The sequence below is a fragment of the Rutilus rutilus genome (assembly GCF_951802725.1).
Source record: "Rutilus rutilus genome assembly, chromosome: 10".
NCBI lineage: Eukaryota > Metazoa > Chordata > Actinopteri > Cypriniformes > Leuciscidae > Rutilus > Rutilus rutilus.
The window spans coordinates 15298302-15411314 of record NC_140215.1 but is presented as its reverse complement, the minus strand read 5'-3'; the positions used below and the strand labels follow the sequence as shown (position 1 = coordinate 15411314).

Genomic DNA, 113013 nt, shown 5'->3' with positions numbered 1-113013 from the left:
CATACATACTTAATAAAAAACTAAATTCTGCTGTGAGGGCATGTGAAATGTTGCACCAAACTGGACTTTGATTTTCAAGATTTAGCCTACACATGACGCAAATAGCCTGTTAATATAGTTCTAGTTCTATAAATGAACGGTCATAGCAGGCTAACAACATTAATAAGGGTTAAAATATCCCTTTTTGAGCAAGTAACATAGGATAGGCCTACTATGTCCCTTGATAACAAAATCTAATCTTTAGAATTGTTTTCTGATTAGTAACATGTTGATGCCAAAAGTTGAATGCTTAAGTTATGAATAGGCCTATTAATGTTTGAAGTCATTATCATGCCACATAAGCAAAAATGAATGAAACCAACAGGAAGGAAAAATAACAAATAACATGTGAGATTCTATCTCAGTTGTGTCTTTCAGATGGCAATTGAGATAGAGAGAAATAAACTTTTGCTTTAATCTACTGCTTGTTACAGTTTTCTCCTAAAGAAGAGTCTTCTGTTGAGTATTAGAAGAGTTCTTAACAATGTCTCAAACTGCCAAGATTTTGCCATAACTGATGTGCAGTCTCAACATCATCAGAAGATTTTGGTATAAACATTTATCCATTTATCCAAATGAATATCTGAGAGAAAGCTGATCCTAATGGAACATACAGTGATTGAGAACTCAATTAATGTCTCCTGAGCTAAGAAAGACCTTATAATGATTTGCTCTGAAAACAAAAACAAAAAAAAACCTTCATAAACTGATTGGTCTGCAGGTTGATTTATTCGTCAAACTATTGAAACGTTACATTTCATTAATACTTTATAAGTTGACAAGATGTATTATTTGTGTCCTTAAAATGGGTTTTGGGGGCATGTTTCTGCTTTCCACTTTATTGACTTGTGTAAAATGCCCTGAAACGGTCCCTTCTGGCCTGTAAAATTAATCTGAATGCCCAGAAGGGATTTGGTTTGTTGTCCAATTCAACAAATTAACACAAGAGGATTACTCAGGTGTAAATGAAACCATTAGAATGCTAATCTACTATTTATGTTATAGTTAAAAAGGTTTCTCTTTTCACACATATATCTGTAAGAAATCACAAGGTCTTATTTTGATATTTGGCTTTCTTAGAATATAGCTATCATATACTGTATTTACGATATCCCATACATCCAAAAACTAAAACACACACTCGGGCCTAATAAGGTCGCCACAAAAGGGTCAAACCAGATATGATAAGAGATAAGATCACATCAAGGTTTCAGTTAAAATAATTGTTGTGCATACCAAGTCATAGAAAGGGAAGCTGAGAAACCTTTGCAATGACTAGAATGTCTCGGATGATTTAGAAACCTGTTCTTCTGCTCTGCCTCTCACCTCCACCCTTGTTCTAGGTCCATCTATGCCTCACCCCAACAATCAGAGAATTGTACCATTGTAAATGTATGATTTGCAAAAGTGTACCATAACATTGTTTTTTTTTTTTCAAGCAATGTGTCTTCACTTAACTTCATTGTTGTTAGTTTCAGTCTAAACCTCCCCTATACATCTTTTGACTATTTTGGGCATGAATAAATAAAAATGTATTTGAAATTAAAAATACTAAATACCTCAGTTGAAATGTATCAAAATAAAATACTACGTGGAAAAAAGAATGTAAATACAATACAATATTTTGTACAATATATGTGAAATTGGCATTCAGTGAATTATCACTATTAACTCATGCCTACTAAAAACTGCACGTACTGGTATTAGTATACCGCAATATATAAACAATATAGAACAAGTTAAATTGATTCACTCTATATATTACCAACATGATACAGTATATATCATCATATCATCATATGAACTAGTTGATAGTTGATTTTGTATTTCAAATATGTATTTTTAATACATGTATCTGAAATACTGCCCATCCCTGTGCATATCAGTCTGATCTCAGTCTTATCTGAAACTGCAGGGCAGCTGCCAGTGAAAAGTCATACAGAAACTAAAAAAACTACAACAACCAAACCATGCACACCATTCCACATTCATGCTAAAACACACACATTTCTTTTTATGATAAGATCAGGCGTAACATGAAAATACCACAGTGGTTTTAAATGAATGCCCACACTCTGAATCATGTCACACTGCTGGACTCATTGTAGTGTACTTGTATTTCTGTCCTGTGCAGAGTTAGACATACAAGGGATGACCTGAGAGAGTCTATCTGTTATGTAAAATGTTTCTAAGCAATTTAAGGTGACATGAATGCTGCATCACATAATTACATATAAACCCCAAGAGATACAATAACGGCCATTATACAAAGAGAAAATGAATAGCATTATTTATTTATTTCGCTTAGTGCACTTTGCAACCCATTTCTGTTGTAAAAAAAATTGCAGTGTCCATCTGACCCCTTGTAATTTAAAGAAATCAGAACATATCAAATGTTTTATAATACATACCATTTCACACAATGTCACAGTACCCTCTATAGGTCATAAAGGTATTTGCACAACTGAAATACTTGAATAATTTGTTGTGAAAAGTTTTTTTTTATACAATTAATTGATCAATTCATTAATTATTTCTCTATTAAACCCCCCATTTTCAAAGATTTTTGAGACACATTATTGATACAAAAGCAGAAGATGACAGTATTCTGCTGGTTTAGTTTTTTTGTTATGTTTTTCTAATTAAAATTTGAGTTTGGGAATTTGCGGCCTATAGTCCGTCAGGATGCACACCATCAAACCCTGAAGAAAACACATAGAAACATTATTTAACAAACATAAATGCATTATTAATGCTCACATCTTTACATATAGGTACACTTTACCATAATGGTCCACTTGCGGTTCTCAGCTTCAGTAAACACGAGGGAACGGGGTGAGTAGAAAACTTCATCGTCTACTTCCTCTGCTTTACGTGGGAGACAGTGTAGAAACGTCCAGTCTGGTGCAGCCACACTTCCTGCCTGTCAACAGTTCAACAGAAACATAAAAATACAACAACTGCATAACACTATTCAGAAGCAAGTTTTTCATTTCCACAACAAGGCTGCATATAAATGCATTATAATTCAGAGTAAATCATACTAACATAATGGAATGAAAAGTCTACATCAAACTAGACAAAGTTGATGGATGTTTGTCAACCTGCATTGTGATCTGGTAACCATGGAAATCTTTCAGTCTCTTCTTCTTCTCCTCCTCTTGGCCCATGCTCACCCAAGTGTCAGTAACCAGCACATTACTGCCCCGTGCTGCCTCCACTGGATCCGTCAGGAATTGCAACTTGGTACCAAACTATTGCATGGATATCATGATTAGCTAAACATTGCATTTACTATATAATACATACATACTATACATAAGCTAGTGAACAAAAATAAATATATAAACAATTTTGCACAGATTTATTTTGTTGTTCAAGGCAATTTTTAAAGAATCATTTCACATACATAGACAAACACAAATGCCTATAATGCAAATGCATGGTATAAAGCATTCCTTATAAAGATAAAGCAGACAATTTAAAGAGACAATTGTATTGTAGGGTAGTCTATACCTGCTTAGATAAACGCTGAGCCTCTTGAGTGACGTTAGCATCTGGCTCATAACCCTAAAAATAAGGAAAAATCATTTCAGAGTGGTGCGAATTAAAATAAATAAATACAATACACACACACACACATATATATATATATATATATATATATATATATATATATATATATACACAACCGTTCAAAAGTAGGTAAGATTTTTTATATTTTTGAAAGAAGTCTCTTATGCTCACCAAGGCTGCATTTATTTGATGAACAATACAGTAAAAACAATTATATTTTGAAATAATAGTACAATTTAGATAAACACTTTTCTATTGAAGGGGGTGGATTGGAATCCACTGCTGCTTCAATGTATATGTAATGAGTGATTATAATCAAGGTATTAATCAATATTTTTTCCTTCTAAATATCAAATGAGTTGAATGACTTCTCTGGAGATTTTACTTTGTTATAGAAGTTACCAGTGTGATTACTGAAATGTTCTTTCCATGTATTCTTTAATGTCTGTATTTGATATCCGAATGCAGTAACAGTGCTTGCTTATTTAGCCCGGCTTCCAGAAATGACACATCGGTGTGTGTGTTAGTCTTTTTGGTTACAGGTTAAGGAACCACTGGCATTATTGGAGATTTAATGAGTTGTTGTTCTGGACATGCTGGTGCCCAGCAACCAAAATCTGCGACCAGGAAGATCACAACGTGCCTAACTTCAGGGTCCGAGTTTTAGCTGCATAATCGATGGAGATATGCTTCAGTCGAGGTATATGTGTGGAAAATTACTATGTTTATATTTTTCTTAGCCAATGAGAATCATTGAACCTGAAGCAGGGACGTAGCTTAGACCTTGGTGAACGGTATAACTGCTGTGATCTTTGTAACTGTAAGTGGGGCGGCCTACGAACTCCTGTGTGAGTCTTGAAGCTGACTTCTGCTGATGAAACTATCTTCAGTAAAACTTTTCTTCAATTTATTATAATTCTGAACACAAGACAGTAATAGCGACAGTATGCATGTATATGACACAGTTCTGAAAGTGGCGCAAACCTTGGGTGTGGCCACTTTTAGATTGACACCTAGTTTAGCCAATGACATCATGAAGGAGTGAAGAACGTTGTTTCCATCACCTATCCAAGCCAGAGTGAGGCCTTTTAATGAGCCGTAGTGCTCCTGTAAGAGAGAAAAAAAACACATGAGTGAATGTACTTCAGTTTTTGTATGTGTAAGTGTTTTGTACCTGCAGTGTCAGTAGGTCAGCCAGAATCTGTACAGGGTGGTAGAGGTCAGACAGGCCATTGATGATTGGTATAGAAGCGTCTTTATCCAGGAGCTCCAGAGATGAGTGACTATACACCCGAGCTAACACGATATCAGCCAAACCAGAAAGCACCCTGCCATACATACCCACATTTAAGACCATGTCAAGGCCTCACAGTATTGAGTCTAAGTAATGTTTACAATGTGTTTAAATTCAGACCTGGCCGTGTCTGTGGTGCTTTCATTGATGCCTAGATGAATATCTTGGGGTGTGAGAAAACATGGATGGCCACCCAACAGAGAGAAGCCTAGTGAAAAAGAGAGAGAGAGAAACTGTCTATGTGTCAAATCCTTTGTTCTGTATCATTCTATTCATTCATTTTGTTCAGAGACCGCACTGATAAATAGCCCTTTCACAAGCTTGAATACTGAATGGCACCTGTTTCAGTGGACATGCGGGTCCTAGTGCTCCTCTTTTCAAATATCATGGCAATAGATTTGCCTTGAAGTAATGGGACATACTGTACATAAAAAGAGGAATAAATTAACATTGTTTATAAGTCCTGAAATGGTGAGATTTCCAATCAGTAAGTTCAGTAGTTGCGGTAGCCTATATTTTGCAGTACCTCGCCCCTGTGCTTTATTCGATGCTTTAGGTCAGCAGAAACCCACAGGATATGTTTAATTTCCTCTGCATTAAAGTCCTTTAGTGTTAGAAAGCTGCTGCCCTTCAAGTTAACGCTCTTCAACGTTGCGATTCCCACTCTGTGGACATGAAATACGCATGATACAGACGGAAAACTGCTTGAATATTAGAAAAAAAGAAGAGAAAAGAAAACTCAAACACACTTTATGAAAATAGTTAATGTAAAACAACATTTTAAATAACATTTTCAAATTATTATTTAGATTTCATGACGTCATAAATTGAAAGAATAAATTGTATAGGTTATTTCTCTATATAAATATATATAAATATATATATAAATGGTTAAAAACAAAAGTATCAGAATCTAAAGAATACATGCTCCTTTATGAAAATATATAAATTCAGGAAAAATGTTAAATGTTAATGTTTTGTTAAAATATCAGTGTTATTGGCCAATTACTCATTAATTTAATTTATTAATTAAAATGTAGGTACTTTTTTTTGTTGCTTAACAGATAAGTGTGTTACTATACATTAAAACAAGAACATTATTCAAACTTTCATGACACTCATGATGACTTCTTAAAATTTAAATTAATTGTCTGTTAAGCATTATGAAATGTAATAATATTTGTTAATATTAATGATAAATAAAATCATTAATTAATTTGTTAAACAGCAGCAAACCATTTTTCTTGTTTATGGCAAACTTTGCGACTCACCTTAAATTCCGGCTCTGGCAACATCTTGCAAATTTCAGACTACAATATATTCTGTTTTTGAGAGCAAACATTTTACTAACATATAAAGCTCAAAGCTGGCACAACCAAATTAATGCATTTCCACGTGCTCCCTGCCATACAGCATTGTGGGCGTGGCTAATGGGATGTAACTGGGCGTGGTGAGTGACAGTTCTTGTGCATGTTCTCATTTATCCCTGACATCGGATGCTAAATTCTCTCTCTCTCTCTCTCTCTCTCTCTCTCAGTTAAAATACTCAATAAATATAATTTTTCTTTTCTTAATTAAATAATTATATAATTGAATAAATAAAAACTGTACAGTTACAACAAAGTGCGAACACTTTATTCGGTTTTTTTTTTTTGCATCGATTGTCAAGGTAACGTATACTTCCGGTTCGACTTTATCTCTTCAGCAGGGAACAGCTGAAAGTTCAGGAATGTCATCTGAAGAACTGAGGTGTAGAAGGTAATGACAGGAGAAACAGACACAGAAATACCAGGTAAGATGTGTATTTTTATAGTGACACATCTATCTATCTATCTATCTATCTATCTATCTATCTATCTATCTATCTATCTATCTATCTATCTATCTATCTATCTATCTATCTATCTGTCTGTCTGTCTTTTTATCTATATATTTGTCTATCTGTGTATGTGTATGTGTATTTTAGCATGTGCTTGTAAGACTCTCTTTGTGTGACACCATAATCATGCCTTTGATCTCCTAGACTCTAGAGCATTATACCCACACAGGCTATTCTGGGAAGCTGGAAGCTTTCTAAGGATTTAAATGGGCCGTCTTGCTGAGCATGGGGAGGTTTGCTCTTTGCTCCGGATGTGAACAATTGCGAGATGTTGTACTGAACATATGTTTCCTTATTGCAGATACAGGTGCTGTATTTACCTTTGGAAATAGTAAAATAGCAAACAATGTGCCCAGCAGGTTATGGTTAAAGAATGATATACCTGTGCACATCTCATGCGGACAATCACACTCAGCCTTTGTAACAGGTTGTAACCTCTCTATATTCTCCTTGTAATTTTGTAACTATAGCTATATGTTGTAATACATACTATATTTTTGTCTCTTTACTGATCTCTTTTCAGAGCAGGGCCGTTTGTTTGTGTTTGGAAGTAATAACAGCGGTCAGCTTGGTCTACAAGCCAAAGGTCCAGTTAAAAAACCAGTCTGTGTTAAAGGTTAGACATAAAGGTGCATACAGTATACATTTATGCATATGTTTTATAATAATTTAGCTCTGTGTTGTCTTATTTATCTTCTTATTCGTCCACACAGGTCTTAAAGGGGAGAGAGTTCAGCTGGTTGCCTGTGGGATTGATCACACACTCGTAAGCACCTGTAAGCAAAGCCTTTTACTGTAGTTTCATATTACGGTATACACTATTGTTAAAAAGATTGGCATCAGTAAGATGCTTTAAATGGAAGATGTTTTTGGAAGAAGTGTAATATTATTTCAATTTATACTAGTAATATTATGAAATATAATAAAAATAAGTAAAATTGCTGTTTTCTATTTTAATATGTTTTAATTTATTTCGGTGATGGCAAAGCTGAATTTTCATCATCATTACTCCAGTCTTCAGTGTCACATGATCCTTCACTCTATGCTTAATATGCTTAATATTTTTTGTGAAAACCATGATTCATGATTCTTTGATGTTCAAAAGAACAGCATTTATTTGAAATACAAAAATCTCTTGTAAAAATGAATGGTCTTTACTGTCACTTTTGATCAATTTAATGTGTCCTTACTGAATAAAAGTATTCGTTTTTCTTTTCTTTTTTTTATGTTACTGACCGTAAACTTTTAAACAGTAGTTTATATTTTAAAAAGAGAATTGTAAGTGAAAGTGTCTGTGGGTTTTTCCAGCACAAGGGGAGATTTTTGCGGCTGGAGGAAACAGTGATGGCCAGTTGGGACTGGGCCACTGTAATGCCAGTGACTCTTTCCAGCGCCTCCGCCCCTTTTGTGACTATTCTCCAATCAAATTGCTCTCTGCAGGTGGCCACACCTCTGCTGCACTTACAGGTAACATTGAAATGCAACTGAAATTCTCCTTCATAGTAGATATAAACCTACTATTATAAATGCAAATGCATTTATATATTTAAATAATAAATCTGCATATTTCAGAGGATGGCAGGCTGTTTCTGTGGGGTGATAACTCTGTTGGTCAGCTTGGTTTGGGGAATGACAGTCATGCCTTGTTGCCTAAAGAGCTGAAATTGGGACAACCCATTCAGTCGGTCTCATGTGGATACAGACACTCAGCTCTGGTCACAGGTGAGCGCCTGTCAATCAACACTATTCATAAGCATGAACAATGCTGTTATTTATTTTTTGAGGGTGCACTGAATAAATTGTTGGGGATTTGGTATGTTTCAGATAATGGGGATGTTTTCACTTTTGGGGAAAGTGCAGATGGACGACTGGGTCTTTCTGCTCATCAGCTGGCCAATCACAGTTGTCCCCAGCGAGTAGAATCTCTGCACAGGGTTCTGCAGGTGGCATGCGGAGGCAAGCACACACTTGCCTTCACAGGTGATGGAGATGTACACATACAGTGCCTTAAAAACATTTGAATGAATGTATATTACATATATTTTATTATCCATTAGATTTAGGTTTAAAATTGAAATGCCACTTGGTTTGATATGTTGTTATCTAATGCAGTGACATTAATACATTTTTTAAGTGTGGCTTAATGTTACGTGACAGCAGGGATGAGGAGAGGCAAGAATCCAAGCGTTTATTCAAAATAACACAAACACAGGTAATCCAGACAGGTTAAAGAACATAATCCAAACAGGGAAACCAGAATGCAACAGCTTACACGGGATGTTAAACCCATGTTAAGGGACCACAGGTGAGAACTAATCAGGGTGGACAAACAAGGGACACACTATAGAAAGTAACAAGGGACATAGCAACATAGGAAAAGAACACAGAAACAATGGAAACAGGAAAAAAAATCAACTTAAAAGTCCTAAACAAAACCGGGGAAACAAGACAGGAATCATGTTCAAATACTTCTTGAGACTTCTTGATACTTCCCTGAACGCACACCATATGACAGGGTTCACACGGGTCCTTGAAATCCTTGAAAGTTTGTGAAACTGAAAAAAGGCCCTGGAAGGTATTTGAAAATAAACATACATAGATACAGGTCCTTGAAAGTTCCTTGAATTTATTTTGTGCAGGAAGTTTTCTGGAATAAATTCCATATAATTCCCTCCGGTCCGCTAATATGTTATTTCACCAACACTTCGTGGCCTATGCATACTAGCTTGCTTCACTGTAAATTTTTACTAAATTATACTGTAAAAATTACTAAATTAGTTGGACTTACTTAAAAAAAGCATGCAAACCGATTGCCTTAAAAAAAACAAGTAAAGTGAAATAGAAATAGTATGTGGTACTGACAAATGTTTAGTTAGTATACTTCACTTACACAAGAGTTCTAGTAACTAAAAAAGAACTGTAGAGAGTACTTGATAATTTACTTTAAATAAAATATAATTGTTACCATTGTTGTGTTTTGCAGGCTGAATGTTGAAGTCTGTGACTCAAGTATGATCAATTGCAAGATTGTCACAAATATAGAGGGATTATATAAACCCAATTAAAAGTTTCACAAAGTGTTTAGGACATAAGTGTTAGCAACAAAATTATAAAAGATCATTAATTGACATGAAATATAGTAATGTTATACATCATTCATACATACATACAAACATAGCCTATATATATATATATATATATATATATATATATATATATATATATATATATATATATATATATATATATATATTACTTCTCTTCCTTTGAAACCGAATAACTGATTTCTTGTTGCAATCGCTGCATCAATGGGAAGAGAATTACAGTAGTATAAATGAAGTTTCAAGTGCCCAACCAAAGGGATCACTAATCATCATAATGGTGACTAAAAACATTTTAGGAAAATTAACATCAGTTTATGAAGTCAGCTTATGTGATGTTCTCTCAAATTTTTCACTTGTATTAAAATTTCAACATTCAAGATGACTTTGGGAAATGAGTGAATGCAAACAGAGAAAAATAACTGCAGAAGTGGAGGAAATGAGTGAAAAGTCCATTAAGATTTTCCCCGCCTCAAAAACCACACTCAAACCAATCAATTAATCTTAACTTGGGTTTTCTTAGTAAACAAAGCATAGTATGTGAATAGTACAGATTACTAGATTTTTACAATTAAGTTAAGACATTAAGTAAAATTAACTAAAAAGTGTAAGTTAGAATCACTGTTGGATTTTACAGTGTTGATTTACGTTTACGCGTTACATTTAAAGCTACACTATGTAGGATTTTCTCCCATCTAGCGGTGAAATTGTTTATGACTACCAACTGAATATTACTTTCTGAGTGTAAAACCGCGAAAGGCGAAGCTTGAATTTCCAGGTATGTCCCTCTTTGGCTAATGTATTTTTAAGATGGAGGCGCAATATGGCTGCCGCCATTCGAGCGACTCACTCGTATGTATTCTAAATGGCAGATTCTACACTTACGAGAATACTTGATTAGTTGATAGAAGTAATTACACATTGAATTACACATATCATTTTGAAAGAACAAAGTGTTTTTTGCTAAGAATCAACTTAAAAAATGACACAGTGTAGCTTTAAGTGTTTCCCACGTGAGGTACTTTGTGTGGTACGTTGCCATGACATTCACGTGCGCACGAAACTACTATGATGATACCTCAACGTTTCATGCATAAGTTAATATCAGATCATTTTACAAATATTCTTCAGTTTTATGCAAAACAGAAATGTGACAAATAGAATATCAGATCTCTGTCATATGGCCAAAAAAAAAAGCAAAAAAAAAAAATGACACATGAAACCGGTAACACGATGTAACCTTGATCTCACTTGAAATGTGTCCCCACATTAAGTCCTTGAATTTGAGGGTATTGGACCTGGAAAGTCCCTGAAAGGTCTTTGAATTTGAAGTTAACCAAGGTGTGGGAACTCTGATATGAAATTATACACATACAATTATTCCTCTCTTTCCCCTTTTCTCTCATTTTTTGTCTTAAACATTGAATGTTCATGATGTTTTTAAATGAATTGTATGTCCCTTTTCTGTAGAGGATGAGTTATATTCTTTTGGCCGTGGGGAGTTTGGGCAGTTGGGGTTGGGGACGATGATGTTTGTGGCAGACGCACCTGTTGCTGTCGGCCACTTCAGGAAAGGCAGGGTCACTCATGTCACATGTGGCGAAAACCACACTGCGCTTATAACAGGTAAGATATACAGACTGTTAACTAAAAGCTGTCAGAGGATTCAAATAAATGATTAAATAAATGATTAAAATAAATTATTCCTTTGTCATTTACTAACAAATTTATTGAACAACATGGGTAACATTACATTTACACATTTGGCAGACATTTTTTTTCGAAAGCGACTGGGAGTCGAACCCATAATCTTAGTGTTGCTAGTTCAATACTTTACCAGACGAGCTCTTATTCTGATCAGTCTTTAACAGAATCAAACAGTTGTGTCGTGTAAATGTGTTGACTGCAATAATTACATATACATTCAACATTTGACTTCACATTTACCAGTTCCAAAAAACATGTATTTGTGGTTTATATAGTTAGTTACACATCTTATTTAAATGCACTCATTTCTCAGATAGTGGTCTTCTGTACACATTTGGAGATGGCCGTCATGGGAAGTTAGGCCTTGGAGATGAGAACTTCACCAATCAGTTCAGTCCAACTGTGTGCCAGAGGTTCTTTGATTACTCTGTCATGACTGTACGTTTTTTTGATTGTTTCTTATCATGTTTCTTGTTTTCTTATGTATGTATAACTAAGGAAATATCACATGTGTTCATTGTATATGTGCTGTAGGTGGCATGTGGTTCCAGTCACATGCTGGTGTTCGCACGGCCACGGCAACAGGAAAGTGAAGAAGTTTGTTTAGAGGATGAAGATGTTACCTACTCTTACCTGGACAGGTGTTATACCTCAATGTTACAGGGGCAACCATTAGAGCATATTCCAGACCCAGCACCTGCTCTCGTCTCACAACTGACCTTTCTCCCCTCATCTCTTCCAACCTCTCACCGCTGGAGCCTATCAACACGGGCCAGACGGAGACAGAGGGTATGAAACTGATCTCTTGGGTTACACCAATTAGGTGTTAGACTCCTTGTGGTCTTTGAAGGTTCTATGGCTGATCTTTACACTGCAAAAAGGAGATTTTTCAGCTAAGCACTTTATGAACCAGGGGTTGATTTTTATTTGAGTTAAAGTTAACTCTTTTTTTATAATATGAAGGTCACATTAAAACGTGTAAACTGGTTTCTGTGCCTTTAATGATTTTTTTTTTTTTACCCTTGTCCCTGACCTATTAAAATACTCAAACTTAAAATAAGACAGTCGATAATAAAATATATTAATTATGTTTACAACTATGAGCATCCAAACAAATATATATATAATTATAGCTGTCCCATATTTTGACCACACCACACAATATTGTGAAAGTTTTTTCAAAAGGTTAGTGTACTTGCTTACCAAGGAGCATGACTGAAATTAAATATGAGACATGTAAAAAATCAAGGTAAATATAATTTAAAAAAAAGTGTGAAAATATTATTTAATTGTGTGTGACATTCTTAATGGAAAAATAAAGTATGGAGAGTGTGAAAATATTTGTGTACGTGTGCTTGTTTATATGATTTATGAGGACTCAAATTTGTATAATGACATGGGTATTACACTGGTATTACAACATAAACGTGGTTTTTATTAATATAAAAAATCTAAATGTAAATATTAATTAATATAAAAAAACATACTAAACAATGTTTTATTAAACATGCAGAAGGTTTTCTGTGATGGGTAGGTTTAGGGTTAGGGGATGTAATATACAGTTTGTACAGTATAAAAACCCTTACACCTATGGAATGTCTTCATAATGATAGGTGCACCAACATGGTTGTGTGTATGTGTGTTTCAGAAGAGCTCATCTGCACAGTTTGGTCCAGAATTTTGCAATCTTCCTCCCATTACAACTGGCTTTACTGCACTAGCCCTGACAGGCAACATCCTACAACCCAGATCTCCAACAGACACTCCTAAACGCTTCAGAACTGATGCCCCTGTGGATTCTTCTTCTACCTCAATCACACTGCCTGTCAGCACTCTTCCACGTAAATATTTTAAAATGTTTCTATGTTCTCCCAAGACCTCTCTTTCTAGCCATCCATCTACCATCTATCCAACTGTGATGCTAATATCTCTTACCACAATTATATAATCACTAAATATAGTCATTCTAAATTAATCAAAAAACACTAGCAAGATCCAAACACTTGATTATCAGTATTGACCAGCTTTCTTGCGAATACAGTCACACCCATCACTAAGAGCACAGAGGACTGCCATAGTGTTGGAACATCTGAAAACAGCTTATCAGACAAGGTGAGCAAAAGCTGTGTCACTGTGCTCAAGGTGACGAAATTATTTATTAGAAAACTGTTCATTTAATTGAAGAATGTAATGTTTGATTTGACAGACACGAGAACAGCATAAGCACAAGATGGCAAGAGCCTCTTCTATTGGGAAAGAAGAGAATGTTCCTCAGCAGGCTCTGCCCACTGAAGTACAGGCTGGTTCTGTTTCTCATCCATCAATGACAGAATCTCCACCACCAAGCAATCTTAAACACAAGAAGCCCTGGTCTGGAGATCCAAAGAACGCTGCTATGCAGGAGGAACGTTTTTATGCTACAGAATCACAAAGCAAAATGCAATCTAAAACATACAAAAAATCTATCCAGAGTACAAATAATAAATCTAAAGGCCAAGCAGTAGAGGTCAGATCATCTCCAGAGAGAATGCCAGCTACAGAAATGGAAGGATGCAGTGAAACATGCAGTATTAGTATTGATTCAAGGCACAAAGTTTCAAAAGCAGATCCCAGAGGTCAAGAGGTCACTACTCTTGCTGAGATGGAGCACGAGACCAAGTCGAGTTCACTTAAAATTCAAAATACAAGTTCTCCAGTTCAGGAAGTCAAGGAAGTTAGAACAATGCCTACAAAAGTTTTAGAGGTCAAATCACATAAAATTAAAGAGGAGGGTATTCCAGTAAGAGCTACAAAAAGGGTCAAGTCTCCAGTCAAGGATCAAGACATGCCCTCTGGCAGGATGGAAGTTAGTGGTGTCGAATCAAAACTTCAGGCAGGTCCTGCTCATAAAGACATCAAGCCATCCCTTGAAAAGGCTCAAAAGGTCATATCAACAGTGATCGACACACAAGAACAGGGAAATCCATCAGTCAAAATTCCAGCCAAACTGCAAAACACCCCCAAAAAAGGAAATCATGTTGACACAGAAGAAAACCCTGGTGAACTTACACCAAAGAAAGCTAAGAAGAAGAGATCAGATGTGGAAAGAGCCCCAATGAAAGAAACAGCACCCAAAACACCCAGCCCTCTATCAGTTTCCAAACCCACACGAATGTCTAAAGCAAAAAAGGGGAAACCTGTGGAGGCTGAAAACTCAAACGTCCAGCTTAGAACTGAGATGCAAGCACAAGTCAAAAGGGAAACTGATAGTAAAACGCCTCAGAACTCCAATATATATTTTCCCCCTGTAGAGAACAGAAAATCAGGAGGAGCTGCTGAAATAAGCCAATCCACTTCCAACCTGCAGTCTGAGCATAAAAATAGCCAGTCACCCACTGATAAACTGCTTACTGAACAGAAATATGAATTTCCATCAATTAAAAGCTTAACTCCAGAAAGAGGCCACTCATTTTCCAGTTTATGGTCCAATAACGAATCAGCAACCAGTAAATCTTCCACCATAAAAGAAACTGAATCATCATCTGGTAATTTGTTAAGTCTATCACCACAATACAGGCAGTCACCACTAAATGAAATGAAATTAGATGGCAAATCAGTTGAACCTGAAGAGCCAGACAGGAAGTCACAGGCTGAGCGGAGCATTATGGGTAGTGTAGTTTCACCACTAGCAGCCATGGCTATAGTTAGTGCTGCACCACTACTAATAAAAGCTGCTGAAGTTCTTTCTGAAACTTCACCAGAACAAAGTAATATGATGTCCTTGTGTGCATCAATGTCCCAAGAAGTAGCAGGAAACAATTTCTTGCCAGAACACGAAGTGGACCTGGACAGCACAGTTCAGGATGCATCAGCAATTGAGGAAATAGATGACAGCAGCTCCAAAAAGCAGAGTACACAAGATGTACAAAACAAGCTTGTTTTAGATGAAAACAGAAAAATGGAGAAAGAAATAGATGTGAAGGATAGCGAAACAGAGAGAGTGGAAGAGAGAGGTGAAGAAGAGACTCTCGCTGTGGATGAAGAGGAAAGTGAGGGGGTTGGGCACAAAGAAGCGAACAGTGTTGTTGGAGATGAAGAAGAAAGAGAAAGCGATAATGATAAAGACAGTGACAGTGCTCAAAAAGGAGAGGAGGACAGTGGGGAAGAGGAGGGAGAGGAAGGTGAAAGTGAGGGTGTTGGGCAGAAAGAAGAGAACAGTGTTGTTGAAGATGAAGAAGAAATAGAAAGCGATAATGATGAAGACAGTGACACTGCTCAAAAATGTGAGGAGGATGGTGAGGAAGAGGAGGGAGAAGAAGATGAAAGTGAGGGGGTTGGGCAGAAAGAAGAGAACAGTGTTGTTGAAGATGAAGAAGAGAGAGAAAGCGATAATGATGAAGACAGTGACACTGCTCAAAAATGTGAGGAGGATGGTGAGGAAGAGGAGGGAGAAGAAGATGAAAGTGAGGGGGTTGGGCAGAAAGAAGAGAACAGTGTTGTTGAAGATGAAGAAAGAGAAAGTGATAATGATAAAGACAGTGACACTGCTCAAAAATGTGAGGAGGATGGTGAGGAAGAGGAGGGAGAAGAAGATGAAAGTGAGGGGGTTGGGCAGAAAGAAGAGAACAGTGTTGTTGAAGATGAAGAAGAAAGAGAAAGCGATAATGATGAAGACAGTGACAGTGCTCAAAAAGGAGAGGAGGACAGTGAGGAAGAGGAGGGAGAGGAAGATGAAAGTGAGGGGGTTGGGCAGAAAGAAGAGAACAGTGTTGTTGAAGATGAAGAAGAGAGAGAGAGCGATAATGATGAAGACAGTGAAAATGCTCAAAAGGGAGAGGAGGACGGTGAGGAAGAGGAGGGAGATGAAGATGAAAGTGAGGGGGTTGGGCAGAAAGAAGAGAACAGTGTTGTTGAAGATGAAGAAGAAAGAGAGAGTGATGATGAAGTCAGTGAAAGTGCTCAAAAGGGAGTGGAGGACTGTGAGGAAGAGGAGGGAGAAGAAGAGGAAAGTGAGGCAGCAGGTGAGGAAGAGGATGACAGCAATAGTGGACAGAGCAGTAAAAGTGAGGGAGAGAAGAGTGAAGAAGGAGGAAGTGAAGATGTGACTGAAAGAGAAGAAGAGGAGAATGAGGGTGAAGATGGAGAAATGGAAGAAGAAGAGAATAAAGATGAAGAGAGTGGTGGTGAAGATGAGGAAGAAGAGAGGGAGAGCTGGGATGGAGGGAGTGAGGGAGAGGTGAAAACCGATCCAGAGGAGGAGCAGGAAGGAGAGAACAGTAATGAGGAGAAAACGGAAGTAGGTGAACAATCTGACAGTGAGGATGAAAATAAAAATGTGAGATCAGATGAAGAGGAAGGAGAGAGCGAAGAAAATGATGGGAGTGAAGAGGAAGAGAATGAAACAGAGGAAGGAGAGGGAGAACAGGAAGAAAAGGGAGACGAAAAGAGTGAGGAAGAAGAGGTAGGAAATGAAGATGAGGAGGAAAATCAAGAAGAAGAGACTGATCATGAAGAGGAGGAGGGAAACGGAGACCAGGCAAAAGAGGAGGAAGAAGAAGAGAATGGCGAAGAAGAAGAGGGTGAAGAAGATGAGGAAGAGGAGGAAATGGAAAATAATGAAGAACTGAAAGACAAAAAAGATGGAGTAACAAACAATGAAGAAGAGGAGGGAGATGAGAGTGCGAGAGAGAGAGAAGAACAACAGGATGAGCTGGAAGCAAAAGACGAAGAAAAGGTTTCCGAGAAAGATGGAGATGAAGAAAGACAGGAAGGGAGTGACCAGCTTGAGGAAGATGATGGAGAAAAAGAAGAGGAAATGGATACAAGTGAAGTGAAATTTAGAGGAGAAGAGAATCTGGATCTCTCAGAGACACAGGAAGTGGACAGAGAAGATGAAGATGATGAGGTAGACAAGCTGAATGAAATGATGGAAGAAAAGAATGAGGAAGAGAAAGGAAGTGAGGAAGAAACAGAAGAGGAGGAGAAAGAAACAGACAAGAAGGAAGAGAATAAAAAAACAGACAGAAGTGGGAGGAAACAGACAGAAAATAATGAGGAAGAAACAGATCAGAAAGAAAATATAAAATCAGAGATAAACAGGCGGAAACAGAAAGAATCTACTGAAGAGGAAGAAGAAAATGAAGAAGAGAGTGAGGAAGAGGAGGAGGAAGAAGCAGAGCAGAAAGAAATGAAAATAAAAACTGAAAAAAACAGGAGGAAACAGATAGAAACTAGTGAAGAAGAAGAACAGGAAGAGAGTGAGGAGGACGAGGAAGAAGAAACAGAGAGGGAAAAAATGAATATAAAAACTGAGAGAAACAGGATGAAACAGAGAGAAACTAGCGAAGAAGAAGAAGAACAGGAAGAAGAGAGTGAGGAAGAGGAGGAGGAGGAGGAAGAAGAAGCAGAACGGAAAGAAATGAATATAAAAACTGAGAAAAACAGGAGGAAACAGAGAGAAACTAGTGAAGAGGAAGAATGGGAAGAAGGTGATGAAGAGGAGGAGGAAGAAACAGAGAAGAAAGATGAAAATATTAAAAAAGATAAACATGAGAACAAGCAAAGAGGAAATACTGATGAGGAAGAAGAACAGGCGGAAGAGGGCGAGGAAGAGGATGAAAAGGAGGAGGAAGAAACAAAGCAGAAAGAAAAGGATATAAAAACTGAGAAAAACAGGAGGAAACAGAGAGAAACCAGTGAAGAGGAAGAAGAACACGAAGGAGAGAGTGAGGAAGAGGAAGAGGAAATAGCAGAGCAGAAAAAAACTGAGAAAATTGGGAGGATACTGACAGAAACTACTAAAGAAGAAGAAGAAGAAGAAGAGGAAGAAGAAGAAGAAGGTGAAGAGGAAGAAGGTGAGGAAGAGGAGGAAGAAGAAGAGGAGGAAGAAGAAGAAGAAAAGACCAAAAAAGTACCAAAACAGAGAGACAAACCAAATGTGTTACCTGCACGCAGACAGGCTAGTGCACAGAGAGACAGACAGAAGACTAGACAAAGAGATCAACAGAATGTTAAAGGGAAGAAGCAAACAGATGGTGCTCAGGACCCTCAGTTCTGGAACAGTGTCCTACCACAGTATCTGAACCTTAAATGACCCCAAAGTCTGCACACTACAAGCACAGACTCCCTGAACATCTGCAATTACAGTTCACAGGACATTTCAAAAGTGCTGTGAATCACAGTTCTTTAAACGGTGAAACTTAAAAGTGTTGGCGATGGAGCTAAACATGATACATAAACATAAAATATGGTTTGTGTTATGGTTTGTATTCTGCTTTAGTATGACGTATGGCTCTAAAAGGGCTGGTTGTTTCTCACTTCTATATGAGGATTCTTGATTATCAAGTGCCTTGACTAAATGATTCCATATATATTCTGTTACAGTATATATTGTCATAGTGTTTATTAATGTTATTTTTGAAGCACAGATGTGTGAAGTATTTGTTTCTGTGTACACAAAGAAAAATAAACCAGACAGTGAATATTTTCATGTTCTGTTCTATTGACATTCCTTTTTCAAGACCTGGTCTGTTATTAGCAGCATACCAGACTACTGTAAATAATAACTGCAATTTAAAAGTGCAAGAGAACAAACAGTCACGCACCTACATACTATGATTTGACTGTAAAGTTGATACGATTTTGCTGTGAGTACGTGTGAAATTAGTTTTTATGAAATACAATGTTATATCGCTCTAAATTTTGAGATGTTTATCTGTTCACTGTAAAATAAATATGATCAATAAGTTATGACAACATATGTTTTACATTGCTTTAACTCATCAAAATAAGTTAAGCAATTTTCAACTTTGTTTTACAAGTTATACAAGATTTCACTAATTTTTAAGTCAGTTTAATGTAATTTAAGTTGAAATGACTTAAACAACCAAGGTGATTGTACTTGAAAATATAATATAAATGGGTGAAATGTCTTTGCAGACCAAAAAGAATTTGAACTAAATCTTATCAACTTCTTTAACTGTTCAGTGCATAATTTCCCCCTTAAATATACAAGAAGTAAATTATTCTAAAAATAAATAATAAATGATACAAATAATAATAATTTAACTGTTACTTAAGTGTCCCAATAGCCTACTTTTTAGGGTCACTGTAAGCAGCACTAATAACAGTACATATTTTATCATTTTGTATACCAAAAGTCCCCGCGCCGCTCTGTGCGCGCGCTCGCGCTGGATGAAGAGCTCTCGTATTTCTATTGAGGAGGCGGGCTCGGACTTGTGCTCTGGTTCTATCGTAGGAATGTACCCGAGGTCTCCCAGCAGCTCCTGGACTTCCTAAAGATGGACACCTGGATGTGTGTGTATATGATAGTGGGACTGCAGCTGTCCGGAAGCTTTGCCTATGACGGTAAGAGAGCCATCCAAACGGATCCCGTTGAGTCTCGCGCTCTGACCTTTAATCAATCAAAATGTGTTGAGCAATACTTATCAAACTAATGCAAAGTTGTGCAAAAAAATCTGAGGAAATAGAGTATTTGTGCATTTGAGAGTTTCCCCGTGCTGTTTCTGCTTGATTTTCTGTATTAGGCACAGTATTTCAACAGAGCTCAGAGTGTTTACGTGGACGCTTTTGGGGCTGTTTGGGGGGAAAGAAGGGGGTAAGTTTCTTAAATCCAGGAAAAAGACACTGACCTCTTTCATATGAAAATGCACTGATGACTTGTCACCAGTAGGACACTGCGCGCCCGGTCGAAGTGCTCAATACTGATGGGACATATCTTTTAAATGCTTCGTCTTTAAAATATATGTGATTAGTGACACACAGTAATAGTGTAATAATGTCTTCTGGACAGTAGGTCAACAGTGTGCCCGAAGAGTCAGCAAAGGTTTAATGGGAACATTTACAAAATGTCCAAGCATATAGAGCAGACATGTTCAACAGTCTTTTGTCTCAATATCTCAAAATCTTCTAGCAGGACAATTCATATTAATACCATGCACTTTTAATATTAAGTTTGTTCATTATCCATCATTATCTATTTACTGCTATTTTTAGGCAAATTTTCAAGTGCCTACTCAATAGGGTCTTGCAGATCTAAAGATTGTGTTATTCATCATGAGTCATTTCCTTGGTTAAGTCTCAAGTCAATTGAATCAAATAGTAATCATATGATACAATGACATTGAATTTACAAGAAGTTATACATGCAAAATATGAAACAAGCAATAAAGCATCACTGGAGGTGTGTATTAATATGCTGGTGGTGTTGTGCTTCTCACTGTGTCCCTCAGGCTATGCTAAGGGGGCTACGGAGTCTGGGACTGCTATTTGGAAATGTGTCTGATGTTTTGATAAGTTATCTTAGTTTTAACGAAAAAATCTAGGATTTTTGTCTATCCAGAGCTAGAGACTGTCCACTTTTCCATAACTAGATTATGGTTGCTAATCCTGTACCAGATGTCACTAATATATTCAACCTTTGTATGTGATAATTTTAGGAATCTGTATAACATTTTAATCTACTTTGTGCTTTGGTTTATGTTTGATTCATCAGTATTGTTGTTTGTATCAGACTGGTTGACTAAGGAGGGTCTTTTGAAGTATTGCTGTATATTAGTGAGAGCAAAAATGCATTTTACTTCCAGAAAACATTGTGATGAAGTATTGTGTTTATATCCCAGCAGAAGCAGTTCACACTTGCTTACATTCACCGTGTGCACCTTGGTCCCTTCCAACCTTCATGGTTTCTCACTCCAAGATTTGATTTGTTTAGAGAATTAATGAAAAAGGAGTCTTGCTTGGACTTGCAGACATGCACATTTCCTGTGCTGCTGGAAACACACAATTGAAAATCTGAAGAGATGCATGTGTTGTGGTGGTAGAACTAATTGCTCTAAATTACAAATCTCCATTTCGAGCACTGTTAGAGTGAGACCACGGGTGGGAATGTAATTCAATGCGTAATGACTGTGTGAGGTTGTTGTCCTGTCTTTGGGTTTTAGGATGTGGTTGTGGTCCAGGCTACAGTTTGTAAATGCATGAGAGGTCCAATTTACAAAATACAACAGACCACCAGACTCACATATTGGCTTTATTTGCATGTGTAAAGTAAACGCCAGTAAAATAAATTATGCGTTTTGGGAAATTATCTCAAATGATTTACATTGTTTATTCACAAAGACTGGGTGGCTATTTGTGTTTGTGTATTTTATGGCCTTGTGAACACAAACACAGACTCGTGCTGGCTAAAACTTGAAGACATGTTACAAGATTAAGATTGAACAGACACAGACTGTCCACATAACACGGTCCCGACTCGAACTAGTATGAGTGAATGCATGTAGTTGTAAAACAGCCACATGCCCAAACTCGAATGAATTTAACATTCTGAGCTATTATTTGTCTAATGTTAATCAGTAGCTTTCAGAAATTAACTCTTTTGGATGAGCAAAGCTTGTTGCATATATGAGAGAGAGAAAACACATTGATGTGGGGGGACAATAGTTTCAAACTAAAATGTAACAAAAGAAATGAAGACTTTAAAATTTTTAAAAAGTCTAAAGGCTGTTTAGAGAATGTAGTTTGAATATGTGGGCAGGTTTTGAAATATATGTAAGTATAAGCCTTATGTAGTTTGAATATGTGGGCAGGTTTTGAAATATATGTAAGTATAAGCCGTATGTAGTTTGAATATATTGACATTTGTAGAGAGATTTGAAGGTTAAAGTGTGTTGAGTGGTTGTTAGCCAGTTGTTAAGGTGCTCTGTGTGGCTGCTAAGGTGTTGCTAAGGTTTTTTTGTGTGGTTACAAGCATTTTTTCAGTGGTTGTTAAGGTGTTTTGGATGGTGGCTAGGTCAATGTGTGGTGGCTGATGGATTGATATAAACATAATTAGTCTGTAATTCCCCGTCAGTCTGTAGAATAAGGTTAACTAAACTCCACACACATAAGAGCTGTGAATCCGTGAGGCTGGAACTGTTGCAGACACTGAACATGGGGAGCCTGAGGGATCTTGCTTTCTTATGAATAATGTCTGCAAAACGTTCATCCAAATCCAGTTCTAAGCTAAACATTGTAGAAGTTGTGAAATCTTTTCAACAGAAGCTATATGTTTTAGTTGATAAAGTTTTCTGTAAGTGGAAACTCCCTCTGTTTGAAGTATATTTAAGTGTGTGTGTGTGTGTGTGAGAGAGAGAGAGAGAGAGAGAGAGAGAGAGAGAGTCAGTGAGTATTCTGGGTTACACAACGTTCTGCTGAGCTAAACAGAATGGAACAGGAAAACTCATCTGCCAAATGGAGCACACACACACCTACACACATGATCCCTGTGGAGTGTTTTCCATGATAGAAGTTGGAAAACTGTGGTTCTGTCATGATTCACCTCTAGCTCTGCATTAACATTGTGTGTGTATGTATAGTGTTTGCTGCTCTGTCTCTCTCAAGTTCTTGTTACTCCATCAGAGGGAGCTTTGATCTAACTTGCTGTGTGATCAGCCATCCACTCACTCACTCACACACACACACACACACACACACACACACACACACACACACACACACACACACACACACACACACACACACACACACACACACATGAGCCAAGAGAACAGAACTAGAGGGAATAAAAAAGCGAATCAGCGTGAATGCAGCCTCTAGTTTTTTGGTGTTTGATCCCAATCTAAGAGGGCAAAATGTGGGCAATGGAGTTTTCCATGATTTATTGAAGCAGGTCTTGTTTTTAAGTTTCATTGGAGTATGGATCACTTACTTTCATAATACAGTAAGTACAAGTCACCGAATTAGATGGAATAGAACACTGAAACCTGTTTCTGTTGGAGAACATTACTGTTTTTCCTGCAGCGTGGTGGAGGATGAAATTACACGTTGACTGTTGTGAAGGAGCTTCTGTTATGACACTGAATGTAAATAAGCAAGAAAAATTGGTAGCTACTAGTCTGACCTCTGAATAAAGCCATGCCAACATCTATTCCATCTAGTCATGTTCCCTGTAGAGCATGTTATCCTAATATAGTGTCGTATGTTATTTTATGTGGCTGCCATTTTCACTGCATCGCAACATGACACACTGTAATTCACTTCATTACCAGCAGGGGTCATTGTTGCATTTCATGCCATGTCAATAAATACAACAAACCCATTTCAGTGATAGCCTAGCTATGAAAGCCTGTTTAAAAATCTAAATGTAAGAATAAAAAAAAGTCAGATTGTGAATAAATGCAGTACCATTCAAACGTTTGGGGCCAAGATAGATAGGTAAGATTTTTTTGTGTGTTTTTGTCTTTTACACACTGTTTTTGTCTCAAATGCTTACCAAAGCTGCAATTATTCGATACAGTAAAAAAAAACAAAAAAAACAGTAATATTGTGAAATGTTATTACAATTTAAAATAACTTCTATTTTAAAATGTAATGTATTTCTGTGATGGCAAAGCTGATCATTACTCCAGTCTTCAGTGTCACGTGGTCTTTCAGAAATCATTCTAATATGCTATCAATGTTGAAAACAGTTGTGCTGCTTAATAATTTTCTGGAAACTTTTTAAGGATTTTTTGACGAATAGAAAGTTCATAAAGACAGCACTTTTTTTCATTGTAAATGTTGTTACTGTCAATTTTTAGCAATTTAATGAGTCCGTGCTGAATAAAAATATTAATCCCTTAAAAAAATCTTACTGACCCCAGATTTTTGAACGATAGTATACACAATTACCTTTTTTATCCTGAGGCTTCCATAGTTAGCAGACTGAACATACAACTATTACAAGATATTACAACAAAAACCAAACTGTGGTTTGTTTTGTTCTAATATAGTCACACAGAATACAAATTATTCTAGTTGAACTGAATCTGAAATTCTGCGGTCATGCCAACTCTTCTTGCTTGTGCTGTCCTAAACTGTTTTGCAGGCTCTGGATACTGGCCATACAGTGATGATGAAGATGTGCGACACACAGGTGAAAACACGCAAGGACATACTACATTAAATGCACATGTTGATCCCAAAAACCCATTACACAGAACTTAAACCCATCTTCTCTCAGTGAAACACTCTTACCACATCTTAACACACGAGCGCTGCTGTCAGAACACATACACTCACAACACAGAAGACACTACATCTCTGACTGCCCGCTTAGGCTTCAGGCTTCTGATTGCTTCCTCTTCTTCTGTGGCTGTGCTACTTTATCTTTGTTCACGTTTTCTCCATTCATGTCTGGATTATGCCAGTTGTTAAGGTAAGCTTTGAAGGCCGTGTTTTGTTATGACTCAGTGTCTTTGTGTACGTGTGATAACGTATGTCTCTTTCTAGGTGTGCCGTGGTGCGCCCCAGTGAAAGTCAAACATGGTCACGTCAGCTGCCAGACACCACGCGGAGAGCGTTATAAGAACGTCCTGGGAACTCGGTGCAAGATCCGCTGTAAGACGGGCTACGAGATGCACGGCAGCAGCGAGATTCTCTGTATGACCAGCAAACAGTGGTCAGGAAACTACGCATGCAGAGGTCAACATTTACTGAGCTCAATTATAAGATCATATTGCCTATAAATGCTGACGTGTTAACTCACTTGAATGATTAAGGAAAGGATTAAGGCATAATCAGTTTACAATCATTTTAATGCATTCATCAATCAATTCATAATTTTTTTTTTTCAATTCAATTTTTTTTGGTTTATATACACTACCGTTCAAAAGTTTGGAGTCAGTAAGATTAGGAAGTCTCCTCTCCAAGGCTGCATTTATATGATCAAAAGTACCGTAAAAAACAGTAAAACGGTAAAGCAATATTGTGAAATATTATTACAATTTAAAATAACTTTTTTCTATTTGAATATATTTTAAAATGCAATTTATTCCAGTGATGGAATCACATGATCCAGTCACATGATCCTTCAGAAATCATTCTAATATGCTGATTTGCTGCTCAATAAACATTTCTCATTGTTATCAATGTTGAAAACGGTTGTGCTGATTAATTTATTTATTTTTGGGATTTTTTTGATGAATAGAAATTGCACAAGAACAGCATTTATTTAAAAAATAGAAATATTTTGTTTTTATTTTCACCGTTGATCAATTTAATGCATCCTTGCTGAATAAAAGTATTAATTTCTTTAAAAAAATCGTACTGACCCCAAACTTTACTTTGAATGGTAGTGTCTTTTTTATGTTTTTATTAATTGATTATTTTTGATGACCAAACTTTAAATTCATTAATCTTTTTTTGCCACATGCTGAAATTAATTAATTTATTGATTTCCCAGTTGTTGCTTTTTATAATTCAATTGATCAGTTTCTCAAATGACTGATTCCTGAAGAAATCTCGAGACACAGCTTAGTACTAGCCACAACCAGCCACATGTCAGTCAGCAGCTGAATGACACATGGATTTATTTGGATTGACAGCAGTGATTGTCCATTGAAAATCCATTTTCACCAGGGTATGAATTATGTTTACAGAAGTCCGCTGTCCTAAACTGACCATGCCATCTAACGGAGGTTTTAAGTGTTCAGACGGGTCTTACTTCAACTCCCGCTGCCAGTTTTTCTGCTCACCAGGATACACACTCCGTGGAGTCCACAGCGCCACCTGCCAAAGCAGCAGAACGTGGAGCGGGGGCAACAGTGTGTGCCTGGGTGAGTGAAACAGTCATTGAGCACTCACTAATATTCATTTACAGATTTGGGTTGATGACATAGGCCTAGAATTTAGGTGGTGAGGCATGTAAAGGTGCTTTCTGTCTCAGATGTGGATCCCCCAGTTATTAAGTGTCCTAATATAAAGGAGAAGACAGCTGAACCAGGGAAACTCACTGCCAAAGTGACGTGGGACACGCCAGAGGGCAAAGACACAGCGGACGGCATCCTAACAGAGTCAGTGAATCATTTTTATGCTCACTCAGTTCAGTGGTCTTTATTCAAAAATATTTTACCCCTCAATGCCAAGACTGACCAAAGAGAATCACTGAATTCACAATAATTCACATCTAATCACTGTCTAGATTGTTGTTGTGAGAAACCATTGTTGTTGTTGTAGTGTTATACTGAAAGGAAAGCCACCAGGCTCGCACTTCCCAGAAGGGAATCATAAATTATCATACACTGTGTTTGACCGTGCTGAGAACAAGGCGACCTGCAGGTTCAATGTTCGAGTGAGAGGTAAGTTCTTTAGTGAAATATTTAATGTTGGAAATGTTTAATCATTTACTCATGATTTAAGTCAAGTTATTCTTTGAAATTGCTTAGCTAAACAAAGAGCAACAAAAAATGTTAGCTACAAAATATACAGGGTGGGCCATTTATATGGATACACCGTAATAACATGGGAATGGTTGGTGATATTAAAGTCCTGTTTGTGGCACATTAGTATATGTGAGGGGGCAAACTCCTCAAGATGGGTGGTGACCATCACATATACTAATGTGCCACAAACAGGACTTTAATATCACCAACCATTCCCATGTTATTACGGTGTATCCATATAAATGGCCCACCCTGTACATTTAAGCTCTTTAAGAAGGTAACATATATTTAAATATGTACAGCTGTGGTCAGAATTATTGGCACCCCTGGTGAATATGATCAAAAATGGCTGTAAAAATAAATCTGCATTGTTTATCCTTTTGATCTTTCATTAAAAAAATTTGCAAAACTCCAACCTTTTATTGAAGTAAATGAATTGAAAGTGGGGGGGGGATCACATTATGAAATAAATGTTTTTCTCCAAAACACGTTGGCCATAATTATTGGCACACTTTTATTAATTACTGTCTTTTTGCAACCTCCTTTTGCCAAGATAACAGCTCTGAGTTTTCTCCTATGCCTGAAGAGTTTGGAGAACACTTGACTAGAGATCAGAGACCATTCCTCCATACAGAATCTCTCCAGATCCATGTTGGCGCTTCTTCTCTTCAGTTCACCCCATCTTCATCTTCTATAGGGTTCAGGTCAGGGACTGGGATGGTCGTGGCTGAAGCTTCCTTTTGTGCTCAGTGACACATTTTTGTGTTGATTTTGATGTTTGTTTTTGGATCACTGTCCTGATGGAAGATCCAGCCACGGCCCATTATCAGATTTCTAGCAGAGGCCATCAGGTTTTGATTTTTTATCTGTTGGTATTTGCTAGAATCCATGATACCATGTATCTGAACAAGATGTCCAGGACCTCCAGCAAAAAAAATAGGCCCACAACATTAAAGATCCAGCAGTATATTTAACTTTTTATCCCTGTGTGAACCAAACCCATCTGGTGGGTTTGCTGCCAAAAATCCCATTTGAAGTTCCAGTTATGTCTGACAACTGAATATGCTGGAGTTTGTTTTTGGATGAGCGAGGAGGATTTTTCTTGAAACCCTCCCAAACAACATGTGGTGATGTAGGGGTTGTTTGATTTATTTGAAGGCTTTTTGACCCCTATGCTCAACTAATCTCTGCAATTCTCCATTTGTGATCCTTGGAGAGTCTTTGGCCACTCAAACTCTCCTCCTCACCGTGCATTAAGACAATATAGACACACGTCCTCTTCCAGGCAGATTCATAACATCTTAGGTTAAATGGAACTTCTTCATTTTTGCCCTAATGGTGGAAATGGGGATTTTCAATTCTTTAGCTATTTTCTTATAGCCACTTTCTATTTTGTGAAGCTCAACAATCTTTTGCTGCACATCAGACTTATATTCTTTGGTTTTACTCATTGTGATGGATGATAAAGGGAATTTGGCCTTTGTGTTTCCTCGTATTTATATTCCTGTGAAACGAACAAGTCATAAACAAACACAAGTTTCATGTTTAGTCACCCTAGTGTTATAAAAAAATGTAAATAGTCATGAAAATATACTTCAGGGATATTTTACTCATAAAAAATACTTTATATTGTGGCCAATGTGTTTTGGAGAAAACCATTTGTTTCATAATGTGATTTTCCCCCCACTTTCAATTATTTTACTTCAATGAAAGGTTAGAGTTTTGTGAATTTTTTGAATGAAAGATCAAAAGGATAAACAATGCAAATTTATTTTGATCATATTTACCAGGGGTGCCAATAATTCTGACCACAGCTGTACATTACTGTTCAAATGTTTGTTTGTGTAAAATGTATGTTCTGTGTTCGCCCCTTCATTATGTTTCATTTTGGTTTAGTCCTGTGACCTAGTTTTCCCCAGTCTGTTTGATTACTCATTTCATTCACCTGTTCCTTGTCATTCACTCATCAGCTCCCTTTGTTTGCCCATGCATTTATACCCTGTGTTCTCCCTCAGTCTTCGTCCGTTCACGTTAATGTTATGTTGTGTTCAAGTGAGTGTCTCCTGAGGGTTTATATTAAATACTGTTATTCCTCTTCTCTGTGCTTTTCACTACACTACGTACTGTAACAGTTTGGGGTTGGAAAGATTTTTTTTATGTTTTTCAAAGAAGTCTCATGCTCAACAAGGCTGCATAAATTTGATCAAAAACACAATAATAAAGCATTGTGAAATACTACTGTTAAATGTTTTCTATTAATATATTTAAAAATGTAATTATTCTTATAGCATAATTACTCTGCTCTTAAGTGTCACATGATCCTTCAGAAATCATTTGAATATGCTGTTTTGGTGCTCAAGAAACATTTCTTATTTTTAACATTGTGGAAAATAGTTGTACTGATTAAATTTTTTCTAGAAACCTTGATAATTTTTTCCCCCAGAATTCTTTAGAGAGATCAAATTAACAGCACTTATATTAAATATAAACCTTTTGTAAAATTGTATTGATTAGTTTAGTGCATCCTTGCTGAATAAAAGTATGAATTCCTTAAAAAACAAAAACAAAAGTATTAATTCCTTAAAACAAAAACTGACCGCAAACTTTTGAACGGCAGTGTGTGTTACTGAAAAAGCTAAACTGTAGTTGGTGGCATCCTTGCTTTTGTTTAGTTGCAGAGCATTGCAAAATGTGTTGGCATTGTGATATATGAATGTGTGTAAGGTAATAAGTGTGTGTTATGTACACGTTGTAGTGCGTCGCTGTACTCCTCTCTCTGTCCCTGACAACGGCTGGATGAAATGTGACAGTGCGGGTGATAATTACGGGGCCACGTGTGAATTCCGCTGTCTGGGTGGCTACGACCTAAAGGGCAGCGCTGCCAGAGTCTGCCAGTTTAACATGGAATGGTCTGGCCTGGAGACTTCCTGTGCCCGTACGTAACACACATTAACATCTCACAAACAGCTTAGCCAGAGATATTCCTTGCATTAAACATTATACGCTCTTAAATGCAAGATTGCATAGCATTCCTAAATAAGAATGATGCTGCTTATTCTGGCAGAATATTTATATTAAATATTGAGTACACAATGACAATTTTCATGACAGAATTATTCACAATCTTCTTATGCGATTAAACCTCACAGTTCATGTAAAATTCATGATCTTACTCTTACTTTCCTGCCCTCCGGTGAATAACATCCTAACGATTTGTTTTATTAAAAGCCATGAATATTAATGTCGGTGTGCGGTCTGCTGCTGCACTGTTGGACCAGTTCTATGAGAAACGGCGCATTTTGATCATCTCAGCCCCCTCGGCTGCCAATCACTACTACAGATTCCAGATGACTAATTTACAGGTACAAGATTAATATCTGCCTCTTTATTCTATTTATTCTACAAAATAAAGCATATAAGGCTTAGTTGGAATGGTTTAAGGAGTTTGAAATAGTTTTAAATTTGGAGAAGTTTTAAGTTTAAAGCAGAGGTGTAAAGTCCAGGTTCAGAAAGTAAAAGTCCTCCTCAGTATTTTGTTCCAATCACCTGGATTTGCTAATTAGCACAGTTTTTCAGCCAGGAGATAGAACTAATTAGTGAAATCAGCTGGCTGAGTTCATGGGTGGAATAAACATATGGCAGGACTTTTACTTTCTGACCCCTGGACTTTACACCTCTGGTTTGAAGTAGTTCAAAAATAGTTACCTCAAAGTGTGTGTGTGTTTGCACAACTTTCTTTGTGATGACCAGTTTGAGTGTGTGTGTGTGTGTGTGTGTGTGTGTGTGTGTGTGTGTGTGTGTGTGTGTGTGTGTGTGTGTGTGTTTTTTTGTTTATATTACATTGTGGGAACCAAATGTCCCCACAAGGATAGTAAAACATGAGATCACCTCCATTGTGGGGACCAGCCAGCGGTCCCCATGAGGGGAATGGGTTAATAAATATACTAAATTATATTTTTTTGAAAATGTAAAAATGCAGAAAGTTTTCTGTGATGGGTAGGTTTAGGGGTAGGGTTAGTGTAAGGGGACAGAATATACAGTTTGTACAGTATAAAAACCATTACGTCTATGGAGAGTCCCCAGAAAGATGTGTGCGCCTGTTTGTGTGTGTGTGTGTGTGTGTGTGTTTGCACAACTATCTTTGTTATGACCAGTTTGAGTGTGTGTGTGTGTGTGTGTGTGTTTGCACAACTATCTTTGTTATGACCAGTTTGAGTGTGTGTGTTTGCACAACTATCTTTGTTATGACCAGATTGAGTTTTAAGGCTAGGTCACACCAAGCCGACGGTCGGCCGTCAGGCAATGTTGGGCCGTTTTTGAGTGTCGGTCGGGATAGTTTTATATTTAGAGTTTTTTGGGCTGATTCAGCATGTGAAATTGACGTTGGGCTGCCGGTGAGAGAGAGAACTCTGATTGGCTGTTCAGCTTAGTGAACAGAATAAAAGCGAAAGCGACCAAAAAAGTCAAGACAGTAGCCTACAGACAGAAGGCTGTTATAATTTGACGTCATCTTACTCGAGCATTCGAATGAACTAATATTTTCATAGTAACATGAGGCTACTGGAATGAAAAACTGATTAGCTTGATTGATATTCAAAATAGTAAGCAAGCGCTGCTTTATTTACGGTTTGTATATCTGCAGTCCTAATTTCGGTTTTCCTTTTTGAATGATGAGAATATACCATTGATGCCTGCTGATATAGACAGTTCTTTACTTATACGCAGGCACAGAACACACGTGCTAGTTGACAGTCGCCTTTAAGTCCCTTTGGTGTGTTCAAGCGCAGCTTTTTGGCCGAGACGCGGCCGACGAGAGGCGGCAACACAGTCAGCTGTCGTCGCCACTAGTTCTTTGACTTCGGCTTGGTGTGTCCCGGGCTTTAGACCGTCGGAGTGAGGACAAAGAGATTAAAGTGAGGACATTTTGACTGGTCCTCACTTTCTGAGACCCATTTAAAGGCCTGTTTGGGGGTCAAGACTTGGTTTTACAGTAAGGGTTCGGGTTAGGCACTTATGTCTTACTTAGGGTAAGGAGCTAGAGATTGCATTGTGTCAATGAATGTCCTCACAAAGATAGATAAACAACATGTAAATGTTAAAAATGATGGTATAATAAATACATACACACATATTGCAAGTAAACTGGATGATCTGTATTGTGCAGCATGCTCAGTGTGGTCTGGACTTAAGGCACGTGACAGTGATTGAGCTGGTGGGGGTGTATCCAGCTCAGATTGGCCGCATCAGACACAGACTCATCCCTCCAGGGCTGGCTCTACAACTCAGGTACTTGATTACAGTGCTTGAAAGAAAGCTCTAAATTAATATTCTTTAAACGATGTTTTGTAGATAAGAACTTGTGAATTGCTCCCACTAAAGCACCTCCTGATACGCATCATTCTACTGAATGTCCAGTAAATGTGTGTGTTTTGTTTGTGTGGGGCAGGTTGCTGCTGCAGCTGTCTCAGAATTCCTTTAGCATGGTGCTGCTGGACAAACAGGGTGTGGATAAGCAACGCTACACTTTCCCCATCACATCAGCAGAGATCTTTACCACCATTGACACGTTTCCCCTCCGCACTGAGGAGGCCATACTACAGAAAGAGGCTGGACAGAGCTGCTAGATGTATACAGTGCACACATTTACACATCATTTTCTACTGGGTATAAAGCAAACCACACTACGAGAGAGTCTGGATAGAGCTGCTACATCTTATCCTGTATTGTAAACATACACACATGCACACACATCTCTCAATATGAATGCATGAGTGAGTCTTTGTTGTTTGTCTTTTTATGATGTTCTGCTCTATTTGATTTGTCTGTTGTCTCTATTTATGTCAGAGTGGACGGTCTACTTTTCTTAAGAAATACTACCAAAGCAATGTAATAAAAGCCTGTTTGATGATTGAAATTTGAGAGCATGAAACTCTGCTTTTAAAAAAGGCTGTTATGGTTTATCTGGGTTCTTTGGTTTGGCAAATAAATATGGAATAAATATATTTTGGCATGTTATATTATGATTTCTTACAAGTAGTGAATCAGCTTTGCTTTAAAATATATATAAAGTATATTTGTAATGTTTGAAAGGCTATTGTGAAAGGCAGTGGAAGCCATTTTTGTTGCCATGTAAAAAAAAAAGTATCACAAAGAAATTATTATAAAGACTCGTGACAAGTCAAGAGAGCAATAATGTGATATTTTTAACAAGCTTGTTTAGCCACTTTATCACAAAATAATATTTATTAAAAATTATTTAAAAAAAATATAAACAAAAACACCAAATGTGATAGTAAAGAGAAAGACATTGTTACAAAAGATTTCTATTTAAAATAAATGCTGTTCTTTTGAACTTTATATTCATCAGAGAATCCTGAACAAATTTTCCGCAAATATTTAAGTAGCACAACTGTTTTAAACATTGATAACAAGAAGAAATATTTGGCACCAAATCAGAATATTACAATGATTTCTGAAGGATCATGTGACACTGAAGACTGGAGTAATGGCAGCTTTGCCATCACAGGAATAAATTACATTTTAAAATATATTATATTGCAATAACTCACAATGTTACTGTTTTTACTGAATGTTTGATCAAATAAATACAGCCTTGGTGAGCAGAAAACTTCTTTCAGATAATATATCAATACAGCTATGTATGTATTTAGAGAGAGAGAGAGAGAATGGTTGAGAATAATAATTAAGATGTGGAAAAAGGAGAAATGAAGCAGCAAGAGTGGTTAAATAATAGTTTATTCTCTTTCTGAAGATGATAAAGTACAGTTCAGAACAGTCCTAAACACTGTCTACCTGATGAGAGAGTGGAAACAGCACACATACACTGAACATGCTGTGAATCAAACAGCTTTAGACAATATCAGACATGGGAACACTTGGATGTCAAACATCGACACTGATAAAGCCTTACACATGCCACAAAATCCCTCAATTTATTATACGGTGTGATATAAGGTCTATTTCACTTGACTGATTCTAACAAGAGTATTAGGTGTAAAAGGGGGTGCACACATTATTCATGGAGACCTCACAGTGACATGACGGCTCAAATGAATCAACTGGGGAATTAACGATTACACTAACCTCAAAACTCAATATAGGGGCTGTACGCATTGTGCTTATACAATATAATATGTGTGCATATGTATGTGGGTTTTTTTTTGTGTGTGTGACAATTTCAATCCCTCTTTTTTCTTTTTATATCCAAATAGAACCTTAAACCACTTACATTTTTATAGATAATTTTATTCTTAGGTTTTATTTGTATTTTCAGTTCTGGTAAACATCATGCATTTGTGCAGTGTGTGCTTTCTTCAACGCTAAACTACTTTCTCCTTTGAGGTGAGGCTTTCTGTGTGATAGAACAGTGGTAGTGGTGGGGGGGGGTCTACCTGACAACAATCATGTCATTGTAATATTTGCATGCTGAATTGTGACTAGTCTTTAGAAAACAGGCTTAAAGATGTTTTAATAGAAATGCAATATACTTGATCTACTTTACATTTGGGGTTACAACTATCATTTTACCAAAAACACTGGATTTTCTTCGAGGAACTGTAAATTAATCTAGTTAAAGGTAATGAACCACATTGTTGCCAGATAATCTTTTTTATGCCACGCACCTATTTTCACATTCTAACTGTGGAAAAACTAGCTATGAAACTACAGTACATTGTTCTCAGTTAGTCTGCCATTTGTACAAGTGTTATGGGCAGGTGGTATTTGTGCAAATTGGATTAAAAAAAAAAAGATCTTTGTTTGTGTGTGTGTGTGTGTGTGTGTGTGTGGAGGAAGTGCTTTGTGCTTTGTTCTTTCTGGACAACTGTGACCTTTGATTGTTGATAATGCTCACTATGCTCTTTTTAAATAGTACTCATGTGCTATTCAGTTATGACCAATGTGTGTGATTGTAATGAGGACACCTTAAAATAAAGTGTAACCTTATATATTAAAACAATTTAAATATACATTTAAGTACCACGTAATATTCTTTCTTCAGTAAGCCTGATATCAACAAAATTTGAAGCACACTATTCCGAGGATTGCTTAATACAGGTACTCAACTAATGTGAATGCGTAAATAAAAAAATAAAAAAGCTTATATTAAATATTTACATTTATTTGGGAGAGACTGTGTACCATTTTTTTGCTCTTCCCGTGTGCTTTATCAACATCAAGTACCGCACTGATATAAGTGATATATGATATATCTATATCTATATATGATATATAGATGATATATGATAATGATTGAAATCCAATTCCATGTGGTCATAACTGAGACATGTTAATACCAGGTGTAAATGGGACCTTAAAGGCCCATATGTGTATGCCACAGATGTGTTTTGAGAATTTAGGGAGCATATGCACGTGAGAATGAGAATCTGGGTAGTGTGAGTACTGCCAAAGAACATAAAGAGCACTTTAAAGTGTCTAGAGGTGATCAGATTTGATGCGTATTGCCAGGGAAACGGTCCCTCCTCTTCTCTCTATGTCTTCCTCTTGGCCATGCTGGATCGCAGCATCAGTGTGCACTCTTGTGGGACTTCAGGGTTGTCAATCATGCGTTGCCATAGCCGCTGCTCCTCGCCGCAGGAATCGTTCCAATCTACTTCTTTCCCATAACTCAGACCTGCAGGACACAAGCAGGTCATTTGATTGCTCTGTATGTAAGATCTAAACACAGAGATCTTAGCTGTACTGCTCAACTCTCAGACACCCACAGTGGAATCATTTCAAAGGTTGTTTAAAGAAATAAAATATACTTATGCAAAATATACTTTTTTTTGGCTGTTAGGGTTCAACCATTTTGTAAGCAATTCACACCAAAAAGCCCATTTAGTATATCACAGTGAAATTAAAATTGCAACAATGGTTTGTCATTAGGCTATTTTGAAACATTTTATAAAACAAAATATCTCGTCAAAATCAAAATGAATGAATTTACACTAGATGATATGTTTTTTTTGTGTGTTTGAAAATGAGTCTCGTATGCTCACCAAAGCCTGCATTTATTTCACCAAAAATACAGTAGAAAAAAGTAATTTATTGTGAAATATTTTGTATATTGCAATATATTTAAAAAATAAATGTATTTCTGTGAAGCTAAAGCTGAATTTTCAGCATCATTACTCCAGTCTTCAGTGTCAGGAACATGTCATGGTTATGTTTGAACTATCAGCACATAAATCTCTCACTGTCCACATTTACTTTGTCAGCAATTTAATAGGGGTGTGATAGTCCTTTCATTTTACATGTGAAGAGGTTAGCCAATCCTAATAGGGGTCCTTTATTTATAAGAGTCTTAAAGGTATAGTAGAAAAAATATCAAAAGGGCTAGAGAGGGTGGAAATTAGTCATGTAAACTGATTTTAGTGCAAGAAACTTTGAGTAATATTTGTAATTATAAACACTGTAAAAGGACCCTTTAACACAATCATCAAAGAATGAGTGAAGATATTAATAAAACATATTTGTAACAGCAAATTAGTTTAGCATGAATACAAAATGTGTTGCAGAAACTAATGCTTCATGCATCATTGATGATGGATTTAAGAGACGATTAGAAAGAACATTACAGTGGAAATTATATTCAAGAACATGTGGGACTGAATGATTATCTTAATTTGAGTTGGAGAACATTGCACAGTAACGCACAATATCAAATCTGAACAAATCTGTCCTACTAATATGTGGGAAATTCTGTGTGGGACTTCCATTAGTGAACGAAAAACTATTTTTCAGGTTGTGCTTTGAAAAGTTTGGCTCTTATTCCTGACAGAACTTGACTATTTTGTGATTGACTTTCAAGTGTTGTTATTGTTCAAAATTACGAATTCAAAATATTATAATATACCCATTGTTTGCGTAAAACGCTGAATTTAGCATGTATGCAGATCTTGTGGATTTTTGATCCAAAAATAGAGATTGAACTGAAAAAGGCTAAGCTAAAGAAAGACTGACCTGTCCCTCCCCCGAGCCGCACACCACCCAGGAAGACGTTGCTGGCAAGCGGTTCCCTGTCCCACACTGTCAGCTCCAGACACACGCTGTCCAGATCACTGTGCTTCAGGCCGCAGTATGTGAAGGTGTGATTCCAGCGTGGGTTTACAGTACGCTTCACCACCTCGGTCTTGTGCTTTGTGCTTTTCTTGTCATCAGGCAGTAGGTATCTGATACACAAGCAGAAAACCAGGAGTGTGAGTTTGCGAGATATACATGAATGAAATCAGAGGAATTCAGCTCACCCTTTGACGAATGGGTCAGAGGACCCTCCTTTAACAGCCGTTAGGTTTTTTGCCTCTTTAACCAGCAGCTCCACCATTCCTCCTTTAGGAAGTGTGATGGTCTTCTTCTTTCCCTTCAGAAATCCTCTTTTCACTGACAAACAGAAGAGAGCTTGATTACACACTCCAGTATTATACACAAGGAGCTTCTAGGAGCTCAAATACAAGCTTTGTTGATGGCACATTAAATAGTGTCCCGTAACAATGTTTAAATCATTAGACCAGTAGTTCCTAAACTGGGGCGACACATCTATACGAACAAAATGCTGAGTTTTTGCTGTTTAATTTAATTCTACCCCACCTTAAAACTTACATTAAAACCGAGCATGTATTTCTAACAGGCAAAATGCCGTAAAAGGTCATATACATGACATCCAATCAAATTACCTGACTGCATCCCACACAAGCACTGTGCATGAGAGGGTTGTGTGCTGCTGAGTCTGCTGCCTTAGCAAATCGAGCTACATTACTGTCATTCTCGGCATTGTACCTTTGTAAATGTAGGAATTTAGCACTTACTAGCATGAAGAACAAATATAGACAGAGAGTGCATAGAGATCCTTTTAAGACACAAACTCTCTTCAAAACAAAACCATACCCTGTGTGAGGTCTTGCTTTTAATGTTGAATATTATCATTATAAATATTATATGAGCAAGAATGCAACTTTTCCAAGTTCAAAACAAAATGGTAATATTAAGTGATGTTCATTTTAAACACATTATTGATTGCTCTTTTTTGCAACGAAATAATAGTTCCAACGAAAGCCACAGCAGAACTGCAACTGTTTCGTGAATGAATCTGAGGCTTTAAACGAATCCTGAAAGTCAATGTTTCATTCATAGATACAGTCACTTGCTTTGTAACTGAATGAATGAATGACCCGATGGCTCAAGCATTAAGACAGTGACTTACAGATACCTACTGGTGGTTTTAGTTTAATATTTAAAGGAAAATTCTTTATTTATTCACCCTCAAGTTGCTCCAAACCTGTATCAGGTGATGGATCTCATTGACTTTCATATTATGGCAAAAATACTATATACTAAAAACTATGGAAATCAATAGGGTCCCATCCACTGTTTGATTACCGACATTCTTCAAAATATTCCATATAAAATTCATACAGGTTTGGATCAACTTGAGGATGAGCAAATGACAGAATTTTTATTTTTTGGGTATACCATCCAAAGTATCACTTTGTATTAACCACCATTGCATATTCCTCTATTGAACATTTCTTATTTAAAACATCTGCAATAGAGTTTTTTATTTTTTTTGCTGTGTAAACTATTAGATATGTTAGATTAATGTACCTATCACAAAATTTACCTAGCATGAAAAGTACCTAGTTTTTAAAACACAAAATGTTTGTAAATTTACATTATGCATAAATGTAACTTTAAACAAATATGTCCTTTTATCATTTTATTATATGATATGATATCATTATCATTTACTTTTTATAGTATTTAAAATATGACACAGTGTTTTACAGGCATCAAAGCGATATGATATATAATATTAGATATTAAAAATAATTAAATATAATACTACTAATAATCACAATAAATAATTCTTCCACTTAGTAATATACTTAATTGTAACCTAACTGTAGGCTGTTTATGGCTTCGAGGCAACATCATAATTCAAGATCAATCCATAAAAAAATTATTGCCACATTAATATTAAATTCATAAGTGATGTTCAGCCAAGGAAACTTGACATCATCCCCTTTTATTCAAATACTATTAAAATTTTGTTAAAGATTTTGTGCTCGTAGTTGTGCTTGGAGTCATTTGCTTTATTTGTGAAAACGCAATGAAACATGGCAAATTTTGCGGACATAATTTTTGGCCAGGCTGTCATACAAAGAAATTATGAACACATGCAAAAACCAGAGAAGGCCAACAAACTTTATTTTGCACAGTAAAATAAAACCTCTAGCTGTAGTTTTTTTTAGCCAAATAATTTTTGTCAGAAAAATACCTTAACCAAGTTTAGTGTTTTGTTCCTCCCTCATATTTAAAATATAATTTAATATTTTTTTATGGTTTAATCGAACTTTAGGTTAATTAAAAAAAATATCCCCACTTTTTGCCACAACTGTAGGTCATAGATTTTATCAACAATGAAAAGGTGAAAGAAATTAAATAGAAATTATTTCTAAGTCATACCTTGCACTTGATCCAGAGGCAGGGAGACATTTCTCTCTGCAGGAATGTACTTCAAAACCACTGTAAGTTCCCCTTTATAGTGCATCACTGAGTCCACATAAGACTCATTCTGACACAGACACACACACACACACACACACACACACACACACACACACACACACATTTCAGTATCACACTAATCCATGTCAACAAATTTCTTTTTATCTCTCGCTGTTTCTGTTTGTGTGTGTGTGTGTGTGTGTTCAGCTCACCCTAGGCTGTAGAGAGAACCATTCCTCTATCTGCGTGTCAAACTCCCAGGAGTCAAAGGTCAGCTCCGTCTCCCCCAGGAAGTTGTTGTGTCCAAAACGATCATGATGCCACACAGAAACCTGCAGTGTGCGCGTCTCCAGCTGAGAGTGACTGACTACATACTACTCAAAGGGACAGACAGATAAGAGCCTTTAAATCAATACCTCATTTACGATATCTCATCAATCTCAATAGAAAACCCTGTAAGGCAGGATTGAACCCTCTCTTACTCTCAGGTTTTCGTTGAAGACTGGGTTAGTGGTGTTGCTTTTGATGCTGGTTTTCCGCTTGCTTTGACGGGACTTGTCTGGCAGGAGATATGTTTTAATATAGCTGTAAACACACACACACACACACACACACACACAATACCAAATTTGTTGCTTCTGTACAATATCAGTCTCTGACGCATCAGTATTAAATTGATATCTTACTTAGACAACAAATAATAATTTGATGATAATATACAATTTATGAGAATATATGTGGATACTGGACAGAGATAGATTTCTGTACCTTTCAACACATACTGTATTTAATTATTAATATTTCAGCAAATATTTCAGAACATTTTCAGGAAAATATCAGCTAAATCAAAACTGAAAATGACTGTATTAAATGAAATACAAAAAAAAAAAAAAAAAAAATGAAATACAAAATTCTTTTTGGAAATGAAAAAAGAAAAGTCTTTCGAGCTCTAAAAATGACAAAAAAATAGTCCTTGCATCCATACACATTTTCTAAAGCCATGCCATTGACTAAAAATTAAATCATTAAATTACTGAAAATCAGCTATTAACAATTGTTTCCGATAATTGAAATAAAAGTTCAAATAAAATAAATATGATGAAAGACTTAAAAATTACAAAAGCACAAACAACTATTAAAACAAACTAAAATGAAAACAAAATATAGAAATAATAGCTAATTGTAAAGTGTATAAACAACAATACTAATGTAAATAATTATAGAATTTACATTTAACATTATCACATGGAACTATCCCTTTAAATACAGTAAAAATGTAAATCTAATGTTAATATATGGACACCCCAAATACATGCAGTGCAGGGATGCTCTGCCAGGGCTCAAAGTGAAGTGTATAGCGGTCTCTCTCTCTCTCTCTCTCTCTGTGTGTGTGGCCTTACGCATCCGTGCGCTGTCTCCTCTCATCCCCGGTTGCTAGGCAGCGGCACTCGCGGACGAGCACGTTGAGTGCCCCTGTTTTATAGCTGTAAGAGATGTTGAGCAGGATCTCCCCGGAAACCCGCACGTTGCCATAGTCCCCCGTCTCACTGTACACGCTCATCATACTGTTAATGCTGGTCTGGAGAAAATATAGGGAGAGTCTTTGACTGTGCATCTTTCACAAGCTTGTGCTTAAATGTATGTGTGAATGTATGTGTAATACAGAAAGGCAAGAGAGAGAAACTGAAGCGAACACAGCAACAGACAAACAGACACACATCTGTACTCGAACACACACACTGAACACTCACAGTGTCAGCATCTGAGTCAGGTACATTAAGGAAACCCCACTTTCTCTCCGAGGCAGGTGTGGAAGACTAGAATAAGACAGGAGAAAGACAGAGAGCAGAGAAGAATGACAGTATGAAGGCAAGCCAGGAAAAAAAACAGAGAGCAGAGAAGTAGAATAAGAAAACCTATATAATGTGACAGAACACAGATTGCTAGAGGAACTTGTTCACATTTGATTATTGATTATTAACTGTTTAAAGTGACAGTTCACCTAAAAATGTACATTGTGTCCTATTTACTAACCCTGATGTCATTGCAAACCCATTCGTACGTCTTTCTTCCATAAAAAGAGATTTTATTTTCTAGTAATTCAGCAAAAAAAATAAAAATATTCAGCTGAATTTTTGGTATTGGCGGTAGTAGTTTTGAGGGGACGAAACCATTGACCAAAAAACACCATTTAATTAGTATTTCTCAGTAGCCGAATTAGGTGACTAAAATATTGAGAACTTTACTACGACTACGTCTAATTTATCACCTGAGAACATAAATCCCTAAACAGCATACCAAATTCAATGAACAAAATGAAATTACCCATACATACAATTTGGTTTTGGTTTCGGACTGAATTAAAAATTTAATTTCGGTTTAGTTTTGTTATAAAACTTATTCAGTGCATCGCTACTCTTTTCCATATAATGACATTGAATGGGAACTGGGGCTTTTGGGCTCCAAAAATGACAGAAAAACCCAATAAAAATAGTATAGGTTTTTTGAAGCCAAACATTTTATGTAAAATGTAGGACAGGGCATATGAATTTACATGAAGACTAATACGATTTAAGAGCTATGGCAGAAAGATTTGAAACAAGTAATAAATATTGTATCATTTCGGTCTACTCTTTGGAATATTTTATACTCTGACTTTGTCACACAAATTGAATTGACCACTTTAATGGTGCTTTTTGTCATTCACTTTCACTGTATATCAAAGAGTAGCATGAACATTCTTCAAAACATCTTTTGTTTTCCACAGAAGAACATAATTTAGATTTTAAATGATATAAGGGTGTGTAAATAATGGCAACTTTAATTCGGTGAAAACAGTTTCGCTAGTTTTTTTCTCTTTTCTTGTGAAGAGTGCTAAATGAAGAGGAAACACATCTGACTCATCTAGCTATTAGAGACTGCGTGTGAGCTATGAGTTATGTCAGCTGTTTTGAAAGAGGCCACTTGTCTTCATGTTTGCCTGAATTATTTCTCTTTGTTGTGTCTTAATGCACCACCTGCGTCTGTATGTGTGGCCAAGAACCGGGAACTATGACAATGATGCACTTTCAGTAGTTATTGCGAGTTTTATCAATGCTAGATTGTGCGATAAAAAAAATGCATACCAGGTGAGTCAACAAATTAAGTGATCTCATGTAACTGGATATTTTGCCAGGAGGAGGAAATGCTAATATTTACAAGGATATATATTTATATTCAAAAGAATAGCTGGAACGAGTTTTATAGGGTATACTTAATATCCGAAAAAAGAGGGTAAAAGCAATAGGTTTCTGGTTCCCCTTCTATAAGGCACACAAATATAAGTCTAAACATACAGTACACGCATGCAAAACACAGAAAAAGGAACAAATATATTTTGTTTCAGTCAGACATTTGCACAAAGCCAGCAAACACACACTGCAGCAAAGCACCTGTGATTATGTTGTTTTTTGTGTGCGTGTGTCTGTGTAAATCATTATACCATTGATTGCGCACTGCAGACGCTCCGGTTGGTTTTATAGTGTGCTGATAACACCGCATCAATGTCCTCATCCGAGTCCTAGAGCACAAACACTGCCTTCAGCGAATATCACACTGAAACAGCACTGCTTTTCTTTATGCAATCACTTCACTCAGTGATATGATATCATAAAAATCACATTACAGAAGACTGTCTCTTATCATTTTAACTCCCTATCCGGAAATCTATCTCATATCCTGCACACAGAAAAAAAAAAAAATGAACAAGATTGCTAGTGAGAAGTGGTTTAAGAGACTGTGGCTGAAATCTACCCCATCGTTCAGTCCTGGAACTGAGCGGCATCGACTAATCAGAGGATCTTCACTGAACCCCTCACCAGGATTACTGAGGTCCACCTCAGAGCGACTGCGATCTGTGAAGAACAGAAAATTTGATGTTCTGACTATTTTATATTATCTAATACTTCTAAGGACATAGATCGAGCCTAAGATCACAAGTGAAAATGGTAATATGATATTTACTTTTTTCATTACAAATTACATCATTCCCATAATTTAAGCAAAAGGTTGAACTGAAACACTAACACAAATTTCCGAATGTTTTAGTATTTGGCATGTTTGTGTAAACCCCGATGATCATGTTCTCCAGCATGATTTGAGAAAGATCCAAAAAGCATCTTGTGCTTTAATGGAAGCAAGAACATCTGACAGTCTGTACAACAATGGCCTAAAACTCTTGTTCTCAACCAGGGTTGAGCCCTCTAAGATTACTTAAAATGATTAAAATAAGACTAAACAAACATAAGCTAAAGCAAGTAAAGGAAAAAATATCAATATATTTTATAATATTTTAATTCACCGCTTCATAAAAAACATTTGCCTAAAATTACCACTGGTCTAAAAATGCTTATTTTAATTAGTGTCCTAGAAATAGTGCAGAATCTTGAATATTTCTACATAGATTTGTTTTAGTTCTACATAGAAAATGTTTTACATAGTATATCAATGAAGAAAAAAAAAAACATTAGAAAAAGAGGTAGACATTCTGTTTTTGAGGTAAGTATTGGTTTACAAATTCAAAGACACTGATTATTGTTTGTTTACATCATGACAGTATTTCCATTTCTTCTACATATATTTCTGTTTTACATGTTGTAACTGTTCATTTCCATGTTTAAATTAGATTTTCAGTGTGGTCTAAGTCAATTTTTTATATTAGAGTGAACTGATATAAGGACAGTTTCGCATGCAAATGTTGTTACTGGTGTCACTGGCAGCAATAGTATATATGTCAAGTTGTTGCCATGGTGATACCTGATGAGAGGGAGGCTCTGGATATGGCGATAGAGGGTGTGCTGGAATCTTTTTGTCTCCGCCCATCCGCCATCTTTTCAGAAGTGCTGTCACTGCTTTGTATACTACACACGCTCTCTGCTCCATCCGGCTGAACAAACACACGGACACGCACAGACAGTAAACACTGCTTTCTTGTCATGCACACAAGTCTGTATATAGGAATGCAATAGTGTTTTCGTGTGTTACCCTGTTTCTTGCCTCTGTCTGGGTTGGTGTTTTGACCATTTGTGCTCTCATGTTATTGGGTACCGCTGGTAACCCTGATGGCTCCACTGCAACCGCTCTCTTCCTAAAACACAGACACTTAATGAGAACGAAACACTGACAGTCTTATTGAGAAGACACAGGCTTGAGTAGAATGAAATGCTAGCTTATTGCACTAAAGTATATACTGCCTATTATTATCATTTTTTTAAATAATATGTGAAACAGTATGCAATATGCAATCATTTCAAACAGCGATATACTACATTGTTGTCACATGACCTCATTACAATGCATGTTTAATTAATGTTTAAACCACTGATGATATTACTCCTGGTTCATTTGTCACATTGCTAATGGTCGAGCATTGCATTGTTGCATACAGTGTTACATTTAAGCAACTGTAGTAGGTCTTCCTGTTTTTCCACACATAAAGAAAAAAAGCATACGCTGCACTGCATAATTACTATTAACTGCAGCAATTGTATCAAAGTAAGTGATTCCAAGCATAGCAAAGTCAAGCTCAGTGGACTGTAAATGATGCCCCTCACCCTTTCCTGTTCTTCCCTGTCCTTATCTGGAATTGGGACGTAGGCGATCTCTCGTACTGTGGTGTGGATGATCTCTCCCTCTCTGATGGTCTGGGAGAAGAGCCTCCATCTCCATAAACAAAAACAAATGTTCATAATATCGAATCGAATCAAAGCCGTTAAGCTAAATACACAGTCTTTTGACCATCTGTGTATTATTCAATAGTGACCAATAAAGTTTAGGAAATTAAATTTGGGTATTTGAACACGGTATTCTGCTCAGGGTATAGTGTTCTCAGATGATAAATTAAACCAGTAGTAAAGTTCTTTGGCAACAATATGTCAGCTGAACAAATTTGCATATTGCTTCTTTAGCATCCTTTTTGGTCACGGTGAAGTGCGTCCACACTGACATGTTCACCCGATGTTGCTTATCCACACTGTGTGCATGTAATAGATGCTGACACGGTCACTGGTTTCGGCCCTTCAAAACTATTCTGGCTGCAACCAATTTTGTGAATGTTTTTGGATGCTGAAATTTGAGGTGCATCACTATTAATTAACACAAAACCTGATGAGACTTGTACTTTTTTGTCAATGCTGCTGTTCACCTGAACATGAACAAACATTGATAATATATTTATTTTGTTTACACTGAAACATGTAACTATTCTAGTATTCAAATCATTAAAAAGAGCCTGGAGAGGAAAACCTTCCATTATGTCAGGGCATTGTGTAAAATGTATGGCAATATTTCCAGGCATTGTTTGATGGATGTTTGTGTTGACACAAACTCTGAGTTGATCTCACCTGGAGGACTGCTGAGGATTGACTGTTTGACTACATCAGTGATGGGTACACCGACATGTTGAAACCTCTTGGATCTCTCTTCCAGAAACCATTCTCCTGTAACCACCTTCAGTTCCCTATGACAGCAAGTCACACACAGACAACACTGTGTAAGCCACAATTATAGAAGTGACAAGCATAGCTTAATTGGTTCACCTATTAAAGAGCCTATGAACTGCAATTTTCCATACTGCGTTGACACATTTCCTATTGAAATAAGTTGGTGCAGAACATGGATTAAAAGCCAAAAAATGCATTTCATGGTGTCTTTCATCTTTTCAGTGTGTGTATGGATATTCTGTGTGACTCACGCAGACTTTGCACACACAGTGCATTTGCAGTTGCTGCCTGGAGGCGTAGCAGTGCAGAAGTTGCAGATGCGCCGATGACAGTTGGTACACACATTACCCCTCTGCAGGATGAGACCCAGCGCACGCAGACATACGGCACACTCACGCTGATCAGCTGAACTGCGCCGCCCGGCTCGCCTCAGTTCCAGAAGTTCATTTTTCAGCTTCCTGTAGAGGCACAAATGGCATCACTGTTGGGGGAGTAACTAAACGTAGCAAGCAACCCTATACATTAACTACAGTAGGTCTGTTTCTTATAACACGGTTCATCTATTCCAAAAAGAAGCTGAATTTTCCACAGATTTGAGTCGCTACATTTTAAGTATTTTTTAAGCAGAACATTTAGTTTATTATTATGCGTTTGAAATAGAATGGGGCATCAGTTACTGTCGGGAAACTGTCACTGTAGACAGCATCACTGATTATAATGAGTTCTATTTGCTTTTGTCGTGCTGCAATATAATTAAAAATGATGATCTAATTGGATAGTTGTATACCTATTTTAAGTAGCTTCAGTGTAGTTAGCAAGTTTATAGAATAGCTAACTACTTTTGCAGAAGAAAGAAAGAAAATGTCTGCTTGTGATGATGTGCAGGTGGAAGACTCTACCTGATGCGTTTCTCCTCTCGTTTCCTGACCTTCTCGTCTTTCTGGAGAACACTGAGGATCGTCTGCTTTTCGTGCTCCAGAAGGAAGGACAGATTAAGGGACCCGGCTGTCTTCGCCATGACCATTTAAAGAACTGCTCACAGAGCTCAAGGAAAACTCAGCCAATAAAACTGGCCACAAACCAATAAAAATTAAGCTTCATGAATGCAGCTTGAATCCTTATGATTTAATGAAGGATTGCTTTGGCACATCTACATGTCGACACAAAGGTCATCTGCCCGCTCCTTCAGACGATAACATTAATCTCTCAGCAATTGTGGCAGGTCTTGTGATCCTATTGGTCAGTGCATTAACCCTTTCACCTGCTGAATGCCTGCAAGAATAACATCCATATAAATAAGATCAGTGATCAATCTGGGTATTTTATGTGTAATACAATATACATGCTAAATCATGATTCATGTCTTCTGACCTAGTTAACTGTTCATGATCTTTAAAAAAAAATTTAGTTTAATATAATACAAAACATAGTTACGTTCAGAAATAAAAAAGATGCGCCCAGTACATAAAAAAACTTCTATTGAAAATAATAGTAAGTTGAAAAAAAAAAGAAAAAAAGATTCTGTGTTTCCATCAGTCTGCCTGCAAAGGTCAAAGAAAGAGAGGGTAGAAAATCATAATGAAAAACCTATTATTACTCTTTTCAAAGCAAAAAAAAAAAACATCCACCTTGGCTCACAAGAGGGAAAATTGCTAAAAATGTCTGACATGACCACTTTATAACTATAATGATTATGCCTCTCATTACAAACATTAAACACAAAACAGTATCTTATAAAATATAATAGAGCACATTACATACATATGGATTATACATGCATATCCTTATATATAACAATAATTTAGAGACAAAATCAAGCACTTTTTATCTATCTGCTTTGTTAATAGACTGACAGTCCAGATGTCAGTATGAGAGCCCAGCCAATCCGATACAGCTACAGCTACAGCTACAAGTCACCATTTAGGTTTTTATCTAAAGCGACAATACACTAATTGCAGTGGCAGTCTGCCAGCGGCAATCTGAGGTGAAGTGGCTTGCTGGAAGAGCACAAGAGTAATAGAACAGGGCTGTAATCACTGTACATCATGCATACTTGGGACTGAACCTACAACCTCTGCATTAATAGCTGGCACTTTCCACACGATAATAGGGCTTGAAATGGATGAGAACGAAAAGTTAATTCAATAATGAAATCCTACATCCTTGTCAGTCAATTTTCTTTTTATCTGGAATCCACTAAAATACAATAGAGGGAACATCATGCCATAAAATTGTCTAAATTGTGCCTTACATTTTTGGTAAAAGTTAATCATTAAAGTTGTGATATTCACAAACCATTATAGAATGTATATGAATTTTATAATTATTCATTTATTTTAATTTTTAGCTGAACTAATATTAATACTACTATTAATAATGTATATTATAATATTGTAATGATTATTATAATAACATTATAATATCATATTCATGTTTTGTTTTTTTGTAAGACAGTCGTTTTTTCTAACATATCTTTTGGCTCTTTCTCCAAAGGACGTGGAAATTTTTCTTTTATTTATATATAAAAAAAAAATCATTCTTAGAAAGCGGCTTTTTAATCATTTTAATCATGTTCAGTTGTCTTTACTGGAAGCCCCATCAAGACTGAAGCATTTTACTGGCCTGGATCTGTGGAGGACTTATTCATTTCCTGTTTGGAGAACTGATTTATGGGTCATATCCAACTCGTCTGTTTGCATGAACTATGTAGCATTTACTGCATGTGTGTATGTTACCTAATTTTTGTTGTAGGTTTGTTTGAAATTAATAGTGAATGGCAAATGGGTAGGACACCAGTACACCAGTGTGTGTCTGTGTGTGTGTGTGTGTGTGTACAACTTGCTTTCTTCTGTGTTGTCTGTCTGACAGAATCTGATACACCATGTCTAACAGGCCAGCCTACATAATCAGAACCTTCAAAAGCTGTTTTTCACACCATCATTTACACTTAGAAAAGCGTCTGCCATTGGTGACACAACCACATACGTACAAACAGGTGACATTATTTGTAATGTCGCAGCCAAAAATTGCTTTAGACAATTCCATCTGTGTATGTTTGTGCATTTGTGTGTCGTTCGATTAAGTGTCTGACTCAACAGGAAGACATGGAGCAAAATTAATTAAAATTTCTCAAGCAAGAACTGTTTACGGGGACACACAAATACATGCAGATTAAAAATTTAACTTCAGTACCTCTGCTGAGGTAAAGGACAGCATGTGCCAGCAATATCTAGCAGCACTACTAATAAAATAAAAAAAGCTCTTCTGAGTCTTACTGCCGTCATCGTCAGGCAGTTGTTATATGCGTTTGAGTCTGAATGTTGGAGTGCTCATTATACACTCCTGAGCAAGGTGTACTGCTGAGATGCTTCAATAAAAACTGCAGGGTTACAAAAGGTGTGGTATCTCCCTAAATCCCACCCTAAGCACACACATTAGTGTACACACAGCCCTGTATAAACACAGCAACACACAGTTCTCTTACGTCGTTGTTAAGCAATAAACACAAGCGTTCAAACGTTTAGGGTCAGTAATATTCTTAATGTTTTACAAAGAAGTCTCAGACATGCTCTCCAAGGCTGTATTTATTACAATTTAAAATAAATTTTAAATAAATGTTTTTATTTTTGTTTAAATTTTAATTCTGTGGCGACAAAGCTGAATTTTCAGAAGCCATAATTCCAGCCTTCAGTGTAACATGATCCCTAAAAATAATTATTATATGCTGATTTGGTGCACTAGAAACATTTCTTTTTATGTTAAAACAGTTGTGCTACTTAATATTTTGTGAAAATTGTGATGGATTTTTTTTCAGGATTCTTTGATGAATAGAATATTCAAAAGAACAGAATTTATTTGAAATAGATTTTTGTAACAATGTAAAAGTCTATTGTCACTTTTGATCAATTTCTGAATACAATAATTCATTTCTTTAAAAATTCCAAACCTGTGTGACTGGACTTTCCGTGTTTTCACTGTTATACGGTAGGCGGCGCTATGATGACACATCTTCTGAAATAGCCTAGTACTGAATCTTCTGATCAATACCAGAGAATGTCTAATAGAAAGGTCGTTTCCGCCACAGAATACTTAAAAAAAAAAGAAGATAATTACGACTTTTTATCTCACAATGGCGAGATATAAAGTAAGTATTGCGATATATAAACTCACAATTGCGTGTTATAAAGTCAGAATTACGAGATATAAACTCGCAATTGTAACTTGTAGTTTATTTCTCGCAATTGCGAGTTTCTATCTCACAATTCTGACTATAACACGCAATTGCGACTTTATATCACGCAATTGTGAGAAAAAAAGTTGCAAGGAAACAAGCTTCCATACAATTATTCACAGGTGAAGAAGAAGCAGAAACCAGCGATAGCATATGTAAGCAGATGCATATGTAAAATAACGCAATCATTAACATTAAACAGCATATAAATCATGAAAATTACCCACATTCAAATTTTGATTAAATTTTTTTTATGAAATGTATGTTTTTTTATTTTTATGAAGAGGGTCTGATCTTTCTTTTGATATATTGCATGTTCAGATAGCCTATTCATACAACAATAATTCATTGGGGCCATGAAACTTTTGTGAAAATGATCAAAAATGTTGGAGTGGCGCTGGCTGGCAACTTTTTTCGAAAACGCTGGCAGGGGAAAAGAGTTAAGACACAACAATAATGTCACTTTTAATGAACCTCAGGCTCTAGTGCACATGAAGACACCAGACAGGAATTAATGCTGCCTTCTAATTCTCCTGGGAAATTCGTATTTACTGCTCGGAAGTCATTATTATGATGTGATGAGTTCAAAAGATTACGGTGGGGACAAAAGCATAAGATTTCATATTTCTTTATCTCTTTAGTTACTGACAAAAGACAGGAAGCTTTTCAGCCCTAGTGCAACATAATGAAGCGCAATGGATGCGCATTAGGTGTGTAATTGGTTATTTATCAGTGTATTTTAGCTTTCTCATGCTGAAATGCAGTTGCACAAGCCTTATTTGTATTATGCATCAACAGTACGCAGAATGCATGCAAAATAAACAGTGAAGTCAATATTGAGCAATGTTTTAATTGTGACATGCCTCACAATCCAGATTTTCCACTGGTAATTAAGACACCGTGGTGCTGTTCATGTGTAAATATGATCATCCTGACATGAACTGAAAGCAGCATGAAAGATTACAACATATTGCAAGAACCATGGGAAATAGTTTAGTGCATAAATCTCAAAAGAACAAGTCAACAAGCTGCCAGTCCATCTCTCAGCTCACAGTAATTACTCCTCTAATGATGGAGACACATTCACCAACAACACCTGGCTTAATGGAGATTCATTTCATGCATGTTTTATGCCTTACAGGGAGGCTGCATTAGCATAATAAAAAAGAGACGCAGATTTATGAAATGCAGATTAGCAAGACAAATTTGAGACTTGGGTAAGTATGGTAGTGGACAACCGATTTTCAGTAGCCAATGGCAATATCAAAATCTAGAGAGCAGGGTGGCTAAAGGTAAGCATAATGCCAATGCACATGTTTATTGTAATTTAATGGCAGAAATTACATTATTTTACAGATTTTTTACTCAAAGAGCTTTATGTAAAGAACACAAAGGGGAACAACTTCTGTTTATCACCAGACAAACTCACCATATATGGTGGTTCACAAACTTGTGCATGTAAGTAGTAGATGTAAAGGAAATGTTGTTTTCAGCCCTCCACACACTTTCAGATTGCATATGAAGTATACCCTGGACTAATGACATGCAATGAAATATAATGATGTCCTTCTCTCCAGCTGTGCCCCGTTGAATCTTTAATGCATGCCTCTTCTTTAAACACACATACACACAAATCAATACAAAATGTCAGTTATGGATAGTCAATTGTTAGTGTTAAGGTCCTTCAGTAGAATATGTGCAGTACATCTCAGTCAATCATGAGAGCACATTATATTGAGGTATACTGTCTGAACATGACAGATTTTGGTCCTTCTATCTGCAAAGTCAACCCACATTCTCTTTTTTCAAGACCAGTGCACATTAAAATTAGAAAAAGGCCTTAAAAATTTAATGAGTTTGCTTTCAGTCTTTTTTTATGAATTTTACTTAGTTTTTATGAACCTGCTGTCACTAACGTCCCTGTCTATATAGCTAATTATGTTAATATTTCTATCTTTTAGTGAAGATAATAATACATTTTCTGTGTGACCCGTATGCATGTCACTCTTTTACATATATTATGATCGTACAGTGATTTTGTAAGGGTGAAATTGTGCCTCAAATACACAAACCAGCCAACTTTGTTAAGTCTAGTTTTTTTATGATGGTTGAAATTTGTTGCAAGAGCCATCTGTGAAAGGACTTCCAAAGAGAAACAGAAATGCAAATTTTCACAACTGCAAATTCTTTAATATCTTCATTGTTTCTTCTAGACTATATTAACACTCTCTACTCCTCTCTGGTGGAATGAGCTGCCAACCTCCACCCGATCTGTTGAGACATCACAACTGAAGACATGTCTCTTCCATAGGCATCTTTAGAGTGAGAATTATGGATTTTTAGGGGAGATGGGGGTGTTTAAAAAAATAAAAAATAAAAAAACTTTTATCACAAGATGTGTATTGTGATTGTCAAAACATTTGGTAACTGAACAATTTCATTAAGTTTAACCAACAACATGTTACACAATGAATGACTGGTACTGTGTTTTTTAGTAGGGCTGGGTTGACACAAATTTCATGATTTGATTCATAAACTTGCAATTCGACTTGAATCTCAATTCAATATTTTGATAAATATCAGCTACATGGAAAAGGAAAAAAATTATTCTCAACTAATGCTGTAATCTATTCAGGTCAGGGAACCCTTGTCAGGTGGTACATACAATTAACAACTTATGTATACAATTAATATAAGGAAGTTTTTATAATAAAAACGTTATAATAATTTTAAAATTATATAAGAGTGAAAATATAATGAATATGTAATATAGTGCATTTATTTAGCAAAATGCTCCTCTCTCTCTCTCTCTCTCGCAATACAATGTTCCCCAGGCCCTAGTAGCCTACTGTGTGTTGTTGCCCGGTAAGTATTATCTGTCTTTTATTAATGCTGTTACAGTGGTAATCACACTGAGAACCAGAACAGACTTCCTGCTGGTGTATTGAACTAAGTGCCCACTCACACGAGTGGAAGAGTGCAAGTTATACACGCAGATTTGAGCCCTAATTACTTACGGAGGTGACAAAAGCAGTGATGGATAAAATGCCTCTAAGCGTGTTAGCCTCTTGTCACATGCCGGGAAGGTAATGGTTTAAGGTGTGGTATGTCGCCTTTTGTGTACTATGAGCAACAACATACAGTAAATCACTTCTGTTTTCAGAAGCTTTAGCTATTTATACCCGAGTGAGGCATAATCAAGATAAAAGGCCTCAGGAACAGCAAATCAGTTTGACTAGTGGGCCAGTTTGACATTCATGACGTCATAATAGCCCTGGACAGCTTTCCGCTTGGTATCATACTAAAGGATAAACACAGTGCACTGGCACGTGCTTAAAGCTGTAATCGTGTGGAAGAGCATCTTATAGATCACCTCACAGAAATCGTCACTGTACAAGGTTATATCCTACCTCTCTCTCTCTCATATAGGCTATAGGAAATATAGAGGAAAGGTTGGCAAGTTGATTTCTCTAATGCATAAATTGCTTAACTGCTTGATCTAGCATTGGTTTTGTATATTGGCTTCAAACAACTACTTCAAAACTAAATTATGTATTTCATTTTGTAAATTATATCTTACGTAAATATAAATACAATCATATATTTTTTTAAATAGTCAAATGGACACATTAGAGCCACAATGGAACACATTAAGATATTTTGTCCCTAGGACTTATAAGGCATGCATCTACAGAAATTCACTTTCAAAAATAAACACCCCAATTCATTTTCACTGTAGTAAAAAGTAGGACAACTAGCCTAATTTAATATGTGACAGATATGTGATGTGATGTTCAGCGTACAATGAACACAACCGATTAGATTGTAGTGGCACTTTTGAACTTTAACAAAAAAAATATCCTACACAAATTTGAAACCGACTTCAGGCTGCCTCGAAAAACAATTACAAAAACGCTGTGGTGCATTGCACCTGTTCAAACACCTGGTGAGACGACATTATATGTAGCTAATGCCACAACAGCGTTAAAACCGGCTTGTTTGTCATGGGATATCTTCTGATTATGACTTTTGCGGGGTTTAAAATGTTTTAAGATGATGTAACCGATATATGAAGAAGATATAGCCTGTTAAACATGAGACAGAATGGGAGCATTGAAGTTCCTGCGTCCATCTCACCTTAAAGCTGCGTTTATTCCCTCAACCCGCATACATGAAACACACCAGGATATAAACTGTTGTCCTACCTGCCGCAGCCTTCGCACGTGAATATCCCGTGAACTGCAGTGCTGTTACATGGTCAAGAGCAGTTTTGTAGTGCTGTGTTCATCGCAGCCCGAGCTTCTAGCGCGAGGCAAACCCCCCCACGCACCCGCCGCTGGAGATGTTCATAGCGTGGGCGGAGTTTGCGCTCCCACGGATTCCCCGTGACCGTGTACACACACACACACACACACACACTCGCACGCAGTCTTTTACGTGTCTGCATCATAGGACTGCCATATATTAGAGACTAGAGAGGAAACATCCTCAACATATTAGTCAGCATACGAGTTAGACAGACAGACAGACAGACAGATAGACAGAGATAGATAGATAGATAGATCTTAGCCTAATGTTCATTCATGTTTTTTATCTGGGTTTTACTTTAATGGATATCGTATTTTGTAATTAGCCTACAAGATGTTTGGCAGAATTTGTTGTTTTGTACTTACGCTATATGGTATACAAAACAATCATAGGTAGGCTACGTAAAAATAGGTAGCTTCTTAAAGCCATTTGTAGAATGCGATTTATCCCAATCTACCCTATAAAATTATGAGGGGGAAATAATATTATCTTAATTATGTTACAAAGCTGCCATCTACTGGATAGGTCAGGTAATTCTCGTCTGTTAATGAAAAATAGCTCAAATACTCAATTTTGTAAAGAGTGTAAATGTGCAATTGTAGACAGTGTGTGTGTGTGTGTGTGTGTGTTATTTCAACAAATTAATATTTATTTATTTATTGTTTATTTGAATAGGGACAGATACAAAAAACATTACATAAAGAACAATCCGATGCCTACAGTGTTTATAGCCATGACTAATTCGCAACACCAGTCCCTAGAAGGGCTTTTAACAGTTAAGAAAATATATATATATATGTATTTTTTTTTTTTTACAGTGAATACAATAAAATGTCCAGAAACCAGTTAGCACCAATAAAAATAAGTATAGTAAATAAACACATTCACTCGAACTCACACAGATCGCACACCTCACATAGACACAGCTATACATCTCATATGGCATGATCACACTGCTGCTGCTGTATGAACCAGGCTTTTGTTCGTTTTTTAAAGGTGGACAGTTTAGTTAAAGTCTTTATATTTGTAGGAAGCCAGTTCCACAGATTGGCTCCTTTCACAGAAAAAAAAACATTTTGGGCAAAAGATGTTTTACAAAATGGAACTTTACAGTCTCCACATGTAGCAGCTCTTGTTGATCTGGAGGGTTCCAGCCTGTTCACAAATCTACAAAGTGGCTCAGGTGCAAGTCCAGTCAAACTTTATGTGTCTAAGATTAACAAAATTAACAAAGTTTAAGATTTTATGTTTACTTAAAATGTAACAGTGATGGAATAGCCTGTAAATGCATACAAATATTGTATAAAAGTAGCTACATTTATACAAAGATTATTTACAGATAAAAATGTGCACATATAACGTGACTAAAAGAGAACAAGATTACGGAAGAGTGTTTGGAGAATATCTATGTGTGTTTTAATGATAGAGAAGATAATTGTGCAGGGTATGTGGTAAGCAAAGCATCTTGGTTTTCTTTAGTCCTTTTTGTCCCAGCGAACGTCGAATAGACCATCTGCACAGTTGAGAAAGAGAGCAAGGACCTGCAGAACCGATCACAAGCCAGAATCATTATCGCAACATGCATTAATGCAGCATAATAGTACAGGGGCATACTTGGTGTTTAATTTGTGTTTATTTACCTGCGGTCTGCAAGAGATGTTTGATACTCTGATCTGTAGTCAATTCCAGAGGTTTCTTTCCCTCTGAGTTCCTTGATGTCCGATCAGCTCCATGCTCCAACAGTAGCTCCACCTCCTTTGCCCCGCCCACTCTGGTCGCAGCATGTAAAGGTGTGTCAAGACCCCGCCCACATTGCACATCAGCGCCTAGAGAGAGACAAGGAGCACAGTGATTAGCAGTGTTGCTATTGTTGACTAAAACTAAAGCTAGGACTAAGGCTACTTAAAAACATTTTTGGTAATTGAAATAAAGCTGAAATAAAATGTATTCATATTATATTATATAATTAGGCCTATATAAAAATATTAGGGTAACACTTTACAATAAGGTTCATTACTTAACATTAGTTAACTAACTTAGTAACATGAAATAAGATTGAACAATACTTCTTCAGTATTTATTAATCTTAGTTAATATTAATTTCAACATTTACTAAATTATTAAATCATTATTAAAATCAAAGGTCGTATTTGTTAATAATAATAATGCACTGTGAACTAACATGAACAAACAATGAACAGCTGGATTTTTATTAACTAATATTAACAAATATTAATAAATACTGTAACCGATGTATTGCCCATTTTCAGTTCATTTTAGTTAATACATTAACTAATGTTAACTAATGAACCTTATTGTAAAGTGTTACCAATATTAGATTAAAAACTTAAATTGAAATGAAAGTTATAAATAAATAAGACAAAATAATAAATAATAAAATTACTAAAACTGAAATAAAATGAAGACTGTGTGTTTGTGTGTGTGTTAAAAGCTATAAAACTTAAACTAAAATTAAAGTGAACACTGAAGATATAAATTACAAATAATGAGTATTAAATATTTAATACATTTTATTACAAAATATTATAACTGTATAAAACCAAAATAACCCTGCTAATTAGTGGGAACAAATAATTATATATGATTTAAATTGTATTTAAACTGTATGTATTTATATATGTATTTTACATCCTCTCTAATTGATTACTTGCTATTTAATTTATTTAGTTGTAACTAAACAAAAAGAAAGAGACAATACATGATCCAGATAGGGTATTTTTGTTACTGTACTACAGTAAGGTGCATGTGAGAATCACCTTTGAGATAACACAAAATGAAACATAAATGTATTTATTATCCCATGAAGGGTGGCGTGTGTGATTCTGACCTGAGATCAGCAGGCTCTGAACACAGTCTGTGCTCTTGGATTCACATGCACAGTAAAGTGGTGTTCCTATGCTGGACAACTCCATGTCCACATTCACACCATGAGACAGCAGCAGTTCAACACATGCTGTGTGACCTAAAACATGTACACACAGACATCCGGTTTACTGAAATCCCAATGTTAACAGTTCTCTGTAAATTCACAAGAATCATCACATATACCTCTCTTTGCTGCTTCATGAAGAGGTGAGCTCCGCAGATGAGCCGGATGGTGGACAGAGCTGTACGTCAGAATGAGGCTGACGAGAGTGGGGTTTCCACTCCAGCATGCATTGAAGAGAGGAGTAACTCCATCCAAGGAGACAGCATTCGCCTGAATGCAAACATATTGTAGGCATTAATGCATGTTTATGCAGAGAAAAATAAAGGCATAAATATTGCAAATAAAGAGAAAGTTAGGCCTATATACATACATCAGCGCCATGTTCCAGGAGAAGTTTAGCACAGATAAAATGGCCTCCAACACATGCTTCATGCAGTGGTGTGATTCCATCTAATGTAGCCATGCCCACATTGTATCCCTATAAAAATGCAAACATGGACAATTAATTTCTTTCATTCATAATAACCATTTGTTTTAATACATAGTCTGTCCTTAAACCTCAATATGTAATAGTGACCCAGACGAGTCGGGCTGGTTTATATTATCTAGTCCAATGACATTCATACTTATTTCAGAGTGGATTAAGTGTCCAAATACTTTTTGCGAACTCGAATTATTTAGCTATCCAGTTTGAGTAAGTGTTCCTCCCATTAGTACCTGTGAAAGGAGTCTTCGCAGTGGCAGCAATCTTCCATGCAAAGCAGCATCGTGTAGAGGTGTTCTGTCATCCCAGGAACCTAACAAAGCAGAAACATAGATATTTAGATGAGGATGTGCCATATCACATTTGTTGATTTGATATTTAAATAATAATCAGTGTTGGGGTAATTACAAGAAACATTACAAGAAATACTACTTAATCTTAAAGGTATGTAATCCGATTACTTTTTTCAAGTAATTAGTAAAGTAAATCAGGAATGAGGTGTAGTTATTGCAGTTAAATGTGAGCATACATTTACTCATCTCACTTGCACAAAAAACAGATTCAGTATTCCTCAAAATGAACAAAAACAGTGAAATGCAAACTCACAGTTGTTTTTTAGAGACAGAAAAATGAACGGGGATTAGAAAATTAACCAGGGCCAGATACAAAAATTTGAAAGCCAATCTCTTATAGATGTTTTGAGCATGTGCGCAGCTCACAGAGCCACAACTCTGACTTCAAAGAAGTCAAATTAGCAAATATCCCGGGAAAGTATCCTCCAAGTATAGCCAATTAAACCCACACTCAATCCCTTCTTTTTGGAAAAAGTTTATCACTTAAAAGCTATTTAAACAAATTATTCAAAACCAGTCCTGCTGTAAAGTCAGATTGGGTTATCTTCTAGACCATCATTCCAAGCCAAAGTCAATTTCCTTTTTCTATGTCCATATAATTGTACAATTGAATGGTCTGACTCTGGAACGCTGGCTTGATGCTATATAGTATGTATGTTACTATCATACATGTTTCATGGTCCAATGGTGACAAATTTGTTGATATAAATTGAGGTATTTTAGGTAGTGTAATAAAATTGTAAAACAAATTGTGAAAACAGAACGAGCTTGGTTCTTGTCGTAAACGTGTTTGACTACTGAAAACATTCAAGAAGAGTGAGAGAATAAGAGAGGAGGAAAACTCACCTGCCATTAGTGTATTACACACTTGTCCTCCATATGTGTGAAACCTGTGATCCAATGGCTTACTCCAGATGCTCACTTCATCATGAACCACAGCCATCTCCAAACTTCACAAGAAGACAACTCAGAGACGTTGCAGGAAGAGAACAATTGTGATAGTGGTGGCCAGAGAAACTCTTCAGAGGAGTTTATATGGCCTTCAGAGAAACAAGAACCACCTTGGCAAGAATGCACCTCCCACCGTTATCAGTGATATGGGCTTACACCCCCACCTCCCCAAACTCCAGAGGTGAGAATCCCCCACATAAACAAATCTCCTCAAAATGAATCGAAGGGCCAGAGGCGATAAAACATTAGATGCAAAAACATGCATCAGCAAGCACCGGTTTCACCAGTTTCACCAGTTTCAGAGAACAAATTAAAGTCATTATGTAAAGACAATATGTCCCTAAAAAGTAACTAAGTAAAACTGATCTTCAACCTCAAATTAGATATGATTTTGTATACACAGCAAGAGAAATAGCTAACCAAAGCCAATGTAACTGCAAATGTAATTGGTGATACAGTAACTGCCTCTCCAGCAAAACATGATTTGCATCCAGTGTTATGCAGAAACAGGATCGTTCTAGCTGGATAGAGCAGCTATTGAATGTGCATGTGTGTGAAAGCAATCAGAAAGGGCGATAAGTGCTAACGACTCCTGGATTTAGCCTTGAATGGTTGTGTTTTATCAGCCCTGTTTGGGTGTTAGCATACGATTCCTGATCCAGACAGTGACCTGACGGTTATCTATGGAAGCTTGTTTCCGCCACTGAATAATAAATGAATAATAATAATTGCGACCTTTTTATCTCACAATTGCGAGTTTACATCTCGCAATTCTGACTTTATTTCTCAGAATTGCGAGATATAAAGTCAGAATTGCGTGAAATAAAGTCGCAATTGCGAGATATAAAGTCAGAATTGCGTGAAATAAAGTCGCAATTGCGTCTTATAAAGTCAGAATTCGGACTTTTTTTCTCGCAATTCTGACTTTATAATACGCAATTGGGAGATATAAAGTCAGAATTGCATGACATAAAGTCGCAATTGCGTGTTATAAAGTCAGAATTGTGAGATATAAACTATTCTGAGGTAAAAAAAAAAAAAGTCAGTCTTTTTTCCCCTTAGAATTGGACTTTATATCTCACAATTCTGAGAAAAGATATCAGAATTGCGAGATATAAACTCGAAATTATGTGTTATAAAGTCAGAATTGCGTGATATAAAGTCGCAAAATTTTGCGAGAAAAAAATTCTGAATTCTGACTTTATTTCACACAATTCTGACTTTATAAGACGCAATTGCGACTTTATTTCACGCAATTCTGACTTTATATCTCGCAATTCTGACTTTATAACACGCAATTGCGACTTTATTTCACGCAATTCTGACTTTATATCTCAATGTAAACTCTCAATTGTGAGATAAAAAGTCGCAAATATCTTTTAAAATGTTTTACTCTCTGTGGCAGAGACAAGCTTCCATAGTTATCTACAACAAAAACAACTTTACGTAAACATAACAGTCACACATTTAAATTAAAATTTCACATATTGACTTATTTTAATGTATATTACTTAGTTTGAATTTTAAATTCAACTTAAGGCGAGACACGGCAGGCAAAAACATTGATGCAGTGGTCAGTTTTGAGCTAGTTTACTCCTTCAATATGTGTTCTTTCAAGCTGCTATAAAGAAAACGTTGAAAATATACATTAAGATGTTTATTTGATTAAATTTTGTTTACTTGCGGCAGTCAGTTTCTGTTTCTCCCGAATTTACCAGGAAGTTCGCATTCCAACGCGACATGCCGAGATCCGTCTGTTCACTGAAGTCTGTCATGACAGGTATCGTTGTAAAGCTCTGAGTCTCCTGCACAACGCTATGTAACCCAAATATGGGCATTTCCTTTCTATCAGTAACCAATCGTGAATGTCCAAAGTGGGAATTAAATTGGCCTGATTTATGTGACATTTTAATTTAAAAAAATATGGCGAAAATTTAATTTTTTTATGGCTATGGACAGTATATTTTGATTTCCTAGGTAATGAAAGCATATATCCTGAAATCCCTCTGAATTTTTATTTTCATCATGTGTGTAAACAAAATAAAAAAAATAATTTTGCACCTGGCTTTATTATGTTCATATCTATCTACCGAAAATATATGCAAATCGTGCATATATAATGAGATAATGCCTAATTTGCATAATTCACCATACAAATTTCTAAAACTTGTAATACATTTTTTTTATATACTTGTGTAAGTAATCAACTGAGGAAGTTTCATGGTGATATCTATTATTTTAAAATTCTACCCTATTCACCTGTAGTGTTTCGCCTTAAGTAAATTCTTCCAATTATTTTATGTTATTGTGTGGACAAAATTCGAAAAGCACCAACAAATACTCCTCAAACACTCATGTCAAAGCTGAAACAGTAAAAAAAATAATGTATACAGTACTTATTGCATGTTAATAAAGTTTATTGTAGATTGTGTCAACAAAAAAAATTCAAGTTAACACCACTTTCAGGTAGTATAAACGTTTGTGCATTATAACCATGATCATCATACTCACAGAGAAGGTCAATATAAAATAGGTGTAACATCAAAGAAAGCAAGTATGAAAAGTGAAGTATAGTGCCTTAAAATGAGTGCGCTGCATGTGAAGTCAAAAGAAAATGGAGTGTTTGGGTTTAAAATAAACAAAACCAGCTTACAGAGAAAGAAGTACCGTCAGATTAAAGAAGCGATATGATTCATAGCTCCACTAAAGCTCAAAAGCTGTTTCTCATTAAACATTTTAGTTCAGTTCATATATACCAGTTTGAAATCACATCTCAAGCATACATATATGCTGTGAGATGAACAATGTAAAGGTGATACAGAAAAAGCTGCCCCTGTTTGTCATTTATTTATCTTGAATCCAGATGTTTAAAGGTGTTTGTGCAACAATTTCAGCAAGCTTTTATTATTATTATCTGATAAAGGCAGCTTTTCATTGTGCAAAAACAGGCGCTGGGCTCTGGGAGTGGATGAGGATAGCTCTCAAAAGCTTTCTCTACACCTGAGGTCACTGTTTTATACAGGAATGTAAACGGGTACAGTCAGTACATGTTTTGCTGTACCGTAGTACATTGGTACTACAATTCAGTTCATTACCTCCATCCTTCCTCTCAGGACACAGCCGGGTTTGGTGTTTTACTTGTTTTCTTACTAACGTGCTGCCCCCAGCGGCTGTGGGGGCCGGATGAGTCTACAGCAACATCGATCAGATGATCTGGGCGGAGCCACTGCAGGAAAAGCAGGAAGAGGAAGGTAATAACAGCAACAAAGGAGAAAATGGAGCCTGCCACGGCACCACAGTGAGAGCGCAGTCTATGCAGTCGCGCAGACAAAGGCAAAACGGGCTCCCTGCACACCCGATTGTACACCTGAAACAAACACAGAAAGAGTGGGCAAATTATACAATGACTACAATTTTTGAAAAAAAATTTGTTTTTTTTTTTTAGCAAGGAGGCATTATTCATCAAAACACTTTTTGATGAATAATGCCTCCTTGCTAAAAAAAAAAACAGACATTTATAATGTTACATAAGATTTTCATTTCAAATAAATGCTGTTGAAAATGAACAAAAAAAGCATCACGAATATTACAATGATTTCTGAGTGATCAGGATCATGTGACATTGAAGACTGGAGTCTGAAAAATCAGCATTACCACCATAGGACTAAATGACATTTTAAAATACAATCAAATAGAAAACAGCTAATTTAATTTTGATTCATATGTCACAATATTAGCTTTGGTGAGCATAAGATACTTTAAAAATATTTAAAAATCTTACCGACTCCAAACTTTTGAATGGTTGTGTACAACAATAATAAACAACAAATAATTATTGAATTCAAGCATGTTCTTAAAACTCACCTTTTCTGTGCGCTCGGCAACATTTCTCCAAGTGTACAGGGTTCGGACCTTGCGGTGGATGGTGGCAGGAGACGCCACATTTCCTGTGCGTATTCTTGCAATTACAGTTTCCAAGCCATCGCAAAGTGACTGAACTGATGGTTCACACAGAGTCACCAACTCATCAGGCAGGACTTCAGGTATACCTCCAACACGAGTGCTCACCACCTACACACACAATAAACCAGTTAATTATAGCATTAAAAAGTATATGCTAATATCCATCATATACGTGGGGCAGTTGTGGCCTAATGGTAAGAGAGTCAGACTGGACCGAGTATAGGTTACCATACTTGGCCTTCACGTCATGTCACTAACATATATCGTCCGTACTATGAACATACTGTACTCTCACGCAATATACTTTTGTTCAACTTTGAGTCAACACAACCCATTTTACTTGCATAATGCTACTTCACTCATTCATATTCATAGAAAACAACACATACGTGCAACCCACAGCTGGCTCCCTCCACTATGGCCATACAGAAGGCCTCAGTGAGAGAAGTGTTGAGAAAGACATGACCCTGAACAAGAACATCCCTCACATCCTTATGATCCAGAGCTCCCAGCAGACGAACCCTTAATATATACATGAAAAATAATGGTAAGTAAAGAAATTATACACATACTCACATCTAGAGATCATTGCTCAGGCCCACTGGCTTTCTTACCTGTCATGAAGCTGATATTTCTCTCGAACCTCTTCCAATACGATTCTTTTGGGTCCTTCTCCACCAATCAGAAAGCAGAGATCTGGATGCTTTCCACACAGTTCAGGAATGATTCCACTAAGTAAATCAATCCCTGCAAAACAACAGATTCTGTTACGAGCATATTAATTTCTGATTTGAAATTCATTCAGATATTTTAAGGGGACATAAAGTCCAAACTGTCCTGATATCACACTGAATAAAAAGTCTCTTTGGTATAATACAATTCTTGAAAATAACATCTTATTAAGCAGCTTTACATAAAAATTAAGTAGCTTTACATTTTATTTTTATATTATATTATGGATAAAAAAAATGTGAAATTACTATTATGGAAAAAAACAACATTATGAATAAATAACACATTTATTAATATATATATATATTTTAAATACTGATTGAATGATTTGATGAGTCATTAAATTAACATTGTTTTATGAAAATGCTATTAAAATGTTTTTACATTATTTTGCAATACCAATAAAAACACCATGTTCTCCTCACCTTTCCTGTAAACCAGTCGACTGATGACCACAATGGTGATCTTGCTGTTGTCACGACGACAGGGGTCAGGGGTGAAGTCAGTGGGGTCAACAGCATTAGGGATGACGGAGACGATCTCAGGGTCCAGGGTGGCTCGCAGTACAGTGTTCTCTTTACTAGTGTACGACACACACACGATGTGATTCGTGTCACACAGAGAGACAGTCAGCAGCTTATTGGTCAGTACAGAGCTCAGATCCGCGAATCCAAAGAGAGAGTGGTCTGTGAATACAGTGTTGAGCCCCATAGTCTTTGCGTGAAACAGAGCATCATGGGCCATCGCGGAGAAGGAGCTGTGGGCGTGCACGATTGTGATGCGCTCACGCACAAACACGCATCGGAGTAGCGGCAAACTGTGAAAGCAGGTGGTGGCTGTGGACTGATTATACATGACCTGAAACGAAGGGATGTGAGTGAGCAGTTTGATATGTACACTGCCGGTCAAAAGTTTGGAATTATTAATTATGTTTTTGAAACAAGTCTCATATGCTCACCAATGCTGCATTCATTTGATCAAATATACAGTGAAAACAGTAATATTGTGAAATTTATATAACTTTTCTGTTTTTATATATTTAGAAATTCATTCCTGTGATGGGATTTTCAGCATCCTTACGAGTCTTCAGTGTCACATGATCCTTCAAAAATCACTCTAATGTGCTAATTTGATGCTCAGTTATTATTAATTATTACTGGTGCTCAATTATTAATAATGGTTATTATTATCAATGTTGAAAGCAGTTTTTGCTGGCTAATATTTTTGGATTCTTATAATCCAATTATAATTATTCATGGATAATATCTTCAGGATTCTTTGATGAATAGAAGGTTCAAACAACATATATTTGAAATAATATTTTTTTTTTAACATTATAAATGCCTGCCACTTTTGATTAATTCAATCTTTCTTTTTGTTTGTACTTACACTAAACTTTTGAATGGTAGTTTATCACGTTTTTTACAAAAATATTAAGCACTAAGCAGCACAATTGTTTTAAGCCTTATTTATAATAATGAATGTTTCTTGAGCACCAAATCAGCATATAAGAATGATTTCTGAAGGATCAATCATAGGAATAAATTATTATAATTATTAATTATTTTAATATATATTCAAAGAGTTATTTATTTTACTGTATTTTTGGTCAAATAAACAGAGCCTTGGTGAGTATAAGAGACTTATGTTTATCACAAACATTTAAAAAAAATCTGAATTATGCCAGCTGTGACACTTTTAAACTAATGCAATATATTGTAAAACAAACCTGGAGTGGTAGGTAATACACCTTCAGTCCGTTGGTCAGGTAGCGAATCCCACGGCGGTCTCCATACGCATGCGTTGCTATCACAACCTTATGGCCCTTCTCTATGAGGCACTGTGAGAGCTGGTAGATGTGACTCTCCACACCACCCATGTTTGGGTAGAAGAAGTCTGACACCATACATATCCTGTGCTTCACAACCTGCTCATGATCAGAGGAGTTTGTGTCGATGGATAGAGGTGGTGTTTTAGGTGCATGAGTGTGACCTCTCCTCCTGTTGCCCATGGTGTTGTGAAATCCTCAGTGCTCTGCCATACAAAAGTAGACATGTACAACATGTAGTTCTGCACAACACAGTTACACAAGCTATATATTGCAGTATATTGTGGATGAACGCCACTACAACAACACTGCAAGACTTGCACCTACTTGATTTAATAGACCAATTTTTTTATAGAAAACGTAATAGTCCGACAGCCAAACAGATAGATGAATTAAAGAGTCTTGGGTTACACGAATTTAACACAATGTATGTACATTAATGTTACGTTACATTTACATAAATGTAAATTAACAAAAAAAAGATACTGAAACACTCACCCAGTCAATCACTGGCTGATAAAAAAATTAAACTGAATCTTGAACAAATGAACAAAGACTGATTTAAGATGTGTGCTCGATCTTGTTACATCTTTATCACGTTTTAAATCCATCGTTAATTCATAAAAAATTTAAAGGTTTCAATTGTGTTTCCATGGAATAAAATGCAAGTAAAACAGTAGACCATCACGTCTATTTCCGTGTTGTTTGGATTATTTTCTTCGTGGTGTAAAATGAAATGATGCGACAGAAGGTGCTGCCCTCTAGAGGACACAGGACAAAACAATAATATTTTTTTCCCATTCTTTTCCTTACTTCTGTTAACTTTAAGGTCCAGTTATAATAGTTTATAATACTTTTGGCCAGCAGTGAGTGGCACGTGACATTCAATTAATGTAAGTGTGTTTGTATGGCAGATATGTTGTAATTTGTTACAACCCCCCCCCCCCCCCCCCCCCCACACACACACACACACACACTACTAAATGGTCCATTCCAAGCAGTCTAAAGCCATATCTTCTTGACAGAATGTCTCCTTTTTTGTTTGGAACTATGAGGTTGAACTGACCAAAGTCACTGACTGCACAAAAATAGTTTTGTTTCAACAGGGCGGGGTCTAGTATAAATATGCTGTACAACAACCCTTGTTCTTTCGACTGCAGTGACAGTCAAGGAAGTGTTCACAAGAGCTCTTATTGGATTACTCTTTACATGAGATATGGCATTCGCAGCAGCTGGTATGTTTTTATTTATTTATAATTTTTTATTTAAAACATTCATAATTATATAGTGCTAGAGAAATAAAAATCTCCACAATTTTCTCAGACATTCTTTTGTATGGCAGGAATTTGGAATAGTGCAACAAATATTCAAAAGTATTCATATTTATGTGTGGCATCTTTGTTAACATCACTCATACAGCATGTTTCATACAGAGTTGTTTGTAATTAGCTTTACCACAATGTGTCAACAGCGTTACTGTTTCATTTCCTGTTGCAGTTACTAAATTCATTGGCTGTCTATATATGTTGCAGAAGAAAAAAGCGCTGGAGTTACCTTTAGTGACGTTAGTCTCATGAAGCCAAACGTAAAGAAGAATAAAAGAGCTTCTGCATCATTCCCATTTATCAAGCCAAATCTGAGTGCTACTGAGGTATAATGTCACAAACATCTTCTACAGACAGTTTCTTTTTCTTTTTTTTTAAACACCAAAATAGCTTGCAGTTAGTTTCAACTTGATTTGTTGAAGGTGCATGGTGAATTAATATTTTGGGCATGTGTCCCTGTTTTTTCTGATAGAATGTTGTTAAAATGTTAAAACAATTTGGGAAGGACTGTTACCAGGTAAATATATGCATGTAATATAAAGTATTATTAATTTTCTTTAGTTTAAGCCACTAGTATTCGCTTAATATGTAAAAATCTCTCTGTAGCGGTTCAACGTCAAAATACCAGCCACCGAAAGCATTCAGCAAAAAGACAACTCTCTTGATGAGTCAAAGGACATTATCAGAGACCTGGCTTCTGAACTGGACAGAGTGGTACAGGTAAACATTTGACATTATTATATGAATTTTCATATGAGTTTAACAGAAGTTTCAAATTACCTGCATTATGCCCACAGTCAAAGATGTTCAACTTGATGACTCGAAAGTTTAAAAAGAAAGGAACTAAAGAAGAGCTGGATGAACAGCAATATTATATTTTGCAATGGGCTGAAGATCTCGAGAACACACAGACAAAACAACTGGACGAGGAAGAGGTTTGGATTCACTTTTTTTATGAGTGATTAGTTTCATGTCCTAACCAGGCATAATGCCATAAACTGGAATGCAATAAGCAATAAAAATAAATCTCTTCCTGTTTTGAGATTTTGTGTTCTAACCATCCTGGAGTAAAGTGACGACAAGATAACACAGTGGAACAGGGAAAATTATGAATTAACCCTAACTAACACCAGACCCTATTTTAGTTGTCAGTGGTATTTGTTTACTCTTTCGTTTCTTCTTTTGTTTGCTGTAGATACAACAGACCTGTTCAGAGCAGAGCAAATTTAACAAAGCAAAAAAAATCTTGTCTGACTGGTCTTGGAAACTGAAAGACATGGAACAGGTTTGTATCTGCATGGTTACCGAGATCAGAGGGATAAGACGTTTCTGTAACGCACAAGATTAAATCAGATATCTCAAATATCTTTCTGTCTCTTTCTGACTGTAGAACTCAATATGTCCAAAGAGGGAATGTGAAGAAACACTGAGGGATCTCCGCAAAGAATGGAAACAGGGAGAGTCCAGCATACTCCCAGTAATGGACTGGATCATATGGACTGTACTACAGTCAGAAAGCTCTGAGGTAAAATTGATCATAATGAAAATGAAAATTGGTCATGTAAAGAAATCAAATACTGCTATAAAACTGAGACAGTAGTCCATGGCTTTTCAATATTTTGTTTGTAACTGAACATATCTAAATGCATGAGATTTCAACTGATGTTCTAAACTTTCAATAAATGTCATACATTTTATGACTCATGTTTATACTTAGAGAAACATGTTTTATATTTATTTCATTTGGCATTTTTAATCATATTTAAAAAAAAAAACTATTATTTGTCACTTCAATCACATTTTAATCAAAATGAATGTAAAATATTAAAGAATACTTGTGGTTTTATTGTTTTGTATAGAAGGATTCAATCCCCAGACATTGGGTGAAGAGTAAACAGAGATCCAAAAACGCAGGTGAAGATTACTTTGGTCTTTCACACAGAGATTTTACATATAGTAATTTTTATGCTGTTTTCATGCTGGTAAAATTTTGTATAAATTTTGATAAATTGCATTCAAATATATGTGTAAAAGGTTATGTCAATGTGTTTCCTCGTTGTCTTTATTCCTCATAGTTGGATTACGCATTCCTAACCCAGGTATTTTCATTAGACTCATTGACTTTCATAAAATCATGGCTTCACTTTTAATTGCATTTTCATTTTTTGGAAAAATAGAAAGAAATAAAAAACATTTGTGTTGATGCTCAATTTAGCATCAATTTGTCAGGTTTAATCCAATGTTACTTTCATTTTTGCAGTTTGGAACTGGATTACAAAATCAACAGGTAAAGATCAACTGATATATATAGCTTTATAATCAAGAGATATACATGTAAATGTACTATACATTACTATATAGAGTTTAATTTTAATAATTCAATATATTCTCATTTTGTTCTTGAAGCTGTTGTAATTCTGGATCCAAACACAGCCAACTCAGAACTACTAGTCTCTGAAGATGGAAAATCTTTGAGGGCAAAAGAATATGGTCATAATAACTGGAATGAATTCCAATGGAAGCATTCTAAATTCGATGGCTGGACTTGTGTCCAAGCTAAAGAGGGTTATAATACAGGTAGCCATTACTGGGAGGTAGATGTGAAGAAGAAACATGAGTGGCGGGTTGGAGTCGTGAAGGAATCAGCTCCTCGTAATTGCTATGTCACCATGAACACAAAAACAGGGTACTGGAATCTGCGTCTGCAGCTGGGAACTTTGATGGCTTTGACTGAACCAGTCACTAAACTCAACCTGCCAACACTCTCTAAGATAGGAGTTTATCTGGACATAGAGGAGGGCCACGTCTCCTTCTATGATGCTGAGAAAAGAAGACATATTTACACATTTAACACAGACTTTAGTGAGACAGGAAACATTTACCCAATGTTTGGCACCATTGAGACAGGCAGAGCATTGGTGATCAGTGGCGTGCACAGACCTCCTCCAGGGCAGGGGCGGAAGGACCAAAAAGGGCACTTTTTTAAAAAACGTTAAAAACTGTATTTAAAGCAGTACCCGATGGAGAACAGCAGTAGGTCAGAGAGCCTCTCTTCATTACCAATGAAAAGATGTTGATACAATTAGAATGCATAACACATCAAACAAAAATAGGGAAATTCTGATAATATTACTAAATATGATTTACTTTACCAAACAAAACAGAGAATCAAGTAGGTAATTATGAGGAATTCATGTTTAGTTATGTTGATGTTATAAATTTTATGTAGGCTATGTATTCATTAAAGTGTTAGCTATCATGAAATCAGTAACACTTTACAATAAGGTTTCATTAGTTAAATTTGTTAACATGAACTAATAATGAACTGCACTTCTACACCATTTATTAATCTTAGTTAATATTAATTTCAGCATTTACTAAAACATTATTAAAATCAAAAGTTGTATTTGTTAACATTAGTCAATGCACTGACTGTGACATAACATGAACAAACAATTAAAAGTTGTATTATTATTAACTAAGATTAACAAATAGGCCTACAGTAGCCTAACAAATGTTTTGCTCATGATTAGTTAATGTTAGTTAATATAAAAAATAAACAAATGAACCTTATTGTAAAGTGTACTTTGAAATCAAAGATATAAATTCCTTACAATTTAGAGCTGGACATGGACTTAAAATTTCCTTTCACTAGATGTAACGTTATTTCCCCAAGCTAATAAACACTTGCTATAGCCTTGGACAAAAACGAATGACATTGTCAGACTCAGAATGCGGCTGCAATTAAGTTATACTTTTATGATTGTTAAGCATAACTCACATGCTGCCGCAACTTTTACAGTAGCATGGTAGGATAAATGTTTCCTACTTTTCCGTATTAGCTTAATGTTACCTGCTGCCCGTGCAGTTTGAAGACTCGCGGCGAACTGCTACTGTAGCGCTGCAAAGGAAACTCTGCCTACCACTTCACCTCCGCCAAATGCTTCCGCCAAAAAAAAATATAGGCTACCTGAAATTGAATTATAAACATTGATGAGCTTTCATGAACATTTGTAAGTGTTTATATACCTAGATGTGTGTGTATTGTTAGTGTTTGTATATAGTTACATATTAATTTACATTATTGTTTTATTATCTCTATATCTGTATTAATATTTTTTTGTTTATTTGTATGTTTTTATTATAGCTAGGTGTATGTGTGTGTGTAGTGTTTTTATATAATTACATATTTATAACCTGTATATATTTATCTGTATAGGCTACAGTATGTATATATTATCACGGTCTGTTTATTAAATTTTACATAACAATAGATTTGTCCCATGTATTTTAAACCACTGAATCATTGTAACTTTTTTTAGTTTTAATGAATTGTAAACTTTACCTGTTTCATCCACATTCCAAATGTCCTTTGCTTCAAAAAGGTAGCGGGCAAGAACGGTCTGTAAATTCTTAAAAAAAGAGGACACATTTGTTCGGTTAAAGCTAGTGGAACGGGACATGCTGGTGGCTTGGGGTCTACGGATAGATAAGGTGTTGTTCCTTTCAAGGAAGGAGGTGAGCCAGTCTTTTCCCGCCATCTTGGTGGCATCCCATCCACTCGGATATTTGCACCCATATCTGCTGGCCAACTCGTATGCAAATCTGCGCACCTAAAACAGTTTAAAGAATTTTTTTAGAGGGACATTGTTTATGACATGATTAAGATAAAATAAGATTTTACTGATCCTGCACTAGGGATTTTTACATGTTACAGCAGCTTTACAGACAGTGGAAAAATTAAATGTAATGTCAATAAAAATATATTTTTTTATAAAAATTAAAAACTATTTAAAGAATATACAAATCTCACATTTTGATAAGCATTTAAACTAGTTCTAGTAAAAGCAGTGTAAGTGAGCTAGATTTTGAGTGTTTTTACTGTACTAAACTGACCTTAGGAGACAGGCCAAAATAAATATTAGCTGTCCTCTTAATGTAAGCCTCCAGATAAGCATTTAAACTGGTTTTAGTAAAAGCAGTGTAAGTGAACTGCATTTTGAGTGTTTTTACTGTTCTAAACTGACCTCCTTAGGAGACAGGCCAAAATAAATATCAGCTGCCCTCTTTATGTAAACCTCCAGCTTCTTCTCTTGGTCCACAGAGAAGACTTTGGTGTGTGACCTGTACCCTGGTGGTCTAGTCTTCACCCTACTGTTCTCTGCCCTTCTCCTGCAGTATCGGAGCAAAGTGTCATGGCATATTCCATGCGACTTTGCAGCTGCCCTGATACTCATTTTTCTGACAGATATGTCTAGAAACGCCCTCTCATAAACATCTGGCTGAATCAGACCTCTGTCTGTCTTTCTGACTCTCACTCTTGGCATATTCTGTTGGTATAATATGACATAAACATATTTTAATAAACTCTGCAACACGGAGAAAATCACCTCATTAGCAGCGGGACGAAAGTAACAAGTGTTACTTTCGTCCCGACTGGAACTCCTGACATTTAAACCCGAATTACTTGTATACTGAAAAACTCTGACAAGGCAAACTTTATCATGTGTTACAGCACTAAATAACCCGTGGATTGATCATTAATGCGACACATGAAACGAGAAACACAACTTGTAAATAGAAAAAAAGTACCGCTTCAGTAATTTACTTACCGTACTCGTAAACAGCTTTCCGGACTTATCCGCGGGAAACAATGCTGAAATCACGTGATATTTAGCGGCTCCGTCACTGGCTGCGTGCTGCTCTGAGAAAATCGCTTTGTTACTTTCGTCCCGTGTTACTTTCGCCCCGGTTCTCCCCTATATATTTAATTTTTTTGTATTAGGCTACTATTGTTAGTGGCAATGGTGTATAAGTGTATTGTTATTTATTATAATATTTATTTTAATAATAATAATAATTTACATTTATCAGAGAGGGGCACAATACATTTTGAGACAAAAGGGGCCCATTGAGCTTGAATTTTTTCATGATTATAACTATCTATAAAGCTTATAAAAAAATGTCCACCAACGAAAAAAATCCAATCGAAAGCAAATACGTAGGCCTACGGTAGGCTACCATCTGATTATGTAGGCCTAATCCTGTCCGTATAGGCGCATCTAGGCTAGCGGAGATGTATGGATATATGTTTGCAGGCAGCCTACACTGATTTAGAAAAGACTAGTTCATTAATAAACAATTAAAATGCTTCGTTATTTATTTATTTTTTCAGACACATTTATTATCATTAGCCTACTTTTGCCGGTGATTTGTGGCAAGTTTTATGCGCTTGAGCGCGGAATATATGCACCCAGGATTGAATATAAACGTGCGATTAGTCCTCATTGCTTAAATGAATGACTATAGTCATTCATTTAAGCAATGAGGACTAATAAATAAAAAAAAACCAGCTAGATCCACCCAATACCAGCTTATGCTGGTTAGAATACCAGCTTATGCTGGTTAGACCACCCAATACCAGTTTATGCTGGTTAGACCACCCAATACCAGCTTATGCTGGTTAAACCACCTAATACCAGCTTATGCTGGTAGCGTTTTTGGGGGATTTTCTTTTGCTGAGAATTGTAACCAGCTAGGGTTTGAAGCTGTTTTATGTTGCTGGTCACTCATTTAAAGGTATAGTGGATTCACCTATACTATTGGTCCTCCTAATTGTCAATCATTCTGGTAAATCAATCAAACTTATTCAAAAAGTGGAGAGGGCGGGTCTTATCTAAAATTCGGAAAGATCCTCCACTATACCTTTAATTTAGTTGCTAGTTACAACACTATACCCTATAGGCTTATGATAAAACCAAACCTATGCTTAAGGAATGGAGCACACAGACACAAATATACACATTCAAGAGGAGAATTACATTTATTTATGTGAATTTCATTCTAACATCTTTATTAAATCAAACAACCTAATAAAAAGATGAAATAATAAATACAAAGATGTGTGGGTTTTTATTTGTATGAATTTGTATGAAATTATTAATTAGCCTATTTGTAAGCTTAAATCAATAAAACATTTCATTGTAACTACTTAAAACAGGGTTCATACACATTTTAACCAATACTTTTCCATGACTTTTCCACGACTTTTCGGCACATTTCCATGACTATGTATTCCTGAAAATGTCAGTCGACATTAGAGCTGACACAGAAGCGGCATCAAAACTGGCATTAGCCTACTATATTAACACTTCATTTACAATTGCATAAATAAAGCTATTCAATATTTAAATGAAATGATTTATAATTTTAACGTTTTAATTAAAAGACGTTTTACTTTAAATATGAAACTAAAACCACCAGTAGGCCTAAGTGGCGGCAAGTCACTGTCTTAATAAGCGAGTTGTTGGAGTAATTTCAACCGATTCGTTCAAACGGCTGATTCATTCAAAAAACAAGTGATTGTTCATTGAATCGTTAAAATGATTCGTTCAAAACGCGGATTTCATTAAATAATAAAAAAAATCATCGATGTCTGTTGGACTACGGCTTCATTATGAAATTCTCGTCGCTGATATAAAGTGAAAATTGACAATATTGTGTCCAAAAAGTAACTCACAATGTTAACTTTACTGTTAATTTACCTGTTGCATAAAATAAATAGCACATATGCAAATATGCAAAGGAAAACGGCACTCTTGCTCATGTGATATTCTAATATGACAACATAATATGATATAAATATAAGACAAAAACTCATTTAGGGACATCTATAACTGCACTGACACATCACGCAGTGAAAGCAAGCATGAGAGACAAACGCGATATGTCAGCTCGCAGTGCCTCGTACATAGTTAAAACAATGATTAGGCTACAATATCATCATAGTTCATAGACAATATCGCACACTCCTATGCACATAAAGAATGAACTTATTGAACTGACATTTACTCGTTTTCTTCTCTCCTCTCGCGTGCAGGAGATATACTGCGTATCGTTTCACATGCGGCCAGAGCTGCAATCCTCTTTCCGCTACATTCTCAACTTGCAAAACTTTAGCATGCTCGTGCCACTTTCCTGGCATTTCAATTAAATTTCTGTCAGCACCGACTTCGCCTCAGGCAACATCGCAACAAGTGAGTGAATCGGATTCGGAAGTGAACGGTTATGCCGCCCGAATATAAGGACGTTAAGACAACGCGAAATATTTTTTTATTAAACAGTTTTTGTATTAATCACATATTATGCTGTGTTAAAAAAAAATTCCATGACTTTTCCAAAACTTTCTGGGTCTTTTTGTTTTTTCAAAACCTTTCCAGGCCTGGAATTTGCATTTTTCAAATTCCATAACTTTTCCAGTTTTTTTCAAAACGTACGAACCCTGTTAAAAGAAAAATAAATGTAGTTTATGAAGTGAAGCAAGCAATCTACTTATTTGGCTTTTTTGACTTTTTTGTTGATGTCTTGAATTTTTTCTGTCACGTAGCGCCCAAGCTTCACTGTTCTGGCCTTCAGCTCTGCTTCCTCCAAATTTTTGCCCTCCAGCCACTTTTGAAAGCAACCTAGGAAAAAAATACATATACAAGAGAAGCTGGTCATTAGCTGGTCCAAGCTGGTGGGGACCTGGATGAGCTGGTGGACCAGCTTGGACCAGCTGGTGGGGACCATATGAGCTGGTGGACCAGTTTGGCTAAGCTGGTGGGGACCTGGATGAGCTGGTGGACCAGCTTGGACCAGCTGGTGGGGACCATATGAGCTGGTGGACACCATATGAGCTGGTGGACCAGTTTGGCTAAGCTGGTGGGGACCTGGATGAGCTGGTGGACCAGCTTGTACCAGCTGGTGGGGACCATATGAGCTGGTGGACCAGTTTGGCTAACCTGGTGGGGACCTGGATGAGCTGGTGGAACCATTTCTGATAGCACACGTACATCTCTGTGATGTCTATTTGATGTGCGTGTTACATCTGGGACTATTTTTTAGTTAGTGTTTGCTCATCTGCAATACGTCTATGAATTGTGAGTATTTGCTGTGTGTTGTCAAACTGATGAAGAAGTTTTCTTAATTTGCTGGTGTTTTTCTAATTTGCATGTGTTTTCTTCAGTTGCAGCGCGTTGAGCTCTCGCCACCGTACATTTAATGTAAAATATGCTTTGAGTAATTTGTGAAATTGCTACATTAAAGACAATTAAACAGTTGAATGATGAAAAATGATCATACTTCATACACAAGTAAAATGAAAATAAATACAGATCAAATGCCTAGTGAATATGCAATTTTTAATACTAAGTTAAATATGTAAACAGATATTAAAAAAATTAAACATAAAATGAATCAAATGTAAAAAATAATTACAATTCATAGGTAAGAATACAAAGCAAAGCAATACAGCGTAAATATGCCATTTTAAATATTAAGTTAAATAGGCAAACAGATATTCAAAAAATATAATTCATACATAGTTAAGACAAAAAATACAGAGTATATATGCACCTTTAAATGCTAAATACCATAGGTAAAATGCAATAAAATACTGTAGTTGAAATAAAATGCTAACATACTGTAATTATTTAAAATAATTGTTTTTGCACCTAGCTACTGTTTAGTAAAGTTTTACTGTTTAAAAAATATCATAACACATGTGACACATTATCATATGTGTAAGCTAACTTTTTACAGTAATTTTGTGGTGCTGTTATAGAGCGTCTTATTTATATTTTCAATTAGATTAAATGTCCCTTTCAATAGTGTTAGGAAACATGCAGATGTATTTTTCGTTGGTGAAGTTAATGTGCAAGCATTTGTTCACTATTTCGGTTGGTGAAACTGCCCGTAACTGACCAAAATTAGAAGAGCATACTAAAATGTGAGGAAGAAAAACCCTTGATCTTCCATTCTAAGGGGCACATCAACAGGACATATTTCTTTTATCAGCACAATGCATCTCTCTGACTCTTCAATTCTCAAAGTTAAGATCTTGCTGACAATGCCAAATGTTCCATCCTTCAAGACCACTACATTGTCATTTGACCTGACTGGTTTTAGGTAATCTGTGGAGTGAATGACCTCAGTGTTCACTATTAGTCGGCAGTAAACGTTACACTCTATACCGATAGGCATGTTTTGAACAATTTGCCTCACAGCAACTTCCTCCTCAAAACTGAGTGTCAAAACTGCAGCAGAGCCAAGTAAACAGACATCACCAACTGAGTCAGAATGCTTAAGTCTGTTTGTTTCAGTCACATCTTTACAAAACTCGAGTACGCTCTCGCTGATTGTGTCTGTGCTAGCTAAAATGGGAAGAGTTTTACTCATTATAAACTTGTTAACAATTTGAAGTGGTGCTCCCCTGGCATTTTTAACAAGTCTTACAAGCTTTCCATTGCCATTTTCAAAATTAAAGGCTGAATGCGCCCAAAGAGGTCCCCAATTTTTCACACTCGCTGACAAATGATGTAGTAAGTGGACATTAAATGTCATAGACTTTTCTCCATACAGCATCTGAAAGCGAAATGCAAACTCAAGGAGTAGTAGGTCTGCTGCATTTACATCATCTTTTGAAATGCTGTCACTCAGAAGCAGGTATACAGCTTGCACTAATAGCGCAAAATGGCAAAGATATTTTGATGGGAGAATATCTTTCAAGCAAGGCAATGCATAAAAAAGAAGCCAAGCTCTCCACTCAGCAGCCTTCCAGTACTTTCTTTCACTGAGATCCCTGGGGAGTCTGCGAATATACTGAGGGGGGTTTATTTTAGACAAGCGTCCATTTATAACACGTTGATTGTCCGGAGAGCCAATGTAGAACTCGCTACCATATTCCTCCAGCCACAACTTTGACAATTGTTTAGTCACACCAAGTAAAACACAATGCATATAATCTGGCACAAATCCATGAACCACATCAAAATATGGTAAATTGACCAATGGTGATAGGCCCTTAACCCCTCTGATAGGATGTCCACCTCTAACAGCCTCCTCCATGTCATGGATCATTTCTGATGCATTTCTGTCAGCATGTTGCTCTTCACTAACAGGGTACCTGCTGCTCCGCAGATATATTTGGATGGTAACAGAACCCACAACCATAGTAACCATTAAACTGAGTGAGGTTTTGCATCAAGGGTCTAGCAACAGAGTCCACACAACAGCATAACCCTACCAGTTTTATTTTTTATCCATGAATTTGTGATTTTGTTCCACCACATTACCCCATCTACAACCAATTTTTTTGCGTGCTCTACAAATTTGTCAAGAAATATATCCATCCTTGGTTCCCCTTTCCCATGCCACAAACCAGCAAGTATCATGTTTTTTCTACGTTCGGCAGGTGGAATTTCATTAATAGCCAGCTGTATTGGCCAGATTGATGTACCTGAGGCTTTGTACAAGGGACTAACGTCTGAATTGAACACATATGAAAGGTTATCCTTATTGTGCAGAATTCCACCTGGCCGTGAGAGCTCTTTGTACATATCGCCATCATAAATGTCCCTGAGTACGTTCTCTGATGTTGCTCTTGTAAATCTCAAATTGAGCGAATTTCTGAAGTTGTCATTTTCAAGGAATGACTTAACCTGTAAATCAACTGGTAAAGTTACAAAGTAACTCTGGCTTTTCAGATCTTGGGTACTGTTTGTCTTGTTACAGTGTGAACACACATAGTGTTTCCTCGGATTATTGTTTTTATGACTTGCAAGATATGACTGACAGAATGTACAAAGGAAATGAAGTTCTGTTCTCTGACTGAAGTGTGTGAACACCTTACTAAGCATGTGCTTACTGGCTGGCAGTACTGTTTTAGAGAAAACAAAATTAATCAGTTTCAAAAGGTCAAGCAGTGCAGCAAATGATAAATTGTGCCTTAGTGTGAATGTTATGAGCAGCAGGAGGAGTTCAGCCTTTGTAATTGAGAGAAATCTGCATACTGGGACATTTAGATTTTCATCAAATTTTGGACCAGTATCATGTGCAAATGACTGGCTTTCTTCTCCATCATGTTCCTCAACATCACTGCCATCATCACTTTCATCGGCTTCAGTGACTTCCCCATCACTTGCCGTTTCACTGTCACCACACAGTTTCCTTCCTCCAATTCCATTGCTTCTCCGTCGCTTGCTTCGTTTGTCTCACTTTCTTCCTCATTATGTACTTCAGTGCCATTTACACTATTTCTGTCCTCTAGTTCAGGGTGCTCATTAGATGGTCCAGGTGCGTCATTGTTGGAGCTATAAGTGTTTGATCTAAATTTTGTTGTCCTTGGCAACAGATAAGTAGTATCTGGCTCCAGGTACTGTTTATACCTCTTCATTTTAGTCCCTCTGTTGTTGTCTGGTTCTTAAACTCTGTTAAACAATGTAACGTTAAGGTTGCAACGAGACATACGCCTACCATATTTGTGCTGAACAAATTGTTATTTTTATTTATTTGATATCCTACAATATTAAACAGAATAGCTAGTAGACTTTTCACTCACCACCATGAGTCTCTGTAAATAGTGAGAATCATAGCCTTTGTGGACCTCTAGTATCTGTCAGAAATAGCTGCGCGCCATCTAACGGTCAACTAAATTTGTCAAAAAATATTAATTAATAAAAGTTAATTAAATACAAATAGAAAAATTTGGGAGGAATATAAGAGTAACAGATTGTTTTTGTCACTTACATTGGTGGAGCTTTAATTCACTTGAAAAAAAACCCCTGAATGTGTGTATCCATGCGCAACTACTGCGCGTATCCATGGGCAACTGCTGCGCGAGCCACAAAGTGGCGGGAACCACAAAGTGTCGCGCGCATATGCACGTCACGTATTTAACGGTAACTTTTCGGAACGGCTTCTATCAGACATGGAGAAGGCTTCAGATATCTGCGTTTTTAATACAAAATGTTCGCATATGTACATTATTTAGACGATGGAGTTAAAGACGTTGTTAATGTTAAAGACATTAAACACTTTGACCCAAAAAATACGACGGATTTCTCGTCTCACACTTACTGGATCCTGAAGAAAGGACGCTTCATAAAAGGACAGATTCTGTTGATGAAAGGTAGGCCTAAATCTTTCAATTTACAGTACTATGTCTATAAATATGCTTAATAAACAGCTTACAAAACTGAGGACGTTTTTGTGACATCTGTGAACCAGATAACTTAATGAAAAGCGCTGCTATTAATAGCATTAGGTTAACCTGTAGCTGCTAGTTGTTACCTAGCTCATTGTATCTTAATAACCTAATGTATTCATTTTTTAAGATCCTAATTGTTTAAACAATATGATTTGATATCAAATTAGTTCATTTAAATGCTTTTTCAATTTTATTTTCTGCCAGTATAATACCAGGTGACCATTCCAGTAAGTTAGATATTAAAGTAAAAGAAAAAAAGGTCATTTTAATTTATGAATCAAACTAAATCTAGAGTAAAAATGGATGTTTTCATTAGTGTAATTCTAGACTGAAAATAAACAAGTACTTAGTAAGAAGAAAGCTATTCCCATTTTCCAGAAACTTGTGAGGAAATTGAAAATGTGCTGGCAACTGGGAAAAGGATTCGAGTGCCAAAGCTGCTTGATAAAAGTCCACCAGAGAACAAAACGTCAGAAAGGAAGGAAGCTAAGGATAATGCTGTAAGTAACATGAAAAGACTGCACGATGAACTCAATTCATTGAATAATTTAAATACCTCTTACTTGTGTTAGTTGTATTTTCAGGCAGCCCAAAAGGCAAGCATTGAGGAAGGAAAGCAGACATTTCTGATGGACATTTTAAAAAAGAGACAAGCCTTGAAAAGGAAGCAACCACTATTTCCTCCTCATTCTACACCTAAAAGAGGACAAAATATTGTAGATGATGAGATAACAACAAGTGAGAGTGAGGATGAACTAATTCCAAAATCAAAATTTGATGAGCTTGAGAACCGATACAAATCTCTAACTCGGAAATATCAAGAAGCTATTGCTGAAGGGAAGGAACAGAGGAAATTAAATGCTGAGCTTCAAACTTGTTTAGTAGCCAAAATTATTTCTGGTAATTATTAATATTATTATTAGTAGCATTATCTTTTCTTTTTTTTTTTCTTTTTTTTTTACACATACATAATATTTGAGACTTTATGTTCCAGGAAGCAACACATCTCCAGCCTCCATCCCAGACCTTCCAGTGACAACTGGTAAGATTTTGTGCACAATAATAACAACAACAAAAACAATAATAATAATAATAATAATAATAATAAAGATTACATTTACAAATAACATGGTCAACTTATTTTAAAACTATTACATTCAAAAAATTAAAATCTAATTTTATTGCCTTCTCTAATTCCAGTGCTCTTAAAAACTTGCACTGTTTGTTATTCATAAGTTTGCAGATTTTTTGTGTATATTGAATATTGTGATGCATTTTTTTGTTTAAAGATTACAGGGAATTACTCAATGAACTGAAAAAGGCCAATTTTATTTTCTGCAGTATGTTGAGAGATCATTTTTTTGCATTTGTGGGTACATTATATCTTTCAGGTTGCAACACCACCGCAGCCACTACAGCTCTTCCAAAGACAACTGGTAGGACTGGCTTTTAAAAACATTACCACCACACCAAGGCACTTACTGAATGCATTTGTGTCTGCTAAGGATGATTTTACACATAGGCCTATGTAATGTTTGAAAATTGCTTGTATTTTCCTAATTTGTCAAAGTCATTTTGGATAAAAGCCTCATTTACAAATAACCTGGTTAACTTATTTAAAAACTATTACATTTATAAAATCTAATTTTATTGCCTTCTCTAATTCCAGTGCTCTTAAAAACTTGCACTGTTTGTTATTCATAAGTTTGCAGATTTTTTGTGTATATTGAATATTGTGATGCATTTTTGTTTCACTCAATGCCTCAGAGAGCAGCCCCCCTTTAAAACACCCTCAAACAGCAATTGGTAAGTATTGGTGATCTTTGCAGATTTTTTTTTCCTGTTATATCAATCATATTATTACCATTACTATTATTGTTATGTATGTTACATGATAGGGCCAGTTTAGCCATATGGATGGATTACTACCTGTATCCCCACATGGTTAATCTGGTCCCACTGTAATTGTTATGAAAACTTCACCTCCCTAAACTGCACACCCCCTCCCACAGAGATCAATTCTGCTGTTGATCAAAACTAGTCTGAACAAACTTCAGATAACAATGAGGTATGATTTTAATTAAATAGAATATTTAGGAGAGGCTGGGGCTGCTTGTTACTTACTCCAGTGTTTATATTAGTTGGTTTAAGCTGGTTTACATTTTTGCATTAGGTACATACCTCAAAGCCTACAAAAAAAAGCTACCGAGCATTTCCACCGTTATGTACCAGGAAAAAAAAAGATTATATTTAATTGAACACACAAATGTGAGGCATTTTGTCGCAATATGTGGTAAGCTGTCACAATGGAACCAGTTCAAACTTTTGGGTAAAATTTACCTTCACTGTATATTGTAGATGTTTTTCGACTGAATTAATACAAGTGTGGTTTAATTGTGTGCACTTGCAACAGCAATACAAATATTACACTAAAGTTTTAAATAAAATATTGTAATATGAGTTTTGAACTAGTTGTTTGAAACAACATACAAACAAACATATTTGTAACGTGTGTAATTCAGACTTTGAGTCAAAAACGCAGTTAGTGATTGAGACAACTTTCCATTGTGATTGCCAACCTCAGTCTCTCTTATGCAAGATGGATATGACCCTCTACTTAACAAAACAACAAAAAGTCAAGAGAGAAATGTTGATTACAAATTTATAAGAATGGAGACTGCAGTAGTGTTATGTTTCTTAATAAATGTTTATTTTTAAAATTTAATTTCTTATAGGTTAATATCGGTGAAGGTGTAGTTATACACCGTGACAAATGGAGGAAGATACAGCTCAATGTAAAGGACAGCTTGTTTGTGAAAGAGCTGGCAGTGTGCATTTGGGGAACAAGCACACTGGCCAACCGAAGCCTGGAAGGAAAAAGTTGCCCCACCACAAAATCAGATCCTAGGCCACCTCTGACACCTCACAAAGTCAGAACACTAAAAAGTAAGTGATGTGTCAACTTTAGAGAATTATGTTCAGGGCTCGACATATAAAGGGTTAACACTTTATAATAACTGCATGCTATTAATCATTAGTTAAGCATTAGTAAACAATTCATTCATAATTTATAAAGCATTAATAAACATTAATACACTGTTTATAAATACAGCTATAAATGCTTTATTCTTGATTTATAAGCATATCTATAATAACTTTTTTTTTGTGAGTTCATCTAAAGTGAGGACTATTTATGCCTTATAAAGCATTTAAAGGAACAGTCCCCCATTTTTTTAAATAGGGGTTATTCACCGTCTCCCCTAGATTTATTTAGGTGGGCAAAAGCATTTTTCTCTCAGTGCATGCATTAACTTAGTCTGGCAGAGCTGCCGCTAGCTTAGCTTAGCATAGTGAATGGAATCCTATGTTGCCAGATAGCATGTCGAGAATAAAAGTGAACCCCAAAAAACTAAAAAAAACAACTAATTACTTCTTGTGACCTGCGTATTCACAACGAGTACAAATAGCAATGCAGATTAAGACTAGGCAATTTCCTAGGCAGATATTGACATGGGACTATATTGGGGGGAAGCACAGGCGAAGCACTGCTACTTGGGCACAGAGATATCACGCATGCACCCAAGTAGCAGTGCTTCGCCTGTCCTAACGATCAACAGTAATAATGCTCATACTGTCAAATTTAGCCTTATTCAAGAACAGCATCTATAGATATTTGTAGTAGTCAAGGCTTAAAGGATTTGGACCAGCTAATGACCAGCATGGACCAGCTAATGACCAGCTTGGACCAGCTAATGACCAGCTTGGACCAGCTAATGACCAGCTTGGACCAGCTAATGACCAGCTTGGACCAGCTAATGACCAGCATGGACCAGCTAATGACCAGCTTGGACCAGCTAATGACCAGCTAATGACCAGCTTGGACCAGCTAATGACCAGCTTGGACCAGCTACCAGCTTGAGCTGGTATTAGCTGGATTCTCCAGTAGTCTAGTATAGTTTGACTATAGTCTAGAAAAATCCTTAGCCTACATTTAATATTTGACATTATTTGATTAGTAATTAGTATCCAGCTCTTTACATTAAATTGGTTGAGTAAGCACAATGAACTAATAAAATAATAAAATTAAGTTTAAATTAAGATACTAACCATATATTTAGGCTATATATAGCATTGCTTATTCCACCACACAAAGGACTGTTTGGTGACAATCCGTTATACATGTGAAGATTGTAGGCTGTATCTTGAAGATTTTTGTATATCGTATCTTCTGTTATGAAGACGAAGTTTGACATTTCTTTAATTAAACAAAATAAGAACACAATGTTGTAAAAAATAAACAACTTAGGCTGTTCTGTTAGATGTGTTTTTAATACTTTTTGTTTAATTATATCTCTAGGTAATGAAGATATAGCCTATCAACAAAAATAAATCTTATATAGGCCCTATAATAAAAAAACTTATAGGCCTATATAAAATAGAAAAAAGGCCTATATAAAATAGAAAATAAAAAAAGGGCCTCATTGATTAATTTTGCCTGATTGGGGGCTGCTACTATTTGCTTAAGCTTTTTGAACGTAGAAGTGTGATAAAGGAGTGATAGGCTATCAATTTTATGTGGATAAAGGCATATTTTGTACATGACTACACATGTCCTTATAAGGCCAAGAAAAGATGTCGTTTTAACGACATAAGATCTCGTTATTAGACATAATTGAGGGGAAAAAATAATATGTATGTGGCAGCAATGCGTCACCGTAATATAAGCCTATTTATTGATTGATTTTTGTTCTTCTAACGTTAGTCTGGTATAACGTTAGTGCTGCATATTATGACCGTTCTAAAAATCTTGGCTTTTATTTTTATAGGCTATATTTACTATTACTTCCGGGTCACATGGCCAACCTGTCTTTTTTTTAATGTAGATCTTAAAACGGAGAAATGAAAAAAGGAATTTCAAAAAAACAAAATCGGACCGTTATTTGAATTTGGTTTAGTCGTTTTTCGTTTTTGGATTCAGAAACCAAAAACGGGAGACCGGCTCTCTTTTTTTTTTTTACCGTTTCTTTGTTTTTGGTTTGAAACGACAAACGAAAAAAAGGTGAGTTCATCTTGGCTACTTAGGTAAAGTTGGTTTTATATTCGCATATTCGCACATTCGCCGACTTCCGCGTCCAATAACTCGTGAACTAAACGTTGTTGCTACACAAAACACCTATCACATATAACGACAGATAAAACACCAGAGGCTACAACATAATTTTCCTCAAAACGATCTTTCCTTCGCACTGGACAAAATACATTGATCTCTATGCGCAGGCTGCTAAGAAGGGACCATCTGCAAAGTGCAAACCCGAAGGAAAGCTCGTTTTGAGGAAGATTTAAATATTAAAACAATGTTATTTGTGTAGTAACAATATTCAGCTCACGAGATATTGAACGCGGAACTCCGCGAATATGCAAATATAAAACCAACTTTACACAAGTTGCAGACTTAATCATGTAGGTCAGGACCTTCAGTACCACATACGTGAACAGCACCATGAACATAGTCAAGTAAAAAAAAGAAAAAAAGAAAGAAAGATTATTTGCCAACCAGGGTAAAAATAGTTTCAGGTTTGATATTTGCTGCGTATTCACCTAGACTGCTTTAGTGTGCTTTTGTGTAGGCTATTACAGTACACACAGTACGCAAATATGTTTTATTTAAATAACATTTACACATATTTATTACACATATTTTTTATGTAAAACTTACAATAATTCACCAAAGGGATATTCCAAAGGTTGTAGAATGTTCCTAGTGACCTGACTGACTTACTACAGGTGAGATTTTGACAATACCACCCTTACTGTACGTTCAGTACACAAATATTAATTTGAAAAAATTGCTGTAATGTTTTTTCAAGTTCCAAAGGCTGTAGTGCTCTCCCAGTGACCAGACTGACTTACTACAGGTGAGATTTTGACAATACCTCCCTAACTGTACATATACAGCACACAAAAATCCACATGGAAAAATTACAGTAATTCACCTAAAGTGTTTTTTCATGTTCCAAAGGTTGTTGTAGTGCTTTCCTAGTGACCACACTTACTTACTACAGGTTAAATTTTGACAATACCTCCCTTACTGTACCAACAATAATCAAATATGTTTATGAAACAATTACTGTAATCCCCCTAAAGTATTTTTTCATGTTCCAAAGGCTGTAGTGCTTTCCTAGTGACCAGACTGACTTACTACAGGTGAAATTTTGACAATACCTCCCTTACTGGACCAACAATTACTGTAATCCCCCTAAAGTGTTTTTTCATGTTCCAAAGGTTATAGTATGTTCCTAGTGATCACTCTCAATTAACTTTGATAAATGTATTAGGTAAAAGTAGGTATTAGAACTGCTGTTCCTTGTACAACACATTTCTTTCATTGATTAAAAAAATGCAGATATTTTAGGTTAATCATATTTTCAACGTTATAAATAAGCAACACCCTTATTGTAATGATTCAAGTTAAGTTTTTGTTATGAAGTCCTGAAGAAGTGGATTCTGGAACACCCTGCTGCTTCAATGTATATCTAATGAGTGATTATAATCAAGGTATTAATCAATAGTTTTCCTTCTAAATATCAAATGAGTTGAATGACTTCTCTAGGTTTATGAGATTTTACTTTGTTATAGAAATTACCAGTGTGATTATCAAAAATGTTATTTCATGTATCCTTTAAATGTCTGTATTTGATATCTGAGGTGTAACGTAAGGGTCTGGCCCATGCCAGGAATGCAGTAACAGTGCTTGCTCATTTAGCCTGGCTTCCAGAGATGAAATATGGACTTCTTTAACAGGTGTCACTACATCCATCTGCTTTTCTAGGCTACCCTGATAGCAATGGTCTCAGGAGTCATTGAAACCTATAGTTGAGAGACTGTTACAGTTAGATTTATATCCTCTCCTTGAGAGAAAGAACATGTTATCTTGATGTTTTGAGAAGACTCTCCTCCTCACCAAATCCAATCTTGAAGAAACTGTGTCTGTGTGTGTTAGTATTCTTGGTTACAGGTTAAGGAACAAGTGGAAATATAGCTGCAAGCAGCGATACGGGGGCAAGCCCCTGAAGCAGCAGCAAGAGCAGGAAGAGTAAATCAGCAGAAATTGAAGAAAAAAGAGCTGGTTCAGAAGTACAGGTGAAAATTAACTCAAAATGAACAGAAGTTCAGATGAGAATGACCACAGAATGAAAAATACATACTTATTTATAATCCAAGAGGAAGAAAGATTAGTACAATGTTGAATAATAAACAAATCACACAGTTTTTTTAAATCATCCCACGCAGGGCTCGAACCCATTATCTCTGGGTCAGATACCTGTCACTCATATCATTGCGCCACTGGGAAGTTGCGTTTTTTTGCAAGATGAAGAAGGTCCATAGTTCAAGTGAGAAGCAATTCAAAATTAATCATTTTTGTATAAATTTGCTGCATGTTGTATTTATCGAGTTCGTTCACATATAGACACCATGTCTGGAACAGAAGCAACTTTTTCACCACTTAAAACCACAATACCTCTTGTGGTCTGGGAATGTGCCACACAGGATTCAAACCCACAACCGGAATGGTTCGGGGCTCGTGGCACTCAGTTGACGCTGTCTTACCAAGCTGCCGAGGAGAGGCTTAAGTGTAAGAATGAGCACACAAAAGCATGTTAATCAGATTAGCAAGCTAAGTTAGCTTAATGCTAATGTAGTTTATGGTTAGCCTGATAGCTGAAGAGCCACATTAGAAAGAATGGCATCTGGTTAGCATGCTAACCAATTAGCATGCTAAGCTAACTACCATAAGGAGACAAATACAGGTCAAATTTGGAGCAAAATATATCGGGAACGGTAGCGAAAATCAAAAATCTGTTCAGTCACTTCTGTGTGGCTAGGTCCAAAGATCATCTTAGCCAATTATCGTAAGAACTGAACAAAATTTGAATGAGGAGTAGCAAAAAAACTGAACTCTGTACTTTTCAAAATGGCCATTACTGTAATGGGCGGAGTCTTATTGTAAGATATTGATTGTGATCACCATAATGAGTGGAATCAGGTGTACTAAGTTTAATTTTACATCTATTTACATTCACATCTAGATCAAAGGGTTCAAAAGCTATAAGCCTTTTAATGTGGAATTTTTGAACTGGTGGTGGCGCTATAGAGTTGGTCCTAGAGACTCAAAAATTGGTCCAATTACTATTCATTACAATCACTACAAGTGTGGAAGGTCACGACGTGCCTAAATTCAGGGTCCGAATGTCAGCCGCATAATTGATGGCGATATGCTTCAGTCTATCTGTGTAGAAAATGTGTGATTATTTATTAGCCAATCAGAATCATTCAACCTGAAGCAATGACAAAGCTTAGACCTAAGTGAAGGGTATAATTGCTGTGATTTTTGTAAATGTAAGGGTGTCAGCACTTTTGTTACTGTAATCACTCCTTGTGATTCTTGAAGCTGACTTCTGCCTGATGAAACTGCAAACTATCTTCAAATCTATCAGTAAAATTTCCTTTAATTTATTATAATTTTGACTCTTGTCTTAAATTGACTGCACTTCTAACTCCTGGTCTTAATAAATCATATCTGGTCCTTGGGTCTTTAACTGTAAGTCCCAAAATACAGATATACAGTGGTAATCCATATTGCAACAAGGACAATAAAGCAGAAGTTTCAGCAGATATTCTTTAATGATGTTCCACTGTTTAAGGTACACAGTGAGCACAACCATTGGACATCTTTTCCAGGTAGCTTGTCTGGTGATAGTCCAATGCAGCATACACTGGGTACCATCTTTGGCACTGTTCACATTTGTAAACGTGACAAGAATTAATTATGTAACAAACCACTAATAGTTATGTGTGTTAACCAATTACATAATGCAATGAATAAATATTAAATAACATGTTCAATTGCTTAAATATATTTGTTTACCCAAAGTAGTCCTGACTGAAAACATTTGAAAAAATTGTATTCAAACACACACATTTGTTTTACTTAAACTTTTACGTCACTTCACTAAAATAAAATATTGTAAAGTAAAAAGTACTTGACAAAACAATCAGTTAAAGGGTTTATGATAATATAAGAACAACTTAAACCAAGAGAGGATCAACAACAGCAAAATTTTGAAGAGGTGAAATTGAAATATTACTCTAACCACGAAGAATTAATTACAACTTTTATTTATAATCCCAGTGGTATTCCATGAACAATTAGAAAGATAATAGAAATAAAACAGTGCACTGTACGGTATCTTGAATGCCTCCATGATATTGCTGAACATTATCTGTCAGATTTGCTAAACCAATGCGTACAGGTTCAGTCACTACTGTTAATAATAATGTAGCCCCTATTAATGTACTACAACCTTAAACAAACAAAACCCCTTTTAGTGAATTACAGTATTATATCATTATGTAATACAGTATTATTAGGTATTGTCAAAATTTCACGTGTAGTAAGTAAGTATGGTCACTAGGAAAGTACTACAACCTTTGGGATATTAAAAAAAACCACTATAGGTGATTTACAGTTTATTTCATAAACATATGTAATAAACATATGTAATAATATGCTCATTACTAAACATATTTAATAATTGTACAGTAAGGGAGGTATTGTCAAAATGTCACCTGTAGTAAGTCAGTCTGGTCCGAAGGAAAGCACTACAGCCTTTGGAACACGAAAAAATACTTAGGGTGAATTACAGTAATTAAAAAAAAAACCATATTTGTCAACTGTACGTACGGTAAGGGAGTTTTTGTCAAAATTTCACCTGTAGTAAGTCAGTCTGGTCTGTAGGAAAGCACTACACCCTTTGGAACACGAAAAAATACTTAGGGTGAATTACAGTAATTAAAAAAAAAAACTTATTTGTCAACTGTACGTACAGTAAGGGAGTTTTTGTCAAAATGTCACCTGTAGTAAGTCAGTCTGGTCCGTAGGAAAACACTACAGCCTTTGGAACACGAAAGAATACTTAGGGTAAATTACAGTAATTAAAAAAAAAACATATTGTCAACTGTACTAAGGGACTTTTTGTCAAAATCTCACCTGTAGTAAGTCAGACTGGTCACTAGGAACATGCTACAACCTTCGGATAGTAAAAAATCCTTTTGGTGAATTAATTTTATTTTATTCTAAAAATATTTATGTACCTTATGTATAGCAGTTTCCTAAATACAATCATTACAATGCACTTTTTATTGTTGCTAAAGTACAATCAATAGCATTAGAACACATAATGTGAGAGATATTTGCTGGTACATCTGTACTTTGAAAAAAACAAACATTTTTAAAAATCTGAATTATGCCAGCAGTGTGTGATATGACACTTTAAAACTAATGCAATATATTGTAAAACAAACCTGGAGTGGTAGGTAATACACCTTCAGTCCGTTGGTCAGGTAGCGAATCCCACGGCGGTCTCCATACGCATGCGTTGCTATCACAACCTTATGGCCCTTCTCTATGAGGCACTGTGAGAGCTGGTAGATGTGGCTCTCCACACCACCCATGTTTGGGTAGAAGAAGTCTGACACCATACATATCCTGTGCTTCACACCCTGCTCATGATCAGAGGAGTTTGTGTCGATGGATAGAGGTGGTGTTTTAGGTGCATGAGTGTGACCTCTCCTCCTGTTGCCCATGGTGTTGTGAAATCCTCAGTGCTCTGCCATACAAAAGTAGACATGTACAACATGTAGTTCTGCACAACACAGTTACACAAGCTATATATTGCAGTATATTGTGGATGAACGCCACTACAACAACACTGCAAGACTTACACCAACCTGATTTACATAGGCCTACATGTAAATTAACTAAAAAGACACTAAAAACACTCACCCAGTCAATAACTGGCTGATAAAAAATGTAACTGAATCCTGAACAAATGAACAAAGACTGATTAAATTTCCAGCCCAAAACCTCGTCAAAAACCGCGAGAATGCACAAAAAAACGCCCAATTTTGTTTGTGGCTTGTTTCTCGTTTAAACACATTGAAATCATTAACAAGCTTTAAAATTACCCATTTTTCGACTTAGCCTATCCGATTTTACAAACAATATTCAATTAAATGAACGCAAAAGTAGGCTACACTGACTTCAGTCAAACTATTCTAGCCTACTATTAAACTATAAGCTATAAGCTTATACGGAAAATAATGCGATCAACTTAGGCTATCAATGAGTCTGTTTATTGTCACTAAAAGTCGCTTGGAACAAAAGCATTCAGTAAAATAAAAACATCGAGTGGATATATGGACATAAAAAATAACCCACTTTAACATTTCAATTATTTCAAATGGCAACATGAAACATGCATATTAGGGCTGGGAGAAAAAATCGATTCACCTAGATACCTATTGCGATTTTGTATTTTTTTTTTATTTTTATGATTTTAAAATCGATTTTTTTATATTTTTTATTACAGATATTAATTGAGATTAAATTGCTTTATTTTTGCCCTTGCTTATAGATGAGGTTGACATAAGTTAGCCACTTTCGATTCAATAGAGGATGAAATGTGTCGTTACAGAGCTGCACCATTCATCTTTAAAAGTCTGTGATCTCGATTCAAACACCCACGCGATCTTATTCCATTTAGTTTGTCTATTAAACCTTTGACAAAATCATATCGCAACATTCAAATCTGTGTTGGCGCTGCCGCTGACCCAGAGCCCGCCCAAACCCATTTTTGCCCGCAAAATAGATTGCAAAACCGCCCAATCTGGCAACCCTGACTGCACAAAAACAAACTTACATGGTTTCACCAGGTTTCACTTTAGGTTAGACGGGGCGGGGTCTAGTATAAATATGCTGTACAAACACAACAACCCTTGTTCTTTCGACTGCAGTGACAGTCAAGGATGTGTTCACAAGAGCTCTTATTGGATTACTCTTTACATGAGATATGGCATTTGCAGCAGCTGGTATGCTTTTTCTTTTTCTTAAAAAAAAAAACATTCATATCTTATATAGTGCTAGAGAAATAAAAATCCTTCAAAAATCACTCTAATGTGCTCATTTGGTGCTCAGTTATTATTAATTATTATTGGTGCTCAATTATTAATAATGATTATTATGATCAATGTTGAAAACAGTTTTTGCTGGCTAATATTTTTGTAAAAACCTATACATTTTCTTCAGGATTCTTTGATGAATAGAAGGTTCAATAAACAACATATATTTGAAATAAAATATTTTGTAACATTATAAATGCCTGTCACTTTTGATTAATTGACATGTTTTCAAATCCTAGAAGACAAAAAACACCACTAAATGGTCCATTCCAAGCAGTCTAAAGCCATATCTTCTTCTCTGCTTGAAACAGAATGTCTCTTTTTTTGTTGTTTGGAACTATGAGGTTGAAATGATCACTCAATGAGGAAGTCACTGACTGCACAAAAACAAACTTACATGGTTTCACTTTAGGTTAGACGGGCGGGTCTAGTTTAAATATGCAGTACAAAAACAAAAACCCTTGTTCTTTCGACTGCAGTGGCAGTCAAGGATGTGTTCAAAAGAGCTCTTATTGGATACTTTTTACATGAGATATGGCATTTTTCTCCACAATTTTCTCATACATTCTTTTGTTTGGCAGGAATTTGGAATAGTGCAACAAATATTCAAAAGTATTCATATTGATGTGTTGCATCTTTGTTAACATCACTCCTACAGCATGTTTAAACATGTTAACAACATGTTACTGAGTTGTTTGTAATTAATAGCTTTACCACAATGTGTCAACAGCGTTACTGTTTCATTTCTGTTTCCTGTTGCAGTTACTAAATTCATTGGCTGTCTATATATGTTGCAGAAGAAAAAAGCGCTGGAGTTACCTTTAGTGACGTTAGTCTCATGAAGCCAGACATAAAGAAGAATAAAAGAGCCTCTGCATCATTCCCAATTATCAAGCCAGATCTGAGTGCTACTGAGGTATAATGTCACAAACATCTTCTACAGAGTTTCTTTTTTTATTTTAAACACCAAAATACCTTGTAGTTAGTTTCAGCTTGATTTGAAAGTGCATGGTGAATTAATATTTTGGGCATGTGTCCCTGTTTTTTCTGATAGAATGTTGTTAAAATATTAAAACAATTTGGGAAGGACTGTTACCAGGTAAATATATGCATGTAATATAAAGTATTATTAATTATCTTTAGTTTAAGCTACTAGTATTTGTTTAATATGTAAAAATCTCTCTGTAGTGGTTCAACGTCAAAATACCAGCCACCGAAAGCATTCAGCAAAAACACAACTCTCTTGATGAGTCAAAGGACATTATCAGAGACCTGGCCTCTGAACTGGACAGAGTGGTACAGGTAAACATTTGACATTATTATATGAATTTTCATATGAGTTTAACAGAAGTTTCAAATTATCTGCATTATGCCCACAGTCAAAGATGTTGATGACTCGACAGTTTAAAAAGAAAGGAACTAAAGAAGAGCTGGATGAACAGCAATATTATATTTTGCAATGGGCTGAAGATCTCGAGAACACACAGAAAAAACAACTGGACGAGGAAGAGGTTTGAGTGATTAGTTTCATGTCCTAACCAGGCATAATGCCATAAACTGATATGCGATAAGCAATAAACTGATATGCAATAAGCAATAAAAATATATCTCTTTGAGAGTTTGTGTTCTAACCATCCTGGAGCAAAGTGGCGACAAGATATCATCACTTTGAAAATTATGAATTAACCCTAACTAACATCAGACCCTATTTTAGTTGTCAGTGGTATTTGTTTACTCTTTCGTTTCTTCTCTTTTGTGTGCTGTAGATTCAACAGACCTGTTCAGAGCAGTTGTCAAACAGTGAAATGAAATTTAACAAAGCAAAAAAAATCTTGTCTGACTGGTCTTGGAAACTTAAACACATGGAACAGGTTTGCATGTTTACAGAGATCCGAGGGATAAGACGTTTCTGTCACGCACAAGATTAAATCAGATATCTCAAATATCTTTCTGTCTCTTTCTGACTGTAGAACTCAATATGTCCAAAGAGGGAATGTGAAGAAACACTGAGGGAACTCCACAAAGAATGGAAACAGGGAGAGTCCAGCATACTCCCAGTAATGGACTGGATCATATGGACTGTACTACAGTCAGAAAGCTCTGAGGTAAAGTTGATCATAATGAAAATGAAAATTGGTCATGTAAAGAAATCAAGTATTGCTATATAACTGAGACAGTAGTCCATGGCTTTTCAATATTTAGTTTGTAACTGAACATATCTAAATGCATGAGATTTCAACTGATGTTCTAAGCTTTCAATAAATGTCATACATTGTATGACTCATGTTTATACTTAGGGAAACATGTTTTATATTTATTCCATTTGGCATTTTTTAAAATATTTGTAAAAAATCTATTATTTGTCACTTCAATCACATTTTATTCAAAATTAATGTAAAATCTTAAAGAGTATTTGTGGTTTTATTGTTTTGTATAGAAGGATTCAATCCCCAGACATTGGGTGAAGAGTAAACAGAGATCCAAAAAAGCAGGTGAGGATTACTTTGGTCTTTCCCACAGAGATTTTACATATAGTGTACTGTTTTATGCTGTTTTCATGCTGGTAAAATTTTGTCTCAGAGAATGATAAATTGCATTCAAATATATAAGGTTATGTCAATGTGTTTCCTTGTTGTCTTTTTTCCTCATAGTTGGATTACGCATTCCTAACCCAGGTATTTTCATTAGACTCATTGACTTTTATAAAATCATGGCTTCACTTTTAATTGCATTTTCATTTTTTGGAAAAATAGAAAGAAATAAAAAACATTTGTGTTGATGCTCAATTTAGCATCAATTTGTCAGGCTTAATCCAATGTTACTTTCATTTTTGCAGTTTGGAAGTGGATTACAAAATCAACAGGTAAAGCTCAACTGATATATAGCTCTATAATCAAGATATATACATGTAAATGTACTATACATTACTATATAGAGTTTAATTTTAATAATTCAATATATTCTCATTTTGTTCTTGAAGCTGTTGTAATTCTGGATCCAAACACAGCCAACCCAGATCTACTAGTCTCTGAAGATGGAAAATCTTTGAGGGCAAAAGAATATAATATCCATAATAACTGGAATGAGTTCCAAAGGAAGCGTTCTAAATTCGATGGCTGGACTTGTGTCCAAGCTAAAGAGGGTTATAATACAGGTAGCCATTACTGGGAGGTAGATGTGAAGAACAAACATGAGTGGCGGGTTGGAGTCGTGAAGGAACCAGCTCCTCGTAATGGCTATGTCACCATGAACACAAAAACAGGGTACTGGAATCTGCGTCTGCAGCTGGGAACTTTGATGGCTTTGACTGAACCAGTCACTAAACTCAACATGCAAACACCCTCTAAGATAGGAGTTTATCTGGACATAGAGGAGGGCCACGTCTCCTTCTATGATGCTGAGAAAAGAAGACATATTTACACATTTAATACAGACTTTAGTGAGACAGGAAACATTTACCCAATGTTTGGCACCATTGAGACAGGCAGAGCATTGGTGATTTCATCATAAAATGTATTTACCAACATGTAGTTTAATACATAGCCAACCTCATGGTCCTTCCTTCTCTTGCATTGAGCTTTAAAAAGAAGACTCATTTGTTGTATTTGCTTGGTTGGATGCTTTATATGCACACTGTCATTTTAATCATATATTAATAATATTGATTTGAATTAAGTAATATTTGTGGGTCTTGAAATAGATCAGTTTAATTCTCCATTCTCAAATATTTTGATAGAAATTTCACAAATATATTAAGTGTATTATAAATAAATAATTGGTTAGTCAAATACTATATTCCTTTAGTGAAAAATAAAACTGTAAATTTGAGATAAAATGAACTGTTGGATTTTATAATTTTATGGATACTATTATTTTGGTATGTTTAACTCAAACAATCATGTAAATGTGTAAATGATATTCAGAGATTTTATTAAGTTAATAAAGTGTAAAAATGTAAATAAAAAAAATGGGCTATTAATTTTTTTAATTTGATTTGTAACTTATGTGACATCAGGAAGAGGTTATCTACCCTCCTGATTATAGTTCAAACCATCAGGAAGTTATGCAAAATATGTATAACCCCTAGTTTCTTTACAAGGAAGAATCTCTCTCACTATAACGAAGAGGGAAGTCTGGCATACTAAAACTTGTTAGTATATAATTGGTTCTTTGACTCATTCAATTGAAAACAATTATTAATATCTGAGCATTTTCCTCTTTTAGCACAGATACAAAGTGGGAGTAAAAACTATTTACAAAAAGCTGTAATTACATGTAAAATAAAACTGTAATATTTGGGGAAAATGTAGGCTATTTTAGGGACTTTAGGGCTTGTAGTAAAATTCCAAATTTGCAAAGTCATGGCCAGAAGGAGATGCGTCACCTATACGTTTCATCATGACATAGTTTTTCTGTAAAACACATTAACTGAGACAATTCAGAGGTTTACTGTCATGAACATTCAGTTATTTTGTATTTTTTTTTTCAGTTACCTTTTTTATTTAGTTTCCTGCCACTTATTAGTTTCTATGGAGATTCATTAATCATCACAGGTGTTCATACCCTGAATATTAAAAACACACAATTCAAGTTGAATTAATCAAGTTGAATTAATGTAACCTTCTGTCATTTTTACTCTTCATAGTGTAGCCTACACTTGCAGGTGTTGACTATAATTAATTTACTGTTAGACCCATTAAATAATAATAAGGATACACAATATCTAAAAAGTATATAATTATATAATTATCTAATTAAAAATAACCTCAAAACATAACATAAATGGGGGATATCTATATCTAGCATCGCAGTAGCTGAATGTCACACAGCAACGTTGCTACAGCCCTGTCAATTCTACGTTGTTACAATGTTGTGAGCACGTAGCCTAGACAGCGACGTTGCCATAGTATAAATGCAACGTGCCACAGACGTTGCCACAACTAAATGTGTTTGCTGGGAAATGACCTGTGCAATCATAATTTTTTTTTTATTAAATTTATAATTTAATAATTTATTTTTCTTTAATTGCCTTTATCTCTCTCTAGTTTCATACCAACCTAATCAAACTTGGATTGCCATTGACCTCTTCCTCCAGTTAGACGTTTACCATTTTACCCTTGTTTTTTATAGGCTAGCTATAGCCTTATAATGTCTACCCACTACCAAATCTCTTCCCACTCTCAATATTTTTTACCAGGTTATTTGCCATATTCATTTGTATGCATAGACCAAAATAATTCCGGTAGGCTATCCATTTCCTTTGTATTTGCCTCAAAAACGTCAATATTCATCAAATTGGTGGTGATGACTGACGGGACAGTACAGAGTAGACGATTCAGTCCCCCCCAACCCCACCACTGGTGAAAAAAAAATTGTCACGTGGGTTTTGTTTTTCACACAAATCACGTGACAAAAAAGAAGGAAGCCTTCAATGTGTATTTATTTTAGAGCAAGGGGAATTTTTCGAACCTTCGATTCAGTAAGTACACTATAATGTTCTTCGTATTCCGAAGTGTTTGCCTAGGAGTATCCGACCAACTATGAGGACTTTATCAAAGCTCATTCGAAACCTGCAGGAATCGCCTAGAAACGGTAAATCAATAAAGCATACAGATAATTAAACCGTAATAAAAAATATATAATGTATTTGTTAATGATCCTGAGTGATGGAGATATGTATGTTAATTTAAAGTTAAAGACGACCTGTCATTCAGTTCGTTTTAGTTGTAGCCTGCAGATTATTATGCTATAATGTGTGACTTCTTTTAAAGGACATGATGCCATTTGGGAAATTAATATTCATTCGAAGATGGTTGAGATAGAATATGATTCTATGTCTGAACCGTTCTCAAAACCACACTTGTCATTGGTAAGGTTTCATCACGAAACAATGTAAAACCAACAATGCACTTCTGGGTTCAACTTATTTTTAAACGCTATTACTGAATATTTCTGTCACACTGTAGGGGAGAGTGGGGTGAGTTGTGCCAATTTTTACTCAAAGTGACTTTAAAGTGAGGCCATGGCAGTAATGCCTTTCAACTTAAGGATGTACATATATTTTAGGATGTGGTGCATCCCTGAGAACAATAACTTTGGATCTGAAATAAATTGTTTCAGAAATATAGCTCTTGGGAAAAAAGTGGTCTATGGCACAACTTGCCCCTGGTGCGGGGGAAGTTGTGCCTTTGGGGGAATACATTGGAGGTAAATTGTGCCAGTGATTTCTGAAGTAATGTTATGAACCGTAATGCTATATGAAAGCAAGATAAATTCAATACAAAATTACTCATTTAAGGTTTATTTAGATATTGTCACCCTGGAATACCATAGCATGCGTTTTTCCTACTATGGTCAATTGCATAGGGATTTTGTATTGAACATAACTCTGGATCACAGTGTCATAGAGACAAGGGGGCGGGCTCATTTTACTCAGACAACCAATCAGTCTCTCAGGATCATTGTGAAGCTATCAAGCTACGCCCTAGCAACCATTTAGAGCACCATAGCAACACAATATATGATATTTGTGAATCATTTCAGGCAAAAAGGCTTTGGCAATAGATGCCTGTTGACATAGCGCTGTCTGTCAATTATGTAACATATAAGAATAAAGTGACTAGGCTAATTTCTAAACATCCTATTGTGATATAGGCCACTTAAAAACGGAATAAAACTTCTCTTTAATAACATAGTGCAAACTCAAAACTGAAATCAGTGTTAGCTAAATTAAACAAATAGCAGGCAGGCCTAAGTCAAACAATGATGAGGCATGCCCATCCCCTCACTTCTCAAGATTATCCCCTGTGAGTATGTAGGTCTAGGTGGTCTGGATCTCCCCTATGTGTAATTTTCCTATGTGTATTTGATAATGCTTACATTAGGAATAGGATCATCAAAGGTGATTTCATCTTTAAAAATACTCAGGTTAATTTGTTAAATTAGCATAAACATACAATCTTTATCATGACTGCTATGTTTTGAAGGACAAGCCTGTCACTTAATGATTTGTGTCTATGTCTTTGTATCCACACAGAAACAAACAATAACCTTGGACACCTTTAAACACATTACAACAGACCTGGCAACACAGCTAGATAGAGTCACAACAAAGGTAAATTACTAATTGTTTCTGTTGGTACGTTTGTTTTAGACATTTTATCCAATCAGATCAACTCTTGACATGCCTCAATCCGGTCTCATTTCAAAGGCTGCATAAGTCAGTGATGATGCCTTATTTCAGTAAAGTAACCATTACATCCGAAAGTCATAATGAAATTACAACAATTTACACTTCACAAGGAATAACGGTCAATTTTATAATGGTTAGGCTACTTTTGTGAAATAAGACATCCTACCTTAATGACATATGCGGCTGAGAAATGCACCTTTGAAATGGGACAGCTAATTGATGAACAAGTGAGAGATCATCTACATCACCATTCTTATGTCTAGACACTGAGTGAGTAAGTTTTGCTACTATTCCTATAGGTTTTTGGAAAGTCCCAAGCTTACAATGTGGTGGATGACTTGAGTTTGGAAGAATGTGAAGTTTTCATTGTCAGATGGTCTGAGGAGCTGAAGTGTTTGCGTGCAAAATACAGAAGCCACCTAGGCAAGGTAAAAGTGGTTCAATATCTGTTTGTAACTACACACAGGGTCCAAATTTAAAGCCTTAGAAATTGCCAAATGCGAGTAAAAATATTTTGATCAGGAAATAAAAAGCTGATGGGCCTGTTACTTTATCAGGAAATACTACAGTCTGTTGAATCTTGCATGTCTCTTACAAAGATTAGCTTCTAAAGAACTCAACATGTTACAGCGAAACAGCGAAATGTCACATTCCGTTCCAATATACATATTCCATGGAAGAAACACCAACACTTCACACCTACCTACACTATATTTCCATATCATTTTGAATGTATTTGAATTCACTTCACACCTACCTACACTATATTTCCATATCATTTTGAATGTATTTGAATTGATGATTTGTTAATCAGCTGCAAAATGTAGATATGTGCTTTTATTCTCACATTTCTTTCCATGAAGTAAAGGAGAATGAGAAGGAAACCAGATAGGTTATCAGGGTTAGGGTGTTTCAATAACTAGGCTATTGGTTCATTATACTGTTGGTAACAGCTTATAGTTTATGATATTTATAGGTATGGTCATGTTGGTGTCAGTCTACTGCTGCTGGTGAACTCCATAAAGGGCAGTGTGGTGTTTCATGTTCTTGCGTCAACAGTATAAAGATAGACTATACAGAAAGCAATCAGAACCATGAGAAAACATTCATTCAAACCTAATGCCTTGAATAATCAATCAGTCTCTGATGTAGAGAAGACATGTATTATGCAAATTGCAAGTATTGTAGATACAACAAAAAGATTGTTAAAAGGCAGTTAATGTTTAAATATTTCTATTTCATCAGATTTCCAATGTTAAGAAATGCAGAAGGAGTCTGGAAGGTCTAAACACCAGAAATCATCAAGTTCAGAAACTGACAAAAGCTCATAAAGATTTTCACTGGTTTATTTCTATTTTGAAGTCACTTCCAAAGGTTAGTCATGATAAAAAAGCTTTATCACTTTATCATACTGTCTTTTGAAGCCCATGCATATGAACGTGGATTTATCTGCCTTGTTAATATTCTTTTTTTTTTTGGTTTAGTCCTCAGTGTGTCAAGAAGGATGTGCTATTGAGCTGTTGAATCTTTACAGACTGTGGAAGAAAGGGCAGCTGATCAGCATGCTTCCTATCATGGACTTTATCATGAAGACACTACTCAAGGTATCATGCTGAGATCATGTTTCTCTTTTGTTTGTCTTCTTGTTTATATGCTACTCCACCATTGTAATCATCCACAAGTGTAAAATTGTTTATAAGCCTTGTTTCACTCTTCCATTTCAAATATAACTTTTTTGACTGGCGTTTGAAAACCACTTCAAGATTAAATATAGAACTGACCCTATCCCATCTGGAGTTGCAGATGGTGATCTATGTAAATAACTCTTGGTTTCTATGACTTTAGGATTCCGTTTTGAAACAGAGGCTTCAACATAGATCAGCATTGATGGAAACAGGTGGGGATTTTGTATTTACATGCGTAAAATTTACCTTAGAATAGAATGTGGAGTGGGTGGTGTTTTTTGTAAGCACATATGGTAAGTTGTGCATTTATAAGAAAAGGAAAAGAGATATCACTTTCTGTATGACATTACATTCCCGTAAAATTCCAAAACAAGTCTCCCATTACTTTATTTTTCTAATTTCTATTTCTAATTCTCTGTCTCTCCATTTTAGGTTCATATGTACCATTGGAATTTAAACTACATCTTCTTAAAGACTTGATTATGAAATTCTCACTTTAGCATTAATGTACCACCTTTGTGATCAAACTGAATGACAGCTCTACAAGGAATGGGAGCATGAGTGAGCCAAGAACCATCACAAACAATAGTAACAAACTTAGTTTGAACAAAAAGCCTTTACAAGCTGCTTGGAAGAACTATTATATACAGCTGCTGTGTAGCTAATGGAATGAGACAACAAAGGACATTTCCTTGACTGGAGGTTAGGCAATAGGCACTGATGAGAAGTCTTAACAGTTTACAGCTAGTAGTTTGGCAAATTAGAGTTAATTGTCAATGCAAAATCACATGATGTATTAATAAATGAAAATATTTTTGACACATTTGTTTACTTCATGTATGTGGTTTTTTTAATCTTCCCAGATTGGCCTTGTTGTGTATGACAAGGTACTTTCAGTTTCTCTTTTTGGGACTGTGGTTGTTCATTGTTTTCTGTGTATTTTCAGAAGGTTTTAATTAATTAAATAAATAAAAATAAAACATTTATTAAAATTGATTTGAAATTTAAGACGTTAGTAAAACCTTGAGTTATAATATATTTGGCCACTAGAGGTCATAGAAGGTTCGTTTCTCAGTGTTGTTATGTGAAGTGAACTTTCATACCTTCTCTACAGATATAATCGAGTCTTTCTACATTTTAAAAGAAATTATGTCTCAGGTTAGGTGAAAAGCTTTATCCTGCACAACAGACAAACACAGGGCTCTTTAGTCATCACTCGTTGTAGTATCTTTATTATCAGATAAAATCGTGACATATAAACCAGTAAAGGATCATTGTATCTGGTGAGAGGTATTGCACACAGCATAAAATTGTTGTTATAAATCGTTTTTAAATGATACAGTAAATATGGAACTAAATTATGGAACTATAATTTTTTTTTTAAAACTCTTTTTAAAGGACTTGAACACCATTGGTAGTAGCAATTCAGAACAACTCAAAAAAGGATGTGAATGTTATGCACAAATTGGTGGATTTATAAACAATAACACAATTATTTCTATGGCCCAGGATCAGCATGTAACAATAAATGGCAAATGTATAGATAAACATAACTATTAAACACAACCGACAGATAAGGCATAAATTGAGAATGTGAGATTATTTACTCCCTGTGACTATCCCTGTGGATTTGTAATAAATGCTATGAAAAAAATGCTAAAATCAAGATTGTAATTTTTGGTTGTTGTTTGTTTTTGACTTGTATTCTTTGACCTATGTTTTCTATCTTCAAAACATAAATGTTTAACATTAAAAAAAAATTTAAGATTAAAATTGTGTTAGGAAAATATGTCTTTAATACTTTTCACAGCGAGAAATTAGCTACTTTTAAGAAAGTGGCTAATGTTTATACCTTTACTGTATAAGCTATTCATATGATTTTTTTCAGTTTCTTTTGCATTGCTTTTAAGATGAACTTGTGTGAAAATGTATCATCTAGAACAGGAGTTTTTCAAACTTGGATCTGGGATACCACAGAGGTGCTATGGGGCTCAAGAAAATTTTGAGAAATAATATTTTTCTCAATTACTATAAATTCTTATACATGAAAATACATAGCTGCCTTTATACTTCAGTATAAAGGGGAGCATAATTTTGCATCCGATTTTGAAAACTCCTGATCTAGAAAACATGCATGTATGCTGGTCCACCTGATAATGTGGCACTAGAGAAATTTGGAATCAAAGAATTTGATTAAGTTTCTGTTTGGTCAGTCAAATAGTTAGATCATCTGACCTGGCTCTGCTGCTCCCTTTGCTAAGACGACTTAATGATCTTGTTTCCTCTGTTGTCTCTAGTTCCAGAGCTATAAGTGGAACATCCATCACCTCCTCTATGGCCTCCAAGGCTTTTGATTTTTCCGAACACTCCTCCTTCTCAGGGCCCCCAGTTTCCACAGAGTCTTCTTCTTTCTCATCCCACTCCCTAGAGCCTTTCAACTCCTCTGGATCCTCTATCTCTAATGATACCCCATCCTTCCCCAAAGGTTTCTCCTGTACAGTCTCAACTGAAAGTCCTAGAGCGTTATCTAGAACTTCCTCACCTGTATTGAATGCAGTCTCAATAGGTCTATTCTCATTTAGATTTTCTAAAACTTCATCCTTACCCATCCTTACATCTTCTAGAGCACAACTTCTTCCTGCATCCACTAAATCCTCTAGAGCACCACCCTTTCCTATATTATCTACATCTTCTAAAATTCCACCCACCCCTGTGTCTACTTCATCCCTTTGAACTCCATCCCCTTCTGTCTCTTCTACATCCCCCTGAGCTTTGTCCTTTCCTAAATCCACTTCATCCCCAATGGGCTCTATGTCAGATACATTTGACCCTACAACCTCCCCTAAAGCCTCAGACTTTGGTTCCCCCAAATCTCCAGCAATCTTCTCATCATCTAAAGTTTTTACCTCCTCCAAAATGTCCTCATTTACAAAAGGCTCAATCTCACAAAGTTCTCTCTCTTCATCAGACGCCCCGATTTCTGTCCCTTCCTCTACCACATCAGGTAAACTCTCTTCTTCTCTTAACCCCTTGTCCTTATAGGTGTTATCCTCCTTTCCCCCAGATTCCTGTGAGATTTCATTCTCTTCAGCTCCTGAAAAGTTTTCCTCTTCTGTTGGCTCAGCATCTACCAAACTCTTTTTCACTGACTTTTCCTCAGTTGCCTCTCTACTGGCCAGTTCTCTTAGATCTAAATCCAGACTCTCCTCAAGTGATATTAAATATGTTTCCTCCACACTTTCTCCCTCTGATCGCTCCTCCAGTACTTCTGGTAAAGCTGTCTGAGTCTTTAAGCTGTCTACCTCATCTCCTTCCCGAAGTAGCTGCTCTGGTGGGAGTTCTGATAGTGTCTCTGTGACCTGAATGAAGGAGGGTCGAGTCTCATCGCAAATGATTGTCTCCTCTACAGGTGGAGCTGTTGGCATAACCGCCTCCTGACTCCTTTTCTGCTCCTTCTCCAGTTGAGGTGAGAAGAACTGTCCCTCTTCCATACCGACCTCAGCTAGTGGATATATGTGTGCAACCTCGTCTATCTTCTCCTCTTCAAGGTGCCTATAGCCTTTGCGTTTTTGGACAGGGGTGTTTAAGAGAAACGGTAAGCTTCTCTCCGGTGGTCCAAGAGGTTCCAATTGTGCAGGAGCTGGTCGATGGAACACAAAGCGGATCTTCTTCAAGCCAAGGTGGCTGATCTCCACAAAGTTGAGGAACAATGAAACGCAAGCAACTGCCAGCATGAAAATGATGAAGATAGTCTTTTCGGTGGGCCGGGAGACGTAGCAGTCCACCGTGTTGGGGCACGGCCAACGACTGCACTGGTACAGTGGCAGGATGCGGAACCCGTAGAGGAAGTATTGTCCGACCACAAAGCCTACTTCAAACAGAGCTTTGAAGATGATATGGCAGATATAGGTGCAAAGCAAGGTTCCCTCGAGTCTGAACTTTTTGCTACTCTTCGTGCTAGTCTCCTTGGTGGTGCGAACACTTCCCTGATCCGTCGCTAGGGGAAGACGCTCCTCACCTATTTCCTGTTGGTGGCTAACCTCAGCTTCTTCACGCTCCTTGCGCTTCTCCTCCATGTGAATGTAATGGACAGCATGGCCGACGTATACAAGCGAAGGTGTGGATACAAAAATGATCTGTAACACCCATAGACGGATGTGAGAGATCGGAAAGGCCTCGTCGTAACACACGTTCTCACAACCTGGCTGCTTAGTGTTACATATGTAATCAGACTGCTCGTCTCCCCAGACAAACTCGGCAGCCGTGCCCAGAATTAAGATGCGGAAAATGAACAGCACCGTGAGCCAAACACGGCCAATCACAGTGGAGTGCTCGTTTACTTCCTCCAAAATATTACCCAAGAAGCTCCAGTCTCCCATGGTTGTATATTAGCTGTGTACAAGAAAGACAAATAGGAATTAGGGAGAAACAAGATGACACAAGTGTTGGCAGCACTTTATTTTACAGTCTTGTTCCCATGTACATACTATGTACTTTTATAGTAATTGGAATAACTGGGTAATTACTAAGTACTAACTCTGAACCTACCCCTAAACCTAACCTTAACCCATCTAGTAACCTTATATTACCCAGTACTCTCTTAGGTAAGTACATGTGAGTGCACATACTGTTAAAATAAAGTGCAACCCAAGTGTCTTTTATATTATCCATAATAACCCTGACACATACATAATAAACACTTACTGTTTTTTATACAGCGTTTTCAAAATATAGTTATTTTTATAAAAATACTTTCCAAGTGTACCTTCTCACTAATCTGTAAACCTTATTTTTAAACAAAACTAGACTGAACTGACCATTTACAAACAGGACCAGGAAACAACTGTAAGACTCAGATATGCCATTGCCAGAACACATCACCAATGGGCTCACATTCAACAATCTAAGTCATCTGCACATCTTAGACGTATAAGAAAACAATTTTAAAAGACAAAAACTATACATACAACTATACAAATATTAAAAGGAGAGCCAATGTGAACTTTGCTCAAACGGTCACCTTTGCACAGTGGTGGATTCAATGCAGTCCAGTTCTGTCCGTTGCTCCTGGTGCCCTACGGGGCGAATTGAACTCCTGTCCCCCAGTCACCCAAACTCAGTCCTCGTCCTTGTCGCACCACTGAGCAGATGTGAGCGAATGGGCTATGATGGCTGCTTTTCATGCCTGCCGTAGAGTTTAAGCTGCTAACTAGATGCCCTTTATGCACCAGACCACGAGTGTTGATGCAGAAGACAATAGGATCAACAGACCCGCAGCCAGAGGGGCCAGAGGGACAGGACACCATCCACAGGCCCAAACCAAGAGCACACGTTAAAAAATAAATAAAATAAAACTGGGGCATGAGGTCCACAGCAATGGGCAACTTCATCATGATATAAATGCTGTAAGGATGTATCAGATGATGAAAACAGAAAACAGAAAAATCTGTGTTCAAACTTCCTGTTCCATTTAGTTTAAATAATATAGAATGCATAGTAAAAGTGCCAGTAAAAACATTAGCATTGTTACTAAAGATTTTGCTGTCAAATAAATGCTGTTTTTTAGCCTTCTATTCAAAGAATTCAGAACACAAAGATTGATTTACACAGAAAAATTTACACAAATTTATTAAGCAGCAGAACTGCTTTCAACATCGATAATAATAAGAAACATTTCTTGCTTACCAAATTAGCATATTAGAATAATTTCTGAAGGATCATGTGACACTGAAGACAGGAGTAAGAGCTGCTGAAAGATTTAGCTTTGCAATCACAGGAATACATTTGAAAACTTTTTAAAAAAAAATATTGAAATATAAAATAAATTATTTTTTTTTAAAACATTTTTTACTGTATTTTTGACCAAATAAATGCAGCCTTGGTGACCAAGGAGAGATTTCTTTAAAAACAGTTTTTGAATGCTGGCAGAAAACAGAGAAAGTGAAAAATTAAACCTGTTTTATGATCCATGTACAGCAATGAGAACTGGGAAACTGTGCCACAAACTTCATGACATGGTAGCTTGTGTTAGGTGGAGCAGCATTTTGGTATTACAGTGTTTGTATTTCACTGTATGAGTGGGGTACACACAGTAAATTATCCACCCACAAATCTTCAACAAAATGTTGCTGCACTCTAAGCCAAAAGACCTTATGACAACAGAGATATTTCACAAACAGACAGCTTTAGGAAATGGTGATAATAAAGCATTTGGGCACATGCAGGAAAGCTGGGTGTTGGAGGTATAAGGTTTAATGGTTTTGTGATAACGGGGCAACAGTGCAGCGCAATGGCAAATTTATGATATCGGCCAGGAAGCTCAAGCACACATACACACATGGATAAACTTCAACAATACCCTGTTAAAAAACTTCCTGCGCAGCTGAATCATTGGCCAGACACATTCTTGTCAGTGTTGGTTCACACCAAGATTTTAAACAGTACGCAAAGCACCAATGTTTAAAAGTTGGGAAATGTGTATAGTCTGAGATATTTTGGCATTTTGGGGTTTATATGTTTTGACTGTTTCTCTTGCTGTGGCAGTCCTGATCAAGAGAGCACATGAAACAGTTGGCAAAATACTATACTTGGGAATGGTTTATTTAAAGTTTGGGATTGTTTAGCACTTATCTAAACTGTTGAATTATTGTTGTCAGGGGAAACAGTTTGTGCTACAAGTTTCAGAGGGAAAACAACATGACTGACAGTCAATGGGCAATGTTTTATGCTACATAGACGGAGAGTTTATTCCAAGATACACAATTCATTTCCCCATACTGCACAGTATCTCTCATAACATTTGACTGGTTGTTGTGTACATAAGGACCAAACATCAAGATAAAGAGAAGAGCACAATTAACTAACTGCTTAAACTGTGTGTGCTAAAGGCTATATTGAAAACAAACATAGTGGACAAACACTTTACATTTGTCATCATTTAATGAAACTATGATGCCAAATGTGTCATCAAAATTTTAACTTTTGTCCTATAACATGTTGCCCCCTCACCATTAATCATAAACCTGCAATTGATATAGTAGGTTGCACATCATATCTGATAATAGGGAAACAATAAAAGGTGGAACTAGAATTATGTCAATACAGAAATATTAATAATAGTAATGCATAAAATAGTAAATAACAGTAAAGAAAAAAAATCTAAATCTAATAGTTAATGATGTGTAATGACTTCATGGTATTCCATGCAATTTAGGCCCTAGTAATTGTTCCCTAGAGGGGTTTGTGTGTTGATATAGTGGACACTAGCAGGATAAGCCACACAGGACTGCCAGTGAATAGTGATAGGATGACACAGAAAGACATGATGTCATTCTAGAGCATTGAGCCTATGGAGCATGTGCAGTCAGGCATGAGCCTACATCGTGCCAATGCAGCAGACACTCATGAAGCTATAGCTCAGCTATCAAATGCTGCTCACAATACATTTCCTATAATGAATCTGATTTATTGATTTATTTAAAAAAAAAAAAAAAGCTTTTATATCTAGAAATTCATTTAGTGAAGTTAGTGTTACATGCTCACTAAAATCACCCTAACATCCGTTCATTAAAAATGTTTGCAGTCTGGCAATTTCCACTTTGTTGGATGTCTTACTCTTATCTAATACATTCATACATTTTTGACAAGTGAGACTTAAGTGCTAAATGCTTTTTGATGGCACTGTAAACCTGAAGTATTCGAAACCAATGCACTTTGTGTATTTCAGTAATTCACCGTCCTGCCTTGAGGAAAATTAAGTATCCTTGAAATTTACTTAATGAATTTTGAAATTTAACAAGCTTCATGCGTCATTCAGAGATACAACCATTTAAATTCAAGTCAAAGCAATTTCTCACTCTGTCTACATTACAAATTTCCTATAGATGAATAAATGCAGACTTCAGCAGTTCTTCATTACTGAAAAGAGGATGAAGATGCTAATGAGGGAGATCATTAAAAAAGGCACTGATGGATCAAAGGACCAAGAAAGTAAAAAAAAACATATTAAGTCTTCAAATAAGGAGTCATGTTTGTCCTGCATGTGTCTGGACAGAAAAAGGGTGCCTATAACATTTTATAAACCTTTAAACTTAAAGGGATAGTTCACCCAAAAATGAAAATTCTGTCATCATTCACTCACCCTCAAGTTGTTCCAAACCTGTATGAATTTCTTTCTTCTGCTGAACATAAAAGAAGATATTTTGAAGAATGTCAGTAACCAAACAGTTGATGGGTCATTGACTTCCATGGTATTATTTTTTCCCATACTATGGAAGTCAATGGGGGCCCATTAATGCATTTCTTCAAAATATCTTCTTTTGTGTTTAGCAGAAGAAATTCATACAGGTTTGGAACAGCTTTAGGGAGAGTAAATGAGAGCAATTTTGGGTAAACTATCCTTTTAAAGTTGGTGTGAAATAATGCACCTTCATTCAATCTCAACCCTGTTCACACCTCCAGTGTGTCTCTTCATTTCTCCTCATTATTCCTGAACTGAGCCTCACTTCCTGTGGGAACTATATTTTCGGACCTTTCCAATGATTGTTTAATTAATTTAACAGTATATACAAAAGCATTATCTTCACTTCCCCCATGTACACAAAAACTATTCTCACCGAGCACAGTTTATACACACAGAGTTTTCCAGTCACCCCAAGCGGACATCAGCCCATGCCAACCTAAACTCTTGATTAGAGTGTGCGTTTGAACGATTACGTGTGCCGTGTTTATGGGTGTACGGAGCAGGTAGCTGTGCCGAGGTCATTGTGCCGGTCGACCGGTTGTGGTCATAAAGAACACCTCGATGGGTGCGACGGCCGGCGCTGCCCAGCTGCAATTGTGTTTGCGAGAGGAACAAATGTTGATTTTGGACAGAGGTGAAAGACCTGGCCTTCTCCGTTGTTCCTCTAGACAGACCAAACACACCCTCACCTCTACTGACCTGTTGATATAATCAGGTCTGCAGAGTGCTTGACTGACCTGAATGTGAAACATATGACAATAATATAGCTGTCCACTAAAAATAATGCAGTGGTTCTCAAATGGTTTTGCTTATATTGAACATTAAATGATGACCAAACTAAGCACCAAAATCTTCTCAAAAGCAAAATTCATCGAATCATTCGTTGAATCATTCACTCAACAGTCTCTTTCAACAACAAAAAAAGGATTCTCGAGGAACTAATAAAGTAACTGTTTATATATTTGATTTATTATTATTTACTAATACAATTTATGTTTCATGCTTTAGAACATATGCACATAGTGAGCATCCATGCTCCCTGGTTTTCATGGTGCATTGTGAGACTTTTTATAGAGCTAATATTTCTGTGAACTGAAACAACCCTTAAAATGTCCGACTCCCTGATCAAAGCCCTGACTGCTGAACTACAGTAATGGTCGATTCTGCTTTGACTTTTTTGGGAAATATTTTTGCTGGCAGATCAAAAACGTACAAAATGATTTTACTGTAGAATAAAAGCAATATGACACATGCAATCGTGCTGTTGGTATTGTTGGTCACAGCTCGCTGATATTTGAAACAACATTGTGTAATATTGTAACATAAATACAAAACATAACAAAATAATAAAATAAAATCATGGCACATAAAAAAGCCCTCCATCACTGATTATTTCATTTGGTGTACTAGAGACAAATCTCAGAAACATGTGATAAGCCTCCATTGGGGAAACAGACTCCACGCATGAGAAAAATGAGAGACAGGGAACCAGAGTGGCAGCAGGCATACGTACCAGAAGATACAACCTTCCTTTTCCTCAAATTCAATACTTCTAATGAACAAGTGATTTCCTGTGGAAGTTATCGCCACAAAGGGTTCAAAAGGACGGACTGCCAGTAGTGTGGGAGCCGAATATTAAAACCAGTGCTTCAAAGTTTTGTTGTTTGAGTCATTCATGTTTCATTTAATATCACTAATTTATATTGGCCAGTGCAGAGGAGTCCGTTTTTAAAAATAGGGAAGAGAAACCATTCTTTGAAAGTTCTCTTGAGAAAGTTATGACTCACAACACCAAGTATTTACCTCATTGTTTTAGCTCATTTGATTTGGATAACCAATAAGTAACGAGACACACAATGGGCATTCAGACATTTTCCTTATTAGGTTATTGTATTTGGTCTTTGTACTATAAAATGTCAAGCAATCTAAATTTCATACATAATATAAACTCAGAAAAAAAAGAGAAATGTCCTCTCATATTCAACAGCTATTTGACAGACAGTTGATGTACCACGCGGACATCCATTGTAGGAAAAAAATACTATTGGAAGTCAATGGGGTACATCAACGGTTTGGTTACCAACATTCTTCAAAATATCTTATTTTGTGTTCAGCAGAAGAAAGAAATTCATACAGGGTTGAAACAAGTAAAGGGTGAGGGAGAGTAAATGATGACATCGTTTTCATTTATAAGTGAAACTATTCCATTAACCATTTTAATCAAATAAATCTGATGTCAACAGATCATAAAACAATCACTTAAGTCACACTTTTGCACTTCAAGTTTAACCATATAAATGTATTTTCACATGACTTTGGTTTTACCCAAATAACTGAAAAACAATGAAAGTATGTTTTCAACTATTTTCGAATAATATATGTCATCTAATTATTAAATGTCTGTGATGTGCTTCTGAATTATTTATTGTTAGCAGTTATATGGATGTGAACCTTGAAAGCGATTGGTTAGTCTGACATCTCTCATATTTTTTCTTAAAGGAGAACTCCGGTCAATTTTAACATTGAGCTAATTTTTTTGTACATTTGGAGTGCTGTCAGTACAGAGAACAACGACAAAAATCGGTGTTGCCTACACCGAGTTATCCTCTTTTTAAAATTTGCACCCTGTTGACTTCAATGGGGCAAGTTTTAAACCTGCTTTTAGGCTCTTAACATCCTTGATGTGTCATTACAAGTGCACAGGTCATGTGAGTGATTCCTTCGGAGTGAACGCGGTCGAAGTCCACAGTAGTCGATTGACAATCGACTACTGTGGACTTCGACCGAAAACAGGATGTAAATACAGGTATGTGCGCTGGCTGAATAAACATCATTTTTATTAATATCTTTCACATCTACTGCAGTCAGATTCACCGTGTTCACTCTGAAGGAATCACTCACATGGCTGTGCACTTGTAATGACACATCAAGGATGTTAAGAGGCTAAAAGCAGGTTTAAAACTTGCCCCATTGAAGTCAACAGGGTGCAAATTTTAAAACGAGGATAACACGGTGTAGGCAACACCGATTTTTGTCGTTGTTCTCTGTACTGACAGCACTCCAAATGTACAAAAAAATGAGCTCAATGTTAAAATTGACCGGAGTTCTCCTTTAATTCTGTCTGAAATTCAGGAAACTTTAGATGTCATTTTTATTGTTTGTGGTGCTACTGATGTTGAAGTATACATTTTTCTTCACAAACACAAAAATAAATAAATATTAATACATTCATTAATACAAATTATAATATTTAGTATATTCATTTTAATTATATTATAATAATGCTACCTAAAACACAACTCTAAAAATCATTTTAAGATTTAATGCAGCAAATCTTGCAAACTTGGCAAATCAAGTGATTAGCTTTTCCTCAAATCAAAGATTATTACATAACAGATCACCCAGCTATATGTTAGTTATTGAGGTGCTCTTGCAAATCTGTGTTGACTGCTGTTCAACAGAATAAAGGAAACAGTGGCCACCAAATACAACAAGAGTCATTTGTAAAAGGTTAAGAAGTCTTGTTCACACGTGTAAATGTTCTCTAACCCTGTTATGTACAACCTACTATAAACAAGCAAGCATATAAACTGGCAAACTATATTTGTTAAGGTCAAAGGAGGAAATGATTGATTGTTCTCTTCAACCTGACAGGAAGCAGACCGTGGACTTCCTGTAAGCGTAGCACTGGTCACACTAGGGGGCCAATGCTGAGATGCTGCTGAAACAATGGATGATGCAGAAGATGAGGGAGGGAAAAAAACTGAGAGAAAATGGGAAAGCAACCGAATAAACAGGAGAAAGAAATGCATAAGCCAGGCTTTGTGGGAAAAGGCTGTGGACTGTCAGTCACATTAGACACACTGAATGTATGAGACCAAAGCAGCAGCAAAACCTATATTTTTTTAATTTTCTGAAGAAAAC

General features: G+C 36.2%; 11 protein-coding genes across 14 annotated transcripts; 6 read left to right on the top strand and 5 right to left on the bottom strand.

Annotated features, from left to right (window-relative positions):
- Positions 1–2314: 2314 nt before the first annotated feature.
- Positions 2315–6277, bottom strand: otc (ornithine transcarbamylase). Its single transcript, XM_084422237.1, has 10 exons — positions 6181–6277; positions 5436–5574; positions 5249–5330; positions 5030–5117; positions 4790–4943; positions 4600–4722; positions 3556–3609; positions 3144–3293; positions 2825–2962; positions 2315–2741 (listed from the first exon to the last, which is right to left on the bottom strand). The coding sequence occupies exons 1-10, from the start codon at positions 6249–6251 to the stop codon at positions 2682–2684; spliced, it is 1059 nt and encodes a 352-aa protein (XP_084278363.1). The 5' UTR covers positions 6252–6277; the 3' UTR covers positions 2315–2681.
- A 308-nt stretch (positions 6278–6585) lies between these two features.
- On the top strand, positions 6586–19057 carry rpgra (retinitis pigmentosa GTPase regulator a). Its single transcript, XM_084420498.1, has 13 exons — positions 6586–6701; positions 7090–7215; positions 7312–7404; positions 7502–7564; positions 8097–8255; positions 8361–8510; positions 8613–8768; positions 11360–11515; positions 11910–12034; positions 12131–12385; positions 13245–13437; positions 13638–13708; positions 13803–19057. Exons 1-13 carry the CDS (start codon positions 6671–6673, stop codon positions 18666–18668), a joined length of 6444 nt encoding a protein of 2147 aa, XP_084276624.1. The 5' UTR covers positions 6586–6670; the 3' UTR covers positions 18669–19057.
- Positions 19058–19814: 757 nt separating this feature from the next.
- Positions 19815–32801, top strand: srpx (sushi-repeat containing protein X-linked). 2 transcript variants are annotated; one of them, XM_084420265.1, is made up of 10 exons: positions 19829–19942; positions 24465–24512; positions 24869–25060; positions 26017–26193; positions 26304–26430; positions 26594–26715; positions 29555–29734; positions 30028–30161; positions 31964–32085; positions 32246–32801. In XM_084420265.1, exons 1-10 carry the CDS (start codon positions 19876–19878, stop codon positions 32421–32423), a joined length of 1347 nt encoding a protein of 448 aa, XP_084276391.1. In that variant the 5' UTR covers positions 19829–19875; the 3' UTR covers positions 32424–32801. The 2 variants fall into 2 exon arrangements, with proteins under 2 accessions (XP_084276390.1, XP_084276391.1); XM_084420264.1 differs by lacking the exon at positions 24465–24512 and having other exon boundaries at positions 19815–19942.
- Positions 32802–34034: 1233 nt separating this feature from the next.
- On the bottom strand, positions 34035–54453 carry sytl5 (synaptotagmin-like 5). 2 transcript variants are annotated; one of them, XM_084420263.1, is made up of 16 exons: positions 54240–54453; positions 46703–47075; positions 46055–46261; positions 45705–45820; positions 44916–45024; positions 44347–44449; positions 44119–44248; positions 43117–43217; positions 42806–42883; positions 40725–40903; positions 39807–39909; positions 39537–39698; positions 39283–39391; positions 37068–37200; positions 36784–36992; positions 34035–35452 (listed from the first exon to the last, which is right to left on the bottom strand). In XM_084420263.1, exons 2-16 carry the CDS (start codon positions 46825–46827, stop codon positions 35310–35312), a joined length of 2007 nt encoding a protein of 668 aa, XP_084276389.1. In that variant the 5' UTR covers positions 46828–47075; positions 54240–54453; the 3' UTR covers positions 34035–35309. The 2 variants fall into 2 exon arrangements, with proteins under 2 accessions (XP_084276389.1, XP_084276388.1); XM_084420262.1 differs by lacking the exon at positions 54240–54453 and adding an exon at positions 41076–41141 and having other exon boundaries at positions 46703–46971.
- A 558-nt stretch (positions 54454–55011) lies between these two features.
- asb11 (ankyrin repeat and SOCS box containing 11) lies at positions 55012–60837 on the bottom strand. Its single transcript, XM_084420839.1, has 8 exons — positions 60761–60837; positions 58976–59079; positions 58010–58089; positions 57663–57770; positions 57412–57562; positions 57191–57325; positions 55983–56168; positions 55012–55883 (listed from the first exon to the last, which is right to left on the bottom strand). Exons 1-8 carry the CDS (start codon positions 60820–60822, stop codon positions 55759–55761), a joined length of 951 nt encoding a protein of 316 aa, XP_084276965.1. The 5' UTR covers positions 60823–60837; the 3' UTR covers positions 55012–55758.
- Positions 60838–61476: 639 nt separating this feature from the next.
- On the bottom strand, positions 61477–66331 carry piga (phosphatidylinositol glycan anchor biosynthesis, class A). Its single transcript, XM_084421628.1, has 7 exons — positions 66102–66331; positions 65505–65809; positions 64201–64633; positions 63658–63790; positions 63433–63565; positions 62945–63151; positions 61477–62447 (listed from the first exon to the last, which is right to left on the bottom strand). The coding sequence occupies exons 2-7, from the start codon at positions 65784–65786 to the stop codon at positions 62190–62192; spliced, it is 1446 nt and encodes a 481-aa protein (XP_084277754.1). The 5' UTR covers positions 65787–65809; positions 66102–66331; the 3' UTR covers positions 61477–62189.
- Positions 66332–66708: 377 nt separating this feature from the next.
- Positions 66709–70075, top strand: LOC311298576 (E3 ubiquitin-protein ligase TRIM38-like). Its single transcript, XM_084421626.1, has 11 exons — positions 66709–66838; positions 67136–67254; positions 67401–67445; positions 67535–67648; positions 67726–67863; positions 68124–68213; positions 68319–68453; positions 68788–68842; positions 69004–69027; positions 69189–69215; positions 69335–70075. Exons 1-11 carry the CDS (start codon positions 66820–66822, stop codon positions 69922–69924), a joined length of 1356 nt encoding a protein of 451 aa, XP_084277752.1. The 5' UTR covers positions 66709–66819; the 3' UTR covers positions 69925–70075.
- A 10349-nt stretch (positions 70076–80424) lies between these two features.
- On the top strand, positions 80425–82893 carry LOC311297858 (uncharacterized protein). The gene is made up of 6 exons (XM_084420333.1): positions 80425–80852; positions 80947–80994; positions 81344–81388; positions 81720–81758; positions 81965–82020; positions 82688–82893. The coding sequence occupies exons 1-5, from the start codon at positions 80582–80584 to the stop codon at positions 81991–81993; spliced, it is 432 nt and encodes a 143-aa protein (XP_084276459.1). The 5' UTR covers positions 80425–80581; the 3' UTR covers positions 81994–82020; positions 82688–82893.
- Positions 82894–91722: 8829 nt separating this feature from the next.
- LOC311298577 (E3 ubiquitin-protein ligase TRIM38-like) lies at positions 91723–95923 on the top strand. Its single transcript, XM_084421627.1, has 11 exons — positions 91723–91880; positions 92768–92886; positions 93025–93069; positions 93159–93272; positions 93350–93481; positions 93737–93841; positions 93941–94075; positions 94408–94462; positions 94622–94645; positions 94807–94833; positions 94951–95923. The coding sequence occupies exons 1-11, from the start codon at positions 91862–91864 to the stop codon at positions 95478–95480; spliced, it is 1305 nt and encodes a 434-aa protein (XP_084277753.1). The 5' UTR covers positions 91723–91861; the 3' UTR covers positions 95481–95923.
- A 1451-nt stretch (positions 95924–97374) lies between these two features.
- Positions 97375–101672, top strand: LOC311297970 (uncharacterized protein). Of its 2 annotated transcripts, none has more exons than XM_084420494.1 (8): positions 97375–97562; positions 97742–97839; positions 99007–99084; positions 99462–99590; positions 100408–100536; positions 100647–100766; positions 101008–101059; positions 101280–101672. In XM_084420494.1, exons 1-8 carry the CDS (start codon positions 97511–97513, stop codon positions 101345–101347), a joined length of 726 nt encoding a protein of 241 aa, XP_084276620.1. In that variant the 5' UTR covers positions 97375–97510; the 3' UTR covers positions 101348–101672. The 2 variants fall into 2 exon arrangements, with proteins under 2 accessions (XP_084276620.1, XP_084276621.1); XM_084420495.1 differs by having other exon boundaries at positions 97512–97562; positions 97742–98871; positions 101280–101665.
- A 1108-nt stretch (positions 101673–102780) lies between these two features.
- Positions 102781–106136, bottom strand: gja8a (gap junction protein alpha 8 paralog a). The gene is made up of 2 exons (XM_084420493.1): positions 105868–106136; positions 102781–105239 (listed from the first exon to the last, which is right to left on the bottom strand). The coding sequence occupies exon 2, from the start codon at positions 105224–105226 to the stop codon at positions 103061–103063; it is 2166 nt and encodes a 721-aa protein (XP_084276619.1). The 5' UTR covers positions 105227–105239; positions 105868–106136; the 3' UTR covers positions 102781–103060.
- Between the last annotated feature and the right edge of the window lie 6877 nt (positions 106137–113013).

What these genes read in the sequence shown, in the direction of transcription:
- asb11 (XM_084420839.1), bottom strand. Translation starts at nt 60,822, where the DNA reads ATGTCGCGTTGGAATGCGAACTTCCTGGTAAATTCGGGAGAAACAGAA. An exon ending in TCCTGGAACATGGCGCTGAT is followed by an intron (nt 57,563 to 57,662) that starts GTATGTATATAG and finishes GTTTGCATTCAG; the next exon opens with GCGAATGCTGTCTCCTTGGA. An exon ending in TCAGAGCCTGCTGATCTCAG is followed by an intron (nt 56,169 to 57,190) that starts GTCAGAATCACA and finishes GTCTCTCTCTAG; the next exon opens with GCGCTGATGTGCAATGTGGG.
- LOC311298577 (XM_084421627.1), top strand. An exon ending in TTGGGAAGGACTGTTACCAG is followed by an intron (nt 93,070 to 93,158) that starts GTAAATATATGC and finishes ATCTCTCTGTAG; the next exon opens with TGGTTCAACGTCAAAATACC. An exon ending in ATTACGCATTCCTAACCCAG is followed by an intron (nt 94,646 to 94,806) that starts GTATTTTCATTA and finishes TCATTTTTGCAG; the next exon opens with TTTGGAAGTGGATTACAAAA.
- piga (XM_084421628.1), bottom strand. Translation starts at nt 65,786, where the DNA reads ATGGGCAACAGGAGGAGAGGTCACACTCATGCACCTAAAACACCACCT. An exon ending in GAGCCAGCTGTGGGTTGCAC is followed by an intron (nt 63,152 to 63,432) that starts GTATGTGTTGTT and finishes TTGTGTGTGTAG; the next exon opens with GTGGTGAGCACTCGTGTTGG. An exon ending in TTGCCGAGCGCACAGAAAAG is followed by an intron (nt 62,448 to 62,944) that starts GTGAGTTTTAAG and finishes TGTTTGTTTCAG; the next exon opens with GTGTACAATCGGGTGTGCAG.
- srpx (XM_084420265.1), top strand. Translation starts at nt 19,876, where the DNA reads ATGGACACCTGGATGTGTGTGTATATGATAGTGGGACTGCAGCTGTCC. An exon ending in TGAAGATGTGCGACACACAG is followed by an intron (nt 24,513 to 24,868) that starts GTGAAAACACGC and finishes GTCTCTTTCTAG; the next exon opens with GTGTGCCGTGGTGCGCCCCA. An exon ending in TCCAGATGACTAATTTACAG is followed by an intron (nt 30,162 to 31,963) that starts GTACAAGATTAA and finishes TGTATTGTGCAG; the next exon opens with CATGCTCAGTGTGGTCTGGA.
- rpgra (XM_084420498.1), top strand. Translation starts at nt 6,671, where the DNA reads ATGACAGGAGAAACAGACACAGAAATACCAG. An exon ending in AACAGACACAGAAATACCAG is followed by an intron (nt 6,702 to 7,089) that starts GTAAGATGTGTA and finishes TCCTTATTGCAG; the next exon opens with ATACAGGTGCTGTATTTACC. An exon ending in AAAACAGCTTATCAGACAAG is followed by an intron (nt 13,709 to 13,802) that starts GTGAGCAAAAGC and finishes TTGATTTGACAG; the next exon opens with ACACGAGAACAGCATAAGCA.
- otc (XM_084422237.1), bottom strand. Translation starts at nt 6,251, where the DNA reads ATGTTTGCTCTCAAAAACAGAATATATTGTAGTCTGAAATTTGCAAGA. An exon ending in GAATAAAGCACAGGGGCGAG is followed by an intron (nt 5,331 to 5,435) that starts GTACTGCAAAAT and finishes TTTTATGTACAG; the next exon opens with TATGTCCCATTACTTCAAGG. An exon ending in CTGACCTACTGACACTGCAG is followed by an intron (nt 4,723 to 4,789) that starts GTACAAAACACT and finishes TCTCTCTTACAG; the next exon opens with GAGCACTACGGCTCATTAAA.
- LOC311297970 (XM_084420494.1), top strand. Translation starts at nt 97,511, where the DNA reads ATGAGGACTTTATCAAAGCTCATTCGAAACCTGCAGGAATCGCCTAGA. An exon ending in CAAAACCACACTTGTCATTG is followed by an intron (nt 97,840 to 99,006) that starts GTAAGGTTTCAT and finishes GTATCCACACAG; the next exon opens with AAACAAACAATAACCTTGGA. An exon ending in TCATGAAGACACTACTCAAG is followed by an intron (nt 100,767 to 101,007) that starts GTATCATGCTGA and finishes CTATGACTTTAG; the next exon opens with GATTCCGTTTTGAAACAGAG.
- LOC311298576 (XM_084421626.1), top strand. An exon ending in ACAGAGATCCAAAAACGCAG is followed by an intron (nt 68,843 to 69,003) that starts GTGAAGATTACT and finishes TATTCCTCATAG; the next exon opens with TTGGATTACGCATTCCTAAC. An exon ending in ATTACGCATTCCTAACCCAG is followed by an intron (nt 69,028 to 69,188) that starts GTATTTTCATTA and finishes TCATTTTTGCAG; the next exon opens with TTTGGAACTGGATTACAAAA.
- sytl5 (XM_084420262.1), bottom strand. Translation starts at nt 46,827, where the DNA reads ATGGTCATGGCGAAGACAGCCGGGTCCCTTAATCTGTCCTTCCTTCTG. An exon ending in GGTTCTCTCTACAGCCTAGG is followed by an intron (nt 39,392 to 39,536) that starts GTGAGCTGAACA and finishes TGTCTGTGTCAG; the next exon opens with AATGAGTCTTATGTGGACTC. An exon ending in GCCTCTGGATCAAGTGCAAG is followed by an intron (nt 37,201 to 39,282) that starts GTATGACTTAGA and finishes TCTGTTTGTCAG; the next exon opens with TGAAAAGAGGATTTCTGAAG.
- LOC311297858 (XM_084420333.1), top strand. Translation starts at nt 80,582, where the DNA reads ATGGACATTTTAAAAAAGAGACAAGCCTTGAAAAGGAAGCAACCACTA. An exon ending in AGCTCTTCCAAAGACAACTG is followed by an intron (nt 81,389 to 81,719) that starts GTAGGACTGGCT and finishes TCAATGCCTCAG; the next exon opens with AGAGCAGCCCCCCTTTAAAA. An exon ending in ACACCCTCAAACAGCAATTG is followed by an intron (nt 81,759 to 81,964) that starts GTAAGTATTGGT and finishes CCCCTCCCACAG; the next exon opens with AGATCAATTCTGCTGTTGAT.
- gja8a (XM_084420493.1), bottom strand. Translation starts at nt 105,226, where the DNA reads ATGGGAGACTGGAGCTTCTTGGGTAATATTTTGGAGGAAGTAAACGAG.